The 139,337-nt window shown below is 36.5% G+C and overlaps 1 protein-coding gene across 1 annotated transcript; it reads left to right on the forward strand.

The window, feature by feature from the left end:
- Positions 1-5,978: 5,978 nt before the first annotated feature.
- LOC135073363 (uncharacterized) lies at positions 5,979-60,642 on the forward strand. The gene is made up of 7 exons (XM_063967515.1): positions 5,979-6,113; positions 13,485-13,583; positions 26,260-26,347; positions 46,230-46,315; positions 48,346-48,453; positions 59,339-59,398; positions 59,714-60,642. The coding sequence occupies exons 2-7, from the start codon at positions 13,485-13,487 to the stop codon at positions 59,798-59,800; spliced, it is 528 nt and encodes a 175-aa protein (XP_063823585.1). The 5' UTR covers positions 5,979-6,113; the 3' UTR covers positions 59,801-60,642.
- Positions 60,643-139,337: the final 78,695 nt, after the last annotated feature.

A 139,337-nucleotide genomic window follows, 5' to 3' on the forward strand; every position in this document is an offset into this window, starting at 1 on the left:
ATGAGAAATATTTCATAAGTGCTCTAGTAACGTCTGATGTTGATTTACTTGGTATCTCTATTGCTTGTCCTAATTTGCTGAAGGCGTCAATTAGGGTTAAATATGTGATTCCTTCAATACTGAAGAGATCAATGAAAATTTCCTGAAATGGGGAATCTTGAGTTTTAGTTAATTGCAAAAATGGTTTTATGGGTTTCCTATCGTATTTCATTTTACGGCAGGCTTCGCAAGCGTTAATGATTGCGGAAACTGTTTGTTGCATGTTAGGCCAAAAATGATTTCTACGAATTCTAATCAATGTTTCCTTAATACCACGGTGGCATGTTTTTCCTTCATGGTATTGGATAACTATTGCTTTTTGTTCACCCTCGTCTTCTATGTAATTTACCCGTTCTGTACACTCGTAAAACTGAACTACATCTTTCTTAAAAAGTTTAATAATTACGTCTGTGAAAATTCGTCTAAGTTGATCTGATTCAAAATAAATGAAATACTTTGTTTTAGGTTTGATATATTCTTTTAAAAACTGTTTTACTAATTCTGCATTATTATCAGGTAAATGTACTTCAAGAACCTTTTGTTTATCGCGCGAAAGGTTTTTGACTGAAAGTTCATTATCGAATCGTTCAAAGACTAATATTTGATTAGGTTTGTTATCGATTGCTTCGTTTAAGATTGGGATGCCTTGTGATTCGGTATCCTTTGCGGAATGAATAGTTTGTGAGTTATTTGATTGTTCATCGACACAGTCTGAATTATTTGACGACGGAATCGGATATTCTGAACCTAATTGTCTACTTCCTTCTGAGGATGTAGAGTCGGAAATTACTATTGTACTTCCTGATGATAATTTTTCTATTTTCTTTACTACTTTATCAACATGTTTTTGAATACGTTTTTCCTTTTTGCTAACATTTACTTTCATGGACTGATTATCTGAATCAAGAGCATTTACTTTTATGCGGGATAACGCGTCTGCGTTTGTGTTTTGTTTCCCGTTTTTGTACACGATATCGAAATCGTAATCCTGTAAGCGTAAACGCCATCGAGTTAATTTGCTGTTTGGATCCTTTAGCGAGTTAAGCCATGCCAAAGGTCTGTGATCTGTGTAAATGACAAATTTACGACCATAGAGATAAGGTCTGAAGTGTTTTACAGCCCATACAATAGCAAGTAATTCGCGTTCGATTGTACTGTATCGAGCTTCAGTATCACTGAGTGTGCGGCTAGCATACGCTATGGGTTTATCTTTGCCTACTTGTCCTTGTGAGAGTACTGCGCCCAATGCTACATTCGATGCGTCTGTTGTTAATATGAATTGCTTGTCATAGTCTGGGTATTGTAATAATGGGGCATGTGTAAGTAATTCCTTACATTTGTTAAATGCGTCTGTATATTCCTGATTTATTACGATTTTATTTCGTTTTTTTAAACATGACGTTAATGGTTTTGTAACTTTAGCAAAGTCTTTAATAAAGCGCCTGTAATATCCTACAAGTCCTAAAAAGCTCTTTATTTCTGTGGTCGTTTTCGGAATTGGGTAATTTAATACAGCGTCAATTTTATCATCATTAGGTTTAAGACCGTTTTTCGTGATGGTGTGTCCTAGGTAAAGCACTTCCTTACGAAGGAACTCGGATTTATCAAGTTGAATTTTAAGGTTAGTGGCTCTAAGTCTGTCGAAAATTGATTTTAGATGTTCCAGGTGTTGATCTAAGCTGCTGGAATACACAATTATGTCATCAAGGTAAACCATGCAATGGAGTCCTTGTAGACCTCTAAGTATATTATCCATAGTTCTTTGGAATGTTGCCGGAGCTGTTTTAAGTCCAAAGGGCATTCTGAGAAACTCATAATTACCGTTTTGTGTGCTGAAGGCAGTTTTTTGTCTGTCGGATTTTTCTACCTCAATCTGATGATATCCGCTAGCTAAATCAATCGTACTGAAGTAAACGCTTTTTCCTAATTTATCAAATAAGTCATTAATGTTTGGTAATGGGTATTTGTCGTCGATCGTTATGTCGTTCAAACGTCTGTAGTCGATAACCATTCTGTATTTTGTTTCACCAGATGCGTCCATTTTTTTTGGCACTAGGTGAACTGGTGCACTCCAAGGAGAGTGGGATTCCTGGATTACATTATCTTTTAACATTTTTTCTACTTGTTTAGTAATTTCAGCTTGCTGAGCTGGGGCCTGTCTGTATGGCTTTACGTGGATTGGATCCTCATTTTTTGTCCTTATCTGATGTTTAATTTTGTTTGTGAATGTTAATGGAAGTTGATCGCAATAAAATATGTCTTTATATTTATGACAAAGGCTGTAAATTTTTTCACGCTCTTCGTCGTTTGTGTGGTCTAATCGTAACTTTACCAAATTCTCTTCAAGCAAATTGTCAATTTCGATGTCATTCATGTTTTGTGTCGTGTTAACTTGAATGTCAGTCAATTCGAATTTATTAACTTTAAATGGGCAAGTGATTTTATAACTGATTGGTCTGTCTAAAGTGTTTTGAATAATCGTGGATGCGTATCCGTTGCGACAGTTAACGATTGCACTAGGCATTCTAACGCCGTCTGTAAATTCTCTGTAATTTAGAATAGCGTCACCTGAATATTGGTCAACAGGTAACTTTACGCGTTTTTCTGAACGTGGAGGTAAATTAATAACGTAATTAAGGTTGTTATTAATTATCGGAATACATGCTGTTTTAGTCCTAAGGACCCTGTTTTTCAAATCAATTAGTGCTTCTAATTGTTCTAACAAATCATTTCCAATAAGACCATCGTATCTTTTGTCTACATCATACAAATAAAATTTGTGGTGTTTGTCACTGTTAAATGTTGGTAAAAGGGGGATTTCCATAGTTTCATCGTGAATACTCGACGAGTGTGTACTCACAACTTGGAACGGTTCATTTCTTATGAATTCACTGAAATACTGATAGCCAATACGCGGACTGAAGAACGAACGCATGCTGCCAGTGTCGATCATCATGCGAGCATCCAGTTCCGGTAGGTAAATATATGGTAATGTTAATTCCGGATCGCAATTAATGTTTATCTGTTCTGTTCTTTGATGGAGGCTGTTTCGTGAAAATCCTGTTGGAATTCAGTTTCCTGGGTTTCCTCGGGAGTTTCCTCGAAATCAGGGTAATACTGTTCGCTGTACATGTTATTATATTCGTCTATAGGGTATTCACAATAATATTGATCGTAATACGACTGTTCTGCTTCGTCGTAGTTCAGATCATTTAAGTTTGTTTCATTTACGTTGTTTGGTTTTGTAGCCGTACGCATAGACACGTCGGTCAGCTGCATACGTGGCGGCTGGACTTGTTGGGCTTGCTGAGCACCGAACGGTGGCTTATAGCCGAATTGAGGCGGTTTGTAACCGAATTGCTGAGGAGGATGTCTATAGCCAAATTGCTGGGGCGGTCTATATCCGAACTGCTGTGGAGGCCTGTAGCCGAACTGCTGCGGCGGCCTGAAACCTGGTTGATGCGGAGGCTTGAAATAGCCGAATTGTTGTAAATGTTTATTTCCATATTGCTGGAAGGGTTTGTAGCCTTGATTAGGCGGAAGGCCAAATTTAAATTGTGGAGGAATTATCGGTTTGAAAGCATTAGAGCTGACAAAATGAGGCTGATTGCCTGAAAATTTCTGTTGAGTTGGCGTAAACGAATTGTTAGGTTTGGGTTGCGAATGGATTTTGCTTCGCATGTTATATTGGTCCATAAAGTTTACTTCCTCGAGCACAATCGAGAGGGCGGCTTCCAAAGTGGACGGTGCCTTTAGTCTCACAATGCGCACAAGGTTTTCTGGTAAATTATAGAGAAACACGTTTAACGCGGTGTTGTTGTATATGGTGATTTTGGCGTGACGGATTGACTCGTCTGCTATGGTGTTTACTTTGGATATAAGCATTGACCTGGTTGATTGCACGCGGTTGCAAAAGTCTGTGTACGATTCATTCGATCTGATTTTTAATGATTCTAATTCGATATTAATACATGCCTCACTACGCGGGTCTCCAAAATGTTGTGTCAGAATTTCTTTAAGTTCCGACCAGTTTGTTAAATTTTCTTGTTCTGATAACAGTGCTGCTGCATTTTCTGTAAGGCGGCTAGTGATAGCGTGGTACACGTATAAATCTTGCTCAACCCCACCTCTATATCTCGATATAACATACTCACATTTTTTAAGGAACAAATTTAGATGTTTTTTGTCACCATTAAAAAATGGAATTAATCTGAGCATCTCGTTGGGTATTGGCGTGATTTGTACGGATTCGATTTGTGGTGAAGCCATTTTTACTGAATTTAAATTTATTAATTGATATGCGCCAGTCAGAATTTGTAACAGTACTTTACACAATATTCACAATTAAAATACACGTAGTGATTACCGTGTAAAACACACAATAAAATACACAATAAAATACACAGTAAAAATAAGAGTGGTTCTTAATTTAATTGTTCAATTTCGAGAGACAATTAACTTAACAACTTTAATAATTTTTACTTTACACAATAAACTTATTTAATTTAATTCAATATTCAATTTATTTACTTTATTTCACTTTATTTCACTTTATTTACTTTATTTCAATTTATTTACTTTATTTCACTTTATTTACTTTATTTCAATTTATTTCTTTACTTTGTTTCAATATTTAATTCACTTAAATCTAAACGAAAAGTGTTAACGATAAAGTTTTATGACGAAAACACAAAATGCGATACCCTGGGAGAAGTTCTATCCCGGAGTAGCAATATTTCCCTACGATTTAAAAAGCATGAAAAATACACAGAGGATAAGGAGTGGAAGGATTGGCGAAAAGTTCTACTCACCAACCGACCGTTCTCTGCATACTCGTTCCACCCGTACTTCGATGACAAATTTATTTGGTTCGGCGGATTTATTAGTTTCCCGTAGTATCACGAATTTAAACGGCGGATTTTGACACCAATCGCGTAAACTTTAGGAAAACTTGCAGCAATAAATCCGAACGGCTGCGCCAGTCAGATTTCGGGAGCGGGGTGGAAGCTTTTTAAAAAGGATTATATTTAATTAAACTAAGTGATCACGTCCTCGCCGAGTTGGAGGCGATTTAATAATGATTTAATATTGTGGCCGATCGCAGTCGTCCAGTACGGTGTTTACAATTTAGTTCTGCTGACACATCTCTTATGTGAATAACAATTCTACGAATGCTTACACTGTAGAGTGGAAAGTGATGACTTATCTTGTTTAGTCTAGAGCAGAGGGAGCTGACGGATGCATAACTAGCTCGTAAATCTTGCATCGTGTTCCCGACGCATAATAAATTAAAAGCTCACTCATAAGCCGGCTCGCGTGCCGGCCTTTAACTTGCCGTAAGCGTGTTTTTATTATCTGCGGAAAACGCCGGGAAGCTCGTAAAGCTCTGCTTATACTAGCTTTATTACTTTGATGTGTATGTACAAATTCCGAGTTCAAGTAATTTGTTTGGTAGTTTTAATCATTAATGCCGGTTTTAACAACTTGTTATTAACTTATTTTGAATGTTTTTTAATGAAATAATTGAACATTAGCCTTCTTAAAGTTTTCAAAATAATGTGTTAAAATAAGATATGGTAGGTAATACTTATGATCAAGCCTTTCAAATTAAGGCTAACATTCCTTTTTTTTTTTAAATATCATTCTGTATTTTCATATAGGGAAGTAAAAGAACTCACCAGTTCTTTTCAACAGTTATAATTTGAGATCACAAACAATTTATGTTATGAAATAAGGCTTTGGCTATATTGGATGTGATATAAGCATTTCCCAATAATCCCAACCAAAATGTTTGCAAGTTGTCACGTAACATTTTAAATTCCATTAAAAGGTTTCGAACTTCAAAACTCCGTCAATTACGCAAATAAGCTTCCGTAGCTACGAAACTCGTAGCACGCTACACGCTCCGCCGTAGCGCCAGGCGGCAGTTGCCGCGCGGCTGTGCTACGGCGCGCACGCTACTACGAACTTTCGCCGGCTCCGTAACAGTGAATTCGTAACAACCAAACAAACTTCTCCGACTAGCATGCTATGCGACTCCGAGCTTGTAAAGCAGTACCACCACTGGCTCAAAGGTAATAAATACATACTGTCTCACTAAAACAAGATTCGTAACAAATAAAAGTTTTATAGTCTTTATATGGGACATAACGCGAAACTACAATGTCTTGGGCAAATAAAAGGAGATGTGTGATGTTTAATGCATACCGCTTTGTATGAACCCTTTAAGATTTTAGCATTCATTTTTACGAAGTTTGTAATTTAAATGTAATGCATAAATAATTAAAATAAATAAGTTCAGCATTAAATATTTTTACTAACGTACATTTACATAAATCAACTAAACACCGAGCGAAAAGGCAATGAATTGTATTGAAATACTTTTCTTGTGAACAATCATGAAAATTCCTGAAACCTGAAAATTTCTTCAAATCCAACAAAAATACAGTCTATAGTCACCAAAGATAACATTTACATTTGAATATGATAATTTTACCTCATTTGAATCATAATCAAAATTTAAACGTAATAACAGCCTTCATAAACTTCAAATACTTAAAATGCAAGTCAAATGAGCATTTATTCAAGAAAACTTTGAAATGAGAGTTTGTTAAACTTTCCTTGTGATATTTCTTGGAATAAGACTCCTTTTAACTCAGGTGTAGATCACCTTTAAATGTATATTAAGTGAACCTGTGATTTAGTGTTCATAAATATTGGTAAAAATATTTAACTTTGTAATTATAAGTGGTAACTCTTGATAACAATGATGATAACTCTTGACGATAGAGCAAATTTGCTCAGAGGACATCTATTCTCTTATGCTTTGAATCTTTCCCAAGTTTGACTCTTTGACAGCTCATTGTTTTACCCAGAGAAAGGAAAAATATCACTATTCTTTTGTAAAATGATAGAACAGAATACAAAATGCTTTTAATATCTTGGTCACAACCTTATATTTTGAGGGATGAATATTGGAATAATTTATTAATTTCTTCATGTCTTGATGGTTCCCATGAACCAACATTGGCATTGTGTGGTTTGATCCATACCAAGCTAATAACATAGGTAATATTCATTTGTACATATTTTAGTATTACTAAAACGCTTCTTCTGACAAATCTGTGACGCTAGAATATTGTATGGTCATCTAACTTTAATATTATATTAACTTCATTTAAATTGAACTCGTTTCCTTTTATACGCAGTCGTAACCAGAATCTATAAGTTAGAGCACATGACTCTTTCCACTTTTTATCTCTTTGGCCAGCAGACCAAAAGGACATTGCGGTTAGCAGTTCAAATTTATTTTGTGAAATATTTGCAAATATTGCAAACTAGCGGCCCCCCACGACTTCGTATCACTATCGTCGATCACGTTTAACCCCTTTAGGGATTATATTTTGCAAAATCCCATCTTAGTGAGCACCTACGTTCTAAATGGAACCCCCATGCAAAATTTTAGACTCCTAGCACTTGCAGAAACTGATGATGAAACAGATTTCGTGATGAGTGAGTCAGTCAATCAGTGACCTTCTGCTTTTATAGATGTAGATAATATCACATGATAATATCACATGCATTTGATTTAAGATTTATTGTAATGATGACAAAATACGAGTAGGCCTATGTCATACATTTGGAATTTGGTGTTTTTACAATTCTCCGTGATGGTGAAACTTTTCAAATTCTTACGCCATTTGCCCTTTGACGTGTACGTTTATTACGCATAAAAGGCAAAATGACAAATTTATGGCTTCAGCTATAAATATCTTCCTTTATCACCTGAAATAAAAGCCAAATGGCGAAAAAAGTTTATCGAATCCCATGCAGAGAAAGTACGAAGAAAAAAATTGCCCAAGTGCGTGTTGTGTCACGCGTAGTGTTGGGTTCCGTTGTTGTCCGTCGTTACCACAATACATTTATTTCAGAAGCAAGCAATTACTTCATCTAAAGTCACTTTTCATATTTTCATCTAAGGAATTTTACTGGTTAAATTAAATTTTATAATATATGAGTCAAATGACTATTACTCTTAAACTAAGTGATCTATCTTAACCGCTATAGTTTTTCTTGAAAGTTCATGAAAATGACGCCCTACTCGAACAAAAATTGGCACTTCAAACTTTAATAGTTTGCAAACAGATCCCTAAATCGAAAAATAGTCTTAGAAACCCCTAAGCCATTTTAAAAGACCTATCCAACGATACCCCACACGATGGGGTAGAAGATGAAAAAAAAAATCATCCCCACATTACATGTAGGGGAGCTACCCTAAAAAAATTTTTTTTCAAAATGTTATTCTACCGTTTTGTCGGCGTGATTAATATACATACCTCCACAAAATTACAGCTCTCTAGTGCCAGTAGTTTCTAAGCAAAACCTCGGACAGACAGACAGACATATCGAAACTATAAGGGTTCTCTGTCAGGACTACGAAACCCTAAAAATTAGTGTAGGTGGCAAGGTTAATGTATACTTTCATGGGTTGCCAGTTTTGGACCGATGTCTTCATACATTGATAAATGGAATGAACGAAAAATATCTACCTTTGTCAAGCTCACTAGAGTTAAATAATATTATCTGTTTCAATATGAAATGCTAGAAACGAGGGATACGTTTAAAAATATGTACTTTGTTCTACACTCAGTCACTTGTTAGTTATTTCAGTACCTCTAGTAGGAAAAACTTTCGAGTTCGTTTCGTTGCGTATTCAAAGTGTCATCGAAAAATTTTGTATGAAAAATTAAACAGCGCCCCCTATATTATAGCCGCCCTAGGGGGCGCTGTTTAATTTTTCATACAAAATTTTTCGATGACACTTTGAATACGCAACGAAACGAACTCGAAAGTTTTTCCTACTAGAGGTACCGGTTGGAATCAACACCGTCATCGATAGGATGTTTTTTCAAAATTTGGACATAAGATAATGTCTGCCTATATGATACGTGAGACAAACTGTTGTTACTGCCATAAATAAATAAAAACTTTTTTTTTCTTTGTGCCGATCCTCAAAACACATCAAAGCGTGGAAGAAAAAATGCGGAATAAGTACCTACGGACAGTCAAAATGTTGTCACACTGAATAAAATTGTGAAAACTATGACAGCACGATTATGCAAATAGTCTTGTAATTTCTCGTCGGTAACAATTTACGTGCTTTATTTTAATACTGTGACATGCAAATTGTCGTAAAAAATATTATAATTACAATAACGACCTTGTGTTATTTCTATTACATGATTTTGTACATGACATGTCGCATGTGTTCATATAACATAATCCAATATTACATCACATTATCAAAACATAAAGATTTTAATAATAAGGATAATACAGTATATATAATTATGTACATACATGAAACCTGTCGACATGATTCTTTTGAAATAAAACTGCCGACAACAAGCCACCGGGCGTCGACAGCCCGGGGGCTTTCTGTGTAGAGTCCTATAGGACAGGGAAAGGCAAATAAAATAACCTGAATGTCTCCAACTTCCTCATTGGCCCTAGAGCAATTCCAAGTATACCATCAATAAAAGCCTAATTAGAGTCATCAAACCTCTCAGTCATTCAATTAGAGCCATTAGAACTTCATAACTATGAGTTGTTTTCTGTGTGTAAGCTGAGGACACGTGTCCCCAGCTGACACATCTGTATCTTCGTAAATATTTATGCTACGATAATGTATTATACCTCAAAAATTACAGTCGAATCCAAATAGTAGGCTTTCCAATTTTCAAGACTTTAGCTCAAATACTGTTAAAACCACGATCAAAAAACTATGTGCGAGCTGGAGTGGGGACACGTGTCCTCAGCTTACACACAGAAAACAACTCATAGTTATGAAGTTCTAATGGCTCTAATTGAATGACTGAGAGGTTTGATGACTCTAATTAGGCTTTTATTGATGGTATACTTGGAATTGCTCTAGGGCCGATGAGGAAGTTGGAGACATTCAGGTAAGAAAATATACTTCAACCAAGATAGCACGGGAAAAAATAACTTCATAACGTGATTTCTTCACATAATTTGAAAGAAAAAAAGAAAGAAATTTATTTGATGCAAGTACACAGCAAGATAATAAATAAAACTAAACAACAGAACGGGTACAAGCACCATACAAAATCTAGGTAAGTATATGAGCATCGCGTTTTTACAGTTCAAGAAAAGTCATTCAATGTTATATTTATTCGAAATTCGCAATTGCAATTCATAATTTAAGAATATCATGTTGTAATTTCATATAATAAATGTATTATTTTGTGCTGGTATATTCAAAACATGCAATCCTAGCTCACAAAAGATATTTTAGTTTTTTTATGGTAAACCCTTTTCAGCGTCCAGTATCTTGTGCCTGCCCGTATAATTTGTTGATTCTCATCCTCGTTCAGGGTTATAACCTGTCGCAATCGCTAACGTAGGTCGCCAACACAATGGTTGATCTAATTTCCCTGGCAACTTTGAACCTGCCCTTTTCCATCCATTAATTTTACGAACTTTTTCCGTGAGAGAAACTGGTGCGGCCATTTTTAGAAGGACGAAATCTGTTTGAAATCTGAACTCATCATATGTTACACATCCAATATCAGTCTAATTATCTTTTGTTATTAGTCTAGGGTCTAGGTACGCTATTGCATAAAATGTAGTAAATGAAAAACAAGGAGATAAATGTATGTGATTTATTATGAATCATTACACAACAGATTCAAAGAATAATAATAATTATACAAACATTAAAGTATCAATATTATTTTGAGAATTATCATCACGTCATAGTTGTTTTGTAATTAAGATGAGCTAGCTTTGAAAAGCCTAAACAATGAAGACTTATACATATAATGACCACAGAAATATCAAGTTGCGAACTAAATCACGCAAGTCAGTACACAAATAGCTCTTTTGTTTTGTGCTTACATACCTACCTTGAGGCAACGGGTCTATTCTATAATTCAATCTTGACTATCGTTTTCGTCGCTTCTCTCTTTCTTTTTCTCTCGACCTTACAACAGCGTGAATTGTTGAATGAACAGTTGTGATGGATAGAGATTTAAACAGACCGGCATGATTTTTTTCAGGAATAGCACTCTATTTTGACCGCAAACGACTTTTGTAATTTCGCTCCGAGCGAGGTTTGAATGATGACATTTTCAGCCAGGAATCTGTCCATCAAATAAACTGGATTGTTTCGTACTTGAAAAAGGGAAATCTCAATTAATACCAGATTTGATTTGTGGAGTTTTATTGCGTTATTCCCGTGGGTAATAAATTCACAATATAAAAGACTTTATTAGTAGGTAACAAAAATGACCAGTTTTTACATTCTCTCGTGTGACTTTTGTACCACTGCAAGTATACATGAGCTGCTGTCTGATTTTCGTAATCGATTGTATAACGCACCTTCGAAGTATGGAATCATTAGCTAACAGAAACTCAGCTTAATTAAGCACCGCAATGTGCTTATGAAACTGAAAAATATACATAGGTAGTCTGCTTATTTTATTTGGTGTGGCCCACCTGAGAATGCAGTTTCCTTGCAAACATCGAGCTTTCTTTAAGGGATCAGCTTACACCTTTTCCTAATCTTAAAATTTTGCAATCTGTTCAATCAAACGATTGTGATTGCGTGAATCTTTGTGATTGTGGGTGGAAAAACAGAATGTTCTCCTAAATGTCTTTAGTCAAATTATTTAGCCTTATCAAACAAACTTTTAAGAGAAACAGGTAATTGATTAAGATTCAATCAAAACTTGGATTTGTTGTTTTGTTTTAAGAAATAGATTTATCGCAAGTTAATTAAAGATTTATTTGTTGGCTTGTGTATTTTTGAAGCACTGGAAAGAAACCAATTACCCAAATATCAATTTCTTAAATGTCAGTGACAACTATGTGAATTGAATCATTAGAAAAGTGAATACCTAACCATTCGACTCCACAAAAGTTATGTTAAAAGTTCAGTCGGTGAAATTAAAGTTTTCTCCGCGCAACCTGTGGTTGAAGCGTTGTTGTAAACTAAATCTATCATGAAACTTTAAACTTTAGTTCTGGCTCGCGTAACAACCACATGTAAGTTATACTTGGACTCACGGATGAACGTGTTAAATTCCGCATCAATTATTTCGACCCATTAGGTAACCACACGTATAGTCCCTAGCACGGATCTTGTGGAATGATACGATGATGTTCAAATTAGCAAAAAAGGTACATTTACGTATCAGTACGAACTATACATTACAAAAAGTAAATTCAATGAGAATAGAGATACTTTTAAGTAGGTACCAGTACTAACTATAAATAAAGAAATAAATTCAATGAGTAAAAAATCTTTAACAAACTTAGTTTAGAGATTTAATAGAAATTGGGACCCAGGAAAATAACATTTGACAGGTTTTTGAAGTGTAAGGTTTTAAAACAGCTTATATAATTATTCCATTTTTTATTAAATTTCATAATAAATACATAGTTACATGTTACGACTCGTCAAACATGTACCTACATAAGTAGGTGACGTTTTAACAACTTCTTTTGTTATTCAGAAGGTAGGTCGAGGACTTTACTATCCAGGAAAGTAAGAGCCACTGCTTTGTTATGCAAAATCGGCGACGTTTTCATGCTAAATAGTGAAATCACTGCAGTGAACTTTAAAGTTAGGTACTTACATCTCTTCTTAAAGGACTTTCTAATTACCCTTTGTGTTGGTTGGTAGTTGGATGGATACTGAGGCTCAGAAATACCGAATCTGTGAGGTAATAGTACCTATTGTGAATGTGTAACGTTTAGATAAAAGAAAAGAAAAAGTATGTATTCGATGCAAGTACAAAATAGGTAACCACTATAATAAAACCAAAGTACAAAAACACCAAAATGGCAAATAAGCCATGACGGCCGAGAGCGCGTCAGGAACACTGGGCCCCGACTGCGCAATTTTTTTTTTAAATCAGCTTTTGACAAATCTGTATCGCAGTAATGTTTTGACAGCTAGTTCAAACGAAGATGAAATGTGAACGGAATGCAACTACGCCTTTACGTAAAACCTGACAGAAAGCTACTTTTCTCAAACGCGAGTCAAAAGCTTCACGAACATGGTGTGTTTTAGTAATTTTAGTTTCAAAAATATGGAGTTCGGACTTTTAATGGAAAGTGCATAAATCTGTTGTTTCGTCTTTGTCAGCGTGTGAAATTTACCGTGATACTGAATTGCACATCAGCTGGAATAAAAATGGAGCGATAGTCGCGCGCGACTTTAGTTGAAACGCGAATGATTTGGAGACATTACAAATAAGAGCAATAATTGGGTCCCTGGTATTCTGCGGATGCCAGTTGAGCAAAAGGGTGCATTGCATTACTCGTACTCTACTTTAATTTAATACCTACTCGTAAATTATTTGTTTTAATTCATGGTTGATTTATTGAATAGTAACTTACGCTTGTTGGTTTGTCCCCAGATGAAAGCATGGACGGCGCACGAGCAAGACACGACGCTATCGTGTTGTCGCACGCTGCACGTCAAACACGCCGCCTACGCGAGCGCCCTCTACACATTGGTGAGTGCACTGATTAATAGACCTTTCGAAACATGCGCGTACTTGCTTCCCGTATGCAATGAAGTTCAAATAAATGGGTAAAACTAACGTCCACCCCCACTCTTCCCATGGATGTGTGGTTCCGGCCGAGTAGAATAAACCCATCCCCACTACCTCTTCCCGTGGATGTCGTAAGGCCTCAGCCTCGAACTTAGCGGGCAGCGGGGCGGCGGCGGCGGCGGCGCGGGAGCGGCAGGATCTTATGCGTAAAATCAAATAGACCGGTTCTCGAAAACAGCGGCGCGGCAGCGGGGCGGCAGCGGGCAACGAGCGGGCAGCGGCGAGGGAGCGGGCAACGAGCGGGCAGCGCACTCCTTCTTTTGCCCACAATAAATCGAGCGTTAGGAATAAATTTGAATCGAAATAAAATTGTCGCCGTTGTTCAGACATTTCGTTTGCGAATAAAAACAAATATCTCGACAACACAACCCCGAACAGAACACTTCGCCGCTAAAGCGCCGCGCGAGCTGCCCGCTTGTTTCGAGAACGGGTCTGCGTTGCCCGCCCCGCTCCCGCGCCGCCGCCGCCGCCGCCCCGCTGCCCGCTAAGTTCGAGGCTGAGGCCTAAGAGACGACTATGAGAACGTTAGGCTTCCCTAACCCGTCGTGGGAAGTGTTGACCAAATCCTCCCTTTTACCTTTGGTAAATGAAGAGGTCGTCTTTGTGCAGTGGAGACTTGATGACTTAATGATGAAGAAATAAATAATAAAATCGAAAACGACGAATATTCACAAAATAACCATTAAATGAAACCCGTTTTGAGACAAATAAATACTTTCTATTCTATTCTAACTAAAACATCAGTAGCTAATTTGTTAAATTAAATTGTTTCCTTTAAACGTGCCTTTCGTTTCCCATCAAATACTAATCTATTCCCGGAGGCTTTCGGGTAAAGCTGGCATTGGTTGACGTATCCGAAGGAAAAAGACTTGATCCTTATGCACGCGGATAATCCGTGTCGTTTCGAAAAGAAGCATTCAGACTTTTAATAATATCCGTGATCTGTGTATTGTTTTAGTTGGTGAAATAAAATATAGGTATTTATTTACATACAATTTATTTCTAACACACATTTATTAATGAACTTGTTGTGAAATTGTGAATATTCCATTGTGACATTAAGATTAAAATAATAGAGTAACACAACGTACGTTGTACGTACGTAACGGTTTGGAATTTTTATTTAAAAGAAATCCACTTTAAAAAATCAGTCCATTAGATATCGTGTGTAGATAATATTCAGATCCAATTATTAAGTAGGTACTTATTTACCTGCTGCTGTGTAATATCAATTCAATATTTAATTGAATTGATTACACTACATTAGACTACATTAGATTAGAATACATTTACTGTTGTCGTATATAACATTTAACATACAAGTTTCTACGTTTGCGAAGCGCATTAAAATTTATCTCAAATATTAGATTTAAGAAAGAAAGAAATATTTTTTTTATTTAGTCCAAAATCCTTATTAAAGCTACAACATCAATATCCATAATTTATGTAATTTGAACCAAAATTGCTACCACTCAGCAAGTGATATGGTCTAGGTTAGGACCTAAAGCATACCGCTGGAATTCTGTGGCAGCCATAGATGAATAGAAAGCATCTGCAAGTGGCCGTTAAAGTATTAACGCTGCCACATTCGACACAATAAAACTGTTCCAAATGTGACTTGTTTGCCCACGTCGTATCCACTCGAGCGCGCTCGCGTCACGTCTTTAGCCTATTTTTCTACTTGTTTAATGCTGGACCGACGGCAAATTGGATCGAGCGCAGGAAATTGCCGCTGTGCTCAAGATCGGTCTTTGACAATCGAATAGAGCACAAAGCGATTTGCTTAAACGCACTTACAATAGGTTTTCTAAACAAGGCAGCCTTGTCTTCGCTTCCGTGCTCTGTGCAGCTATTTTTACGTTTATTAATGTATGTAAATGGTTTATCTTTTAGTGAGGCCTTAAAAAGATTTTTCTGATGAATTTAGCTCTGATCCCATCTTTTGGTATATTAGATATTTGCAATCTTTTGGTCCCGTTTCAATTCCGAAATGAGACTCACAGAGTGATGAGTCAGTTAAATTCAATATTGTATTAAAACTGCTTGAATCTTAGATCATTTTCCACTTCAGAATTAACAAATACGATGATCTCTAGATTTTGCTTCTACTATAACTACAAAAAACGCTAAAAATGAAATAACTACAAAAAATATCTGTCAAAACCAATCATAGGTTCTGTCCGAACAAATTGAATTTAGAGCGCAACTAAAAACTTTAATCACTCAAAATGGACGAGCATTCCATCCAGCTCCAAATATCAATTTTGTTTGTTAGGGTTGATATTCACAAGCCGTGCGATATGAAACGTGCGCGGAATAACCCATCACTATATTAACGTGTTAACACGCACGAGTTTTGATTCCGATCTAAATTGCTACTCGTGGAACTTGGTTACTGAGTCTGGTAGTGATGTAGCATCTCATCACAACTTTGTTATTTTAATATTCTGTAATGAATCATTTACAAAAATTAACATAGAATTTATTGTGTATTCAACTTGAATCTTCCTTAAAGTAATTAAGCTAAGTAAAGACAAAAATGAAGTAGGTAGCCTAGGAAAATTATTATATTAAAATGCTAAATTTAAGACATTTAAATCACCGATTTTGTATTCGACTTCAGAAAAAGATTTTCTACATAAAGTGTAAAGAAACACAAAATTGATGGATAGTCATTTGAAGAATTTGTTGAACATATATGGATAGTCTTTTCCAAAAACCTAAATACTCAAAACCCGACACAATCACGTTAATACCATAAAGCCCCATCACTCACTGTCCAATACTGTGCCTAACATTCTGTCGTGTAAAACTAGCCCCGAACTCTATGACAACGTCGCTCATTTTCACGGCTGCGTCTGCCACTCTGGAATATACACATAATTGTCAATTCCATACGCTTAACAGGCGTGTTTCACGCCGATAGAGCGTGCTGATCATTAACATGTTGGCGAATAAAGGTGTCTTTACATTGCTTGGTGCGATTATCGTGACACCTGAAGTACTTAGCCAAAAAGTTAAGTTTTAAAGCAACACGTCTTTGTTACAATTGGAATAAGGTTATGTTGTCAACTTTTTGGCCACTTTGAGTGTCACGAAATATTTGATAGTCGACAGCACATCAGATTATACTTTGTTTATGCAAAATAGCACCAATTACAACTACGTAAGATGCCAAATCTTTAAACATGCGTCCATACGTGCAGTCGTGAACTTCGTTCGAAATCTCCGCGAAGAGCCCGACGGTATTTTTTCATATGCTGTAAATTCACGCATATAAAAGCGACTAGTACTTATTTATTTATACGTGGCAAGTATACATCAATGTCAAACCACCATCGGATGTGGATATACCCTTACAGAGTTCCGAAAGTCCATGTCCCGTGAACGATTGGAGTTAACAACGCGGCAGAATTTGACTAGCGGGACTCGGCGGCGCGTCGCGACGGGACAAACATGTTTCAAAAGGACATTATTCCGGCAACAGACACAGTTCGACTGATGTTAACCTTATTTCAAATCAAATCTTTTATTAACTACTTAGGCCCTTTTCAGGGCGCTTAAACACGTCCCAATTACTTATAGCTTGCCCTACCACCGCTTCGGGATAACATGTTGAGAAGAAATGGCGGAAAAACTCAGTTACCTACCTTTGTTATTAATTTGAACATTATAACCTCGTAGAGCTCACTTTCTGTTAGATATGATTTAATCGGAATATTTTATAGATTTTCATCCTCAATAGTATCATGAGAGTATTGTTATCTGTACACATTAGTGCGAGCACTGCGAGCACAATTAATTCTGATTCCTGATAGCCGTTCTTCGAGAACACCTCGTAATTAATCACTTTCAAGATAAAAGCTTTAATCACTTTGCTTTCACGCCACATTTAATCTGCATGTATTAACTCCTAGAGCTAAAAATGTGTTCGCGTATGAGTAAGATTATTACAACGTGTCTCACTCAGTAAAGGAACCATCACCCGGCAACCAAAAAGTCGAAAGTTCAGTTTTAAATGTTGCCATCCGTCTCCCGCAATGCGAGACGCAGCATGAGCAAGGTTGACAGAAGACCCGAAAGTATGTTTCGGAGTAGCCCAAGAGTTTCCGCTTTTTAAGGGAAATGTTACCCATATCCAGTCCGAACATGACATTCTATTAATGTCAACGACGTGTCTTACAATACGATTACACCCGTATTCACAAACATTACAGTGCGCGTGGACGCACAGGGTCCCAAAACCTATTCATAGACAATACTTGAGTGGCAGAGTGAAACACGAACCAATCACAGAGCGTTGCTGCTTCACTGGAGCAAGCATCGTTTGTGAATACCGGTGTTAAACTTGTAAGTATTTCTGTACATTTTCCATGTTGATCGCACAACCCATTTACAGCACGCGGGCTGCCATCAAATGCTCGTTAGAGCTTTGTCATTAATGCTTCATTTTTGCTCTGTCCCTAATTAGGTTCTTGTTCCATCGTAGTTATTGTGAACCGAGAGCATCTCGACAGAAGGCTATAGTAGTTGGCATCTTATATCAGTTTATTTGAAAATAATATCAAATTCCTGCTACCTTTAATGTCAGAACTAATGCTGAACCAAAGACCTTTTTGGCACAGGACACTCAAAGCGAAGGTTTCTTTTTTTTGTTCATTTATGTATTCATCTTCTATTGTGTGCTAAACACATTATACCTATTCTAATGGATTCTTCAATACGAATACAAATACTTGTGATTTATGTTAAATACGACCATAGTTATAATAACGAGTACACATAATACACGAACAGATATTGTTCTACCACACCACAACGCAATGCTGATGCACACTGTGGTTTTGAGTTTGGTTACATAATGATATTAGTTTTGAGTTTGATCATTAATCATTGATCATTTCTAAAAGTAACCCACTAAAAATACCTAGCTACTCAATATTTTGTACCTACATTGCTTCTATTCTAGTTTACACATTTAATACAATTCACATTATTTGGCATGACAAATTTACACGTAAAAATACCTATTCACACTTACGGGTCAGTATTTTTCTATGCTGTAGAGAGTGAACGTTGAATAGCGACATGGTAGAAAACAAATTAAATCAGCAAAGTCAAGAAATTTAGACGTTATTAGGAATTTATCGTTAAATCGAGTGAGGTTTCAAAGAGTTTCTCAGTATTTTAAACAGGCTGTCAGTTGTAATGAAAATCATTTAATATTCGAATGTGGTGAAAAATAAACATTTGAAGTGACTGATTCGTGCAATCACAGTGAATGACGCCGGTCACCACCGACCCTCGCGACTGCCGCTATTTTTCATCCAACCCTGGACCCGTCGATCAATCTTCACTTGGAAAGTAACAATCCCATAAGTAGGTTACTATGGACAATATTCAGAGCAGTAAGTTGCGCAATGTATACCTACAGTTTAGGATTGTAAGAACTAAGAAGCTTTATGCTAACTTTAATTAAAAGTTAAAAATTAATATACATAAGCGATGTACCAGAGACATTAGGTGTACTTCTTTGTCGTCATCATTTCATCCAATTGAGTCTGTTGAATAAAAATATGGCTTCACCTGCTAACTGCTGGAAAATTTCTTGGTAGCTGGTAACACAAATATTTTCTCTTTCTTTCTTTAAAAAAAAGCACAATCTTCCACTTGTCATATCCACCTTTCCCAAGGCTAAGGTTACAAAATGCCTATTAGCAAAATATCCAGGACTAAATCCCAGAGCAAAAACTTTTCCACTTAGCTATTTGATGGCAAGCTCATGCAATGCTTTTTCAAAATCACAGCCAGTACTCAGATCAACTCCGAAGGCTCACAAAGCTTAGGTAACTGCTTCTCGTTATTTTCCTGCATCGAACATACATCAAGAAACGCTTAGCATACGTAAAATTGAATGCATTAGTTTTCGAAGATTCCCAAACTACTTATGTAACTGAGCAATGCAATGTTCGCTCAAAGCACTTTGGCCTTGCTGGAAGTATGCACATGCGCCCAAAGTGCAGCGAACTTCGTTCCAGAACTGCCATTAATATCGCCAACTATTCGAAGAATGCGGGAATTAAAACAGTTTACTTCTGTAATGTCATTCGGAGAATCGTGCAAATTGCTAACTGCCTAAAGTCTACAGTAAGCACTATAGACTTCACTAGTAGGTATATTAAGGTGACGTCACTTCATAAGCGTGACGTCACGCGCCATTTCAAATCGATGTAACACTGTTATTATTTGAGTAAGAAAAAAAAGAAAAAATACGTATCCAATATTTTCTTATTATCTGTCTGACGGACAAATAATTAAAATTTTGTCATCTTGTTATTTTTGTTTTGTCTTTTTACAATATCAATCTAGACATCTAGATTTCCGAATTTTTAAACACGAAAAGTCGACTTGTTACAATGTTTCAATTCCAAAGTACCAAAATACAATTACAAAACTTCGTAATCCATAGACCGTACAACAGTTTTTCATTAGTAGTTGGACAGCTTAAAGTTTTGACAAAATATAGCCCGGCTCTCCGGAGTTTAAGCTAATTTGGGACTAAATGATTTATTAATCCCAACTTCTAAGGACGGACACTGGTTTGAGTTATGTTTTATGATTATTTGCAAATAAGTAAGACAAAGTATGACAAGACGTTATAAAGCTATGCACATTAATTTTATCCCCAACTTCGTAGCAGTGTAAATTTTAACATCCAATGAATTTGAAAACTAAATCCAACCCTAAAAACTGTACGATTTATTTCTTATTTTTTAAAAATATTTAGGAATGTTTTTTACCAAGACCAAGGTTCAATAATCATCGCCCTAAATAGTAATCGAACCTGGGACACTTTGTGTCCTTTGTAATTGCGATGGCCCATCTTATCTTGTTAAAGAACCTTGACATGTAAGAAGGTGAAAGTGATAAAAATTATAAGCAAAGAAGAAAGAATTGCCAATCGATAACAAAAGAAAACTATGTTATTATGAAAATTAAAACCCAATTAGCTTTGAAACACGCCGGCGACTGCTAACAATCATAAATTATTACGTTCGTGAACGAACCGCGGTTTAACACAATAGGCTAGATTCAGAATGATCACTAAAGTTTTGAAACTAATAAAATATAGACTAATTTCATATTGAAAATTATTTTCAATTTAGAATTAGTTTGAAATTCCAATTTAGCTATAAAAAAAATAAAAATAATCAGTGATTTCATTTAAAAACAATACTTAAAGCGATCTGTTACCAAAGTAGGTTACCAATTGTTTAAACATACGATACCTATTAATTTTAAGTTGATAATGCTGTGTATTAGAATAAGTAGTAATTTTCGGCTATACTTAAAACTTAAAATAAATGGAAATACAAGAAGAAGACAGATTCATTATTTAATGTTCTGGTAATCCATGTCTGTTCTTATTATTAATTTCATTTTAATTCACTGTTTTTGTGTAAAGCAAACCCACTGTAATAACTTCTATTATTATTGCCATTAAGTGTTAAATTCCTACTTAAACACAGCGTGAAATTACAAGAGTTGGTAATTAAGACGACGAAATAAGTAGCATATCTTCCCACTAATCGTTTTAAATAAGGAGCAAGTTAGCGCGAGTGGTTTTCACGTTATACGTTACGTTCTCTTGCCATTACAATAAATGTAACTTACCAACAGGGACTAGAATAATATTATATGGTATCTTTATGAAATAAATACGACGACGATAGTATCAAATAAATTTACGAGTAAACTTCCTTTGCGTCACAAGTCAGAAGCCAGCGAATCCTTTCCATTATATGTATTATCCTACAAATATTTAAATCTGAAAGTTTGTCTATCATAAATCTAAGTTGGAGAAGCCGCGGGCAAAGCTAGTATTTTTTATAATTTTTATTTCATCATTGTCGATTGTCGTTTTTGATGTAATAAGACTTTTTAGACATATTGACACAGAAGGATGATAAATTGATTGAATATCACTGACAATGCCGGAAAATTCGGACTTTGGAATTCGGGACAATACTGAAAGAAAACATGTAGGTAGGGTTTTTTTCATTGGTGATTATTTGCGATTCATTTGCATGTTATGTTGTCTTGCGCACTGACACTCACGCCCGTATTGGCAAACGATGCTTGCTTAACCCTAGAGTAGTCGCGCCTTTCCGTGAAACGTGAGTGCTCGCGTATGAGCATTTTGCCGCCCAAACTTACAAGTCCGGTTGTGTGTCAAATAACAGTTTAAAAATATGAAAATCAGTTAAAACTGATAGAATAAAGCATACACTATTAGAAAATAACGTTCATTAAAGATTTGTGGCTAAAACTTAAAGAAAAAAACATATTTTGGAAATGTTAGGAAATATTTCGCACGTTCATAATCAAACTGTCACTATACAAAAAAGTCGATTTTTCAGGAAAAGCATTTGAAATGCTCAAATTTTAAAACCCTTGCAAAATGAGCAAAATGCTATTAAATGTTTTGTTTTTTGTTAAAGACCAGTAGTGGCTTATTTGGCTTTTACGGAAATATAATTATCTTTCAAATTATCATAATGGTTTATTTAATATTTAATTTTTTCTCTAAAAATAGTGTCACTTTTCCACTTAAATTGAGACAGTGACAGTTTTCAATTAAAAACGTGTTATTGTTGTATTATTAATTCCGGTAGAAATGTCACTATTTTCATATAAATTTGACGATGAAAAATAAAAAAATGATTATTATTAAATAAAACTAACACAGAAAAATCAGTAATTTTAATGAACTTAAAACTTAATAATTTGGATTATGTGGTACCAATGGTAACAGTAATAAATGTAAATTTTCGATCAGAAATAAATACGTTACACACATGAAATTACTATAAAACTACATCACATAAATCAACTTCTTAGAAAATAAGGCACTCTCTTGTTCAGGCAGCCTTTAAACAACCAGAACTTGATGACCTCGATGAACTTGACGAACTAGATAGTGATTTTTCATGGGAAAAAGGCTCAGAGAAGTAGGTTTAAATTCTGGATCATTATCCAGCGGCCATTACCTCTGCGAGCTATGTGCCCCGCCCACTGCCACTTGATTTTAGCGATTCTGCGGGCTATGTCGGTCACTTTGGTTCTCCTGTGGCTCTCCTCATTTCTGATTCAATCACGTAGGGAAACTAACTGAGCATCGCACGCTCCATCACCTTTTGGGTGACCTCTCAGATTCATAAAATATCACTGGCAACACACACTGATTAAACTTTTGTCTTGAGGCACTGCGGTATTTCGGACGTGAGAATATCACGAAGCTTCCCGAACGCTGCCCAGCCGAGTTGGATTGACGATTGACCTCTTTCTCGAAGTTGGACCTGCGTAACTGGACTGTTTGTCCCAGGTCAGTAAACGTTCGAGTGTAGAGTCTCCAGATAAGTGGATACTACATGGACATTTGACATGTTTTTTGTCTTGTCCATATTCATTTTCATACTCATTCATCAGGCCCACTTGTTGAGAGGCTCTACTTAGGCCATCGAGCATTATGCCTAGATCTTCCACAGTCTAAGCCATGATTACGACATCGTCCGCAAATCGAAGGTGGATTATGTACTCGTTGATATTTATGCTGAATCCGCTCCAGAAGCTTGAAAACATCTTCCAGGGCGGTGTTGAACAGTATCGGAGATATGACATCTCCCTGTCTCACCCCTTGCTGCAACTGGATGAGTTTCGAGTCCTGATCCTGGAGACGAACCGACATTGTGGCGTTTTCGTACAAGCCTTTCAACACTTCGATGTATCTTTAGTCAATTTGGCACCGTTGGAGAGACTGTAGCACTGCTCAGATCTCGATCGAATCCAAGGCTTTTTCATAGTCCACAAACGCTAGACAAAGTAGTAATTACCTTGATAATTTCTTTGATTTTACTAGTGTTTCGATTGACTGGTGGCATTTTTGTTAGATAAAATTATAACTACTTAGTCATTTAAAAATATTTCTTGTTGTTTTAATATTTCACTATTTGGATAAACACAATATTATACGAAGTGATGAACAATCTTTTTAAAAATGTAAGAGAAATATTGTCACTTTTTGTTTTAAGGCGTTTTTCGTATTACTTTATTGTGACTTATCTTATGGTTTTGGAGTAAAAGCGTCTTTATGCTAAAAATGACGTTTTTCAACACAGAGTTTACATAACTATCACGGCGTGCCCGTCCAGATCCCGTCACTACTAAAAACGTGTCACTGTTACTCACAACAAATGCCGGTTTTCCCATTAAACTCCATAACGACACTAGTGATATCTGCCGAACTATTTGAGCTTTAAGCGTGGGATTTTTACAGCATGCACTTTTCGCGGAGCGCTGATAGATGGCGATGTTAACTCAATTTCTCCCAATTTCGTATAGTGACGGTTTGATTATGAACGTGCGATTTATAGAAATCATAGAAAAAACATTGTTTTACCATCATACATCATCAAATATTAAACTTATTAGCACACTTAAAGGTTTCCTTCATCTATGACATGTGCTTCAACAAAACAGGCCTATCATATGTGCATTTAATGTGCGTTGTACAGTAAATTTGCACAACTATTGCACCCTTGGCACATCATTTTCAGATTCTGCCGCTGATTGTTCTATAACAGTATTGTAATGAATTTGTTTACTTTCTTTACAACTTTAGTATACATTTTCTACTAATTTTAGTGCACCAGCTTCTTCGAAATCCGACATCTTCCTTGTTTTTTCATTTTTTGTATTTTACGTGAATTTTACCGAAACCGACATGAAATAAATTAAGCACTAATGGTAATTATCAATGTTATGACGTCATTAATGTCAAAACAACATTATACGCAATGAAAACTAATAATCTTCCAACAACACTAAAAACCAAACACACAAATTTTACTTACGTCAGTAGTCGCGCAGTGAGCAATTTGCCGCAAAACGTGACATACGTTCAACAATCGAAGCATTGGGTGCAACAAGGGCGTATCTCGAAAAATTTAGTTTCGAGAAAATTGACGATGAAAGTTTTAATGTCTTATATTTTTTTAATGTTTATAATTTGACTTACACTTACTTTATTATTTGTTAGTCCCATGATTTAGCAATAAGATTAAGGTATTATAACTATTTTAAAGCAACCGGAAACATCTTAAAATGCATTTTTTTTTACTTGTGTTATCCGCCCTTGTTGCACCAAACTAGTAAACAGATAGGACGTTAATTTAATTATTATTTTTTATGGAAAATAAATAACAATTTGAATACTTATTTTATTAATTTTAATTAAAATGTAAGTTAAACGTGTGTATTTATTACAATCATCGTTAAAATATTCAACTTTCTTAATATTTTTTCCGACTTTCGTGTTTTAATCAGATTTATCAAAATATTCACTAGACTGAAGGGAATCTTCCGAATCAGCTGCAACTGGCCTGGAAGGTCCAGCCTGATCCTCCAGGCCTGCCTGGAAGGTCAGGACCTGTTTCAACCACTCATTTGGCTCACTTTTAGCTAGGTCCACAGACCAAGTTGCCGGATTGAATTTTTAAATATTTTCTTCTTTTTTAAACTGGTTGCCGCAATTTCTGGAGGTAAAAATGTGAACTTTCAATGTTTTTGTTAATAAATTAAACACTAAATCAACACAAATCTACTCTAGAATCTTAGAGTGAGTCCATTTGCCGGAGGAATGAATAATTGAAATTTCAGTCTGGCGACTTGGTCCGTGGACCAATCTTAAAGGGGGCCAAGTCACTGGAAGACTCAAAATTAGTCTTCAGTCATTTTTACATTAATAAGTTTTCAAAAACTGCATACAGGTCGAATTTAAACGCACTTTTGTTACTGTGTGCAACAAGGGCGTAGCGCCACTTGTGACATAAATTATTCTCACGCCCTCAGGGAGCGGCTGATCGAAACAAGTTTTTGGGATGTTAAACTAGATGGTACAGTGCATGTTTTAATGTAATAACATCAAAACGGACTTTCGGTGCCGAACGCCCTTGTTGCTCCCAATGCTTCAATCGTTCTCTATTGCGGTCACCTGCGCACTAAACTTCTTCTAATTTCTAATACATGGAGGTGAAGTATGGGGAGGCAGCTACTGAAACGCTTGACTTTGACAAACGCATCATGTAGAAAATAACTCGATTTTTTTGCCGAGGGCGGCAAAATGCTCATAGCGCGAGCACTCTAGGGTTAAGTGAAGTAGCAAATTGAACGCACAGTTGGTTCGTGTGTCACCCTGTGCATGCACTCGCTCTGTGAGACCTCATATAAATGTTTGTGAATAGGGGCGTCAGTCAGTCACACCGTGTTTATTTGGTAGCTTGCAATAAAAAAGGCTGAGGACTAGGACAACTTACTATTTTACATTATTCTTGTTTTTGGGTGGGTGACTTGTGATACTAATGCCCGTTTTCACCATCAATCCCTAATTTTTAAGTGTCCCCTATGTAAACAAAATTCCTGTTATTTGCTACCCATAGGCATCACTTAAAAATTAGGGATTAAAGGTGAAAACGGGCATAAGTGTACTGAAAATTCATATTATTATATTTTGTTTCAGAATATATCAATACTGGTGGTCCTGTTGTATAGTTGGAGGATCGGCGTCAACGCAAAGAGGTTTAAGGAGTTGGATGATGTTTACTATGGTGAGTTGCACATCTATAGAAAATGTAAAGACTAGCTAAACACTGTGAGTTCTTATGAAATTGTAATAAGTGATATTTTGCAACGAAAATGTATAGTCTACTGTTGTCCATACTTTAAATATTTACATATTTTGTAGAAGAATTAAGCAATATTTTAAAATTTATTTGGGCATGCAAAGATACAGGGGTTATGAGCGTTCAGTATGTTTACACTGTTTGTTTGGATGTGTTGTTTACTTCAAGAGCCGACTGCTTTTGATATTGAATTCTTCTGTGGCTAAAATAATTCTTATAATAATAATTCAAAATGGTGGATAATCGCATATCACCTCATATTTTCTCAAAGAATCTTGTTTTAACCGTAACTTCCTTTTACCCAAATTAAGGGTAAGAGTATTTTTTGTTTTGTACTGTTTTGAATCCTCAATTCGGCACCCCTATTAGTGTTGCCAAACTCCCCAAATTATTTCCCGCATGAGTTCGATGCGTCGCCAAATCGGGAGTTTTCGTTGGTAGAAAGACAAACTTTTGCTTCTCCACCAAGTAAGCTGCTTACTTATGCAACCCGAGTGTTTCGGAACTTTAGGGGATCTAACGAAACTTAATTGGTGCCGAAGTCACAGCAGGGCACATTAATTGGTATCAATGAAAATGGTATGTGCTTACAATTACATAGGATCTGCCAGCTTACTAATAAAACTTACACGCTCGTTGAACAGTGTTTTATAGTGACGTTTATTAAGGAAATGACATTTTAAAACAATGTTTAACAAGTAGGTATGTAACTTTTTATAGGTAAGGGAATAACTATTTTATAGTACCTAGCAGTGATGTTAATAATACTACTAAACTAATATTGTTCTAATAAGTACAAGTAGTAAGTATTTCGGCACTCGTTCGGAATTTCAAATAAAAATAAATTTTTATTTGAAAGCAGAGATTTTTGATAAATTGTAACAATGGGTTAAAACTTGTACGATGATAGCACGGAAACCTTCGCGTGCCTCGCATTTGCTTTATGATTTACATAACGCACTAATATCATTTTTAATAAATCAGATACCTACCTATTATTCAGAAAATATTAAGACTGACACTTACCACATTTTACTTCAATCCCTAGTAGACTTACATTTATCAATTAGACTTGTTGATTTAAAAGTTTGATAAATGGCCGCTCCGTTCAACAGTGAATGAGAATTTTCCTACATTTCCAAACAAAAGTGGCGTAAATCAAATTCGCTTCTAATTGAAGTGCCGCAACATTTTTCGCAGCCGGCAAATTTAGTTCTTTGCTGCCATCCATCACACGCAATCCGCAATAATTGGAGGCTGGCGTTATAAAAATGTAAGCGCCATTGTTGCCCGCTGAAAAGAGCCGCCGGTTGAAGCAAATGAGATATGCAATTAGGGAGTTGGAGCTTCCTCGAATGTCACGTGTTTTTCTTTGCTTAAAATTACGTCTAACATAATTCAATGTTACGTGGTACGCAGAACGTTCCCTTTATATTTCCAACTAGCTTCAACGCACGGCTTCACCCATGTGAATTTCGATGTGTCCCGGATGGATCACAATTTCATGGGTTTAATTTTTACCTCGCAGTTTAGTTTTTGTCTTTCGTAAAGAAAAAAGCTGTTATTTAGACCGAAAAACAGACACGACAACGTTATTAATACTAATGACAAAACACGAATATAAAAACTTGCCATGAAGAATCCTCCAAGCTGTATACGGCCGGGTTTTTCAACAAAAGCCTCTTACAACAATTTCCAAAGTATTGTTTCATACACATATTTTGAACGGGATGCTAAAGGACGTAATTGTAGAACCGCTTATGAAAAAAATTCAAAAGGCCAAAATTTATTATGCTACCAAGCGAGGCAGCAAAATATGTTACATATCTCAATTAGAACGGAAAGCACAAGTCATAATAAACGTCATTTTCTTTTTCAAAATAAAAGCTTTTATAAACTTTGTTAGCAGACACATGTGTAGTTTCTAGTAGGGACCTATGTGCGTAGTAGGAGGAACTGAGTAATTTTGCATTTTAGTAAATAAAGAAACAAGTTACCTAACTACTAAGGCTGGGTTGCACCATCTTTAACTTCGACAAACATCAATAATCTGTCAAACTCCATACTAAAAACACCGGTTATTGCTAAAGTTACGGTGAAAGTGAGCTGGAGCAACTCAGCCTAAGTTAATTTTTTCTCTGTGTGGAAAATTATTTTATCAGATCTGAATGAATAATTACTTACATTGACATTTCAGTGCTTGATACATTCACCCGCATGTGGGTATTCATTATAATATAATAAAATTATGATCTGAAAAAAAGTTATCATCTTTTTCTTTCTCAGATGTTCTGGCTGCACTATTACTTGGGCTATAATCGCTCCATTTCACGGACACAAAAAAAAAACAATTTGTAAGATAAAAACGCCCCCAAAAGGTACCCGGAACAGGCAATTACCAAGTAATGATTCGCATGAAAAGTCCATTCTTTTGTAACGAGTTCATTACGAAGAGTATTTATTTATACATTTCAACTCAATAAAGATCTTGCTCATCTGTTTTCACGGAGTTCAAGAACAAATTACGGAACCATAGATCCATCAAAAAATGTCTCGAAACAACATAAAGATACCTACTTCAAAGTTAAAATTTTCAGAGTAACATTTTATTGAACATTCTCAATAGATTTTTGTTTTGTTTTTGTGCGAGAACAGGAATACCGTTTTAAGAGCAGACACCAATTGTACGTTCTAGCAGCTAGAAATTCTACTTAAGAGTCAAAACCCACCACGAACGTTATTTTATAAAAGAGGACGAGAAGCCGGCCACCCATCTTAAATTCAAAACAGCTTCCGAAACTCGCTGCAGTGAAATAAGTCACCTTTCGTACAGGAAAAGCTGCAATTTTCCTGCCTGCCGTGCTTGAGTGAAAATACAACATGACACGATGTACATATTATTGTGTTGCACCGATTTATGTTTAATTTGCAGTGTAGTGTAGATGTCACCGGAAAATAACAAGAACCGCAAATTTATTAATTTCCTAGGAAATTCATAAACTTTCGTAGGAGAAAACGCTAGATAAATTGTATTATATTTTTACGCCCACATTTTCGCAAATTGATAAACTTACCAAACTCACGCGTAAAATAATAAGTAAACAATAACATAAATGCCATGTGCGCTCTGATTGGTTGTATAAGTCACGTGTTCCTTCTCCTTCCTAATATAATACTTATATTCCTGTGTACTACAAGCCAGATTACCTAAATATAAAATATGGGTCACCACCACAATCCAGTGAAGAGAAAATTGAACTAGTGTCCCACTCAAACCGGTACCTAGAGCATGAAAACTAAGTATGGAAATTACGCTTACAGCCCGAAAACGCCCATGAACGAAGAAATAGCCCACAACGCATCGTGTTCATTGTAAAACATCCACATCTTGAAATACGTGCTGTGGCCGCTTATGAGAACAACCATGATGCGTTGTGGCAATAAGAAAAACAATGACGCGTTCTGAGCACTAATAACTTACCGACAGAATTACCAAGCGGTCTTCCGTCTCTTTTTAATCTTACATCGTAATGACTTTAATAAAAAAAACATTAATTAATCATGCTTAATCTTAAATGTAACTCACTTAAGCTCTACTCATTTATCAGTCAATGAACTGTATGGTGGCCCAGGTGTGCTAAAAATGGCGGTAAATTTCGTCAATATCGTCTTAATCCGAAAGATACTAAGTAAATGTGCGCGTCTTGTTAAAAAGTATTACCTGTTCCTCACAATGACGTTTATAGGCCACATTTGTCTCCCGCCCCAGACTCCGTATCACCCGCGTGTCACGACGTGATCTATTGTATTCGGGCCGTTATTTATCTATCTTATTACGATACGGATGGCAGTAATTTCCGTCACCTGTGCGAAAAGCTGGCGGCGGTATTTTAACGCTATATTATAACGGTATTCAACCTTTCACCCTTATAAGGTCTACCTGCAAAGCTTGAAAGGTTCTGAAGAACTGTGTCGTGTGTGTGTGTCGGTATTTCTATTTTTCAGGTTGAACATGTACACTGTGTTGATTTTATTATTATTTTTAATAATAATCTTCAAACTTACTATACTACTTTACATCGATAGAAAGAGAGAGAATTACTTATAAGTAATTAAAAGTAATTACAAGTACATTACTACCTATTTTTGTGTACTCATGCAATGTAAAGATTTCACGCAATATGTGATACATCCAAAGAATAAATTAAAAACAACAATTTATTACACTATGGGCTAAACAAAAATCATTATGATGCCGTCCGGTTTATAAAAGGTGCAATATTATTTATCACTAAATAACATTCTGAACATTAACCAACTTGGTACATTTTAATCTTAGTTTAGTGTAGCGAACTTCATAAATATTAATACTCACTTTAGTTATGATATTGAAGAATAATAATCCAGGCAAGATGTCGTTACAAGTTATTAGATGTCAACCGCAAACCTTGGCGTGTACTCGTTAGTCAAACGCAGGTAACGTTATGTAACTTGATACGTAAATCCATGACAAAGACAATTTTCCGACTTATCCGACTACACAGGTTGTAAGGAACATTAACCTTATTGAATTCAGACGGTGATTTAAGAAACATGCTCTACTGAAGTCAGACCTTTGAGATTCTGGATTGGCAAGTAGATTTTTTTACGGAATTTACTTCTTGGTTAAAGTTTATCAGATTAAGTCAATGAGAATAGACCCCTATTTATGACCACGTTGAAATAATTTGTTATTAAAATCCCTGCAAATCACTCTGTCACATCGACGTCACTAGTATTCACAGATTAAAGAGTGAAAAATAATTAAAAAAAAAACGTTATTTAATGTAAAAATACACTGAGTTCGAGACAGTGATTTCCGTTGAGTTCAATGTTTAAATTTTGTTCCACCTGGCCCTTACACCCTATGTAACCTTGGCTAAGATCGCGCAAAATAAATTGTGGTTACGTGAAATTCACCCTCGACCTCATTACTGAGGGTTCAAACAACATCAAACTACGAATGAGGTACAAGTATATCGTATAGCATTATTACTCGTAGAGGTGATCCGATAGTTACCACACGAATATTAGAACTAACGGCCACTATTTTACATACAAAATGTAGGTATTTTCTCACGGAAGTTAGTAGCAATGAATATTAAAATCAAATATTAATAATAATAATAAGTCATTTATTTCAACACACAGTCATAGATTACAATTAATAATTATAATAATAAAATAATATTGTGCAGTTGTTATTCCACCATCATAAAGTTAAAGGATCTTAAGTTATGTGGCATGTACTTGGTAGAGTTTAAAGAGTTTACCTAGAGAGAGTGATTGGTCAAAGAGAAATCGGTTATTGAGGTAATTTAAGATTTAGGTAATCGGTTGTGTCTTTTTACCTATAGGTAACCTACCTAATATTTACTTGCACTTGCAAAGTTCTAATAACTAATTCACTAAAGTTTACTGTAAATCCGTCATAGGATTAGATATTAGTATAGCATAGCTGCTATAATCATTAAGCAGGGAACTTACCGCTCTGTTTACTCCACAGGAGGTGTTTATTCCCTGAGACAGAGTCTACGTTCAAGCACTAGCTCCAAAGACCTCTAAAATCCCTTTGATGTGTAATTAAGTAACAAATACCCTAACGTACAATCATAAAGGATTCATAGAATCCCAAAAGAACGGGTGGTTTCTTCGCTTTGCACAGATAACACCGGAGAAAAACATTAAGTAACCTGGACCGTTGTTAATGATTGATTGGCGCGTGAAATGGAGAAGGCAAGGGCAAACCACTCCATTAATTCTGTCTGTAAGGCACGGCTTAAGATAGGTACCTACTATACCTATAGGTAGCTACGTCCACTTGTTTTCCTCCTCTGGCCCCTCCGTTAAAAGTTAATGGATCATGATTACAAACAGCGATTTGTGTTTTGGGTGAAGATAATATAAAATCCTAGTAACAGACGATGAAGCTATTGACGATATGGCTGTTGACAAGAAGTTAGTAAATATTAATAAACTTTAAGTTTATTGGATATATCTAAGCTTGTTCAACAATAACGTAATTAAAATACAAACTAAGTGCCTTCTCCTAATTGCTGTGCCTTACAGGGACTAATATGGTCTCACTAATTTGTCTATTTACGTAATGGAGCTGAACATTTTAAGGCTTATCTTTGCACTATTAATTAGCATCTTCAATCGTTTAGTCACCCTTATATTACGTCATTATTTGAGTAACAGTTACGTTATTCAAGTCAATCAATCTTAATATTCAACTGAGTCCAAGCGGGCCTGCTCCTTAGTCGTTTCCGTATTCTCGCATCTATCTGTTGCTCATTCCAGTTTCGCTTAGAGGGATATGGTCGTATAAAAATTCCACCTAATACTAATTAGGCGGAATTTTTATTTATAACTAGCTGACCCGGCGAACTTCGTACCGCCTTAGCGTAGAGATTTTCTTTATATTTTTTTCCGTAAAAACCTTGTACAGAGTATTAGAAAACTACAAAAAAAAAATCAGCCAAATCGGTCAAGCCGTTTTCATGTTATGTCGTGACAACGGAAAACGGGTTTCATTTTTATATACAGTGTGAGTCACGTTAAAGTGTACATATGAAAATAGGTAAAACTAGACCTATTTTTATCGACAAAAAAGAGGTCAAAAATTTTTTGAGATTTTTTTTTAATTTTTTTATAGAATTTTTTTTCTTCCAATTACTTATTGTAAAGAAAACGTAATAACTTTTAAACTAAGCGGTATATCCTGATAAAATAAAAACAATAATAATGCTAAATAACAGGCAATACTGAAAAAATACAAAAAATACCCAGAAAATGCCAACAAATAATAAAAAATGAGACTTTTTGAAAAAAATCTGCTTAAAAATTCGTATTTTTTTTGTTATTTGATAAATTTCTCAAAAAAATGCCCCTATAACAGGTGGTTTTTATTACTTTGTATTATTCTCTATCGTATTATCTTTGTAAAACCAAAAATCGCATGTCTCTATCCCTATCACAACATTTGCTATGATCTTTTGAACAAAGGCCTGCCACAACATTATTCTCCGCTACAGGTAGAGACAATTTTAATTTTAACTAAAATGCTTATTTTACTTCGAAATCTTTTATTTTTATTTGCAATCTAACTTGTCTTTATCAAAATTACAAATCTAGAGCCATATTCAGTTTCGTTGTTAACGAAGCGTTGAATGGCGCGCCCGGAGAGACTTAGTTCAAACAATCATTGCAAACGTTGTGATAGGGATAAAGACATGCGATTTTTGGTTTTACGAAGGTAATACGATAGAGAATAATACAAAGTAATAAAAACCACCAGTTATAGGGGCATTTTTTGGAGAAATTTATCAAATAACCAAAAAAACACGAATTTTTAAGCAGATTTTTTTCAAAAAATATCATTTTTTATTATTTGTTGGCCTTTTTTTGTGTATTTTATGTATTTTTTTAGTATTGATTGTTATTTAGCATTATTACTGTTTTTATTTTATCAGGATATACCGCTTCGTTTAAGAGTTATTACGTTTTCTTTACAATAAGTAATTGGAAGAAAAAAAATTCTATAAAAAATTAAAAAAAAATCTCAAAAAATTTTTGACCTCTTTTTTGTCGATAAAAATAGGTCTAGTTTCACCTAATTTCATATGTACACTTTAACGTGGCTCACACTGTATATAGATTACGAGTATTTATCTGACGTGTTGTAACGTGTCGTGAGTTCGTGACACATCAGAACGGAATCGGTTCCACATAATTATGCGATACGTCAAAAGCCATCACGACACGACACAACACTAGTGTATGAAACCGATTGCTTTCTGATGCGTCACGTCACAATACGTCAGACAAATATAAATCCGAAATTAGGGCTGTGAAACAAAACAGTACCGATTCAATCAAAATACAATTCAAAACTGCGCATATCGTTGGAAAAACTATTCAAAAACAAGCTCAGGACCATACATCAACGTCGCGACACTACCCGATTCGCGCTCCCGAGATAAATAAAGCCTTATTTATTCAGACCCTGCGGAAACTGTTTTGAATTTCACGACGCGTGTGGTCCGGCTCGTAAAGTATTTATGAGACGGTGGCTTGCGAGTTTGTTTGCGGGTTATACTCCGATAATCCTTGGAGGCGATATTTTTGTAACTGTTGTCATTAAATAGTTATCCACGGGATTGCTACCATGTCCTTTATTTACAAGCCTCCGATATTTCGGCACTGTTGCAAGAGTCATGATCACGGATTAATTATTTTGCTAGGGAAAGATACCAAATGTAAATTATCTAAGTAAATTCTGCGCCCGCAACTTTGTAGGTGCGTGGTAAAAATGATTTGCAGTCGGCGTTATAAAGTTACAAATTTTTTAAGCCACTGACATTTAAAACCACAATACAAGAACACTTAAACCAAATATCAAAACATTAAAATAAGTAGGTAAAACGTAGGCAACCCGTTGTAGCTAAGATGAGAACATTAAACCGACCTACACTGTTACATAAATGTATGCCAACTACAACTTTCTACAACTCTGGCAGTTAAGCAACATTGTAGCATATTTTATTCTAAACAGGATCATTTGTTGGCCGAATCGGGAGTAGGTAGGAATAAGAGATTGCTAAAATGCTTTTAAAAGATCATCATAATATTTTTTTTTAATACTGCACCATTTTAAACCTGTAGACGTCAAGTTTACACTCTCTGTCATAAAAACACGAACTTTTCCAATAGAGAATATGCATCGATTTTACAAGTTAATCAAATTATGTATAAATAAACACTAGTTAAATCATGGAAATAGCTGAGCCTGACGTCAAATGTCACCCGCCCATAGTAACTTGTATGGGACTCTGCGTGTCGTTCTAACACGACCAATGACGTCATGAGATCTCTAACATCTTTACAATTTTTGTTAAAGAAAAGCACTGATTGATTTGATAATTAATGCCAAGGCTACTGAAATGCGAGAAATAAAAAAACCTTGCATATTCCCTTTTGGCCAACAGCACACCTGAAAACTTGACTTCGTCGAAATATTGTCAGTTTATTAGATCCCCTCTAAGCAAACTCCCAGAAGTGCAGCCGGGGTTCCGTAACTTACGCTCAACATTATTCACGATATTGCCCCGTCCCGTCGTTATTTAGTGTACTTGGGAGACTTTGCATTTATAACAGTTCATTTATTGATTTCGTTCTCAGTTGTTGTGTTTTAAAATATTAAAACTTTAGTAAGTTATTCCTGAGAACCAATTTAATAGCTGAGCACAGTACAGGTTTTCTTTTAAACATTACTCTATAATTTTCTATTTACATACAACACTAACAGATAACATCATCAACGGTGCTTGCGCAGAAGTCGGAACGATGTGTGTTGTAGTTAATTTTCATAATTATACGTCAAAATTCACGACGCAACGTCTATTGTAAATTACTGTGACCCTATATAAAACCTGTAAAAGATCATTAAAATTAGTTAAAAACATTTCATATTCAGATATTACCTACCGTGTAATTTGATTTATAAATTAGTGAACCACCACAGAAATGTCATTCAAAGAATGCTCAGTGTAGATGAGATGGCAGCAGTGAACGGCTTAACGGTGTCAATTAGTGGCGGGGTCATTAATTAATATTTCTGCTCATTTAATTTGCATAAATACATATTTTTATGAATGAAAATACTAATTTAACCATTTTTAAAGCACACCGTATATTGTAGGAGTTAATAGCGATACCTAAAATTTTGTGAGCTTTTTTTACAAAGAGCATTAATTACCTACAATTACACTCTGATAAACATAATTTTCCTGTTCATTATTTCATTTATTTGATGCAGCTACATCTGAACGATTACATTATTATAAAAGAAAGAAAAAATGTTTGTTCATAACAATAACATACTGGGTGTAATACTGAGCTCATTAACAAAGCTTGTCTACAGGTGTAAAACCTACACCCAGTATTATTGTTCCGTTAGAAACTGTAGTTGCGAAGATGAAATAGCAGCGCAGCAGAATTCAGCTACACATATTAAGGCAACGTGAATCTATCACCCCTTTCCGGTTCCGGAGTTGTATAACAGCATGTGCTCGCGGTAATGTACGGTGCACCTGCGCCAGTGACGTCATCGTTTAATGAATATTGCAGTATTCAATTTAGCAATACTATATTATATGTAGTTATTGCTCAGGCATAGATTTTCAAATTGTACTCAATTAATACATGATAGTTCAGTCAGGAAAAAATACTTTTTTTTCTGGCTAACCTTGGTTGAAACGTGTATTATAAAAACATCTCTCATTTTCTGGTGAAACCTTTACTTTACAAAAAAATATATTACTGAAACTTAATCTATTTATTCATGCTTACTTTGGGGCTAGCTGGCGCTGTGTGAAATTGTCCAAAGATTTATTTATTTATTTTATTTATTTATGCTAAATGCTTGGTTCAATAATCAAAATATTATTTCTTTAAATTACTCTGTTCCTGTATACTGTGAAATATAATGTAGTACAACGGCACATCAAGTCAAACACTATGGCACATTAGGTCACTGTAATAGTGGCTATTTTGCAACAAAAACATTCATTATAATGTATGTGCTGTCCTCTGCACCTAAAATGCATATTACACCCACGTTGACGTCACAGCAGTGCTCTTGGGAATTCTTTATTTTCCCGTTTAAATTGAAATGCAGGCATACCTATTAAGATCTCCCCACATGAAGTGCATTGCAGTTCAACTCCACAATGCGCTTTATTAAACCGTCTGAGAGGGACGTCTTCCATGCTTAACCATAAAGGATGATTTCGTCTGAAAGGGTTTTAGCTTGGTCTTAGAAAAGTTTATCAGTCTGTAAGCAAGACACAATTGAATACCAATTTTATAGTTTAGGAAAGTTTAAGATAAATATGATAATGAAATGAAATAATCAAAAAGTTACATTTTATATGAGGTACATTTATGAAGCAGGGACGTAATAGGGATGAACAATCATCGTTTTCAAACTAACCCTGAAAGTGGCATTTAAGGAATAAGTACCTATATTTTTCTTTTTATGCAAAGTGATTACTGTATTATTAGCTGCATGTAATAACTAGGTAGGATAGAAATTATAGAACTCAACATGTACCGCAGAATAAAGTGTTCAATTTCGCACCAAACGCACTAAAAGTAAGTCCTGGGGCGTACTCAATAAACCGATATCCAATTGGACTCCCTTCAAATATTTGCTTGGAGTTCCTCTCAGCTCCGCGTCCTTGAGGACTGGTTTGAAACGTCTTGAGTGCTTGCGAAATATGTTGTAGTTACAACAGCAAAATAGTACAGTCGACAACACAAGACTAAAAATTCCTTGCAAAGTACCTAGCCTCTATTATGACTGTAAAAATGCAACGACCTTGTAGCTTGATGTGCTGTCGTTTGTACGGATTCGATATTAGAGCGGTCATCTTCATCATTTCAGCCATATAGGACTGATTTACTTAGGCCTCTCCCAATGACTTCCTGACCAGTTGGTAGCGGCCTGCATCCAGCGCCTTCATGCTACCTTTATGAGCGCGATATGCACTAAAAATGCAATGATATTATCCCAGGTGTATGCCAGATTTGCATCAAAAGTATGTGTAAGTGGATTGTACCGTGAAACAGACCTTAAGAATTTTACGTCTCTAATTGCTTATTATCCAATTAGTTGCCTCTCATTCCAGCACAGCATCTCGAAACAACTCGATCCCATTTACATTCAATCCACCTGAAAACAAAAAGTACGCGAGGAACCAGCGTACCTACAAACGCTCTAATAGTACTCGTAGGTACTACCTAGCGACGGGTGTGTTCGATAAACCGATGTCCATTAGGACTCTTGGCAAACATCAGCTCCAACTTCCCTCCGAGTGGGCAGATACGAGCTCTCCCGAGGGGGGCATTAGTTGAACTAGTTCATTTAACATCTGGAAGTGGAGGAACTAAAATGCTGAAAGGTGAAAAAATTCAGCAAGTGGGAATTAACGGCTCTTTGATCTATGTACTACGCACATAGAGTCGTCGGTACTTTAGTTTGTGGAGTGGAATTAATTTTTTATAGTTTTTATCCAATTGTTATACAGTCATGTTTTCTTCAAAATCACAGTCCAAAATTGTAGAGCAATGGGCGTACTAAGTATTAATGATAATTAGGGATAAGTATTAATTTTAAAACCGCCCAGCTAAATACACTTTTTGCTTAACTGTAGGTACTAATTGAAAGACTATGTCCAAAATTCTGATTGAGGTTCTTTTATTCTGCAGTGAGAACTGTCGGGGCAGCAAAATAAAAATTCTTCGATCATTCGAAATGAAACTGAACACCAATTAGCACTTATGTGTGGCGTGCTACTTACGAGAGATGTACAAAAAACAATGAAAATAGAAATATCTAGCCATCCCAAAAATCTGAAAAAAATTGGGTAGGTAGCTTAATTCTTCACTAGAAAGTGGTAAAAAAATCATTTAAGTTCACCATATGGATAAATAAATTTTTTGGCTGAGTAATCAAGTTTTAGAAATCGAATTTGATTGTTAAAATGCACATTAATATGTTAGTAATTTACGAGTATGGTGTTACACAGTTCATTCGACATGAATAGATGATACATAAAGGCTTAGGCTGAGTTGCACCACCGATCTTTGACCGTAACTATAACGATAACCGGTGTTTTTTTTGTATGGAGTTTGACAGATTTTAGGCGTTAAAGTAAGATGGTGCAACCCAGCCTTAGTTTGTTTAATATATCAGTTTTTCCCGTCAATCTATCGAATAGCTGGAGCTCGAACTAATTATGAAAAGTTTATACAATTCAGCATTTCAGTGCTGAATTCATTGTATAAACCATCAGCATTTTTATTCATATCACAAAGGCCCTTAGTGGTACTAGTAGGCAATAAAACTCTGTAAAATAATGTGTTTTGTTTCAGCTCAGAATCTTTACGCAAAAAATCTTTTAATAGTAAAAACTTTCCAGTCGAAAAATGTCACGCTCAGCGTACATAAAATATTTTGCGAATTGTTTTTGAGTAAAAAGTCTCAAAAGTTCTAATAAAGTTGTTTAGCAAAAATGTTATCCATGTTGTTTTATCATACAATCTACCTGATAAGTGGCACGTGATCCGTTATTATCTACCTGTAGGTAATAATATTTTCAGTGCTCATACATATTTCATCCATTTGTGAAAATGGTTCGTGTTCTGAACTTGTTAATAACACTCTTACTTTTAGTGAGCCAGTTATTTTGAACTGACGTAAAATAGTTTAGTGAAACATTTTAGTGTGAGTGTTACGACTGGATTTAAACCTGGGAGTTTAAATGGCTACAATTATTGCAATCTGTTGAACTACGAAAATGTAATGATGTGATTCAAAATAATGTCAGATAAAGTTTAAACTGATTTTTAATTGAGGTTAAGCTAAGCTGTGTACCTGAAGTAGGTACTACCTTACTATGTAGATTGTGTACAGCTGTCTCCGTGATAGGAAATAGCCTGACGCTTTCAATCAGTTAGAATATAGTCTTGTATAGCAATATCAGCTTACAAACATCCTAATTTAAAAAACATGTAATTGCATCTTGCACGTCGTTGCATGTCGTGTATGTTTATGCCAAAACTTACACTAAATTAATAACCATGTAATGTCATCTTTAATCAATATTTAATGATACTATTTCATTAATCAAAACAAATTAACAAAAAATGAAAGCAAATAGAGGATTACATTACACGTTCATTGGATTTCTTGAGATTTCGCACTTTGCCAGTGCAACCTCACAGTCTAATGCAGCTTTATCACTTACGAATGATAATTGAATCGCTAATGATCCCACTGAATTATTGATGAGCAAAGAATGACGATTTACAAATTTAGAAGATCCCTTCATTCCACCTCCATTACACGGTAAGCCCTCTTAAGAGGGTAAGCGAGGGGCGTTTTAAATTGCGCACAATAAAATACAGTGGACATGTGAGTGAAACAATCAGTCAGTGAGCGACGCCTCTTCCCTTAACACCCGCTATTCCTTTCTTCAGGGTTGTCGAAATGGACATTTGTAAGTGCGCTTTCCGTCCCCATTTTATTACACCTTTTTTTTACAAAAAGGTCTTTATTAGCCTGTGCTAAAGGGTCACATGAAGTAAGTAGCAGGTACTCTGTAAATAAGACAAAAAGTTGTTATCATTACGTATGGTTACATTTCAGTAATGATATTGAATTTGGCACTGATACAGTTTTTTTCAGGGATATAAACTCGCGTTTGGCGGGCGCACCACTACAGGACGATTTTATCGCTGCTTTTAGTCACGATTATGGCAATTTGCGCCTGTATCGATGCTGCATCGAGATTGAATTGCTGCAAAAAGGGCCGTTTAAGTTCGATGCTATTCATGTTTCACTGTGTTGCTCTTAATAACGGCACTAGAGTTACAAGTTTGCAGTCTATGTTGTTTTTACTACAGCGCGTGCAAATAGGTCTATTTTCCGGTGTTTATTAAAATTAACCACAAAATATATGAGGCTATAATCAGACACAATCTTATTAAACTAGATTGAATTATATTTTCTCTAAGTGGGAGATAACGGGCACTTATAACTTTAAAGCCCGTATTCACAAACATTACTATGAGGTCTCACAGTGCGCGTGGACGCACAGGGTGACACACGAACCAATCACAGAGCTCTATTCAACGCTGAGCGTTCGATTTGCTGCGTCACTTAAAGCAAGCATCGTTTGCGAATAGGGGCGTTAGTCACGAAATGTTTTGATTTCATAATTCACAGCTTTGCCAGCCCTAGGCCTACTCCCTGCAGTAATCCTCCTGCGCCTGATAATATAAAGAGCTAAACGTTCGAGTTTAACGAGAACGAGGTACACATCTAATCTACCTGCTAAGCTCCTGTCTCCCCAACTGAATGAGTAACTCAATTTGAATGGCATATGAGTTCAGCTGATAGCTCCCACTCGAAGAGAAATAGAAAATAAAGCCTATTTATTGATAATGCTTCAGAGGCTACGATAAAAGGGAATTAGGATATAATGCTTCTGTTCTGTTACTGAGAATATGATTTGAACAGTCGGCACTATCAGCCGAATATCCAGTGACAAATTTTAAGGCTTTTTGAATAGTAGAAAAGATCCTAGGAAAGATATAAAGTTCTAATTGAAGAGATGCGTTCTGTGATAGTTTTTTGTGCTGTCACTATTCTAAAAAACTCATAAAATTCCGTACCCAAAAGGTGCCAAACAAAGGGATAATATGCCTCCGCGACTGTGTCACATAATCGGTAGAAAGTTGTTTCTTCTTACAAAATTTCAATTTTAAAACATTAATTAAGATTATGGGAAGTTTTACAAGAAACGAGCTTTCGGTTGTACAAAATAATATAGTCTTATATGTTGATACAGAAACTTTTATGTGCGAGTCATATTCACGCTTGGCCAGTTTTTATCTTTTATATTGCTGTCTGCTTACTTTTATTTCAAATACCTAGGTAGGTATTAACTATTATACAGTCCCCTAGACACTTGATCTGCTGTAACACGATCACTGAAACTCTAACGATAAGTTGTCTAACTATTGAAAAAGCTGAGGCTAAAGTATTTCTAAAGGGGAGACCGTTAATAGACTGGAAAAACTAAATAACTAAAAGATGAGCTGCAAAATAAAGGGCTGACGGGTGAGGCGTGGGATAAAATGGAAAAATATTGTATTTATTTGGCAGAAACTTTTTGCCTACGACTGAAAGTCTAAGGCTGGGTTGCACCATCTTACTTTAACTTTGACAAACGTTAAAAATCTGTCAAACTCCATACAAAAAGCACCGGTTATCGTCATAGTTACCGTTAAAGTTAGGTGGTGCAACTCAGCCTAAGTGTGTACCTAAACACCGCACCACAACAAGTAAGTTTCATTTCGATTTCTATAGTTTTTTTTATGATTATTCTATTATGAAGTCGACAAAGATGATAGGTACTTATAATAACATGAGTTTTGTCATTTACAAAGTAGCAAAGCTAGTCAAGAAATTCTCGCGTGACAGTTCATCAAACACATGAATTTACTAGGTACTACTTACATAAAAAACACAAGACAAATTGTTACTTTGGCGCCCATCTTCAACCGTTTACCTTGTAACAGGAGGAAACGGCTACAGAAATTGAATAACTTTCCTGATGGGTAACTACTTTACCTTAGAGAAAAGTATGTTTATTTGTGCAGTAGACAACGCATCACTATACATACATTTATGTCCTACTTGCTGCGACACGCTTAGAGCGCTACAGTGATTTATAGTTCTTGCAACTCACGAAGGCGAGTGAGCTTTACTTGTGTGGGTACGTGTACATGCACATAACGATAGTGTAATGTCTATCAAAACGTTTGAAAAACGAACAGTAGCGAGCCACCACACATGTAAAGCTCACTCGCCTTCGTGAATTGCAACAACTAAACTTCTTGTGCCGTCATCCCCACACGACTTGATTTCTCCATTAACACAACATTGTCTACGTATCTCATTACGAAAGCTAAACATGTTCCAAGAATCACGTGTATCGCGTAAATAGAAGCTATTTACTTAAAACATGTCACACTTGATTTCTAAACGCTAACATTTAATACCGGGAAAGATCCGTTGGCATTCTCATTCATGACAGTTCTGTGTACGTTTCATTAAAACGAAATGGAAATTTAACATACAGTGTGCTATTTTTACACTTGATCAAACAAAAGGGTTGATTCTACTGCTCGATTGCAACAGTTTTTCCCAAAAAACAGAAGTTTCAATATTTAACTCGTGGAACCCTTAAGTGGTCGCATGAGACCGCGGTAACAAATGATTTCTATTGTGTCTCGATTCGCTGGTAATAATTGAAGGGTTAAAAAATATCTTTCCATACAAATTATCATCAGCAATCAGTCATTTAGTATGGGGAAGTAAATTTTTTGAGACTTTGATTGGTCCTGCAGGAAAAGGATATGAGCAGTAGAATCCCCTTTGGTTTGATCAAGTATAAAAAACACCCTGTATAAATTGTGTAACCGCACACATCGCGGGCCGAGTTGAAGAATTCTCATTACCGACGAGACCGGCATCAGAATTTTCCTTTGTATTAATTGAGCACGTACAGTCGTACAATACCATTCCATTTCTTCATTCAAAAAATTTAACGAAGAATAATTTTAACATGCGAGTAGAAAATCTTTTTTGATTAATGTAAGTGAAATATTTTTTTAACTTCATCAAATCAAATTAGTGAAAGCTCAATAATATCGATGCAAATGTGGTTTTTTTTATCCACAACGAAGAAGCTATTGGCCTGTATCTCACCTGATGGTAAGTGATGATCAGGCCGAAGGTGGAAGCGAGCTTCACCCGGAATCCTCTACCACGGAGGAACTGTGTGATAAAAGGACTGACACATACCTTCCCAGTAAATGCCTATTCATAATAGTTTGTTATTAAGTTTTGTACTTCTCGGGAAAGTAGACTTGTCACCATACACGTGTTACATGGAATAGTTAATAAGGTATCGATTCATATTGTTGTGGTGTGTTCCACCTCCTCCCAGCCGTTCGAAATTATTATAATTACCAAAGTCAAGTACAGGTGAGAGAGTACATAGAACGTCAGATTATTCTATAGATTTTTGTTGCAAAGATGCCACAGTATTTAGCGTGATGTACTGTAATGATTCAAAATTTAAATTCATTATTAGTAGACCTTTTTCCCAATATGGCTTGCCCTATCACCAGACAAAATATCGACTAGTGCTGAAAAGAATTGGCGAAAAAAGTCAGTCACCATTGTCAGCCTCTTATTTATCACATGGAAAACCTGCAGTTACAATATGTAATATTTATTTATTTTATTTATTAATAGAACGGTAGTACCAATTACACTATTCATATGTCTAGCTAGTCAGGTAAAGTCCATGCACTCCTGTCATTTTCAAAGTCAAATAATGATATTACCTCAAATTCCGTTTCTTTACTCATGTACTCAAATCATGCGTATGAATCAAACGTGTGGGCATAACTCATAAACTAAATCACTATAAAGGGGCTTAAAAATTTCAGCCGCAAAGCCATACCATCTTTACGACTGTTTCAAGATAGACCCATTAAATCTGACAGATTTCCCCGGAGACTAGGTACTTATTCCACGGCTTCTTCTGATCCAAAGCAAAACCGTTTTCGATAATGTGTGAAATGTATTTTTTAATTCTCTTTCTTCAATGTTCAAACGAGAGAGAATATTTTTCCGTATCCGTATTAGTCCGTATTCTAGAAAGAAGCTTTAAACTAGTTGGAGATATAGATTTTAGAGAAATCTCTACGTTATGACTGAGGTGGGATCGATTTTTGAACGTTGTTTTTTAGCCTGCACCTTATTCTACACTTGGGAATGCAATCCAATTAAGAAACCATACATTACTTAAAACAATAATAATAAAAACACTTGTACACCACACACAGAACAAGAACAAAAAAGAAATATACAGGGACAGTACAAAATAACGTTTAAAACAAATAAAATCTATGAACAAAAGCAACACGAAAATGTAGTCTTGTACAACTTACTGTTAATCGAACTCAATTAAAAAACGCGCGTATAGTTTACTTGAGTCTAGCGCAATTGCGGAAAGCAAAATACGCGAGTAATCGGCGAGAGATCGATTTTGGCCCGATTCGTTTGTTCTGCCGAGAATCGATTACGTGCCGATGCTATGCTGTACTCGGTTTTCTGCGTCGATGCCTCAACGGGTATTATTCCTGAAGAGATTTTGATTGCTAGCATGCGCATACAGCTCACTGGCTGCTGATAGAAATTGTATCCGCTGAAAATTTTAAAATAACTTTGTGATGACCTTAGTTCTACAAAGTGCTAGCGAGTGTTAATTTCAGCTTTCAAAGATAACATAAAACACAAATAAAAGTATAGAGATAAAACATTCAGGAGCTTGTTACAAACAGTTAATTGGGCGTTAAACGCTTGTTTAAATTGACATTTTTACTCTTATTTGTTGTCATATCACACAATTCAAAAGCAAAAAAAAAATGTATTAAAATCTTTTACCTATAACTGAGCACACGTAAATTATTTAAAACTTTTTTTTACTTGAAGCAGGGATCCATTTTTTATTAGAGACCCGAAACTTTTAATTTGGAAATCCAGTATCAAAGAGTTTACGTGTAACGCGTGTAATCCCAAAGTGGAGGCACACGTCTGTCCGCCTGAGGCCACGTGTAACGTACTCGTACCGCCAACTACCATTAATAAGGGTTTAAATTAATCACTCTTTAGAACCAACCGAAATTGCTTTTCAGGTACGCTTAATGAAAATAAAGATACGTAGCGCAAGACCACAACGAACGGTTTTACTATACTTTACCTAAAAGACTAATAGAAATCTATGATGTAAAAGGACAGGCCATTCGTAAAATAACAGTTAATACAAAACCCATAATTGTGTATCTTTTAGATTTTCAGGAAAAAAAATGTCATCAATTTATCTCACCGCTTTTTCTTAAGCTTTAAAGCTCTAAAATCGTGTGACCAAATCATACCATCAAATTTTGTCCCTCATGTTCTTAAAATATTCTTATCTTATCAGCAAAATGTTGGTTGGGCAATGGCCTACATTTGTTATTCCGTAGACTAACTATTTCGTTTTATGTGCATAATCTTACATCATCCAATATTTGTATCATCCTCGCGTAATTATCTAACAAATCTCTTTCTTTGTTTCAGGTGTACAGATAGCTTATTTTGCAATAATAGGAACACAGATGTTCATGATTATTTTAAGTATATTCCTGCTCTACGGGATTTATAAAGTGAGTATGTATTTTTATATACTTTTCTGTATGTTATGAAATTTTTAGTGTCAAAAAAGTAAGGAAAATACCCAGTACAAAGGCAGGAATTTCTTTTTACGAGTATTTGGGAGGGATATTTTAACCTCGAAAAATCCCTTTGACCGGATAGAAGTTATCAGTTAGGTATGTATCGATTCATCATGTAAAAATTTGACACTGAATCCTTTAGGTCCGCAACCGTACAAAAAAATGGCGGCTTTGGAAATCACAAACAAAGTATAGCCATAATGGCTATAGGAACCAAAAATATATGCACGTCATGATCAAAACAGAAAAAGACTTTATTTGAGCATAAAAATGTAGCTGCTTCTGTCGAGAGCTCGAAAGCAATATGTTTTTAAGCCCGCGATTTATATTTTAATTACGGATTTAACTCGTATTTACGTACCAAAAATATCTGGCATCTGCTCTATATTGTAATGTTGATTTTATTGCCGACCCAAATAAACCCTCTTACCCAAATTGTTGGCGTCCCCGACACTTATTGTGAAAGGAAAGTTTGCCCACAACCCCGCATCGCAATATCAATACCATCTCGCTACAATTTAATTTACTTTTCATCTGTCCACACAGTCCGCAAACAGCAAAAGTTGTGTCTTTTGAGAATGAAAATTGTAAGCAGATCCTTCTGCTCTGCTACAGAAACTCGTACTTTACTATGTAAGCCAATATCCAATTACATACATCAGCACAGCACAAGTCCCTACTCAAGCTATAAAGTTGTTATGTGCCATGACTGCGGAGTAGCATAATTGTAATATAGCGTGGTACAAGTTGGTATTATAGCAACAGACTGATACACAACGCGTTGTCCTTAACGAGCAGCTTAATTATGGCTTTAAGAACATCATACATACTCTCTACATGTAAGTTCACTAGACAAGTATTCGATTTACCGAAAATACGATTCACTGATCTCTTTCATTCTCGTTTTCTTCTAAAAGATACATTGCATCTATAAGTCGTTCATCGGGCTATTCAAGATACACTTGCCAATGAGTGCTAAATACATACTCAAATAAATTTTCTGCCACTGTGACATAATAATAATATTTTATACTTCGTCGAATATACATTTTAGATACTTTAAAAATAACACTTCAAATTCGGCAGAAAAATATTGTAGAACGCCAGCGACAATCATTAAAGAATCCGCAATACCTGTACGCAAATTCTCGAATACGGATTAGAAATGACATTCAAATATAGACTTTATGTTATTGACTGAAGATCTGTACATTTCATTCGATCGCACTAATAATGCGTTGAGTTGGATGCCGCAATCCTGGCTCCGATAAGAGCCCGACCTTCACCCACTTCGCTCATCCGCTCCTTGAATTCCTGTCCCAAAGTATTGGCATCGAAAAAGGGATAGTACTTGGGAGATGGAAGACCACTATTGTCGAAAAGAACAGCCAGGCCATAGAGGCACAGAATACGTCATAATGATAGAGGTGACATCTTTATTATGATGCAATAAATAGGATGCACGCCGAAGCCACGAGGCCCAGTGCTGACCCTTGAACAAAATATGATTTCTATTCTATTATGTTTAGTTTCTCTATAGTCATCCACAAAAGTAAAGGTAGTGATTATCACGTGTGAACGTGAATTAAATAATAATTAATTACAAACTTCAATGAATACTCGTACGATTCTACGATCTAGCAATGTAAAAGACACGCTTGATAAGTTTATCTTGCTTTATATTAGTGAAGATTGAACCTTCCAATGATAATGTGCTGGCTGCTTCGTTTTTACTATGTGGGCACTCATAAAGATTGACATCCATTCAATTTTGGCCCTTACCGATAAGAATTCTAGAGTCTGTTGTAGTCAGAAGCTGCTAATATTTTCATACTGTGAAAGCTGTATGGCGTTAGGTGAGATTTGACCCTTCAGATATTGAAAAATATTTCGTTTTCAGATTTAGGGAAATATATGAGCATTATCCGTGTATTGTTTTTACATATTGTGTTATCTTTCAGGAAAATATTGCCTTCCTAGTTCCGTGGGTAGTGGGCTGTATGACGTTCATGGCGCTAGAAGCAATGGCCATGGTGTACTCCAATATACTTAGAGATCATGTTAACAAGGTAAGTTTAAAAGTTCCATTAAAAACTTTAGTGATAGAAAGGCTAGCAAAGTTAATTTAGCGTAGTACGGACGACAGCAAATTAAGGAAACATTGTAGCGTCTTATGTTGCTATTTTGTAACAACACGTAAATGAATGTTCAGACGTGTGTGATTTCATTATGATCTAAATTAACATTATTTAGTAAGTACTGTGTCGAGATAACGTAGTAAGATCATAATGATTGCCAATTTCATTGTAACCAGTCAGATAAGAAGCCCATCGGCATGATAATTAGCAATGTGGCATATCTACCCATCTGCATCCGAGGCCCGATGTCATCAGCGTCAGACAATGACGCGCGACCGTCAAAGCAACAATGAACTTGCACATATCCGAGAACAACGAACAAAGGCCCTTGCTTGCGGCTGAGGCAAATTGCCGATTACAGCCACCCATTGTTTGCTCCAAATAGCCCTATGTTTGGTTAACACAACCAACAACGACCAAACGTAAACTCTAACACAACCGTTCAAGACCCAAACCCGCTTGCGGCTCACAGCTGGCATGCGAACGTTGGTCTTCTCCAAGATTCCAAATGGTACCAAATGTTACCTAACATATTTCAAACTTCTTAAAAGATATTCTCGCGGTTGCTTTGGAACGTGAGAACTATTGCACCAGGGATATATGGCTGCACTACATTTTATGGCCCTAGAATAAGTATTATACGATCCTCCAAAGGCTTTGTGACTTCGTAAGTAAGCGTCTCGGAAAATCTTTTCAAACAATCACGTTCGTATTTTATTACTGTATCCGAAATAGAAAGTAATAAATATCCGATCCCAAGAGTGAGTGGATGAATTAAAATAAGATTCAGGAGAGATTTATACTCGTATCAAGGACTGAAGATTTTATTATTCTTTTCGCAGATATGAAATTGAAGGATGAAATAAAAATGTCCTTAGAACGGAATACTTTTTCCTCTCATCCTGGTATTATTCAATGGTGTAAGATGTTTTCGATTATTAAAGTAAGGATCGACTTCACAATTGTAGCGCTTAGATATAAAAAAATACTACTGTAAAGGATGTGTGTGTGAATCAATAAGTGAAGTTACCTTAGGTATACTGAGGATAAGGACCAACGATAACCTATATTTCAATAATATGTTATTGAAATAGGTATTGAATAACAAAAGATATTGAATTATAGGTATCCCTAATGAAGGTCTTAAAGAATAAAAGATTAAACACGGCACAAAATATTCTGGATCCTATTTTCTCTGTTGCGTGATCCGTTTTCGGCGTCTACGGCAAAACATCCAACGAAAACAAAAACGAAATTGAATCAATTTTGCCGGGAATGTATCCAGTAACGGGAATTTTCAACACAATTAAGACCTGATATTCATGTAACGTAGCTGATGAAAGGAACGTAATATAATTTTCAAAACAGCAAGGAAGGAATGAAATTGCCTTTTGATATGTTGGGAACGCGATACGGTGTTTCAAAATTACCCGTAACTAATTGTCACATATTATTAGGTAACCTAGTTCCAACACAGTTCGATTCTTAGTCCTCTAACTCACATATTTTGTTGTAACATAGTTTCATCAATATAATATACGTTGGGGGACGACCTTGGAGGTAGTATACATTTAAGGGTAATTATCTTTACCTGTACCGAATTTCTATAGTCACTTGTACTTCATATGGAGCCAAGTCAATATTATGTTCTATCGGATATCGTGACATTAAAACCTTATCTACACAGCCTAGTTTATTAATGCCTGTTTAATGAATCTTTTCCGTGTGTAAGGGCCCTAACATCGGAGGCTCGTAGTTCGTAGCACTACGAGACAGATACATAATTTAAGGCCCCGGTACACAAAGGACGATTCGACCTTATTTACATTAACAGGCTCATTTGCATAGCGCCCCCTGCCTGGTATAGAACAAGCGTATCTTATATTGCGTATAACTTATTTATCAAGCTATTGTAGAAAGTAGCCCGTTGCTTGATTTATTGAGGTCAATATTTGGTGTTCAAGTACCACCAATGAATTTTGAAGTAAAGTAGTTGTACTTAGTACCTAGTACCACAGAATAATAATAATAAAGCCTTGATCACACGTACCGAGTAAACAGGCGAGACAGTAAAATATGTTTACTCGGTCGAGACAGTTGGGTGAGCGAGTCACATACTCGAGCGCTCGGCCGAGCACTCGGCGTAATGTTCATACACACCGAGTACTCGGCCGAGAGCACTGTCTCGCCCGTTTGCTCGGTACGTGTGATCAAGGCATTAAGTACTACAATTCGTAGTTTTGTGATACTTAGCAGATTCCACGGTATCATTAGAATAAAGGAAAAAAAATAATGAACTCTACATTTGATTAGTTAGTCCTGATTGATCAGTAACATCAACATCTCCATAAATGCAAAGTATCTTCAACGCGGCACATTTTATTGAAATAACAAATTAAACATTGTCGATGAAAGACAATGAACTGAAAGTCCAAGCTCAAGGCCAACGACTGACCGTGACGCCAAGAAGCCCTACTAAAGCTCAGAAGCCGCAACAAATCAACGCTTTCTGACAAGCTAATATCAGCTAAATTACTAGGTATCGCGAGTGAGTATATGAACATAATTATCATTTTTCCAAGCTTCTATTCAATAGGGATGTTTCCTGGGTCAAAAAGCAAGAGTTTTAATTAGTCCGTCAGTTAACTTATCAAAAAATACTTTACACGTATTTTTCACTTTTTCAAACTAATGAAAATTTAAAGAGATAAAGCGCGCCAAAGTTCATAAGAAGAGACCCGTGACGCCAATGAGTGCATAAAAGTGCCGCACTTTGTGACGTCGCGCGGAACTTCAACGCACCATAACTATGTAATTATTTGTTAGATTGACAAATAAAAATATGTGTCCAATATTTTTTGATATTTAACATGACGGACTAAAAAAATTTTTTTAGGAAACTAGCCTATTCAATTTAAACTTAATAAAAACAATCTCAAAAATTATACCCACGTAAACGTTTATTTTGCGTTATTTCATAATTACAAATAAACATTTTACGAGTTTCACAAACGATTTTGATTGTTTAAATCATGGTTTAAATAAAGACAATGTGTAAAGAAACATGTACAATTACAAAGCTAAGCTTATAGGACTCTACACAGCAAGTCCACCGACAGGTTAGGGGCGTGGTGTCGGCGGCTATATTTAAAAGGAATCATGTCGACGATGTCCAAACATGCAAATGGAAATCAATAGTAATGAAATATCTTTCAAAGAGTCATAAATCTTTGCTTTATCGATTACGGCATGTAAACAGGAGCTATTGTCATAATTATACTGCAAAATAGGGCGGAGTCAGAAGTGGAGTGGTTTATTTGATGAACGGCGCGATAGAGTCGGCCCGTACGATCTGGTTTTGGTATCATATTAAAATTACGGTTTCGAAATCACATTTTTAAATTTAGTAAAAGTCAGGTATGTCATTTAATCTTCAGAAAGTATAACTTCTCTTTTCACCCCAAACGACGGGCTCAATCCATCGCCAGGTAGAAATAAACTTACAAAGTAAAAACCGATTGTACCTATATGGTGATAAAGACAAGGCTTAAAACAAATCGTTGACCGAGGCGGGCGCGGGCGCGGCCTTTAGCTGTTTTCAGCTGACTAAACACTAGCTTTTTTTTTTTTTTTAATGTAATGTTTGATACCAATATTCGGTTTTGGTTCCTATTCTATTCACTTTATGACTCTATTTCGCAAAGATTCAAACACGCAACCGTTGTTTTAGCTGATAAAAAATAACACTCCGTTAATTATTCTGTCCCTGATTGATAGCATCAGGCTGCTAATTTGAGGAAAACAACAACGGAATTGGATTCCAAACAATTTACACAGTTGATTGTAGAAAAAGGTTTAATTTCAAGTTGTTTCTAAACAGTCCAATATTAATAGGAAATCTCGATCGCAATTATTACGGGAATTAACAAAGTTGTTTATTGTTTGTTTAAATTCAACAAAATTAAAAAAATTGAGAGTATTAACATGCGCTCTTTTGGATATAAACAGAGATGTAGTATGGTATTTTATCATAACAAAAAAATCTGAAGTGAATCAATATAGTTACTATGCTTCGTAAATTATTGAATGATTTTGCTTACTACTCGTAAATTATTGGATTTGGTTCAGTTTTATTTGATAATTCTATTATAATGTTCGCAACGAAACCCGTAAGCGCTTTGGGTTTTCTGTAAGTTTATTATTTTTGATTAATAGTATGTTTTGAATAAAAATGATGTAGGATTGCTATTTATCAATTAATATAAGGAAATTATCATCACCTAATATGTGACATGGAAATGAAATTTAGCATTATGTAGTATACTTACTTAGTCCAGTCAATGAATGCCTTAACGACGGTGTAGAGAGAAATCCGTGGAACACAATTTCTGACCTCGGGACTTTATTTAGCCTAGTTAGGTGGTGAACATAGCAAAAGTCCCCGCCCTTAGCCCTTGAGCCGGCGGGGAGAGGGGGGTTTAAAGGTACCACTTTTCGGTTTTTCGCTTAATCCTCGGAAACTATGCGTCCTAGTGACATGACTACTATGAACCAAAAAAAGCTTATTCAATTTGCTACAGGTGAGACAGTCAAGTTGTTCTATATCTTGTATAGTTTTTGCGGCATCTGCTCTAGAAGGTCTGTAAAATTGGAAATTTTATTGTTGTCTTACATGTTCCTTTCAGGAAAAAATCGACTAAATCAACATTGAGCAAACACTATAGACATGCGGGAGCATGTTAAGCTTAGTTCCATGGAGGGGACTGCACCGTGCGTATATTTAGACGAACCAATTAGAGCCACTTTTGACTCCTCATCATTCAAAAACTACTGTGCATTAACACTTCAAATTTGGCTCATGTATTGAGACTTGCAAGATGTACATCAGCTTCAAATTTCATAAATATACCTCAAACGGTTATTTAGGTATTGACGTTCAAAAATCGATATTTAGAGCACTACAGTCTATCTATCACATGTGAAATGTTAAAATTTACTGGTTTTTTATTTGTTCCTTTGTATTTACATAACTACCTTTCTGGATGCCAAATTTGAACCTTCGAGGTCATCTGGAAGTGGTTAGAATTTGGTCTATAGGTCAGACATGTAGATTTTTGGACGTCAATATCTAAAGAACCGTTTGAGGCAGATTTATGAAATTTGAAACTGATGTATATCTTGTAAGTCTTAACACATGAGCCAAATTTGAAGTGTTAATGCACAGTAGTTTTTGAGTGATGAGGACTCAAAAGTGGCTCAAAGTGATTCGTCTAAATATACGCACGGTGTCGTCCCCTCGCTGGAACTAGGCTTAACATGCTCCCGCATGTCTAGAATGATTGCTCAATGTTGATTTAGTCGATTTTCTCCTGATGGGAACATGTAAGACAAAAATACAATTTCCAATATTACAGACCTTCTAGAGCAGATGCCGCGAAAACTATACAATTTATAGAAAAACTTGTCAATCTCATCTGTAGCAAATTGAATATGCTTTTTTTGGTTCAAAGTAGTCATGTCACTAGGACGCATAGTTTCCGAGGATTAAGCGAAAAACCGAAAAGTGGCACCTTTAAACCCCCCTCTCCCCGCCGGCTCAAGGGCTAAGGGCGGGGACTTTTGCTATGTTCACCTCCTAACTAGTCTAAATAAAGTCCTGAAGTCAGAAATTGTGTTCTACAGTTTTCCATCTATAATGCTTTATTGACTGGACTAACTAGAAAGTTACTTTCCTTTAAACGGTAATCTCATAATTCAAGTCATATTATTCAAAGCTTATAAAACTTGGTGCTGTATTTATAATATTAGTTACTTTACCTTGAAAAAGTTATGAAAATTGAGTACTTTGCAGAAATGAGAAGTCCCTTAATTGAAATTGAAGGTGACTCCAAGTTATTCAACAAAAGGTCTAATCTTAGCTGCCTTATCTCCCTCAGGCTTAAAGTTCTGTTTTGGCGTGGGCTAATAATTTTATTGAACAAACGTTCACTGATTTTATTCGAAAATAATACTTTATAACATTAAGTTAGTACAGTCAGTCTCAAATAGTTAGTGACACCCAAAGTAGCCAAAAAGTTCACAACACGGCTTTGTATAATTGCAATTAAGTTGTGTAGTCAACTTTTTGGCTACTTTGAGTGTCACGAACTATTGGACGCTGACTGTACCTACTTACGAGTACCTTACTACTTACTAACGTCTTACTGCTTTGAGTATGGCTAACACAAATCTAGAAGATATATCTACGGTCTGTGTAAAGGCCTGGTTTCCACCAAGACGAAGCGGAGCGGAGAGAAGTGTTTTGAGTAACCAATCAGATTTCCTGAATAACGAAATCAGAATTGAATTGAATTATCAAAACACTTGTCCGCTCCGCTCTGCCTTAGTGGAAACCGGACCTAACACCTCTAGTCAAGCTATACAGACAAGCCCTTCAAAGTTTAACCCCTGGAATTAATTAATTAACATGTAACTTTTACTGAGGTTAGTAAATATTTCAATTTTTCAATGTATTTAACAGAGAGTTACCGGTGTCTTTTATTGTTTTCTTTGTAACCATTGAAATAAAAACAAACCGCAACGTGAGCCAACATTGGTTTGATACCTGTGTACAAAGCGCACGCCCCGATAGTACTAAATATTTTGTGAAACAATATTGACTGTCGCATTAGTATTCGATGAATTGTTTGTACTAAAAGTATCCAGCGGCTATCGCTGGACTTTCCATCGATTATTCTGATATATCGTTTGTAATTCGAATAACGATGTACCGTCTCTCGATTATTCAAATCCGACTAATAAATCTCGACGTTTCAATCAAATTCAAATTGGCATTGCTATTGGATTCGGTTTATTACGCAGAGTTTATGGTGATCTCGTTTTAATACCTCTCATTTAGTCAGTTTATAATCCACTTGAATGAGTTTATGGTAATCATCTTGAATGAAGCTAATTTTATTGTATTATTTAAATGATACCTACAGAAAATATTTATTGAAAAATGTATTACACCAAACAAATAATAGCTTAAGGTAATAAGGAAATAACCCTACTCCTGGCGCAATCAGATAAAAAGACGATCGACAAATTACCAACTGGTTCATATCGAAAACTTTAAAAGCAACTTATCCTAAAATCAAATTTTCAGTCACTGAAAACAATAACATAGGTAAACAATTTCACACACACATGTGTGTTTAAATTATTTATTACTGGGCACTTCAACACATCGCCTTTAAAAATCCACCTAGCGTTTATGGTTCATTTTATTCGGTAACAACAGTCGTAAACATCTAACACAGCTCGTTCCCACATTAACAGTTCGCCGCCGAATTGATTACAGTATTTGTCCTTCAACGCTTACTTAAGTACTTGAAGAAGAAACCGTATGAAGACAATTAAGTTCCTGAAAATTTCAGCCTTCGGAATCATTCATTAATATTCCCTTCAAACAATGTGCTGTAATTAAAATTGCAGCCAATAGAAATGTCTTCTTCCTCCGTTGTGCGAAAATGGGATTGAAAATATGTAGAAATAAAATTCAAATGTCACCATTCGTAGCTCTATTCACCGCGTGCGAATTCATTATGTTTATAAAATTCTCAAATTACTCGTACGATACAGGATACGAAAATATTCAATTAGCGATATGAGTTTACATCTTAAAAATAAGGATTTGAGATTCTGTAGAGCAGCGTCGGATGGGCTGAATCATAACAAAAACAACACCTGAAATAAACGTTGTTTCATAAAAATGTAGTAAGTCCAGATGACGCGACGTCACGTCATGTTTAAAGACCGTGATACCTGTAGGCCTAAGATGTGCGTCGCGATAAGATTTATCACGCCATTTTATCAATTTTACGCGATAAGATTTTATCACGGTGCGCATCCTAGTCCGGCTGGTGTACTTAAAATCTAAAATCCTGATGTGCTGTCGTTCTATACAACTACTTAAACCTAATTAGTTACCTGTCGTTGATTTTAAAAATCTTCACTCTTAGCGATGCAACATTAATATTTTGCTCCTAAAAAGTTGCTATACATTTTCGTTTTCAAAACTTATGCTCAACCATGTTTACTTCAAGTTAAGGTATCCTATGTATATCATTTCGCAGGACTGTAATGAAAATTTTCTCTGTATAACACTTGTATAGCGACTGTACCCCTACATTCATACACCGGAAGCTTTAATTCGTCATAAATTGGTACAGCGGAAGTGAAATAATGAACATGCGACAATTTACTTACGTATTGTTGAAAATGAAAACGAAAATGAATTTTATCTCAAAATTTCTTGCTAAAAGCTTACAAAATAAGCTCGTCTTATGTTACAATTGGCAACTCTCCATTAATCAATCAACTAATTTATCGTCATACTCGGAGCCTTCGTAAAATCGAACTTTAAAATTTACTAAAAGGGGAACTCCGGAGCTGTAAGGGCTCATTTTATAGGTTGTTCTTGAGATGAATTGTTCCGAAGATAATAGCGTATTCATACTTTAATGAGGATCAGTACTGTTGTAGAAAATTCAATAAAACTAGTATCTACGTTAATCTTTAAGACATAAGAAAGATATATCTTTTTGAATTATCCAAATCGGACCATTACTTACGAAGATATTAAGTAATAAACATAGGCCGTTTTTGCCGCTAAAAGTCAACGTACGCAGGGCCGCGTGACGTCACTATATCCGAATCGAGCGCAGCCGGCGTACTATTGGGATGGAAAATATTTTTTTCCAGCTAAACTATCAGTTTTAGAAAAAAACTTTTTATAACATTTATTCATCAAAATAAAGTAACCTATCGACCAGTAATTTTTAAAATTAAAAATTGTGAAAAATAAGTATTGCTATGTCCAAAAACCACATTTTTATAGGATTCGATGGAATGCGGAGACGCGGTTGGGGCGAGTGTAACTTTATGATTGTTTGTATTGAACATAATAATACAGTAGAATCCCGATTATCCGAATCAATTAAAACCAGGGGTGTTCCGGATAATCGAAAATCCGGATAATCGATTTCAAAGTAAAATCAAACAATAATTAACTTTTTACAATAGAAAGGGTTTTCAATAGGTACATCATTTTAGAGTCTAAAAATCTAAATTTTAGACCATTGGTCATCCATTTCTTTTAACAATGAACTAAGAAGACGTCCGTACCATGTTACGGTGGCGGCGCCTTCGGTTTTTATGGGTCCAGACCCTGAATCGGTAATTAGAAACCGTGAAGAATGAGTCCGGATAATCGGATATCCGGATAATCGAGGTCCGGATAATCGAGATTCTACTGTACATAATATGAGTGCTAATACCCAGTTTCTGGCCTAGAGGGGGGGGGGGGGGAATAAGTCATACCCAGCTTATAGCCTGGGGGGAGGGGCAAGCCCAGCGTTGCCAGTTTTTTTTTTCGCCAAGGCGGGACTTTGGTACTTTTTGAGTGAAAATAGCGGGATTCTTCCGTCAGAAGCCGGACATAGTAAAAAAACGTATATAATCAAAGGTTTTCAAATATTTATCTTTTTATTAGACTTAAAATTACGTTATGTGACAATAGATAGCAAAAGTAGCCATAGAAAATGTATTTTAACAAAAAAATAATATTTTAAATCAGATTTACTCTATCGTTAAATTCGTCTTTAGAATAAAAAAAAAACAAAAATCGAAATTTAAAAGGTTTTATTCTTTAGAATAATATGGCGTTTGAAACAATAGTCTGGTGAAGTGAGTCTCTCTCCGAAAAGCGGGACCGAGACTGTCCCGCGACATTTAAATTTGATTTAAAAATCGGGACGTCTGGCAACGCTGGGCAAGCCTTACCCAGCTTCTGGCCGAGGGGGAGTCATACCTAGCTTATGCTTATGGACTGGGGGGAGAGGCTAGCCTTACCCAGTTTCTGGCCTGGGGGTAGAGGGGGGGTCAAGTCATAACCAGTTTCTGGTTCTGGCCTAGGGGGGGGGGGGGTCAAGTCATACCCAGTTTCTGGGGGGGGGGGGGGGGGTGTCAAGTCATATCCAACTTCTGGCCGAGGGGGAAGTCATGCCCAGCTTATGATCTGAGGAGAGGAGAGGGGCGGGGGAGTCATACCCAGCTTCTAGGCTAAGATTAAATAGATTTCCAGGAGGGAGCAGCTGGCCCGCCCATGGGAACGGCGAATAGATAGGTAGGTACGTAGGTTTAACTCAGAAAAACTAAATAACAGGTAGGTATTGCGTGTACATCGAAATGATCTTCATAGAAATGTCTTGTAGCCTAGGCAGAGTGTATCTGCCTCAGCTATACTTATTGTTAGAAGTAAATAAATTAATATTTATACATTTTTATATTTTACTTGGACGAAGATATGACTCTAACAACACTTATGAACACTTTATTTGAATAAATCGCCAAATATACCACCGCGGAGACCCTAATCGCGTCTCCGCGTTCCATTGAATCGTATGAGCGTATGGATTATTTGCGAAATTTTTCACAATTTCTATTTTAAAAAATTACCTATCGATAGCTTACTTTATTCTGATGAATAAATGTCATAACAAGTTTTTCTCTAAAACTGATAGTTTGGCTAGAAAAATATATTTTCTATCCACGCAGTACGCCGGCAGCGTTCGGATCGGATATAGTGACGTCATCGGTCCCGCGCCGGGCGGTCTGTGAACTTTTTTAGTAATTTGGCCATAACTTCGTCAATTTTTGTCGTAGAACAAAAATTTTTGGACTGTGTATTAAGGATTTCTTAGACATATAAATCTGCATTCACAGCTAAAAATCGAAATGATCCTCATTAACAGTGTTTTTGCTATTGTTCCAGCAATTCGACGCTATGTGCAAAGCGGAAATTTCATTTTTAATACCAAGGATACTACTGAATGTAAGTAAAATAAATGATACATGGTAGATAATAACTGTTAGATGGATATGTGGACATCTTTAGGTTGAAAAGAATAGAGTAGACGCTAGCTTGTAACTCGTCTGGTCATACTTCAAATCCAAAGCCTTTGGCCACCGGTAAATTAGATAGTGTCATGTCGTGCTCCTGAAGTGGATACTTAATGACCTCGTGATGATACTGCGAAGCATCATATCTCTGAGATCTGGATAAGTTGATTAAAAAATATGTCTTTAAGCTGTAAGTTCCATGACCTGTTTTTATTGGCGTGCTGAGATAATCTTCTCTTGCTCTCAGTGTCTATGCATATGGTGCGTCCTCCGACTATACCACCTGCTGCGCGCAGGAGTGAGCTGGAAAGGCGCGGCGCCCATCGAGCTGTGACTAATGCCGGCTGCGCCCGCCGGCCGCGCCTGCGAGTCGACGCTGCTGCTGGGCGGCGCCGAGAGCGACACCGACGCGAGCGTGCACTCGCTATGACGACTGGTAGCCCCCTCCCGCGACGGCTGTGTCCGTGGAATCGGTTAGTCTACAGTACCAGATATGGTACGTGGGACACTATTTAAGTTGTGAGCCTAACTATGAAAACAAAGTAGTTTATTATTAAAATGGTATTGATTGCGTTTATTGGTATTGTCTTTCATGATTTATGTACTTTTTAATGTGTCCGAAACACTTTTCATAGCATTTTTTCCACTCAGCTTGAGGCACCTCCAAAGCATGGTTTCTGACCGCACCGACAGTTGCTTCTGGCTACATAAATCGCTCTTCACGCATTTAATTTTAATATATGGGTACCAAAAGAAGTGTTTAGATTCCAAGCAAGAATTTTGTAGCGTTGGACCTGTTAATTTCATATTTTGAGTGTTCAAATAGACAGTTGTTTGACGAGACGTGTAAAAGCTCACATTTTCGTCACGAATGGCGATTCAACTATGCTGGTCAGTTTCCCTTATTAAACTGAAGACTTTTGGAAAAAAGTGGCTGTTTACTATTAAGAATTAACCATTCTAAATTTCTCTAGTGACGTTTCTGTCATATCGGATATTTCGGAAAAATAGGCGACCGTAAGTTTCAAAGTGTTCCGAGCGCATGGGACTTTGGTTGGAATTGGTTCATCTTAAAACACCTCCATAGTCGATAGCTGTTTATTTTCAGGATCATTATGCATAGATCCTTAATTCGTCAACTGTCACAATTTTAAAAACGGCTTTTAAAGCTTTTTAAACATAAAGGCACTGGGTCTCTATCAGAAGGAACTCTAGGGGTGGAATCTCCATTGGCGTGGGTTAACGGGCAAGGAGATAATATCTTGGATGGTTGACAATCACTTTTCCTACAATTTAACGTTCCACCAAACTCAACACGCTTTCAAAGATAACCTCGCAGCCGCCTGCTCACACTTGACATGACACAACTGATTGACAGTTATCTTTTTCTGCGCATCAGTCGGGTGTTACGTTTAGGAATCACAAACCTTCTGCTCTACAGATTTCTACAGATAACATAATATTAAGATTGGTACTATTAATCATCAATAATAATTTGCAGCATCTGTGTCCGGCGCCGACACGGCCAGCCTGACTATCGCACGGCCTCGTGCGCTTAGTCCAGGGTTTGTCCATCTGTAAACATTCAATTTCTTATTATCACAGCTCGTCCATTCCTGACTACAGAGCGTGCGAATATCAGATCGTAGAATCACAATAAATACAGCTGATCAGGGCGTGATGACCCTGGATCAGGAAACCAAACCATTACAGCTGGCCCGGGCGCGAAGCCCGACCAGGAAACCAAAACATTACAGCTGGCCCGGGCGTGAGGCCCCTTCGACCAGGAAACCAGGGTTTAGGTAACATGGCCCGACGCGCAAGGCTTAAGCCAAGGCTCCTTCAACCATTTACCTCAAACCCAACTACCACTATTACTGCTGATCCAGGCATGCAGCCGTGCGATCAGGAAACCAACATTACACCAGCGTGGCCCGGGCGTAAACAGCCCCTTCAACCACGGCAACAGGGTGGCCCGGGCGCCCTTGGCCCGGCCCCCTAAACTCACTCACTCACAAAGGCCCTTCCAGTTTACGTCAATCACAATAATTTCCGTCAACCTGCACCAACTCTCAATGTCTGAGCCAGCATCCTCCATGTAAAACTTGATGAGTTGCGTAGCGTAGGTGTGCATGCTGAAAGATTTATCTCCTTTGAATAGTGCCCTTCGAATCCCACTTCTGATAAAGGCACTGGGTCTCTATCAGAAGGAACTCTAGGGGTGGAATCTCCATTGGCGTGGGTTAACGGGCAAGGAGATAATATCTTGGATGGTTGACAATCACTTTTCCTACAATTTAACGTTCCACCAAACTCAACACGCTTTCAAAGATAACCTCGCAGCCGCCTGCTCACACTTGACATGACACAACTGATTGACAGTTATCTTTTTCTGCGCATCAGTCGGGTGTTACGTTTAGGAATCACAAACCTTCTGCTCTACAGATTTCTACAGATAACATAATATTAAGATTGGTACTATTAATCATCAATAATAATTTGCAGCATCTGTGTCCGGCGCCGACAAACATATTTATCAAACATTTCCAAGGACTAAACGACACAAGCGTCCTATAGAGCGTTTGAAAAATTTTGTGACATCCGTAAAGAAAAAAACGTATTAACCATAATATGGTCATACAATATTTTATTACTGATAGTGGAATTAATGCTTAGGATTAACTCAATCCTACGATATATCACATGACGAGGTTTCTCTTCCATTTTTCTGACAACATCAATGTTTTCCGCCACTATTAGTCATTTTGGACGACTTTTGCAAAGTTCACTGGTGAGCCAATGACATACAATATTATACTTCTTAAACTAGCGTTTTACAATGGTAAAGGACAGATCTTAATCACCAAAAGTGAAATTTAGCTGACCGCTTCAGTTTTGTATTGATTAACCACGTCGAAAGTCATAATAAATCTTCGCGCGAAAATTTCCGCAAGTCAATTCCATGTTTTTGTAGTCAAGATAATTTTCAATTCAATGTTAATAATACAAAACGTGCTCAAATGATAAAAAGTTTTGAATAAGGTTGTAGTCAAAAATGTCAAACTTTTCATTAAAAGTATCAGCCCCCCTAGACAAAACGCACTTTTTGATCGAATCGAAAATCGAATCCGTCAAATTCCATACAAAAAAGGGGCTTTTCGACCACTTTTCGACTGGTTTGCGATTATAATGGCACTTTGTCTAGACCCACAGATGTCGTCTAACAACACGTTATGTTGTCGAGGCTCACAACTTAAATAGTGCCCTAGTACATGATAGTTTGCTCCGTCTTTTGGATGTTGATTTGAAAACTATTGGGAGAGCTAAATGTCAAGACTTGACACCGAAGCGAGCGTACACTCGCTATGACGACTGGTAGCCCCCTATTACACGTGGATGTACAATGTACACATGGCTTGGTAAATGAAGTAGAATATAAAATTAAACCGTCAGCAAATACATAAAAATTAAATGGTTTTTTATTTAACCAAAGTACTGAAATTGTGTAAAATACAGAAGCTACACAAACATAGTCGATCGTGGCAATCATTCTTCCACGTAAGGCGGCGGTCACACGTAGCGTCGAACAAAGTTAACTTGATCTCGACGCACGTGCCGACACGCTTTTATAAATAATGAGTACAATAATTAAATTGTTTATTACGTGTGTAGGTAAGCAATTATTTTGGTAAGCACAAAAATAAAATCTCTATAAAAAATTTGGACAAACTTCAAATTATAACTGATCTACATATTTTATAATAAGTTCGATGTGTATTCGTCTATAATCGTTTGTAAATTTTTAAGTAATTACACTATTTATTATAAATTGATTGTATTTTAAATGTATACACTTGAGGTTCAGAGAAAAAAATGCTAACTCAGTAAAATATCTTAACTTAGTAAAAAAATATTTTGGTACTCGGTTATGGCAAATAAAAACCTTAGAAGCCTTATTAGGCTTAATATCGTATTCGATACGATATGCATACGTATTTTACGAAAACTAAATACGCGTTACGAGATGTTTTTTCGCTAGATGAGCAATTGTATTCTTTGAACCTTAGTATTCTATTGTTATTTTAAAATATTATCTTACAATCAAATTGCTGTGTTTAAAACACAAGATATTTTATTACAATTGAAGAGAAAACTGTTATTGTACTCCTTTGTTGGAAACCTAACACTGATTGTAAATATAAATTTAACCGTAGAGATAGTTTAGACAGAACTGTAAATAAAAATAAAAATAAAAATAAAATAAAGTGGTAATATAGATGTATATTGTTAAAACGCGGAAAAAAATCTTGTTTTAACGCTTGTATATAGAAACTGTTGAAAGAACTCCATTGGATACCATTGTATGTACTACTGAATAGAATACAATATGAATATAGAATACACATGTACAACAAAATATAGTAAAACCAGTTATAAATATTTAATTACAGTGATGCAAATATTATCATAAACGTCTAATAAAATGAATGTTGATAACCAAGGTTTGTTTATTAATCTCCCTTTTTATTCCTAGTTTATTACTTCATTATAAACTGAAAAATCTTTAGCTGAAAATCCAAATCTGTCTTTCTTTATACCTAACATCGACACAAATGAAAACTATAAATAATGCTATACGTCATTATTTGGTAACTAAAATACGTGTACTAAGAATACGTCATATTAAAATAGCAAGTTCAATTGGTATAATCGACATTGACGTATTACATAGCCAGTGGCTACGTCTATTAATGACGGACATTTGTCAACAAAATGGCCGCGTAGCCGGTGGATACCTGCGCAATACGACGTCGCATAATTACGGCAATCGCTATGATGGACGCAGGAACACTCACTACTCTCCATAACTAGCCCATTAACCACGTTGAAGTAATATCAGTCAATAACTAGGTAAGTAGGTACTATACAAACACCGCAGTAGGTTTTTAGTGGGTTCGAGCCCCACATAACCTGCCGTCCCCTGGCGGTAGGTATGGATAGACCATTTTACTGGGTAAAAAAGTACTTTACAAAGGAAGAACTCTACAATCTATGAACTGCATTTTTGTATGTCTATCTTAGTCTATTGGTTTAAAAAATAATTGCTTATTAAGAACTATTATTTATATTATTATAAGAACTATAAACTATAAATTATAGCTAACTTTTAATACCACTGAAACTAACTTGTATTTTTTTTGTTACCTACGTCGCTCTTGCACGCACAGCCATAGCCTATCAAATAGCTAAGTAGGTATTTTCTAATATCCAAATACACTGGACTGGGGAAAACAAAAGCTACTGGAAAACTATGCATTTTTATTTATTTTACAAAAATAAAAAATTCCAATTAATTTATTTTTTATTGCTAAAAGCTCTCGAGCGCATATTTTAATTTTTCATTATTCATTACTAAAAAAATATAGTTATTTTATTACAGGTCAGGTACATTTGAACATATTGATTTTCTAACCGAACCTTTTCTTTGCAATCCACTAGGCCCATTTTGTCAATACTGACGTCACGCCATTATCTGGGGGCACGGCAGTGCCCCCACCAAGTCGAGCAAAAAAGCGGCACGGCCGTACCATCCTTTTCTCGAAGCAATTCAGGCCATTTTCGACTGCCTGTAACTTCTTTGTGTATAAAACTAGAAGGCTGAATTTTCATTAGCTATGCAGGCATTGTAAAGACACGGTATATTTAAAATTTCATTCAATTTGAACCAGTAGTTTAAGAATTATAACGGGTCAAAGTTACTTAATTTTGTCACTCACTGACTCACTGACTCACTGACTCACTGACTGACTCACCGATCATCAAAATTCTAAGGCACTTCAAGCAGACCTAGAAGCTTCAAATTTGGAATATAAGTAGTGTTTGGTGTATGAATCAAGGAAAAACTAAAATATTTGGGGGCACGGTAGTGCAACCGCCAAGTCGAGTAAAATTTTTCAATTTCGGTCCAGTTTTCTAGATACATAACTGCTGTCTACAAAATACAAAAAGAAATGAGATTTGGGGGCACGGTAGTGCAACCGCCAAGTCGAGTAAAATTTTTCAATTTCGGTCCAGTTTTCTAGATACATAACTGCTGTCTACAAAATACAAAAAGAAATGAGATCCCATCAAAAACAATACTTGTCAAAAAAACCAAGTCTCGCAACTCAGTTGTTCTACGGTAAAAAGTTGTGAGATCCATGTAATACCAAGTCCAGGCCAGGAAATCTTTAACCTTTTACATAAATATATTGACTTGGCCATCGCATGAAAACACGTGTAAATTAAATTATTTAGTGCGATGGCCAAGTCAAGTGACAAGTATTGTTTTTGATGGGATTACACCTATACCACCACAAACCAGGTTATTAGAAGTGTAAAAAACACATTCTTTACACGACCGCTAATCCAGTTACTCTAGTAACTGAGTACCACAGTGATTAGTGTTAGTGCTCCTCATTTCTCATTCCATAAAGTAACACAAAACTAATTACGTAAGTAAAATTCTTTTCGTTGTTTTTTTCTTGCAAAATCCAGCTTATCCCACACTTAATACACAAAATTAAATCGCCTGAATATGAAATTTAAACATAACAAACTACCTGGTAGAGCAGAACCGGGTAGAGCGTGCCTTCCGAAGAATGAAGAATGGAATGATATTTATCAAATTGAAAGTATTTATAGGTAAAGGTGAAGGCTCGCTTCCACCTTCAGCCTGATCATCACTTTCCATCAGGCGAGAAGCAGACTAAGAGCTTCCTCGTAGTGGATAAAAAAATCCCTTTATGTTTTTAATCCGTGAAAGTTATTGGAGATATAACATCTCCCTGCCTAACGCCTCGCTGCAGTGGAATCGCCCTCGTGCTCTGCTCCTGTACTCGGATCGACATGGTGGCGTTTTTGTACAAGCACTTCAGCACCTCGATATACCGATAGTCAATACGGCACCGCTGGAGAGATTGTAACACTGCCCAAGTCTCAATCGAATCGAAGGCCTTCTCATAGTCCACGAACGCCAAGCATAGTGGCAAGTTATACTTCTCAGTCTTCTGTATAACCTGCCGCAGCGTATGGATGTGGTCTATGGTACTATAACCTTTTCGGAATCCGGCTTGTTCGGGAGGCTGGAAGTCATCGAACCTACGCGCGAGACGGTTCGTGATGACTCTCGAAAACAGTTTGTAGACATGACTCAGAAGCGAGATGGGTCTGTAATTCTTCAGCAAGGTCTTATCACCTTTCTTGAAGAAGAGCACCACCACGCTTCTGTTCCATGCCTCTGGCGTAGTTCCCTGGAGTAGGACGGAGTTAAAGAGTCTCTGAAGGATTTTCAGTATCGGTGTTCCACCCGCATTTAGAAGCTCCGATGTTATTCCGTCATCACCCGGTGCCTTGTTGTTCTTTAGCTGTTTGAGAGCCATCCCAATCTCGTATAGGCTGATGTCCGGGATATCCTCGGTATAGTGTCGAGCCAGCCCAGCTCTTGGATCTGAAGTTGAGCTATCAACGGGTTTGGTGACCGAGGTATATAGCTGTCCATAAAACCTCTCGATCTCACCCAGAACCTCGGCTTTTGTTGACGTTACACTACCGTCCGCCGTCGTTAGCTTCGTCAGCTGGCTTTGCCCAATAGAGTTGTCCCTTGCGAACACTTTGGAGCCTTGGTTCCGCTCTATCGCCTCTTTAATACTGTTAGTATTAAAGTTGCGAATATCATGTCGCAAGGACTTCCTTATCTGTCTATTGAGCTGCCTATATGCCGTAGCGTCAACGGAGGACTGCAGCGTCATTGCACGTCGTTCTGCCATCTCCGAAACTGTTCACCGCTGCATTGGAAGACGCTTTCAAACTCCTGGAATGGAAAGGATTCGGCATAAACATTAATGGCGAGTACATCACTCACCTTCGGTTTGCCGACGATATTGTGGTCATGGCAGAATCGTTGGAAGATCTTGACACAATGCTCGAAGACCTTAATCGAGTTTCCCAACAGGTAGGCCTGAGGATGAACATGGACAAAACGAAGCTTATGTCGAATGTCCATGTTACGCCCTACCCAGTTTCAGTTGGGAGCTCAATTCTCGAGATTGTCGACAAATATGTCTACCTCGGACAAACGATCCAGCTAGGTAGGTCCAATTTCGAGAAGGAGGTCAATCGTCGAATCCAACTCGGCTGGGCAGCGTTCGGGAAACTACGCAACATCTTTTCGTCCAAATTACCTCAATGCCTGAAGACTAGAGTATACAGGGTGTTAGGTAAATGGGTATATGAGCCGACACTAGCCCATGTTAACATGGGCATATAAATGGTATGGTGAAGTCAGAAAATTGATATCTTCATTTTAATTATTTTAATTTTCATACAAATCGGATTTTATAAAATTTATTTTGTATGAAAATTAAAAAAATTAAAATGATGATATCAAATTTCTGACTTCACCATACCATTTATATGTCCATGTTAACATGGGCTAGTGTCGGGTCATATACCCATTTACCTAACACCCTGTATAACCAATGTGTGTTACCAGTGATAACTTATGGCTCGGAAACGTGGCCTCTCACTATAGGCCTTATACAGAAGCTCAAAGTTGCACAGCGTGCTATGGAGAGGGCTATGCTTGGTGTTTCTTTGCGAGATCGAATCAGAAATGAGGAGATCCGTAAACGAACCAAAGTCGCTGACATAGCCCGACGGATCAGCAAGCTGAAGTGGCAATGGGCAGGGCACATAGTACGCAGAACTGACGGCCGATGGGGCAGAAAGGTTCTGGAATGGAGGCCGCGTACCGGAAAACGCAGCGTGGGACGTCCACCTACAAGGTGGACCGACGACATCGTAAAGGTAGCAGGGAAGCGCTGGACGCAGGCCGCTACCAATCGATCAACATGGAAAGCATTGGGGGAGGCCTATGTTCAGCAGTGGACGTCCTGTGGCTGAAATGATGAAAGTTATTGCAAAATATAACTCAAATATTGGTGTGTTTGGTGTGTTATTACCATGTTAAATCATTTTGAGAGAGATTATATTCAAAGTTAGGAAACGTAAATAAATATTCACTGAACTAAAAAATAAGTTATGTTTTAAATCATTATCATGAAAATTTTGTCTCGAAATTAGTGACACGCACAAGCACAATAATGAATAATTCTACAAAAACTACACTGACTTGAATACAAGTATTTATTAGTTCTATAAGTACATCTACCTAATTGTTCGTTCGACACACAATGTCATTCCTAGAAATACTCGTAATGATAGCTCACACTCGAATAACGTAACTGTCCAAAAACTGCTGCGAAAGTTACTTGTCTGTCCGAAGAATGAAGTCTTCCATTTAAGAATAGAGTGCTTATTCAGCAAGACTAAATTTTTCCAGTGGAAAAGCAAAATGCATTTTATATCGCAGTTTATCAGCTACGAATGCTCACTTTCACGAAATTGAAAAATTAACGATAGTAATTTATCACGAGAAGTGCAAGTCTGTAGTATAAGTTTAAACACCTTGGCCGCATTGTCATGAATCCTGCTACCATTTTGATTTCTATTAAAAACATCAAATTAATGATCATTTACAGAATAAAATATTTGATAATGTAAAATAAAACACACCGCCTATGACAGTTGATTTTACCACCGATTATGATGAGTATCTCGTTTGAAAGCCTTTATTATGGTACGAGTAATATTTATCATTATAACTAGTTTTCCAAAACACCCCCTTTTCAAATATTCATAGCATCATCGCCTTATTTATATTTATTTATTTATGAATACAACGGCCCGCTGTAAAGTGAATCAGGGTCACGTGGTAGTCTCATAAATCCTTCAATCACGAACCTTTCTACTCCATATATGGAGGCAGCCTATACAGCCGGTTTCCTAACTTATTACCACTAAGGCTCGGTTGCACCATCTTACTTTAACTTTGACAAATATCAAAAATCTGTCAAACTCCATACAAAAAACACCGATTAAAGTTATAGTTACGGTCAAAGTTAAAAGTGATGCAACTCAGCCTAAGTAAATAGACAGTGGATTGTGATATTTGTGATTAGGTACATGCTCGTAATAATAGTGGCTGGCACTAGGTTGTTCTTGTGAGTGTTTCATAATGATTTTTTTTTATTTTCTTGATATAGGCTAGTTGATGAAGCTTACTTAATATATTCAATAGAAGAGACGAAAAGCATGGTTTTGGTTTGAATTATTAAAATAAAACCATAAAACATAAAAGTATAAATAAAAGATAACAACATCATTTGCAGATTTCCACACAAGATTTTTCTTTTTACCGAAAGCAAATCTTCTCGAGTTCAAGTGCGACTCAATAACATGGGAGAAATGTATCCGTCTCACCCTTTCAGCTATTACTTGAGTTTGTGTACGGTATCTCGATAAATATTTACTGGGGCGGCGGTGACTAATGGCGCGGAGGGCTGGCTCAAGCGTGTCTCATTAGAGCCACTCGGCGAAATCGCTTGGTCAGAACCTTTTGTTTTTATACCCTCTAAATAAACCTTCTTAATCTCTATTTTGTTGGCTAGTAGTGCGTGTGGAAAAACTTTTTATGTGACTTCACTTCCTGAACTTTTTTCAGGCCTACTCTTAGTGTTTTTTTTATCTTATGTAAAAATACTTATTTTTAAGTGGTTTTAGACACATACTCATGCAAGCATACGATAAGCTGTTAATTATTGACTGTTTTATTTCACTCAAAGATATGCAAAAGCCGTACTCGCAAATCTCTATAAACCGTCTCCAGTTTATTTTCTGACACACCAAGTACCTCCTGAAATTATGGCACCATCTACCTACATAATCTAAACACCATGCCTGATTAATAATCTCAGCTACCATTTGACAATATTATTTATAAAACAACAATTCAGCTTTTGCTAAATAAGTCGTAAACTAACGAAGCGGCAAGCGCCAACGTTTATCGCCGACTTTTCGTCGTTCGCCAACGGCCTACCTTTGATGTCGGGGAACACGGCAATTATCACCGCGGCTTCAAAGAGTGCGCTTAAGGCTTGGTATTTCTGCTAAAGTAGGTATTTCGCGCTGTCAAAATCTGCGCGCGCAATACTTCGCGGAAGACAGCGCGCCAAAGAGCTCTCGCGGCTACACAGTATAGAAATACGCAGTTTAGAAATACGCAGTTGGTTAGGTTAGGTTGACTTCCTTCCGTTCAAGCGTCACACTCACAGCACTTTCTAATACAAATCATATCCAAGTGATACAAATTAAAACAACTTTCAAAATTTTTGGGAATATATTTTAGAATCGAATAAATCTATACTTATAATAAATCTGTAGAGAGGTCAATTCTGTACATGAAATATATTTTCAAAATAACTATCAGGGGCTGATTAGTGATCGATACTGATGCCAAAAATGCAATCAGTAAAATTTTTGTCTGTCTGTCTGTCTGTCTGTCTGTCTGTCTGTATGTTCCTTATAGAAACAAAAACTACTCGACGGATTTTAACGAAACTTGGTACAATTATTCTTCATACTCCTGGGCAGGTTATAGGATACTTAGGAATTCCTACGGGAACGGGAATCAGCGGGAAAATCCTTTTGTATGAAAAATCTAAACCGCTTAAGTTAGACGCTTGAAATTTGGCATGCAGGTACCTCAGTAAACTTAAAGCTTAGTTACAACAGGATATTGCAAAATTCCCACGGGAACGGGAGTTAGCGGGAAAAAACATTTGTATGAAAAATCTAAACCGCTTAAGTTAGACGCTTGAATTTTGGCATGCAGGTACCTTAGTAAACTTAAAGCTTAGTTACAACAGGATATTGCAAAATTCCCACGGGAACGGGAGTTAGCGGGAAAAAACATTTGTATGAAAAAATCTGAACCGCGTAAGATAGATGAAGGGGGGGTAAAACGAGATCCACGCGTACGAAGTCGCGGGCGGCCGCTAGTATAGAATATAACTGCCAAAGTAAACACGGTTCAAAGAGGCTTGGCGTCACCCGACCTTCCGGAAGTTCCGCGCCGGCTAAAAGAATTTCAAGATTACGTCACCCGACCTATCGGTAGATCCTCGGGAGCTTGAGCGATTGGAAAAACATTTTATGATCTGTTATGTTACTCGTAGTAGCGATTATTTAGAGCTTGGATAATAAATTATAGTTGTTGCAATTCACAAAGCTTTGCATGTGGTTAATTACATTAATCAGTACACGCATCAATTTTGTTCAGTCTTTTTGTTTATTAATAAATAAAAATATCATACTAAAATTGCATACATATTTGTTTGTATTGGTCTGGGTGTTTTCTTTCCATAATTTATGTATAACGTATGTACTTGGCTCTGTATCGAAAATCACTATGAGCAATAAGCATCACACACGGTTACCTGGAGTGCATTACCGCAGCAAAAAGCTTGCCATCTTAAATGAACGGTATAATATCGAGGTTTCGTCAGTACAGTTGCGAACAAAGGTGTTTGTGTAGTGTAGTTGAGTTGAGAGGTCAGATTATTGAAATAATAAAACGAACATTTTATTTTTTAAATACATTTTAAAAATAATTTACATTACAGATAACAATAAGAGGATGACATTGCAAGGTGGTGCCAGTCCAGTCTTAAATCCGTTGACATCTGCTGCATCTGCCATCTTTTTGGCTAGAAGATTCTTCTATCTTGCAGCTTAGACCTTTAGCTACAGACCTTAGACAGTATTTTTGTGAAAATTCTTACGCATGGTGGAGGAAGGGACGCTCTAGAGACTCAAGTCTACAAGGAGTCATATGAACTCCAGTTTTAAATCCGTTGACATCTGCTGCATCTGCCATCTTTTTGGCTAGAAGATTCTTCTATCTTACAGCTTAGACCTTTAGCTACAGACCTTAGACAGTATTTTTAATTATTTATTTGTGTCAGTGTGCTCTTCTAAAGAGTGTAAGACGATTGTATGTAGGTACTATTAAAATGTAATTTTAACTCATTGGTTTTGTCTCATATTTGAGGAATGTACTATGTATCATGAGTAGAGTCTTCGTTTAAAAGGATGCGAACGATTTTAATTTCAATAGGTAGACAAAATTGATAATTTTTAATTATCAAAAATTTAAGCTTTCTCCAGTAACACTGATATTATTATACTGTGACTCATCAAAGTCATCATTGTCAAAAATATTGACAAATCGCGAACTGTCACGGCCAAAAAACTGACACGCGTCCGTCCTCCGTAAGCGCCACCGCGCGACTGATTGAGATTGTCCAAGCCGTCATGGACGATTTTTTCCACATTTTTTAACATAGTAACTAAATAAGACGCAATATAAAAATTTCATCCGTTAAAAGCCCTCAAGTTATTTCTGAACTTTAGTTTAGTAAAAGATTTAGAATCTCAAATCGCTTATTTTAAAAATAAAACCATAAATAGAAAACGAATAGAGGTAACTTTGGGAATTTATTCTATCGAGTCAACTTCATCAAATCGTGTTTCCATCCGTTAATAGCCCTCGAAAATATCCTCAACTATGCCCAATAAAAATCTTAGCCTTTAATTTTACTGTTTAGTACCTCAAAAATGAAAAATGAAAACCTCATTTTCGCCATTTTCTCTGCTACCCGGCCTTAATTATAAAGCTTTTGTATCGCGGATATGGCGCTGCGTACGGTGCCTCTTCCAGTTATTATTTGCTGGAGATATGATTTGTTACTAGATGAGAAATGTTCTTTTAAATATTTTTAATCAATTTATGATATCTATAACTACTAAGCTACAATTATTTCTAAGCTTTTAATAACATATAAAATTAAGGTACGATACCCGAACGACGAAGGTGTCGGACTGGCCAACTCGTGATCTAAGAAACGCGCCGCTCGACTATTGTACACAAGCATATTAAGCTTACTGGATTAGATGAAGACGTAGTGGAGGCAAATCTCCCACTCGATGGACCGACGATCTGATAAAGGTTGCGGGAAGCATCCAGCCGATGCGGGCAGCACAGGACCTGTCGTTATAATGGGGATAACCTAACTACGCGATACAAAGGAGGGTAAGTATTTATTGTGTAAAATAATGGGCGAAACTAAAAAGATAGTACTTATCTTACTAATATGTCGCTTCTGCTACTTAACTTACTAATATGGCACTTACACAGAACACTTTGGCATCTTGTATTCTTGTAATAAAAGCTATTTTGCAACACAAATAGGTCCAAACAACAGCCTCCAACTTCCACTTCATCCAGTGAACTATATCTGAGTTGCACACAGGTATCTATACTTATAATAAATCTGTAGAGAGATCAATTCTGTACATGAAATATATTTTCAAAATAACTATCAGGGGGTGATTAGTGATCGATACTGATGCCAAACATGAAATGAGTAAAATTTTTGTCTGTCTGTATGTCTGTCTGTATGTTCCTTATAGAAACAAAAACTACTCGACGGATTTTAACGAAACTTGGTACAATTATTCTTCATACTCCTGGGAAGGTTATAAGTATACTTAGGGTAGGGGTACCACGCGTACGAAGTCGCGGGCAGCCGCTAGTCTACAATAAACCTACAGGCACAGTCAGACGGGTCGGCCTTTGTCGCGTCATACGCTGTATTTCGGAAACCGTTCACTTTACGCCGCTCTGTGTGAAAGAAAGGCAAAATGAACGGAGCTTGATGTTTGCATTCGATTTTACATTCTACTTTGATTTTCAGTGCATTTTTGTTCAGTTATTTGCAAACAAGAACCGGATCTGGTGAAAATAGAAACTGTAGGGAATAGATTTTTGGAGCTGTAATATGTTACAGTTTTCTGAAAAATATGAGGTGACACGAGGATTGAAGAATGGAGGATGCGAGGTCTCATAACGGTTTAGAAACACAGGAACTCAAATAAATACAATTAATAGTTAATATTAAACCATACACCAAACCCTATTACATACCTGCTGTAAAATGTATTCTTTTAAGAAACTGGACTAAGTACGTATACGCTCGCAAACAACTAGCAAGATCATTTTAATAATGCTTAAGAGTCCGTGTGACCAAGTTTAAACCCAAAGCGTTCCAAAGTGCAGTTAGTAGGTACTATCGCAGAACTTGCAACTTGAAGGAGGTTCAAATCGTTGTAATAGAGTGAGCTTAACTAACTTTGCCTTGTATTTACTGTCGTGGGTCAGCCTTATAGCCACTGGCTATAGTATTCAGGCTATTCAACTGTTCAGCAGTTCTCTTTACTGTAATGTTACGAAGTTCTGAAACTATTACGTTGCAGAATGGATCTAACAACATAACATTTAAAAATTGCAAGGTTGTTTAAACAAGTATATGTAGTTGTAAACTCTGAATCTTGTTAAAATACAATGATTTTGGGTCAGGGTCCAAAACAGCGCTCTTGTAAACTGCCGAATAAAACAGAGTATATTTTACACTGGGACTTTCCGCTTTAATTGTGTCAATTAGAGTAAGCTTGATTGGAACGATTGTCAGTTACTTTTGCCTGCTCTCTCGTTTATTAATATTTATTATTTGATCGCAAATAATTCCAATTTTCTTTTTCCGCTCTTAACCTAAATCTACAAAAGCTTTAAGGAGTTTAATAGCGTGAACTTGCCAAGTAAATGGTGCACCAATTACCATATCAGCGTAATATAGGCGCACGAAACTTTGCTCTCTATCTGCCACTTGCACTAAGGCCACTCCAAACTTGCAGTCGCCGCTATTATACGGCGCGATTAGTTTTCCCACTGGAGGGCCCTTGGGGGCGACTTCAAATGTGAGATAAAAGACTGACTTGTGAACAATTTCACTAATTTTAAAATATAGTGTGAAGTAGGCTTTTTGGCTTTTAATATCTACATTTTTTTATGCATGACAAGGCAGGCATTTGACCACAATCGCACCTGGTGTTAGTGAGATGCAGTCTAGGAAGGAACATATCTGCCTTGAAAGTGTCTATTCACTCTCACCTTGAAAAAAAAAGAATTAGTGTTCAGGAAAGACAGCAACAGACAGCGAATTCCAGTACCTAGCTGTTCGCATTATAAAAGAGCTATGAAACGCTTAGTGCGAGCTTGTAGAATGTCAACAATGTTGGGATGGTAACGCTAACCTGTGTCTGGTTCCTCGGTGATGGAAGTTATTCTACTATAGCAGCTAAACTCTGTCTTTCCTGAAGTAGGTATAGTTACAAGTAATAAATAAGACAACCTACACTTATGGGAAATAGAACAGAATCAGATTACGACTAATTCTGTTCAATGGATAAATGGTTATGGTGGCACAATAATATCAACTATTCTTTACCATGGACCTATAAAAAAAGGCGGACGGAACTCGCGCTAACACAAAACTGTGACTCAAAATTATGGCGTTTGTCTATTGTGTGAGTGAATTTAGGGATGCCATGTTAGCCAAAACATTTTACCCATTTATTTTAAGAAAAACATAGATCGGCAGATGTCACTTGGAAATGTAGACAGAATTATTCCGTGCCATTTTAAAAGGATGAAAGGTGAATGCATTGAGTTAGGTGCGAAATTTTCAATGTTCAAATTTTCTTACATTGTTTGCAAGTCAGTGTGTCAGGGTATGTAGTTATGTACATAATGTTGATCAAAAATGATTCACGCAGTTACAAATTACGAATCTTGTGTACATTATAATCATAATCTTGCATCATCAATATATTATTATTATCTTTGATAGATTTTTTTTAACATACATTCTGACACTGACTTGCAATCAATGTAAGAAAATTTGAAATTTGCAGTTCCACATTTTTGGGAAGGATCAAATTTGCCTATGAAAATATATCCCATTAAAACACAATTATTATGATAAATTATCTTATTTTCATAGTATGCGTAATAAATAACTAAAAAGTCCTAAAATTATTATTAATTTCCCATATTTCGGATAATTTTCCCACGTAAATAACTGAGAACACTGGTCTTTGACGTATAATTTTTTCGAGTGAATGACGTTTGATTTCAATTAATTTCAATATTTTAATGTCGCGAAATAAGTGATTGGATTATTATTTTGCCTGTGAAATGTGATTCTTTAATTTTTGTTTGTTCGAACAGAACGGTTTTTACACAATTTCATCACACAAGACATGTCGTATTCGTGTTGTTTTTTCGCTGCTTAAATGTGTCAACTGTGTGAAGTTTGCACTCGAAGTGGTGTATCAGGGTGTGAATGTGTGCGTGCCGGCCTGTACGTACAGGCAAGCTGGTGTATCCTAATGTCACAGTATTTTGTTGATGAGAATCCGTCCGACTTTTTTTATAGGTCCATGTTCTTTACTGACTGAGTTCATCCATTGAATTAATTTACACAGGTTTTAACGCGATACGCGGATAGGAATATTAAGTTCATCCATCCTTATAATATTTTGCCAATTGACGGTCTTCTGTAAATACTTCTCAACCTGCTCACCCTGCTGTTACTTCAGGTAATTCTACAAGCTTTATCAGTTACTGCAAAACGTTACGTATAAAACGAACTTAAAGGAACACTTCACCAAGATCGCCGCAAGAACCATTTACAATCTCGGCAAGTCGCCTTGGCCCGGACGGTTATTATCATTTCAAATGCAATTTAAACTTTGATGCGACTACCTGCGCTGCTGGACGAAGCTTAACCTAAGTAGACACCAATATAAAAATGGCATACGGCGTACTTAAGTTTTATTCTGAAAATTCATGCTATAGTTAGTTCAGGGAGGCACCATTTTCGTCCAAAAAAAACTCTTTGTTATTGTCTGATATGCTGTCGACTGTACCTAAGTAAGGATATAAAAATGTTACGAGTACTTTCGAAATGATAGAACATGATTGAGGAGTGTCCCGGGTTTTTATGAGAGGTTTTGCGAAGGGACATACGGGTACATTGGTATCTATTGAACGGCAATGGGTGATGGTTACTAAGCAAATCGGATGAATCAAAGGTTTGAAAATATCACTTTAGTTTGTAGCAAATACAAATGTATTACTGGTGGCCGCGCGCGACTTGATACGCGTGGACCCCGTATAACTCCCTTAGGGGTGAAGTTTCGTAAAATCCGTTCACAGCAGATGTTTACATCCTATACCTACCAAACCAAGAAACCTACCTGCCAAATGTCAAGTTTGTAGGTGTTATAGTTTCTGAGATTCCGTGATTAATCAGTGAATGGCATTTCGATAGATACAAAGAATCAGAAAACAATTTTCATCATTCGGAATCGAATCAACGGGAATCGATTTGATCGTGTTGGAAGTATACTAATAAAAGAGGGAATTATTTCAATTAAACGGTTTATTGACGTCCACACGGACGGATCACAGAGAATACAGAGTTAGCATCATAGACAAAAGTATTAACTTTTTAACTATGGCAAAGGGCGGTGTTTATTTAAATCCTACATCCTCCCTTAAACACAAACCCATTTGCGATACACAGTATTCTAATTTTGCATGCGTCGTTGCTTTGGTAAGTGCATCTGCAACCATCATGTTGGTTTGTACATAGCGAACATCAATCACTCCACTTAGTACCTTGTCTCGGACAAAATGGTGCCTCACGTCAATGTGTTTTGTTCTGGCATGATATCCATCGGTACCTGCAAGCTTGATTGAGCTCTGGTTATCGCTATAAATAACCATCGGTTCACTCTTCAACTGTGGCCAAAATGTTTCTTGAAGTTGTCTCAGCCACAAAGCTTCTTGTACACACGATGACAGCGACATGTACTCCGCTTCAGTCGTCGATAACGCTACAGTAGGTTGCCGCCTCGAGTTCCAGCTAATCATTCCTCCCTGAAACAAGAATGTGTAACCTGTGCAAGAGCGCCGATCATCTTCTGAGCTGGCCCAGTCTGAGTCACAGTAGCCATGCGTCATTGTCTCCTCTGGATTCTTCTTATAACTCAGTTTGAAGTCTTGAGTACCCTTCAAATAACGCATCACTCGTTTCAAAGCAGCCCAGTGTTGCTGTTGAGGTTTGGTGTTGTACTTACTCAACATATTGATCACAAAACTAATATCGGGCCTAGTGACCTGTGAAATGTATAATAAACATCCAATTACTTCCTGATAAGGAATGTCTTTCAATATCTTACTTTCTTCAGTATTTTCTATTCCTTGAAACTTGAAGTTTGGATCAATTGGAGTTTTTACAGTTTTGCAATCAGCCATTCCATATTTGCTCAATACCTCCTGTATATATTTTCTTTGATCTAAATACAGAGTGCCTTTATTTCTATCTCTTTCTACATGTATTCCAAGACAGTACTTCAGTTCACCTAAATCCTTCATTTTTAACTTGCTGAATAACTGTTCCTTAATACGAGCCTTACTATCTTGATTATTTGTGAACAAAATAATATCATCTACATGAATAGCCATAAAAGTCATGTCATTTTCATTCACAATGTTATAGTAGATACAAGGATCACATTTAGCTTGTAAAAGACCCAATTCTTTTAATGCTGCATCAAGCTTCTTGTTCCACTGCCTGCTAGCCTGTTTCAATCCATATAGAGACTTTTTCAGTCGACAAACTTTCTCACTATCTGTACTATCAGTGTTGTCATACATAGGAGGCATTTTCATGTAAATCTCCTCCTCTATGTCTCCTTGGAGAAACGCTGATACGGCATCCATTTGCCACATATCCATATCGTACTTGGCAGACAGAGCAAACAAATATCTAAGCGAAGTCGTTCTTACCACTGGTGAAAATACTTCCGTGTAATCAATGCCGGGTTTTTGAGAACAGCCCTTGACCACAAGCCTTGCTTTGTATTTAACAATTTCTCCTTTCTCATTCGTCTTCGTCTTAAAAACCCACTTACATGGTATTGCACGTTTGCCAGCTGGTAGCGAAGTAATTTCCCAAGTTTTATTTTCTAATAAAGACTTGTACTCTTCATTCATAGCATCCTTCCAAAATTCAGCCTTAGTACTTGCCATAGCTTCTTTCACAGTTTGTGGATCTGAAATTGGCATAACACACATGAAATTATTGCCTTGAAGGTTGCGTCCCTGGTGTGACCTCAAAGTGATATTTCTTTCAAAACTACTCTCCTCAGTATCATCACTTGTATCAGGGTAATAGGTCTCATCATCCGACCTTCCATTGTCACAACTGTAAATTGATGTGTCACTCGTACTAGTTTCCGCTTCAATTTGAACGCTATCCTCTTCATTTGCTAGAGTGTTATTTATTTCGGTACTATTCTGTGAATCTGAACAATCATTGTTTGCATCCAGGGGAATATTAACACACTGTGTCAATGATACAGGTTCCGGTGTAATATTTTCAGTTTCAAGATCTTTTTCTATGAATATTACATCCCTGCTAATGACAATCTTTTTGTTCATAGGATCAAACAGTCTATACCCCTTTGTGTTCTCACAGTATCCAACAAATATTAGTTCACGTGATTTACGATCCCATTTCTGTCGAATTTGTTTAGGAACGTGTACCATGGCCTTAGTGCCGAAAATCCTTAGATGTGAAATATTTGGTTTCTTACCAGTCCATTTTTCGTATGGTTTTACCTCACCCAGTACTCGTGACGGCGATCTGTTGATGACATGAGCTGCAGCAGCAACAGCCTCAGCCCAAAAAGTTTTCTTCAGCTTTGCTTCAAATAGCATGCACTTTGCACGCTCGACAAGAGACCTGTTCATCCGCTCGGCCAACCCGTTCTGCTCAGGTGAGTACGGAGAGCTCGTCTGATGTTTGATGCCGGAAACTGCTAGAAAGTTAGAAAAATCCTGGTTACAATACTCCTTCCCATTGTCACTTCTCAAAATTTTGATTTTCTTGTCCAATTCATTTTCAACTTCTTGTTTATACTTTTGAAATACTGATCGAATGTCAGTTTTGCTCTTCAAAAAGTATACATAAACTTTGCGTGAAAAATCGTCTATGAAGGTTATAAAATACTTTCCTCCTCCAGCCGATGTCGTTTCCATTGGACCGCATAAATCGGTATGTATTATTTCCAACAGCGCCTTCGCCCTCGAACCAGAATGGGGAAACGGTGATCGAGTTTGTTTAGCTTCACAACATGTGACACAAACATTATCAGCTTCCTTGTTACTGATAGTTATACCTTCAGCACATACCTCTAATCTCCTCACATCAGCCATGTTTAGGTGCCCCATCCTCTTATGCCATGTAGTAATATCTACCTTACTCTCATTATGAGAAACTGTATATGCACTATCTGTAACAGTATTAAGTTTATACATGTTATTGCATAAATTCGCAGTTGCTACCAGAGTCTTGTTGGCATTGAATATGTTGCAGCCCGTGTCAGTGAACTCTACCTTACAGCCACTCTTGGTTAGTTGACTAACCGATAAAAGGTTTGTACTCAGATCAGGAATATACAAGACATTTCTCACCTGGATTGGATTCTCATTCTTGCAATAACGGGTCTGTATATTTACTTTACCCATACTGTGCACGGATACTGAGTCACTGTTCGCCACCATTATTTTATTAATCGGAGGTGCTTGCAGGTCATACATCCAATTAGAGCATCTTGACATATGCATAGTAGCTCCCGAGTCAACATACCAGTCGTCCTGATTTGACATGCTGAAAGCTGAAAAAACGGCTGAAAAGGTGTTATGATTATTCTTGTTATCATTATTCTTCACTGTAGTAGCTTTGCATTGGCTCTTGTAATGCCCATAATTGTTACACTTGAAGCAGCGGGGACCTTTTCCTTTTGGCTTTGTGTTAGAGGTATTCTTGTGCTTTGTATAGAATGCAGAAGACTCGGAGACTTTCACTTCTTGTAAAAGTTTTGTCTTCACAAAATCTGATGAAATTTTTATGCAGGAACTTTCCAGACCCATGATCATCGGTTTATAATTATCCGGTAAACCTGCCAGCATGAGTGTTCCCAGCCATTCATCACCAACTTCGAAGCCGATATTCCGTAACTTGTACGCAGTACTCATAATCTTATTAACGTATTCCTCGATACTGGAGCAGTTGTCTAGGGTGGTGTTTATTAGATCCTTCAATAATCCGACTTTTCGAGATAGCCCGGAGTCCTCAAATGCAACCTCAAGTCTTTTCCACACCTCTCTGGCGGACGAAGCACTTTCAATATGCACGAAATTTATTGGTTCTACCAACAAAATCAATTTCGACTTGGCTTTGATATCTTTCTTCGGATCAACGTTGATTCCTGGATCAACACACTCCCATAAATCTTCGTGTTCTAGATACGATTTCACTGCAAACTTCCATGTCGAGTAATTTTCCCGACCGGCCAATTTTTCCAGTTGAAGGTTCGCGGTAGCCATTTTCGATCGGGAAAAATTTTCAGAATATTACTTCGAAATGTGATTCTCCGATTTATCTCAATAAATTGTCGAAATTCTCCCTTTCACTACGGGTATACGGGACGGCCCATAACCTGTTGGAAGTATACTAATAAAAGAGGGAATTATTTCAATTAAACGGTTTATTGACGTCCACACGGACGGATCACAGAGAATACAGAGTTAGCATCATAGACAAAAGTATTAACTTTTTAACTATGGCAAAGGGCGGTGTTTATTTAAATCCTACAGATCGTTTTAAGAATCCCCCATTGCAAACTGCCACATGTCCTTGCTTGCATATTATAGTTCATTCAACTTATGATGGTGATTTAGACAGATGAAACGTTTCGTTTCATGATTGTAACTTTCTACGAATCAAAATAGTGAGTTGTAAAAATCAATCAGTTTTGTGTGTTTTTATCCTTCCAAAATATCAATCATTAATCTTTCTCTTTGAACCTAAACAAGAATTTCAAATTACTTATTAATTTATTATTTAGAAAAAAATGTGAAAAAAATTGTATGAATTGCATAATGCGTTAGTCGGAACTTTTGCTCATAGGGATGGGACATAAACAATCGCAATAAATCAGTAATCGGCATGGTGGTCATCTTACCATCGAATCACGATTATTATCTCAGGCAGGTCAAAGCTAAGTTAGTACGTGTGCGTTTGCCTAAAATGACGGTTTTGTTTTATGCGATGTCTCCACGTATTGTTTGTTATTGTTATTTTGATGTTTTATTGAATAAAATGCATATTTTATATTTAATTCTTTGTGATTTATTTTGTACCACTAAGAATATTCACGTTTATTCCATTTCCAGATAGTTCAAATTCATAGATATAATTTTGATCAAGAATAAAAATCAAACAAAACGATTAGATTTCTATAGAAAATATTGTCGATTCCAAAAAATATCGATTAGGTTTATAAGGAGAGCCTCACTAAATAGAACTGTCATAATCACCATCATACGCTGAATGGACTATATAGTTCCAAAATACTGGACTGTCCTGTCGATGACATTGACAGTGGGGCGCCACCGTCAATACCGGATCGCTGGTTCAGATTTTAGCCATGTTGGAAACCATATAGTTGAACGATGGTAGCGCCCCCCTGTCATTGAGTTTGGTGGGACAGTTCAGCGTGGTTCATCCATACATGCGGTTTGTCTACTTTTCCATTCAGCTGTCGAATGGCTAGTAATTTATAGATGACCCACGCTGAACTGTCCCACCAAACTCAATGACAGGGGGGCGCTACCATCGTTCAACTATATGGTTTCCAACATGGCAAAAATCGGAACCAGCGATCCGGTATTGACGGTGGCGCCCCGCTGTCAATGTCATGGACAGGACAGTTCAGTATTTTGGAACTATATGTGAGCGTTGAATACGTCACAAAATAGCTGCTTTGATTGACGTCTGGAATATTTAAAACGCGCTCTTTGTGCCGTTGAAAAACGGCGTTTTTATGAATTGTGTAAAGTGAGCATGAGCTTAACTGATTTGGTTCATACATTACGAAAACGTAGTAAGGTAGGTATGTGATGACTGTTAACGTATCTTATGTTTTACAAGAGAAGAAGCAGCAACCAATTCGTCTTGTTAAAAAGAACAACTAAAGGACAGTGCCAATCCATGTATGGAAGTTGGACCAAGTGCTGCCCAGAATGAAACCATAGTGCATTTTGTTCCTCTGGCCAATACTAATTTGTAAACCGGAGCGCATTGAAATCTATCCCTGGAGTTAAGAGAAAAAAAGAGTTTTGTTTTGAATTATTTACATACAAAATATCATCGATGTATACGTACTACGCATAAGATTTCGCGATTTTGGCATTAAATAACACTCGATATGTTGAACTTAACCATACTGCATCCGTACACCTTATTTTAGTACGACTTCGACATTATTTACAAGCGATCAAGCGCTGTTGCAGTAGTTTGGTTAGTTGACAGAAATTAATTATTTCCAAAATGGAGCAAGAAGTTTTAGCATACAATAACTTCAATAATCGATTGTAATACACCAATAAATGGATTTTTTGCAAGGATAGAGCACTAAAACTTCTTGCTTCATTTTTGGAAATAATGAATTACGGCCAAGTTACCAAACAAATTAAAAGAGCGCTAGATCATTTATAAAGAATGTCTAAATCGCACTAAAGTAACGTGTACGGATGCATTATGGTTAAGTTCAACATAGCGAGTGTTATTTAATGCCACAATCGCGAAATCTTATGCGTAGTACGTATACATCGATGATATTTTTTATGTAAATAATTCAAAACAAAACTCTTTTTTTCTCTTAACTCCAGGGATAGATTTCAGTGCGCTTCGGTTTACACATTAGTACAGGCCTGAGGATCAAAATGCACTATGGGTTGATTCTGGGCAACACTTGGTCCAGACCCTGGCACTATCCTTTAAAACAGAACTTCAAAAACACAGATACCTATGCCTGTTTTCACCATCAATCCCTAATATTTAAGTGACTCCTACGGTAACAAATAATAGGAATTTTGTTTACATAGTGGTCAGGTCACCTAAAAAAATTAGGGATTGATGGTGATAACGGGCACTAGTCTCTTATTGATAAGTAAATAGTGTTCTAGTATTCAAAGTAGCCGCTATTCTTATCAATACATAAAGATAAGTCTAAAAATGCTATTCGATAAAAGCTTTACCCCATTAGACTCACCTAAGTTCTATTATGGGGCGCGCGAGTGAAGGCCACAATCCCATAGCATTACGTACCATATTGCGTGCGTGAACAAATATCATGGGCGTGCGTCTCTATTGGTAATATGATTAACAAAACGAAACTTTCCTTTTAACGGTGACAATGGTAACTAGCCACATATCATCATGATCCATATTAATAATTACAAAACCCATTAAGCAATCAACAATTTTCTGACATCAATCATAATTTTACTAGGCCCTTATGTATAATATCAGATTATGTATTATACGTAAGCCGGGTCTCCAGCGCATGTTTTGTTCTACACAATCAACAAAAACATCTCAACACTCAACAAAATTGCATACAAACAAATGTTGAGTATTGACAATTTTTTGTTGATTATGTAGAGCGAAACACGCGCTGGAGACCCAGCTTTAAGTGAACTTTAAAATATTCCACTTATTAGTTAGGTTAAAACTTCTGTATAACTAAAGCTGATACTAACGATAAGTTCCAATGTGAATGCAACGTCGCGAACTGCAACTAAGTTATTTTACTGCCAACGGGACTACATTAAACTAACTTAAAGTGCCTATCTTGTATCCGTGCTCGCGAATAACTTCACGATTTAGAACTTGAGCGTTTTGTATGATACCTTGAAGCTTAAGTCGTGAAGGAGTTTAGCTTGGCTGAAGACTATTAGGTCTTTGCATGAAATGTGTAATATAAGAATAGTGATTTCTGAACTGAATGGTAATAATTTTGAGTAGGACTTAATACTTTATTAATGTTTTGTCTCAATTATGTCTGCACGTCACGACTTCCCACTTTTCATCAGGCTAAATCACAATTGATCCCAAAAGGAAACTGTATTTTGTCCATTTATGATTTTGTTTCTAGCAATGAGGACCTACTGGTTTGCAGACCACTCTGGGAAACCATTGGGATACACCTTATTAACTTGATTTCCATCCCACTTAGGTGGTATTGAAAAATATGGGTCGCCGAACCGGGCAAGGCGACTGCCTTGCCTGCCCTTGCCCTTTGGATTAGATTTCCAAAGGACTTAGAACTACATCATCAGCGTCATGTCATAAACAACAAATTACAGCTCGATCCATGTTTCTAGTTAAATTTTGTTCGATTGCTCGGAGCGAATTCGAACCCAAATCTATAAACTAACTTCTACAATGTTCAAAATTAAATTTTCTGGGCGATATCTACTAACTAATAGTAATAGTAGTTCAATAACCCCGACATTTAGATTTAAGACCCACACTGAATTTAGCAATCCATGGAAATTCCAGAATTTCAGAGGATATTTTTACCCAAAAATAAAGTAACATAAATATGTATAAAGACACGTACCTATATTTTAGCTTAATAAAGTGTTATCTAATAACCCACTATTTTGACTTTTCCTGAGTGCGGTTCATTCCATCGTTCACAGGCCACTTACTTAGCTGTCCCATCAAAGCATAATCCCATTCATATCCATAAAAAGCGTGCAAATGTGGCTATAAAATAAAAATCCATATTGCTAAGTAGCTATAATCGTAAAGGTGAGTACGCACTTATGTTTTACGGTATCATAAAATCGGTTATCAGTTTTTAACGAAAGCAACTTAGCTGTGATCAATAACTTTATCTCTTCTGTGAAAATATCAACGTCAGTGCAACTTTTTAAAGCTATGATATCGTTAATGGATTTCATATCCTCACTTATCTAACTCAAAGTTTTGTTTCTTTGTACCGTGACTTGATATAAAACTTTGTATTAACTGTCATGAATCTCAATTTGAAAGTTTCCAACTTATCTTTACAATTTATATCAAAAAATACCTCGAATTTGCGTGTGACTTAATCCTTTTTGATGTCTTCTACCATATAGAACAGTATTCCTAGTTTTGATTTCACATCTGAAGTTAAAGAAGCAATTGACTTTGTGAACATGAAAACGTGTGATTCAATTCCAATAATTTTGTGCGCTGATCAATAGACTCGTTTCAGCGTTGCCAGGGGCGTGTTCATTTGTAAAACGAGCTTTTCCGAAGAATTTGGCCAAAAATCTTTGATAAGCCGAAATTACCTTTGAAACATTCAAAGTCCTCGTGAGCATGTCTCAGCCTCGTACTCCTTATTACACAGTTGTGATGAAATACAACTTCTTTTATACGGATAAAGAACGTGTGAAGAAATTCTTAACTGTTTCATGAACGTGTGCTATGAAAAAGAAGTTAGTATTTCACAGTTAGTTAAGTATATTAGACAGATTGATCTGCATCAAATCATTTTCTTTTTTGAAAACAATCCACTAGCGAAGGACTATAAAAGAGATGAAAGAAGAAGAACAGTATTATTGAAATATACAACGTGTAAAATCCACCAAGTATTTTCTAGTAGCGACAGGGTTTGCTGAATTTTAACTTTTTTATTTTATTAGCCTTATTAATAAGTATTGAATAAAATGAAAATAAAAATAAATATATTTTATTTAATTAATGCTCTAAAAAGAGTAAAATAAAATATATATCCATGAAACCCATAAATTGATTACGTTACTCAATTTTGTCGCGTCGCGCTATGTTTGCGTAAGCCTTACAGTTAAAATAAAATAAGTTGGTAGGTGCTAATTGGAACTTCAAAGCAACATATCGTGGATTCGAACCCGCAAGGCTTTGATGGATGAATGTGAAAACACGGGTTACAAAGTTACCTTGTCAAACAAACAAACTGGGACGTAACACACTTTTCATTGCTTTAACTTTTTATCCTCGGCGCGTGGAAGTAATAAAAGCTAACATAATTATGAGGTTTTCTACGAAGTTTCTTCCTAACTGTCTTATTTTAAAGTTGCGTACATTGTGGGGTCTGTTCTGCAAGAGAAACTTGCTAAGAAAAATATGAAACATTCATCAAAATTTGAGATTACAAACAAAATTAAAAACAGTGTAACTCTTAATGTAAGTGCATTAAGAGTAACTCATAAAGAGTTACACTGTTTTTAATTTGAACATGAAAGTCTCAAATATGAATAGAATTTATTAAAGAGTAGAAGGCATTGTGGTATGCACATTTTTTTTACTTTTGTTTATCCCAATTTACAATCAGTATAATGATTAAATGATGACTACTGATTTTCAGTGGATAACCCAATTCTAACCTTCCATCATTCCCATGCGCAAAAGACAGGTCACGATATAAATAAGACGGCTGCAGGTCTAACAAAAAAGCACTCATGTACTCTTGGGTTAAGGTATCTATACAAAAAAGTATAGCTAGGTACATCTTTTAGACCCGCGTAAGTCAGTATTACTTAGCTCATGAATATTTCATTTAATCAGACGTATGTAGTCCATCTTTAAGCGAAGTTCAGACTAATTTTCTCAAAGTAGACATCACCCTGATACTGGCTTAGGTCGGTTTCGCCATTCGCCCTATTTTAGTACGTTAATGTTTATTTTATTACATGTAACTAACCAATATATTAGTTTTCAATGTTTAGAGCCGTCGCTCGAAATAGATTCATAAAGGATCGTACCCCAAATGGGGCAATTTGTCTTTAAATTCTATAGAAAATAATTTAGTTTTTATTTAGTTTCACATAAAATATTGACTCATTATGATAATGTTGTCAATTAAGAATATGATAAACATGCTTATTTGTAAGTGAACTGATGTCTACCTATTAATTTTCCAATTAACTTCGTGTTTAAACGCCAACTCGTAATCACAGGTTTGATAGCGCCATCGCAAGTAATTTGGTGTGTCAACATATTAATATGACAAGTGGCATTGATTAAGCTAACAGGGGCGACGAAACATCAACCTTAAACTCTATAGTCTTATGTAATTGCAATAGATGTTACTTTGCAACAACATTAGTGACCTTAAAGTGTCATGCGTTATTTGGCGGCGAGTCTTATGTCTGCAGACTTATAAATATTCTTTAATTTAGAGGCTCTATCGAAAGCTACAAAAAGAAAATCGCTCCCTGAATATTGGATAATAGACCAATCATCCGAAGGAAACTCAGAAAGGCTATCGATTCTAAAGATTTCCTGTATCCTTTCAAGCAAAAACATAGGGTATATTTCTTTAAGGACAATCTATAACAGGCTGTCCAATTGTTCAGCCAGTAACTATAGTAGAGACACGACCAAACGTCTAAAACAAGCTGATAATGCTTAATGCTGAAGGCATTAAGACTCATTCTTCTCCACCAATCAGATATTTTGAAAAATGATTTTGCCGGGACTTTTTCTCCTGACTGTACTATCCGACCTCACAAAGGCTCACGTGACGAGGTTTCACTTAAGTACATTGACATCCAAAAGAAACCGTTGTTCACAAAATCGGGTGAAATCCAAGTAAGGGCACAACTAGGGTTGCCAGTGGCTCTTATTTGGCTTAGTCCATTGATAGCAATGTCACCTTTCTCCGACATATTGCATGACCGAAAGAACATAAGATTCTGATAGGTACATTCTATTATTAGATGCTGCAAAAATTGCTCACTATTCGAAGCACGTTTCATCAAAGTCATCAATTATTAAATTATGTTACATACGGTAAAAATACTGCAATAATTTAGAGTTTTTTTTTATTTTATGCAATTTCGCCAGCAGTGTTTTGCATTAAACAGTAAGGTACCTACTGTAGTAAGCTACTCATTCATTTGGAATGCTTACACGAGTTGACATCCCTTGTAGGGCGGGCGCTAGTTCGTAAATCAAGGGCGTAAGCCCCGAAGGGCGGGCAGCCCTGGGCTATTACTGCTCCTTAAGACAGCCTTTGTCGTTGTTATCAATTTGACCGTGCAAATCCGTTTGTCCTGTATCGCCTTTTACGACCGGTTGATTTCGTGCGATAGCGGTAGTCGCAGCTCCAAATTGTATTGTTGGGGATAGATGGCAATCGACGAGATCTTGTGATCGGCCGATTGATGTCCTTTTGTTTAGTCCTCGATTTGTATTGTCTTGTCATGTGATGTTTGGGGATTAGCCGATTGAGTGAGGCCCATTTCGTTAGCGTGCGTTATTGGCAACAGTGAATTCAGACGTTCGTTCAAACAGAGTGAGACTTCGTAACTAGAAGAATTTCCTCCTAAAAATATAGGTACTTTTGTCATTTACTCGTAGCATAACACAATATATGCGTATCCTATACGCATCGATTCGCTCCAAATCAATCAAGCTCCAATTCGCTAAGGAACCTATTACACGTAACTACATTTATCTATGATATCACTGGTTGTAGGTAATTTAATTATTTGATAAAAATCAGCTTAACTTCCCCAAAGCTTTAATTAACTTTTGTTTGCTTCGAATTTGAAATCTTTGAGATACCCTACACAGAGGAGACATTGAGAGTTTCGTTTAAGTACTAAAGTACCGAAACATTAAGTCGAAAAATTTCGTATCATGCTTTCACTGAGTTGGACCATCTCCAATCTGTGTTTGTCATCAACTTACTTTTAATTACTTGGAGTAAAGCTGAATTTGAGTAGCATGACTTAAGCAATACTTCTCTGAAGAGTTTGGAAGTAATTTATTTGGATGTGAAGCCACCTCGCGCTTCACCGTCTTGATAAACGACACCCTTGCCAATACGCAACTTTTCTTTTTGATGTTTATTGGTTTTTGGGCATCATTTTCCTGAAATTGAACCTATTTGTTTCAGAACTTTCTGGTAAACAACAACAATCTATAGCCTGTTTTTGTAACTACGCTTATGTAAAATGGTATGAAGCCAAAATATTGTTGTAAGATTTTAAAGTTACTCTTCCATACGAGAATATACTTTAATATTTGTAAAATAATGCACAGCTGTTTGATAACAAAGAACCGTAGCAAATAAAAGTGAAAGCGTAGGCGCAGGTATCGAGACGGGTCGTTGGCCTTGATTACGTAAGCCGTGCGAAAAAAATGAATAGAAGTATAGATAAAAGTGCAACTGTGCAATATTTATATTGATTTGACAATCAAAACTGTCTGGTCAAAATAGAAGCGAAGAATGCGATAGTATGAGTAGAAATGGAAATGGGAAAATAATATTATCAAACACTGATATTAATAATAATTAATTAAAATATTGGATGGGAAAGGAAAAAATTGGAACGAACTCACGGATGTCTTTAACCTTCCGTCCATAAATTGATGAGAACGATGACTTGTCACAGCGGTCGACACGTCGAGTCCAAAGTTCAACCAAGTTGTCACGATGGCTTGTAGGTTTCAATCTTTCTTGCTGTGCTTCTTTCACGGTAGAAGGACCAATGTTTGAGCCTCAGGTCTTGAATAATAACGCGAGTGGACTGTATTAAAGTTATTATAATTTCTGTATATAAACGAAGCCACAACAACAGGTTATTAATGAAATTACTATGCGTAAGTATGAGTGTCGTGCGCGCCGCTCGGTGGCCAAGTGTGGGATCGCCTTCACGCGCCGCCGTCGTCGCTCCCGGCACCTTTCACTGCGTCGCCCGCTCCAAGGCCAGTTGCCCGGGCGCGAACAGTTATACATATTACCTATACCACACATAATACTAGTCAATATTCTTAGCAACCCTCTCTCTTGTATCTGTTCTATCAACATAGCGTTAATATGAATGTGTGTTTAATTACATTGTGCAAATAAAACCAGCGCCTTAATAATTTTCATGTATGATTACTACCTATGATTAGAAAGTCCCTTCTCTTTTTCAGGACATTACAAATGAATCTATTTTTTATTGATTCAAAGGAAACATCTGAGTAGTAGAGTACAGCAGTTTGGACAAAAATAATGATTTTCGAATACATATTATTTATATCTTTAGTAGGACATAACAAAATCCGTGTAGCGATATTACATTCATTTCACCTTATAAAATGGACCGTGAAATCGATTGAGTACAATTGGATAAATTAGTATCAGGATTTGGCTACTTATTTCATATTTCCAGGCCAGATCTTGTGTACTAGGTATAGTTACCATCTTTATTAGACCCAAGCAAAGACAACCTTTTCCTTCAGATATTATATTATTTTAGGGCAAGTACTGCCCCCAGCTTCATTATTGCTACAGAACTGAAGAACTTGGGTCCTGGCTTATTATATAGAATAGAAATTAATAACTAAATATTTAGATCTTCATAAGGTTAATACAAGATTCCTCAATAATTAGCAACAAAATAATTTATCTTCCTAAACTAATAACTTTTCAGATTGTAATTTTAGCTTCAATGTTTTATAATATGAAACTGTAAGTTATCTACAGTGTGAGTCACGTTAAAGTGTACATATGAAAATAGATGAAACTAGACCTATTTTTGTCGGCAACAAAGAGGTCAAAAAATTTTTGAGATTTTTTTTATTTTTTAATAGAATTTTTTTTCTTCCAATTACTTATTGTAAAGAAAACGTAATAACTTTTAAACTAAGCGGTATATCCTGATAAAATAAAAACAATAATAATGCTAAATAAGAGGCGATACTAAAAAAATACATAAAATACACAAAAAATGCCAAAAAATAATAAAAAATGATACTTTTTGAAAAAAATCTGCTTTTAAATTCGTGTTTTTTTGGTTATTTGATAAATTTCTCCAAAAAATGCCCCTATAACAGGTGATTTTTATTACTTTGTATTATTTTCTATCGTATTATCTTTGTAAAACCAAAAATCGCATGTCTCTATCCCTATCACAACATTTGCTATGATCGTTTGAACAAAGGCCTGCCACAACATTATTCTCCGCTACAGGTAGAGATAATTTTAATTTTAACTAAAATGCTTATTTTTCTTCGAAAGCTTTTGTTTTTATTTGAAATGTAACTTGTCTTTATCAAAACTACAAATCCAGAGCCATTTTCAGTTTCGTTGTTAACGAAGCGTTGAATGGCGCGCCCGGAGAGGCTTAGTTCAAACGATCATTGCAAACGTTGTGATAGGGATAGGGACATGCGATTTTAATACGATAGAGAATAATACAAAGTAATAAAAACCACCGGTTATAGGGGCATTTTTTGGAGAAATTTATCAAATAACCAAAAAAACACGAATTTAAAAGCAGATTTTTTTCAAAAAGTGTCATTTTTTATTATTTGTTGTCCTTTTTTGTGTATTTTTTTATTATCGACTGTTATTTAGCATTATTACTGTTTTTATTTTATTAGGATATACCGCTTAGTTTAAAAGTTATTACGTTTTCTTTACAACAAGTAATTGGAAGAAAAAAAATTCTATAAAAAATTAAAAAAAAAAATATCAAAAATTTTTTGACCTCTTTTTTGTAGATAAAAATAGGTCTAGTTTCATCTATTTTCATATGTACACTTTAACGTGACTCACACTGTATAATATTTTATTGTAATACTACTTTTACCCGTCTGAAAAGCTTAAAGATACCAAATGTATAAAATACGAAAGTATACCTACCTACTTGGAATGATTATCATAAGAGTTTAAAGTTCTGAAGTTTATTGTCTAAACCAGAGTTTCCCAAACTATGGGTCGCGACCCAGTGGTTGGTCGCGAGCGAACATTGAGTGGGCCCTGCCTGTAGAACGACAAAACACTCTACCGATCTAACCGCTGGGCAGCGGACGAAATTTCCTATAGGTAGGTCCCGAGTTTGGGAACTTGTATTAGATGAGTCGTAGCCCAGACAACTTTGGGAACCACTGGTCTAAACAGTTTCGGCGACCCGGCTAAAAGGTCGTGTCCATGCAAAGTGCACATAATGCGACAATTTAGTGCGCTCGTGTGCGGCGGGCCATGCAACGTCGCCTCATTTGCATTGTTCGCCAATTACCCCCAGTTTTGATACCTTGTCTGCTGCAGTTTTCAACTAGAAATACAGGGTGACCTGCGCGAGTCAGCATACTTTTTATTTTATTTCGAGGTAGGTACATTACTTAAAATTTTATCAATAGAAAACCGTTCTAATATGAAAAAAAATTTAAGAAAAAAAGTGTTCTTACTAACATTGAGATAGGTACCTATTTTTTTTAAACTATCAGAAAGTAATCTTTAGTTCAAATTCAAACTGAAACTTGTTCCTGTTTTCTGCAAATACGTTAGACACGTGTTAGGAGTTGTTATAACTTTAATCGTGTTTTAATAAAGGTAAACATTCTTAAGAAACATCACACTAAATCTAATAACACAGTGTAGGTACACGAGTTATTACTTACCTTCCATCAACTTAGTAATATTGAATTCATTAAAGTCACCCGGTATAGTTAGCGTGCCTACACTGTTGAACATGTGTCGCGAAACAGAGTGGCACAAATAAAAGTAGAGAAATAAATAGAGTCGTTATTTGCAGGCAACTTAAACAATGCCTTGTGCTTGCAAGATAAAGCACACAATAGTATTATTCTTAGTAATCGCAACCTGTTTTTTGTGCAGCTGTTTACTTTGTGAAGTAAGGGAGAGTCCGCTAATTTGGACCAGTTTTTTTCAATCCCATTTTACACATAGTTTTCTTTTGTTTTTGCTAATGTCCATGGTATATAATAAAAGATACATTATTCAACTTACTATTTCATAAGTATTAATTAACATGATTGTTGTATATTTAGCACAAATCAACAAAGTACAAGTTCAGAGCTTCGGTCCAATTTAGCCAACCGGTTCGATAATTTGTACCACAGGGTTACTAAATTGGATTTTAATAAATTTCAAGCCTTTAAAAAAACTATGGCAAAATATTATACGATACATTCTTAACAAATTAGGAAACGAAGAGGAACAATAGTTAATAACATAGACAATCGATATTGTTTTACTCGTTATCACGATTTTGAGTACAAGTTTTGTAATTCCAATTATCGTAACGCACACTTGTACCTAATCTACTTTGCCAGTCTTTTGCTTTCATTTATTGTTAGTCAAACATAACTACGCTATTATAACTTCAAAATATGATTTACTAAAAAAAAATTCAAAATCCTTTGGTAAAGTTCCATACAACTTGTTGTGGTACAATTTAGCCGACTAGGTGATAGTGCTTTTAAAAAATCGGTAAAAAATATAGCTTATAAATACCGAAAAATGTTTCAAATAATTGTAATCCACACTAATTTACGCTTCTAAATAATATATTAGAAACACCCTGTGATTAAAGTTAACAAAATTACAATCTAAACATGTATTGTCAAAAGTTACTTGAAAACAATGAAAAAATACTTTTCAAAATAAAACACACGTGTTTGTTGTCACGGCAAAAACCACATGGCCGATATTAATTGATTTTATAGCCTGACCAGGAACATAAAAACCCTCGCCATGTTGCGGAAAACTAATGGTACTAATTTCTTTTAATGGCAACAGTAACTGAAAACTTCATTGACATGTCACCTTGCATGTCAGTCTATTGTTGTCAAAGTGTAAACAAACTTTATTTTAAATGTTTGCAATTGATTTTGTGAATTAAATTGCTAAAATATTTTTATAGTCGTGAAAGAAAAGTGGTTCACTATGTGTTAATGTATTTGTCGAAGAGAAATACTAAGGGTTCGGACAATATTTTCATTGAATAATGTTTCCGACAAAGGTTGTCAAATTGACTGACATGTTTATCGTATAGTACAGTCCACTATGAAAATTAGCTGTAGTCTGTTTCAACTACCTATTTTAAAGTTTTTTGTCACTTTCTAAGTTTTGAATTTTATGGAATTGGGAAAGAAGTACCGAGTTTGAAGCGTTCATGAGCAGACATTGCAGTTGAATATTCAAGTTCTGAATTTGATTATTGATGAATAATAAAATAAATCCTACTAGCTCGATTGATGGTTTCATTTAATTTATTTAAACCAGGTTACCTTTAATAATATTTTTCGTAATTTATGAAAATATCAAATTAGCCCGTAATCCTGAATCATGATACATAAAGGACATCATCCATTTTGGTCCAAAATCAAAAGTGCCGGCCAAAAAATAAAAGTGCTGTATTCTGATAGAATACGTCCGCCTTAGCATTTATTACTATGACACCAAAGCTGTAGCACCACTGTGCATCGTAGTATTTGAGTTCTAAAAATATATGAAACGACTGACTTTGATCTCAAATACTACGACGCACAGTGGTGCTACAGCTTTGGTGTCATAGTAACAAATGCTAAGGCGGACGTATTCTGTCAGAATACAGCACTTTTTTTTTATTGGCCGACATTTTTGATTTTGAACAAAAAATGTATGAATCGTCGATGAATTTTAGATCTCAAATACTCGACGCACAGTGGTGCTACAGCTTTGGTGCCATAGTAACAAATGCTAAGGCGGACGTATTCTGTCAGAACACAGCACTTTTATTTTTATTAGCCGACACTTTTGATTTTGAACAAAAAATGTATGAATAGTCGATGACTTTTAGATCACAAATACTCGACGCACAGTGGAGCTACGGCTTTGGTGCCATAGTAACAAATGCTAAGGCAGACGTATTCTGTCAGAATACAGCACTTTTTTTTGTTGGCCGGCACTTTTGATTTTGGACCAAAAATATATGAAACGTGGATGATGTCCTTTAGCCTATTAATGAAGAATGTTCACTAATTTTGTTTTTTAGCTTTCTGTATTCTCTGTTAAAAATTAAAAATACACGTGAAAGAATTATTTCGATACGTCAATTAGTTTCCAAGATATTGAATTTTAAAAGTGCGGGCGGCGGCCGGCCCGCCATTTTATTCGCGTGACGTCATATTACAACGACTGGCTCATATTTGTATGGGTGGAATCTTGCAAACTGAATTAAGACCCACTTCCAGGCAACCGATTAAGCTGAAATTTCGCAAACACATGTGATTTGGATGACCATGCAATATTATGATGACATTGAGCTGATCTGATGATGGAGCTGGAAGGTAGCCATAGGAACTCTATAATAAAACGACTTAAATGCATCGAGTTTGGGCTCGTTCGTTTTGTATTGATGAGTATTTTAATTCTATATAGTAATCGGGGTCTAATGATGGAGCTGGAAGGTAATTCGAAATAAAACGACACAATCGCATCAAGTTTGGGTTTGGTTCAATTTTAATTTCTGTGATGGGTCTGGGTGTTAATATGTATAATAAGTTTGTATTTACAAAAAAAAAATATTTTAAGTATGTTTATATCCGTTTTCTAGTGAGCGGACGCTGTGAATGTACGTCACACGGGGTCACGTGACCGTCGGCGGGACTCAATATTTAAGCGAACTTTGAATGCCTATAAAATCATAACTACTGGGTATTTTTGAATGAAATAAAAACTAATGTATTTGTAAATGTAAAAGCTTAACTGTAACATAGGTTTCAAGTGATTTTGCATACCTAGTAACATTCTCAATTTAACACAATACATGTACGACTGTACTCAGTGTTGCACTATCAAATGCAATTGAAGCGCCTCTATGCCAGGGTTTTTATGTTCCTGGTCAGGCTATAGTTGTGTATCGCTGAGTGTTGCAATTACAGACATTCAATAAATACTTTACGAAATATGAGGGTGGTACAATTTACCCGGCGGTACAATATACCGAACTCTCCCCTATGTAAACAAAATTATTTATTTTATTTATTTATTTATTTTTATTTTATTTAACTGAAATAACTGACGAAAATAACCTGAGGCTTCAACGTACAACGCACAAATGATTTTCCCATTACTTTTGTACGAAGTGACCTATTATTGTTCATAATTAAGACGTTCCAGGAAAACATACCTTGTGTGTGGGTGGGGCAGTTGATATTACAGCCGACAACCATATCTCAAGCCCGCAGACGCCTGTAATTGGCTTTTCACTGGTGAAGCTAAACCCTCCTTTATTAATACTATTCCAGCTAAGATATTCCAGTCATGACGTACGAATATGATACGTAGTAACGCTTATGGTCTTGATCCTTCAAATACAGCCAACTGTATGCTCGTTAATCAAATGTTCTCGGCCTCCACTAAAAGTTATCAAATGGCACAATTCACGCACGTGTCGGTATAGTCTCAAGCTAAACAATGTCAATAAAGTTAGTTTATAAGCATTTATGAACTTAACTAGCTTTCCGCCCGCGGCTTCGCCCGCGTGGAATTTTGTCTGTCACAGAAAAACTTTAACACGCGCGTTCCTGTTTCAAAAACCGGGATAAAAACTATCCTATCCTTTCCCGGGATTCAAACTATCTCTATGCCTTTCATCAAAATCGGTTCAGTGGTTTAGGCGTGAAAGAGAGACAGACAGACAGAGTTACTTTCGCATTTATAATATTAGTATAGACTATAATAATATTGTTGACCATGTAAACCGACAAATGAAAATAGAAAAAATAGTTTTCAACAATCAAGCTTACGAAGCTTAATTTCTTAAAGAAAACTACCGTATTTTAGTTGTTAATTCATCCACAGTCAAACAAACAAAGTTTTCTGGCAACAGAAACACATTCCCAAGAAGCTTAAAGGAATGAGGTTTCGTTCGGAATTTCGGCTGAAGTTGAGCCATCAACACAAAAAATCTGTGCCGCCGACCTTCTCTCAATTACAACACGTGATCACTCGCCTTATCTCACGCGCGCAGCCGCTTGTAATTGGCTCTGCACTGGATGCAACAAAAACCTTCTAATTAAGGGACCCTGACAGTTAACAAGTCCGACGGAATGAGGATGCTGTTTATTTACAAGGGGACAGCTGAACAAATTAACCCGCGGTAAAATTTGATTATCCTTTTTATCTTTTCCACCCCAAACAAAAACGTTTACAGTAGGTAAGGTAGGTAAAGTATCCAACCAACAGCATGCAGGTCATTCAATTTATAAAACAGCCTTGTTTTTATTATGAGAGTGGCTTCACCAATAAAGCTTAGAATATTGAACTACAAACTGGATATAAAATCATTTTTCAAAGCCGATTTAGCGCAGAGCGAAGGTAAACCAGCATTTCATTGAATCATAGCGAAATAGTAAGCCGGAAATAGATTTCCCGAAGCCCTACAGCACAATGCATAAATTAAATTTCGTTTTGGGTCGCAGTCAGTTTGGAAGTTCAGTTATAATATCCGCTTCATGACGGCAGCTTGAAGCGGGTAGAGCTCCGTCGGAAGGCGACGATAAAGCTGCCGGTCCGGTGTGCGAGAGGTAATACGGGAAAAGCTATCTACAAAATATCTTTATAGTTGATCAAACAAAAAGGGTTAATTCTACTACTCAAATACAACTACTTTTCCTACAGGACCAGTGTCAACTTCTAAAAAAAAGTACGTCCCCATCCCATACTAAATGACTGATTGCTGATGATAATTTGTATGGAAAGATTTTTTTTTAATAAGTATAATATTATGGAACTTCGCTCCTTGGAAAAAGTTGTTGCATTTCAACAGTACAATGAATTTTGTTCAAGTATAAAAATAACATCCTGTATTTTATATCAAGTTGGCAAATGTAGCAGACTAAAGGTGATGTCACTTTGTGTATGTACTAGTCATCATCTACTCAGCTCTGGGTCCTACTATGTTTCACACTTTAGTTAGATACGCGTACTAATAATAATAGACGTTCGCTATTAAGTTATAGCCTTGGTACTATTACTTATTCTGTGGTTATAGCATATCTTTGATAGAACTACAAGCTTTATGTAGAGTCGAAATTCCCGGGACAAAATGTGGGGACTCGTTCGAGTTTTTTTGATGGAATTAAATGAAAGAATTAAAAGTTTCTACGGAAAAATCTGTTTTAATTTGCACTAACGAAGCTGTCTTAGCGCTAGAGATTAGTAAGTTAAATGGAGATGATCATGGCACGAAGCACAAAAAACTACGGTTTACTTACGGTTACTAGCCCAGAACGTTTCGTCCTTGTAAAAACGGTTTAATGAAGATAAAACGTCTCGAAGCCGAATCTCGGATAGCTTTGACTGATTCTACTTGATGCGCGCTCTCTGCGCTGTCTACAGCTTATAGCACAAAAAACGTTTTTAGACAGCATTTGTAGAATTTTATGCTCAAGATTTTTTGTAGTTGGATCATGGATGTAAATAGCATAAAATCAAAGGCGCTTCCTTTGACATTTTTCAAAGGACATTTTTTGTGAACTTCGACTTTGAATATACTCGTTTTAGATGAGATAGAGATAAAGATAATTTATCATAGATGCGGTTACATACCTTTTGTGACATCTTTTAGAAATATACGCGTTCGTCTTTCCAAAGAATACTCCGACAACTTATTGTCTCTCATTCCCCGTCTTATATTTGAATGGCCAGAAAACAATGCAACACATTTACTTGAAAATAAAATGTTTAGTTTATTTGATAAGCATTCACTGGTTTGTATAACATCTTATATTAAGTACTAAAATTTAAGGTTCCTTAATCTGATCTCATTTAATGTCTAATCCTGTATTACATCCACATTATACAGGGGAATGATAATGAAGATTCACAGCTGCTCCATAACTCAACAGACAGCAGTCACGGCCGCTGGCTCGAGTCCAGCGACACTCGCGGGAGCCTTACAGGCCGATTACTCGCCGCACGCGCGGTGGAGCATGAACATTGAACATCCTGGAAGTAAGATTACCGGTGTTTTAACTTTTAATAGGACAGTGTAATACTCAAAGTTCAGACTGTGAATGCTCGTAACTATCTGAATCACAATTTATCAAGTACTTGTTTTTTAAAACTGCTGTTATTTTGCCATAAGTCGTTATGGATAAGTACTTATTAGATAAAGTCTTACCTAATCTGTTCTCATTTAATGACTAATCCTGTATTACATCCGCATTATACAGGGGAATGATAATGAAGATTCACGGCTGCTCCATAACTCAACAGGCGAAGCAGTCACGGCCGCTGGCTCGCGTCGAGCGACACTTGCGGGAGCCTTACAGGCCGATTACTCGCCGCACGCGCCGGAGCACGACATCCTGGAAGTAAGATTACCGGTGTTTTATCTGGAAATGTTAATTTAAAAACTTTTTAATGTTATTAATGGGGCAGTAACAAATTAAGGCTTATGAATTAGGCTGACATTTTCGTAATAAACTTGTGTCTAAGTCAAAACGAAACTGATTCATTAATTTTGTTAACAGCCGTAAATGGATGTAACCGTAAAAAGTTCGTTATAAATTATGATATTTTCATGCAAATAATCCAATAAAGATTTTGATTAAGTAGGGAATTCAGTTGTAAAAACTGTGGTAAGAAACTAAAATAGTGAGGAAAACCACTTTAATTGACTCTGGATTGATAAATATAATCAATATCAGTACCACTTCCAAATAACACCGACCTTTAATCAAGCTTCGTTACGTCCGCGCTATTACCTACAACGTAGCATCCGTTTCTCGCCACACTAAATTAACTCAAGACGCTGACAATGTACGAGTATAGGTATCACGGGCAGGTCTGAGAGACCCCCTATAAACTTCAGTCTAATCCCAATCCTGACCTTTATGGGCGAGTATAAAAGCTAAAGATATTATCATTATAATAAACTCCCGTCCGCAATCCCGTTTGTCCCGCTATTGTCTTTGCGAATTCGTTTAGTGTCGGGTCGTGGAAGCTTACACTGCAATCTTCTTAAAAGCAATGAATTTCACGTGAACGCATTTCATATGGCGCTGCACAGTTTCAAATTTATTTTCTATCGACGTCTGTGTCGTGTTTGTTATACACAGTATACACACATTTAAGATAAATATAAGATGAAATTATACTGAGTATTAGGTTACGAGATACAAATTGCGTTTTTGCGAATAAACTCATTTTACCTCAATCTGTGTAAAGATGATTAAGTTTTCTCGGAATTGTGGTATTTTGGCTAAAAGTTAATTAAAATTATCAGAGCGATTCAATTACATGGAAGAACATTGTATATTTTTACAGTGTATTTCATTCTCCGAAGCTATTTAAAATTAATTTTACATTCACAGGTCAACGAGTGAATTGTAAAATATAACCATTATAAAATTCTTATGTTAAGTTTAATTGCTACTTGAATGAAATTATTACCATTTAAAAGCCTAGTTCTAAACTTCATTTCATTAAAGGAAAGGTTTTTACCCCGAAAATGTGTCTGTAGAAGAATCCAGAGTCACTTCTTCAAAAAATAGGTAGTTACGCTTACGCAACTTTTATGGCTATAAAACTGTTAAGTTGGGATTAATCGCTATCCATCTGTTAAAGAGGACACGTGAGATCATTATTTGGTATTATAACCATAAAAATTGGTCTAATTGATCCCAGAGGTGAGCCCAAAGTGAGGTCTTTTTTCAAGTTTTTCAAGTCACATTTATTGTAACTATATGTTAATCGTTTATTAGGAAATTAAATGTGATTTTCTTTAAGGATATTTATTGGGCTTTCAAATGACACCAATATTGTTGGGGCACTATGATTGTGTCAGTAGAAACGAGTTTTCCTGTAAAACGTAGGTGGGCCGATTTTTGTGATGACCAGTGTAGTTAAAAAATATACTAGTAAAGCAAAGGTGACACATCCCCGAACAAAGAAGCTTATCATGAATATTGGATTATTTCCATTATAGAGGCGAGCCCCGGAATTTTTCCCATCCCTCGTGCTTAATCTGACGCTATTAGGATGTGTCCACGCCGGCCGGGATTAAGCGCGAGCTACTAAACCAATTAGTCCTCCCGGACCTGATACAAAACGGACATAGCTGATGAAGAGGAGCTAGGATTCCTAGCTGCATCTATCTGTATAGTACTACCGTTTTAGAACGACCTTTTTTTTCGGGCAGATACAAACCCCAAACGGCTATGGAGCATGCTATTTTTGTTGCGTGTGAGTTTCCCTGCGTGATCGAATCAGAAATGAAGAGATCCACAGGAGAACCAAAGTGACCGACATAGCTCGCAGAATTGTTAAAATCAAGTGGCACATAATTTGCAGAGCTGATGGCTGCTGGGGCAGAAAAGTTCTCGAGCGGCGACCACGGGCCGGAAGATGTAATATGGGCAGGGCCCCCACCTGATGGACTGACGATCTGGTAAAGGTCGCGGGAGGTACCTGGATGCGTGTGGCGCAGGACCGGTCGTTGTGCAAATTCAGGCCTTTGTCCAGCAGAGGACGTCATTTGGCTGGAACTAAGATTCCCAGCTGTATCTGTCTATTACTTACTAAGTTTTATAACGACTGTTTTTTGTTTCCGAAGCTACCTATCCACGAACTAAAAGAAAATCAGGTTGCTTTCTGTATTGGAAGATACAATATTAACATTTTATTCAAGAGAATGGATACTTTACTGCATTGCATCTTGGTACTTTCGATCGCCTGATAGCGCAGAGCTAGAGACGCAATAAACTAGCAAATGTCTAACAAAAAAAAACTAACTTGATTTTAGTTTATTTCGAATTCGACTACGTAAGCTCCAATATACTTAGCTATCTTTTTTTAAATTCGCACGTGTCTAGTTCGTGAATCCTCATAACAATTTTTAATCATTTCTACAGATCGCTCAAATGGGAAAGAACGAAATTGACTTCTCCGATCTCGTTTATGCATGAACCTTTACTATTCCCGAAGAAAAGCGCTGTATTTTTTCCCATCCAACGACTGCGCTTAATCTGACGCTATTAGGAAGTGTCCGCGCGGGGATTAAGCGCCAGCTAATAAACCAATTAGTTCTCCCGGGCCAGCGACAAACACGAACTAGGATTCCCACGGTGTACTCTAATGCAGTCTACCCACCAATCCCGCCGACCATGAGCCGTTGATTTTTGCGTCGGCGGGTTAGTCGGCGACTTCACATCTCTTTCAAATTGGAAAACTTTATATATTCGTGGCACGACATCAGCAACTTTTTTGGTAGTTCTATGACAATCGCGTGTAGAAGGGAGACGTAGTGTTGTATTTCTCGAGTATCGGCGGGCAAATGAGCAAAGACGGAGAAATGCCGCCCACATGTTACCACAACTCGCCGGGCGACACGCGTTCGTAAAAGCTGTCGACATGATTCTTTGGAAATTAAGCCGCCGACACCAAGCCGGTGTTTCGACGGTATTGGTGTGTAGAGTCCCTAAGATTTACAACGACCGTTTTTCGCTTCATGCAGCCGTTTGCATAACTTGGGAACAACGATAAAATTGCACTTTGCAGAATGGAAACTTTAATGCTGCCTTTTGAATATTAAACATAACGTAAGTTAACGTGTTTGTATGAGTAGACGTCCCAAGGCAGGACAAAGTCTTTACCTAAGTACTGTTTAAACTGTATAAGTGGTTATACTAGCCCAGTGGGGACTGCTCAGCAACCGGGAGTGACGCAAGTATGTGGAACTATGGAATATAAGCAACTTATAAAAGGCCATATAATTTTAACTGTCATTACGATAAAATTAAATAATAGTAGACAAAACTGTTGCTAGTATTTTATGCATTTTTATTCTTCTAGTAAGTAGGTGAAAAAACACTCTAGGAAAAAATAATCTACCTCCGTGGATACACAAGGGACTGTTGACTGCTACTTGTTACTTGTGGCATTAGAAAATAAAATACAAAAGTAGTTCAAGCTCTTTACAATGTGTGGGCGTCCGCCTGCAAATGAAAATGTACCTAGTAGAGTTAAATAAAACTTGCTGCTTTAAATGTAAATTCAGTAAGATATTAAATATGAAACGCGTAAAATTATAGGGTCTACACAGAAAGCAACTCGAACACCTACTGAGTCAGTGCGACAATAATTTCATTTCAAACAATTTCAATACAAATTCACGCCCCCTACTGTTGCAATGTCACGCTCAGCGACATGCCTATAATCGCATTTTATGTCTGTAAGTATTTCAGTCCAACATAAATCTTGCTACCTAATGACGACAATACTGTTCCCAAATAGACTACACAAATACTACACAATAGCGACTAATTAGCCAATATTCAATATCTAGGCAGCCTCTTCAGCACACATTGGATCTCTGCGGAAAATAATCAGAGCTTGTAATAAGATAAGACTAGTTTTTTCCCGCGGTTTAGCCCACGTGAATTTCGGTCTGTCACAGTCTTTATCACGCACTTCAAACCAGGATAAAAACTATCCCATTTTTCCCGGAGTCTCAAACTACGTATGTCCACCTCTGTACCTTTAATCTCTAAATCGATTCAGTGAGTAACAAAAATTCTCACAAACTTTTACATTTACGAGCACCTATAATACAAATAAATAATAAGTAGGCTAGTAGGAATTCATTGGATTATTAATTGTACTTAATTTTTGCTTCATTCCCGTGCACGTACGTCGACGTATTTTTCAACAAACGCGACAACCAAGGAAATAGAAAAGAAACCTCTAGAATCTCCATAATAATACGTTATTGAAGGTGCTCGTACCTACTTCAGGAGTGTCGACACTCGTAGCAAGTAGGGTTGTATGCAATACGTAAAGCTACACTTTTAATCTTAATAGGAGTTTTATGTTTAATTCTTTCATTCTTTCATTAAACATTCTTTCTGTCTGCAATCTTCTTCTTCTTCGAAGAAAAACCAGCTTGTCATTCCAGATTACATACTTCACAAGGTTTGTAATGCATTTGAAATAATAATATACAATTGAAGTTCAATTTATTACTTATACTGTTGCCTTGCCAATTTAATACTTAAGAATAAATTCATATCATATTAAAAGGACATTAACATGTATCGTTAAAGGAGAAGATTACGTAGGTTGGGTATTTCATGCATGATTGTTAAAAAAATACTTTAAAAATATTATTGTCATCGTTACAATGTACAAAGTTAAGTATCTACGTCATTTAAGAAGAGTTAGTACCATTCGGTTGCATGTTTGGGCTTTCAAAATAAAGTAACTTTTAACGACTGAGGGCAACCCTACCATAAGGGTCTTCAGTGTCACGTACACGCAATAATAGGCACAAGGGATGCCTACAATTGAAAATGTATATTCGTACATTGCTCCAAGCGATTGTGTCGGCGGCTGGAAGGTTCAAATGGAATGCCAGGGTCATTTTTGCGTCACACGCTTGAGGACTATTGAGTATCTTAGTACGATGAGATTAGGTATTGCGATTTTCCTTCTTATCTCATTGAATACAAATTAATGGTACTAGTCAAAAAAAAAATGTTTATAATCATGTGGGTTTTCTTTCCTCACGAATACTTACTTAGGTATACCTATTCAACCAACAAAATTTTCGGAGCGTTGAAATAGTGTTGAACATCCTGCCCTATATAAAACGTCATTTAAACTTTCCAGAATAGTTAGTTTAATGGTTTGTAATTGCCTTTCAATTTCGAATGTGTCGTCCCGGAAGGGTCCGCACTACCCTAATTAATCGCTGTCACCCGACAAATTTCCTATGACTATGAACTCTGTGTTAAACCCTAATTTTGAAAAACAGTTTTGGTATATACCATCTGTCTCTCTCTGCCCTAACATATGTAAATGGGATGGATAATTATCATTTTCAGAGTCGACACCTATCGAATACTGTGCACGAGTGAATCGGTAACAGACGGGCGCACTTGTCGTTTGAATTGAAGAGTAAATACCCCGAGCGTGAGGTGATGCTGTGATGTGGACACGGCTGCGTCCACATGGTGCATTCGATTTTAACTTCCTACCCTTAAGGTTCCATTTGCCATGTGCTTTATAGACGCCTGTTTGCAAAAACTTTAGTTAGTTAATAATTAAGCTAACTTTATGCTTGTGACTATGTCAATACACGGTGCAGCGCGAATGATACAAATATGCTGCAAACCGTTAATTTAGGTATTGCTTAAAAATGTGACTAACTAAACTAAAACGCATTACAGAAAGTGCATCACGGCAGGAGCCTGATGCATTAGCCATGCATTAAAGTATTATGCCACCGTAATTGGATTTGGAAGTGTGCTTAAGTAACTCGCCCACTTAAGCACTTAGTAATAGTATTTAGCTAAGTGTCTCTTGTTTTCCTTTTTATCCACAAATAATCTTTATTTCCCTGGCACGTGTAGACATAATAGGAAAATCATTGTTAAGAACTTGGAAGCTTCTATCGAAATTAGCGTGATAAAAATACTTGCTCCACAAAAATACAAAAACCTTTGCTAGCTCTTGCGATTTTTCACAAAAAATCACAGTGCTTACTTGCCTTGTAAACTGTTACTTTTTTCGTATAAAAGTAACCTTCATTTTAAATTCAGTATTGCCAAGAAGATTCAATTGGCCCATAAAACACTTGCATAAAAGAAAATCTATACAGAATCTTAACAAGATTATCCGTGGATGATGCCTTCATATAGCAACAACCTTCGATTTGAATCTACTGACAAAATTATGAATTGACTTAAAAGAAGAGGTTGTAATACTCAGCTATAGTGTCTAAGCGCTGGACGCAGGCCGCTACCAACCGGGTAACATGGAAAGCATTGGGGGAGGCCTATGTTCGGCAGTGGACGTCATATGGCTGAGATGATGATAACGATGATGAGTGTCTGCAAAAATCTGCAAAAGTGTAACGTCCTAACTACGCCTCTTGTAAACATTGCATGTGTACATCAGACATCAGATTAACAGCCACAAAAAATACATTTAAATACCATAAATATAATATTTAGCTTGAGCTTTCGTCTGTGCACAAGCTTAGGTACATTTGCAAAAAATACCCCAAGCAAAGTCTCCTTGAACTAACGCGGCGCGTGCGAAGGCATTCACATGAGTAAAATGTATTGAATTAATTTCAAATTTGCCTAATCTCACTCTTGCGTGAGTCACGTTCATTTGCTTAAATACAAATTATTCTCCATGAAACGGATTTCTTATTGTTTCCTTTTGTTAAAAATACTTTGTTTAGTACTTTGGTACATATTTACACAACTTTAATGGTAAAAAAGTTCAAAGTAAAATGTTTGCTTTGTTTGGTCGCGCAGTGTGAAACATCCAAGGATATTATTAGTACTGTTATTTTCAATGATCTTTTCCTTAATATATACAAAAGATCACTTCGCTAGTAAATAAATAAAGCACACACTAGAGGAGCAGAGATTATGTAGATCAGGATAGTTTTTCCGCGTTCATGCCTAAGTAGGCCCACGTCCAGGGGGCAAGTTGGTCGGCAAATGACACGGCTTTAGCTGTAGATAAGACACAATAAAATTATATTTCTTTGTTTATTGTAGAAACGCTTTTAAGCTATGGCCTAAGAATCTATGTTTTAAAATGTATGTAATGTACCTACATATATGAGTTTTCAGATGCGGTAGTATTTATTTGCTTAGAGGCGACAAATACACTCGTCGTCAAATAAATCGCACCTCCCGCGACAAGCACTTTTAAACGTATGCATCCCCACTTCCCACCAATATTGGCACTATTTAAAAGCCTAGTTCTAAACTTGATCTCATTATAGGAAAGGTTTTTACTCCAAAAATGTGTCTTTAGAAGGATCCAGAGTCACTTCTTCAAAAAATAGGTAGTTACGCTTGAGCCAACTTTTATGGCTATAAAACTGTTAAGTTGGGATTAATCGCTATCCATCTGTTAAAGAGGACACGTGAGATCATTATTTGGTTTTATAACCATAAAAATCGGTCTAATTGATCCCAGAGGTGAGCCCAAAGTGAGGTCTTCTTTCAAGTCACATTTATGGTATATGTTAATCATTTATTAAGAAATTGAATGTGTTTTTCTTTAAGGATATTTATTGGGCTTTCAAATAACACCAATATTGTTGGGGTACCATGATTGTGTCAGAAGAAAATCTTTAAAGTTCGTGTCGCGGAAGGTGCGATTTATTTGATGTTGAGTATAGTTCAGCGGTTTCGGTATCGAATTGTCGATTGGAGGATCACTTACTTTGTTCGTTCGTTTCAGCTAAATGGGATCACTTACTAACTTTGAACCTAGTTTAGCTGGTGTTTTCAACGGAATTGTAATTTATTTTTTAATCACAAATGATTAGATAATCCTTTAAAGCTTCTATACTAACTTACTCTCAGAAATGTATGACAGAAGAAAGGTGTGGCAAAATTATTTGGTGGGAAAAAAGAGTAGAAACGAGTTGTTTGCATCTGGTTTAGGGGCGTGCGATTAATGGCAGCCATCAACGCCTACAGGCCTCTGAATTGTTTTACCCGCACGATTTAACCCATGAATAATAAGGCTACCTATTCTTAAGGAGTTTTTCATTTCTCTGGCAACACTCCGGCACAAATTCATCATTGTTATTGACGATTCACCACATTATATATTTTTAGGGTAGCATATAAAGAGGTTTTAAACAACCTATTTTAGGTTTTTGGCGGTTCGTACAAAAGAGTGCCAACGGGACCCAATATTAGTTTAGCCTCTGCTGTACGAGTACATCCATCAGTCTGTCTGCTAGCGGACTGATTTCATGAACTGTAACACAAAGAAAGTTGAAATATTGACAGTGTACAGATAGTAGGTATAATATAGGTGTACCAGAATCTCATGGCAAACAAAAATATTGGAAAAGTGTGTTTTTCATATGGCAATTGTCTATGGTTTAATTGTCACCTATCAAAGAAAATTATGAAATCTGTCAGCCGCTGCAAAAATTTTGTAATCTCTTCTTGACTATTTGTTATTTTTGTGAAAAAATCGAAAAAGCTCAAGCAAGTCATATTGTTTTCAATGTGAATTGTAAAATAAGGCATAATTCAAAGTCAATCTTTGATTCTAAAGCGCGTCGTCGAGTTGACAGTAAGTTGGACTGAAATATTTTGATACTTACATTTAGTTTATTACCCAATTACGTCACAAGGAGGGTTATGTTTTTTTATATTATTCTTAATAGCTGCTTTATCGGGGTTTTCAGGTATATCTCACAAATTGGTGCAGGGGAATGGTCAAAATGTTATGACCATGTCATTGTAAAGAAAATTGAAAAAGATTTTATCTCTTTATTTTGATCATCTATTGAAGAACAAGAAATTGCAAGTGGAGTTCTTAGAATCGTTTTCTAGTTCTGAATGAAGTGATAAGTTAAAAGTATGATGCATAATAAAATTAGTTACTTAAATTAATAATACGATTTTCAAGACACTTTCCCGATGTATAACAACATTCTTCATACACATACCTACCTAAAATGTATATTCGTACTTCATGTTCATTAATATTAAAGTCATAAAAGTAAAAAATTAAACAGTATCAAGATCGTTTATTCCAATTTCCCCAGTATTGCTCTCAACAAAGTTTATTTTCCCTATTTGCCATGAGATTCTGGTACACCTATACCTACAAAATTTTTTGTTTGTAATTTTGAGTTGAGTAAGTAAGATCCACGAGTCTATTTAGGTATAATCACGCCAATAGGATATTTTATTGTTTACACTTCTTATATTATTTTTTCATTCTTACATAATTAATTATTCAAAATCCTCTCGTTCAAGAATAATTTTCCTCAAAAGATAATTTTCGTTTTAACTTCCTAAATTCATAAGTGGCAGATACTCGAACAAGGCGCATATTGAAGGAAAGCTAGTCGTCACGCTCCAATGGGTGCTCCGAAAAAGGTTTGATTAAATCAAAATTTAATATGGAGCCCTCCAATTTTTACTTTATTAAGTTATCCGGCCATTCATTTCATCCATTTTAGCATTCCTTTGTAACTTTTATACTTAACCGACCATTTTTATCTAGTTATCCGCTTGGGAATATTTGTTTTTGAACTCACAGTTAATGAAATCCAATTCCCAGACATTCTGTATTTATAATATTTAGGTAACAGCAATACCTATCATTTTATTTTAATCCAGCTGCAGCTAACTTTCTTTAAGCCACCGGTCCATTTAAAAGCAAGTAGGTATCCTACTACAAATTTTTGGATGAAAAGTGTTAATTTCATAGCTGTCGAATCTAACTAAGGTGAAGTTTCTATGTTTGTCTAGATGTGGTCGCCATTTGAAAACTTTAATTCGCCTTGGTCCGATTCTTTAGGTTTAAGAAGAACTTTCGTTCGTTTCAGCCGAAAGACGTCCACTGCTGGACAAAGGCCTCCCCCAAGGATTTCCACAAAGACCGGTCCTGCGCCGCTCGCATCCAGGCACCTCCCGCGACCTTCACCAGATCGTCGGTCCACCTAGTGGGAGGCCTGCCCACGCTACGTCTTCCGGCTCGTGGTCGCCACTCAAGAACTTTCCTGCCCCAGCGGCCATCAGCTCTACGTGCTATGTGCCCCGCCCACTGCCACTTGATTTTAGCCATTCTGCGAAATTCTTCGCAGTTATATGTATCACCTTCACCTGTATGTACGTTCATTGTATCACGTAACAAATGAAGCCCCACCGCAAGTATTAGTTCCCAATTTATTGTAATTGATTTTCCCTCAGCTGAATTGTCCGTCCAGAACTGGCCATTAGAAGTAAGTTTAATGAACGAGTTAGCGCCAAGACCCGCCCTGATTGATTGCCCGGAACTTTGCCCTTGTTTTTATAGAGCTTCCGCGGAACTAACAACTCGTAGATGATCGTGGATACTTCTATTATTGTAAATATGTTGTAATACCACAAAATAATGTTTCTGTATCAATATGTAATAATGGGTAAAAGAAACTATCAGACGAAATACTGATCAGTCCTATATTAAATTAAATGCACTTTTCATAACAATTTTCATTTTCCTAAAACAATACTTTTCCCTTTCAAACGCAATTTCTAAAATGAAAAAGAAAACTTTTACCTAAATTAAATTGAAGGAAGAGCAACTGAACGATTCATGTTCTACTATTGGATCGGAGAAGATTGTAATACATATTAATTTTACATTTAAAATTTAGATATCGAAGTATACATAACTATAAGAAAGCTATAGTAATTAAACGTTAAACACAAAGCTTGTTTGATACCTAGTCTATAACGTTATTTGTATTTTTTTAAAATAAAAATATATGTATGTAGTCTGAGATCTCACTGTTTAAAGTGCCTCGCCTTGAATGTTTCTTCTTCTTCGTTCTCGGCCCCTCACTGATGAGGATCGCGACCACTTATAGAATATTTCCAACTTTTCCAATGCTATTAATTGTCTGCAGTAGTAATAACATGTAGAGTACTCCGTTCAGCATTTCAGAACACACTTTTTAACTGAAATACATTTGTTATGCTTATTTGAATGAATCACCTCTGCATTGTAATATTGCTCTCTGCATTGCTCGTTTCTAATCCCATAAATTCTCTCTGAGAGCATTGTTGCGCTGTGCAACGTGTGTTTACAATTGTCAGATGGATCTAGTTTCAGTATTCTGTTTTGTTTATTGACTACCTACATTTTCGGTGAAAAATGGAAGCTGCATTTGTATAATTTTTTTATTAGATATTGGAAATTCATTTTGTATCAAACGCCCACGCAGGCATCCACTTTCTTTCACGTTTAGAATCCCGATACTTAATGCGTCTGCTGCTTAATGAAAAAAAAACATTTTCCATTTTTCATTTTCGTACTAAAAATAAAGTAGGTAGGTACCTACTAAGTTTATAATGTAAAGAAAACAGAACAATGAACCAACAAGCTAAGCGTAGTGAAACAAAAACTTGCAAAATTAAAACATACTTTGGAATATATTTTGCCGAGAGTTCCAGGTAAATTCCAAATCCGAGCTGGAATTCCTGGCTTTCGGAATCCAACCGCACTAAGGGCACTACCTCTCACTCGGCCGGCACCTGTATTACATACAGCAAACGCAACCGGCTGTGTAGCGACTGTTGCGAATTGACATTGAGTTATAGGCAAGTTGGGATCTAGTGGTAACATCTGGATTATATTGATGTATTATTGCTAAAAAACTCATCAAACTCATTTATTTTTGCAAATAGGCTTTTAAAAAGCACTTTTACACGTCCCAGTATTAACCCTACCACTGCTTCGGGAGAATAAAAGGGCCAGTGCTGAGAAGAAGCAGCGCAAGAAACTCAGTCACTATTGTCAGCCGCAGCTGCACAGCAACCCAAAGCGCTCATGGAAGAACGGCTTTCTATTACTGTACGATATTCCAAATAACGATGCGTAGGCCCACAATCATACTTATAAAATTGTTTATTTCTGGCTTCTCTATGAAAACAAGGAAAAACTCAATAACGGAAACCGTAAACTTCAGACAAAAATATATTTTTCCAAGAAGACGAATTGTTTGTATACGCCTTAATAACGGCTCCATCGTCGCTCTCGCTTTATGCTATCATTCTCACTCTTACCGGCATGTAGCAGAACATTACTCGTATATTATAAGCATCAACGCGACAGGAAGTCATGCAGCAATCGTTACAAGGAAACGGTAAATATGCAATTTTTATACTGCTATCGAACGAAGATGGTCGAAAAGTCACCAAATCTTTTAAAAAAATGTCATTGTTTCTTGTGGCCACATCTTACAACAACAATCACGCCAGCGCGGTCGCAATCACTGCCTCGTAATAAGCCCTCTTTTATGAATAAACGCAACGGAATTTAATTAAATAAAGAATCGAACGGATAATGCCGGTATTTAAACGTCCGGGAATGCCTGTAATTACTGCATTGTGTTTCCAATTAATGTCAATTTCGATTTACGTAAACAACCGATTTACAGTTAATTTTAATGGCTTCGAACACTCAAATTAAGGTTTAATTGTATTTGTTTATTTACAGGTCATTGTTTTAAGGTTACTTATTTACATGTTGTACTGAAAATATTTTGCTATACCTATGTTTATTTATTGATATTTACTCAAGCAGTACCTACTTAGTTTTTTGGACTGTGGTGTGTTACAAGTTTAAATGTCCAAAGGAAATATTGATATTGAACAGAAAATACGACCTATGACGTTTATTTTTCTACCCACTAAATATAGAGAGAAGAAATTGGAAAGAAGTTTAGGTTTGTTTGGGTACACCTCACCGGCATTAACAATTGAACTCCCGTGAACTCTTAACAACATTTCCGAAAAGAAAAGTTGTAATGTCTATTCGATAACTCAATTTGCACTCCCTAATTCGTGAAGTGGCGCAGTGAATCGGGGAACTTTTCAATCTGGCTCCGAATGCTCACACAAAGAGCGTCAGCGGACGCGGAATTCGTTTTAATAGAGTTGGTCCGTTGAATGCTTGAATAGTGTCAAGCTATTAGGAAATAATTCACATGATCCTTTTTACTTTGCTCTTACAGCAGTGCTACAGCCTCTTTTGTATTATTGACACCTTTTTTTATTTGCAATAATATTTAAAACTTGAGCAAATACTTATTTCATGTAATCCTCTTGCTCAGTACTTATCTGCAAAACTCATTACCCTTCGTTTGCCAAGAGACCTCTACTAAGCTACAGACACTATCGAAATGTACAGAAAACAGCACAATAAACTAAGCACTGTGGGATCTTATGTTGGTTGTAATAAGTGCCAAATTATACTTAAGTTTTTTTTCTCAGAATCTCAGATACTGAATCCCGTGTTTGCACTCGCGCTTTCTCTCACTCTAATCAAATCTGAAGCCGCCGACCGTAAATCTCACGCAGCTATTTCAGCATGACCTTAACGGTTATTTGAGTGACAACCCTAAGCCCTGAGGTTGAGTGACGTTATTTTTTACAGTCAGTGATTTCACTCCTTAAAATGTTTCTCCGTTTGTGACTTTGGCAGGTGAATTATTCGATGAATAGCGGATGACATGATTAATGAAACATAAACTGAAACAATTTAAATAAAGGACAATGACCAAAAATGTATGGAGTGTGGTCCAAATGTCCACCACTAACGAGACCTATGTAGTAAAATAGTCTACTAAATACTGATTCATTATAACCAAACCGCAATCAAAAATATGCTGTCAGTAAAAAGTTATGACTGAATGAAAAGTCATGTTTTTTACCTTTTCATCCAAAAAATGTTCTTGATGTCATTCTATCCATCGCACATTTTGGATTAATCTATGCATGTTATGTCATGTCGCTTAGTGTGCCGTATTAGATTAACGCTAAAAGAAAAAAAAATAAGCTCAGAAGAAGGACAACAATATTGGAATTATGGTCGGGTGGTCGCTGCTCCGCCCCTATTGGTTGTAGAGTGATGTTATATAACCTAAAACCATCCTTGATAAATGGGCTATCCATAACCAAAATAATTTTTCAAATCGGACCAGTAGTTCCTGAGATTAGCGCGTAAACTACTATAATTTTTCATACGGTCATAACTTTTTACTGACAGCTTATTTTTTTTTTCGTCCCATACTGAAAGTTAATCTCTATTTAATGGACTATAAGCCAATATAGGTCTCATTAGTGGTGACATTTGGACCACTTTTGGTCATTGTCCTTTCATGTATTTATAACCATGAATTGGAAAGTGCGCCCCAAGCAAACTTGGCGGCGCACTGTGGCAGATGAGGCGAAGAAGATCGGCAAGACTTGGAGCGAGATCAAACGCGAAGCTCAAGACCGAACGCGATGGAGGACTGTTGTAGAGGACGCCCTCTGCCCCATCTAGGGTCCATAGGATCTTAAGTCAAGTAAGTCATAACCATTTATTGTAGTTTTCATTATCTGCTTCGTCTTTTTATAGCAAAATCGCTATCGGAGTTTACAGAACCTAAAAGTAAACGGATAAATTCTCAGGTTATTACAAAACAAACTGTAAATTCCGAAGCCATTACCGATGTCCATTATCAGATTCGTCGGTAGAATGTTAATAGCAATCATCAACAATATTAATGTGGGTAATTCCCGTAAATGGTACTTCAATTTTATCTCTGTTAAAAAAGGTCGTTTCAACTAATTTGTTGTCGCTAGCGCTTCCCCACGGACCCATCCACATGGAATTTGAATTTAGTTGCTTATGGAGAGATATTTAATAATATATCTTTATTTGTACTAAAAGTTGCCAACGCGTTTCCCTTAGGAACTGAAGATTTGTGTATTACCTGGGAAAAGAATTGCTCCGTTTATTTTATCTCTGTAACAAGGGCTTATATTTTTCAGAGACAAACTCACGAAAAAGATTTTGCAGATTATGTAGATCTCAAGATATTTACTTACCTACAAGACTATCATTTACCCTAGAGGTACTCGAACCCGCAACCGCAACGTGGCCTATTCAGGTGTTGACGATGTCTGCTTAACCCGAGGGTTTACATAATAAGTTAATATGTGTACTTGTTGTATGCTTCAACTTCGTTTAAAAATCTATATCTATAAAAGCGAAAGGTCACTGATTGACTGACTCACGAATCTCAGAAACTACAAGTGCTAGGAGTCTCAAATTTTGCATGGGGGTTTCTTTTAGAACGTAAGTGCTCTCTAAGACGGGACTTTGCAAAATTCAACCCCTAAGGGGGTAAAACGGGAACCACGCGTACGAAGTCGCGGGTGGCCGCTAGTAATAAATCACATACACTGTGATAAAACTTACTTTGTCCAGCAGTGGACGTCATTTGGCTGAAACGAACGAACGAACGAACTGTGATAAAAATACCTAATGACCTCTAAAGTATCTGTAGAGAAGACCGTGCAGCTCTTTATTGTAGAATCAACGCTTAAGAGTCTAAAAACAAATGCGAAAACTACTAAATTAAAAATACTTCAACAGAAGAAGGAAAAACAAAAATAAGACCTGTAGCCTGAGCTATAGGTTAATTAGTTAGGCGGCGACGTTAATGAGTACTAAGAACTAGGCAATTACAGTCCCACTACTACCGCTGTAAAGCGAAAAAATATTGTATTTTACCATCTTGCAAAATTACTGCGCCGTAAAATGGACGGTTTACCTTGACACATAATTAATTCAAAGAACGCAGAAGAACTTGAGCCAAATACATCTGCTTAATTCTTGGTGGTTGCGGAAAAATAATAACTGAACAAAAAAACAATTGAGGACAGAGCAAAATGCGCGTATGATGCTTTCTAATCTAATTGCCTAAAAATAAAAAGGTGGGAATCGTACTCATGACCCATCTCTTAATTTATCGACCGACTTTTCATTTAATGCTAAAAAAAATAACTATGACAATGATTAAAAAACCTCAGGAATTTATCACTTTAAAAAATAAAATACTTCGTGTGTAAAACAGATTGGCCAAAGCTCAAGTAAAAAGGCCGTAGTCTAGGAGCTTTCCGGCCTACGTACCTGCGCGCTAAATTATTCACACGGTGATATGGGAAAACAAAGATGAGCGCGGATTTGAAGATACCTACGCTATGTAAATTGTGCGGTTCGCATGTTATTTTTGGACTCGTTCCTTTCACTGAAAAAATATTAATTTGATAATGAGAGGTGTAAAATTAACTCACTCTTTGAGTCCGTTCGTATCAGCCAAATGACGTCCACTGCTGGACAAAGGCCTCCCCCAAGGATTTCCTACGCTGAAAGCATCCAGGTACTTACCGCGACCTTCACCAGATCATCGGTCAACCTAGTGGAAAGCCTGCCCACGCTACATCTTCCGGGTCGTGATCGCCATTTAATTATTTTTTTTAATTGTTGATTTGAATTAACCCTTGTAATATTAATAGCCCTTGGTATTAATATATCTTTTCGAGGTTGGTAGAGTAAATTAACATTCGAAAATCTCTACTCAGCATGGCTCAATAATTTAATGTTAACCTCTGTACATGTATGCACCTAAATGTTAAATGCTGAATAAAGATATTCTGTTCTATTCTACTTCTCTTTTTTTAACTGCGCTACGTGCGAAATTCAACCGTATTTCCCATATTATTGTGGTGCTGATAGGCCATGTTTTTGCAGGCGCACGCCTTAATAAGTTATTATTAGTGCCCGTCACCAGTCCACAGTTAATGGGCTGTCCGGACCGCGGGTAAGCCGACAGGCGAGCAAGCGAAAACAACACTAAAGAGCTAGGCAAACATTAAGTACTTTTATGCACATTTTGTCTGGCAATGCATAGGAATACTGTTATTTTTTTGTTTGACATCCGAATTTTAATCGCTGTAGTTCAGGCAAGGTTCATTTGCAAGTCAAGGGATAATTTCAAAAATACTTTATTATTAAGTTTTAATAAAATAAGCTCTCAATATTTTACAAAATTAACTGACTGTAGGGGTAGAGTAATCAATTTTATTGACAGTTAAATTGTCTTTTAAAATCAAGTTGAGTAAAGCCTAAGCCAATCATTAATAAATATTTAGAACCTTCGAGGTTGACTTTATAAAGGGACAAGAATGCAATTGAAACGAATTTATCCTAAACCTATTAATTTGTATTTAGTATGAACAATTTTGCTTCACATTTATGCAAAGGCAACGTCGAGGCTAGTCAGTGCACTGGCCGTGAAACTGCTAACTACTTTGGCAGCGACTATCAATTTTCAACCTTACCCTGTATTATTAAAACTCAAAGTCATGCGAAGATATGCTCATGCAGTTGGGGGAGAAATGCTAAGGTCGCAACCCTACCAACCCTCTCGGAAAATTACCCCGTGCTAAGAGTTCTATTAAAAGGTAACACATATGTCCATATGTGTTAAGTGGAATTATTCGTCCATTCTATGCCGGCACTAACGGCACCGATATGAAAGGCTTATTCTAGAATATACTAAGTACCTACTACGAGTAGATATAACTTAAAACTGATAAAATAGAACTTTCATTTTGAATTTGTTATGTCACTGACGACGAGACCTTGGTCTTAAATGACAAATTAACTCATTTATTTATATACTTCAGCGGCAATAAACAGGCTGGCCTAATATAGTGATTTATTAATGCCGTCAATCCAAAACGTATAATTAACTAATTAATCCGCTCCGCTAAGATTTACGGGCACTTCATTAATGATGCAGCTTTGTAACTTAATTAAATCTAGTTTGAATATTCATATTAGTCCGCACCCGTAGAAATTGGCAATCTTGTAAATAAGGCAATTCACACTGAAAATTATCTAGTGATGAATTTATTAAGAAAAGCGACTAAAATAAACGTGTTTAGTTAAGTATGTACCTATATTTCTATTAAACACATCACCGATTACCTAATCGTCTGATACCTATTTGTTGTTTTTGTGCTTTAGAGAATACATTACTGAGCCACTTCTGAAGCATAAATCACTTATAGAGGCTGTAAAGTCTGCCATCACCTCAATTGCTACACCATAAGATGACCAAGCAGATTTAATCACGTCTCTATTTAAAATTCTAGGCACGCACCCTATTTATAAAGGTTATCTTATCACAAATATCAAAATAAACGGTTTGCTTAACAGTCGTAAAGTATAACAATCGATTTGCCATGAACAATGGTGTGATTCCAGTCGGAAAGATTATGCCTCAGCGGGGATATTTATTCGGATTATCGGTTTTACATTTCCATTCATTTACGCTCACAGTGGGATATAGGGCAGTCGTTTATTTTACAATTTATCGGGCGGAATTTGTTTCTACTTTACAATTCGGTGCTCTGTTGGACTTATAAAGGTTTATTTAGTAAAATAATCGCGAATTGATAGTATGTTATTTAATACTCGGGTGGGATTTTCAGAAGTAAATATCTATATTGGAAACTAGAACTATCCTGTTTTGATTTTGTTGATTAGTTTAACCGCTGAGTTGATAAAATATAGTATTAGTTAGGTCAGGATATGTTAGGTTTAAGATTTTTATGGATTTAACATTTTGCTTCTAAATGATTATACCTATTTAATACTGTGTCAAACTCAAAACAACGAACGTTTTGAAAACAATTTGTTACAAAAACGCTGGTCTACTGGTATAATTTTGTACTACCTATGTGCATAACACAAAATACAACTCCATCGCAATTGTGATAATCGAATCAACTTTAAAATGAATAAAAAGTTTTTGCATTTTCAACCAAACGCGCTCCGTGCCGACAAGCACTCTACCAAATTGATATTTCATCCTAACTGCTATTTGTGCATCGTAAAACACATAGGGGAGAGTTCGGTATATTGTACCGCCGGGTAAATTGTACCACCCTCATATTTCGTAAAGTATTTATTGAATGTCTGTAATTGCAACACTCAGCGATACACAACTAAATTCAATTAATATCGGCCATGTGGTTTTAGCCGTGACAACGAACACGTGTGTTTTATTTTGAAAAGTATTTGTTCATTGTTTTCAAGTAACTTTTGACAATGCATGTTCAGTTTGTAATTTTGTTAAATTTAATCTCAGGGTGTTTCTAATATATTATTTAGAAGCGTAAATTAGTGTGGATTACAATTATTTGAAACATTTTTCGGTATTTCTATGCTATATTTTTTACCGATTTTTTAAAAGCACTATCACCTAGTCGGCTAAATTGTACCACATCAAGTTGTATGGAACTTTACCAAAGGATTTTGAATTTTTTTTTAGTAAATCATATTTTGAAGTTATAATAGCGTAGTTATGTTTGACTAACAATAAATGAAAGCATAAGACTGGTAAAGTAGATTAGGTACAAGTGTGCGTTACGATAATTGGAATTACAAAACTTTTACTCAAAATCGTGATAACGTGTAAAACAATATCGATTGTCTATGTTATTAACTACTGTTCCTTTTCGTTACCTAATTTGTTAAGAATGTATCGTATAATATTTTGCCATAGTTTTTTTATAGGCTTGAAATTTATTGAAATCCAATTTAGTAACCCTGTGGTACAAATTATCGAACCGGTTGGCTAAATTGGACCGAAGCTCTGAACTCGTATTTTGTTGATTTGTGCTAAATATACAACAATTGTGTTGATTAAAACCTATGAAATTGTAAGTTGAATAATTTCCCTTTAATTATATACCATGAACATTAGCAAAAACAAAAGAAAACTATGTGTAAAGTGGGATTGAAAAAAACTGGTCCAAATTACCGGACTCTCCCTTATATACCTACTTTTAAAATAACATACAAGGCACTTTCTATTTCGATCTCTCATAAATTCAGTGTAATTTTATTTACTACACACAAAGTAGCTTAAAATGGACCGTGAATTTGTAATTAGTTGCATACTTTTCAGTATAGTTCTGAAATTCATAATAATGTTGTGCCGATAAAAACATGATGATGTTATGTAATTTTAAACATACTGAATGTATAGTACGTATACGCATAGTTGGGTGCAGTTCTAACTAGTTAATAGTTTTTAAGGAATAAGTTATATCTTATGTAAATCTAACTGTACCTACTTGAAAAAAATAAATATTGGTAACGCAATACTTGTACCTACAACACTTTATATGAAATATTTGATACAAAAATATTTATGTCATAAACACTAGTGGACGCCCGAAGCTTTTATTATTTCTTTGTAGGTTAAAACTTAAATACCTACCATATTTCCATATCCCTATGTTCATAAATGAATACAAATATCGATTATCTATTTTCGTTTCAGTAGAAAAACTTGATTTTACGCATTACACTGGAAAAAAAGTTTAAGTACAGCTCTATTCCCATACTTTTCATACCAGGTAAATACAGAGCTCATCAGTAGCACAAACTAAATTTCTCGGAAACGGAGCTGATATTGCAGTTGAAATTACAAATGAAATGGAATCATCCAGCAATATGATTCGATTCCGTTGCAGTTTTAATAAAAACTGCAGGTTGTATAACACTAGTGAAAGAAAGAAAGAAAGAAAAAATGTTTATTTGGCACCAAATTACATGCACTTAAAACCTACACAATATTTAACTTATTCTAATACAAAACAAAAAATATATACAGTTAAAAAAATAATTATAATTTTGGTACCAAATTGGGCTCCGCTCAGTAAAGGCAGTGACGGCGCAGAGCTCGTCACGGCGACTGGTATTCTGCGGAGTCCATTTGCAGAGGAAAAGAAGGCGCATAGCCTCAGCACACAGACAGCCGACGCATACTTATAGATTATGTGTGACTCAATTACACTGGCCTTCCCGCAACTTCGCCCGCGTATAACATACAGTAGGGGGCAGAATGTTAAGTACCGGTATTCTTACTTCAGCTTTTGCAAGTTTAATAAATATTTCTTGTATTTTACACGGAAAGTAAAAACTGTTGCAGAATTTCTAATAGGTGGGGGAATATTGTTCCAGCACTTTGTTGCAGAGTATCGGAAACTACCCCGGAATGCAGCGGTTTTGTGTGTGGGGTACGTGAGACGATCGGCAACTCGTGAGTTTCGCTGGGTGAAAGTTAGCTTGTCAAAGAGATATGATGGATTCCGGCTCCTGATGATACCAAATAGCAAACCCGCAAAATGCACTGCACGCCGCGACTCCATATTCATTAGATCACTCTTGTTTAGATACGGAGTTACGTGAGCCCTACGGGGAATCGGGAAACAAAACCTTGCGCAGGAGTTTTGGACTCGTTGGATGAGATTCTTGGTTCGACCTAGAAGGCATCCGCTGATCGCTGTATCTGCATAGTTCAGCTTGGATAATATTAATGACTCGCACAGATTAATTCTAAGTTCAACATTCAGGTATTGCCTTATCTGATAAAGCACTTTCAATCGATAGTAGCACTGTTTGACAATGTTGACTATGTGGCTTTCGAACTTTAAATGACTATCAAATAGGACACCCAGATTCCGAGCTTCGTTGACCTGTTCAATTCGGTTATCACTGATTTCGATTTCCGGCTTGCTAAGGGTGATTTGCTTAGTTTGTGTTTTTGTTCCTAAGATCATAAACTTTGTCTTTGATGGATTCAAAACAAGACCGTTCGTCTTCGACCATACCGCAATCTCTCTAAGATCCTGGTTTATCTCATCTTTAGCTATCTCTGTTTCGCCGGGCTTGAAAGATTTATAAATTTGTAGATCGTCAGCATAGAGATGGTGCCTGCAATTTTGAATACAGTTAGGCAAATCAGCAGTATAGAGGATAAAAAGAATAGGACCAAGTATAGACCCCTGCGGAATCCCCTGCAGAACCGGGCGCGTCGCAGAGCATCTCTTAGTGCCATCAGACAAAACAACCTCCACCTTTTGCGAGCGATTTGACAGATAACTAGAAAACCAACTCACTGTATCTTTACTAAAACCATAATACATCAGTTTAGCCAAAAGCAACGAAATATTCAATGTGTCAAACGCGCGGGAATAATCAAGTAATACCAGAATTGATCCCTCTCCCACATCCTGCCCTGCAAGTATGTCATCAATCACATCAAGGAGTGCAGTCGCCGCACCCCTGCCCGGCCTGAAACCTGACTGTTTATGTGGCAATATGTTATTTTTACTGAGGTATTCCGTCATTTGCATACATACCACTTTTTCAGCAACCTTAGACAGCAGAGGTAGAATACTTATAGGACGCAGATCTTTTAGTTCCGTAGGATGGTTGACCTTAGGTATAGGTTTGATGATAGATTCCTTCCACCTTTCGGGAAAAACGCCAGTCCCAATAGACATGTTAACTATGGTCGTGATTACACCCAGGGTGCGGGGAAGAGTCAGCATGATCATATTCAAAGAGACGCCATCTACACCCTGCGCATTCGTAGTAATGTTTTTAATTATCTTAAGGACGGTTGCCTCGTCCACGGTTTGCAAGTCAAAAGTTGAACCATTGAAACGATGTAGGCTAAAGTAAGTCAATTGTGACATGTTGATAGCGTTCCCGCCGGGAATATTGAGGAAGTGATCATTGATGAGGTCAGGATTTAACAAATGTAAAGGTAAATCTGTATGTTTCGTTTTGAAATCAATAACATTTTGCTTTAGATTCTTCCAAAGGACACGAGGATTTTTAACATTTCTATTAATAGAGTGCCCGAAAAATGCCTTTTTCTCGCTGTGGATTGCCACACTAACCGTTCTTCTCAGATCCCTGTAATACTCAACGTGACACTCGAGCCCTGTACGTCGACTTCTAGCGTGCGCCTCATCCCTAAGTTTCATCATCTCCTTAATGGTGTCAGTTATCCATGGATAGCTCTGTCGTTTAACGAATGATGTCTTCACCGGTGCATGTCTATCAAAAAGATCCATAACTAACGCATTGAAAGCCATAAGTGTATCATTCACATTGTGACAAAGCGCACCCTCCCAGTCTACACCATTAACGTCGGCATCAAAAAGCTCCAAATCGATATGTTTCAGAGGTCTATAACTTATCCAATGAGGTGGCGGTCTTGCCTTTTTAATGTTTAGCTCAAACGAAACAAAAGCATGGCCACTGAGGTCGGGTATCCAATCAACTATCAGATTACTCACTTTTGTGCTACTGCATACCAAGTCCAGAAGCGTTTCGGAATGATCGGTAAAGTGTGTCGGTTCTGTCACATATTGATTGAGACTCAAACAATGTAAAAACTCCTGCAACTTTTTAGACTTCGTCTCTTCTGCCTTAAGCAAATCAACATTGAAGTCACCTAGTATGACAATGTGGTCATATGCTGAAAATGAGTTCACTGATTCCGTCAGCGCATCCAGAAACGTATCTATGCATAACCACGGCGGACGATACGCAGTCCCTATAACGACCTTAAGACCATTTAGCTTAACACTAAGCCACATTTGTTCAACTGATTGCGAAAGCGGATAATCAAGAAAACGCGCGTAAATTCCATCCCTCAGATAGAAGCCCACACCACCGCCGCGCGAGCGCTCGCCAGGCGGGCGCGGCACGTGCCTCAGCCTGTAGCCCGGCGGTGCAGGTGCGCGCGCTTCTTCGCCCGCCCGCAGCCAGGTCTCATTGATTGCCAGAATATCTACCTCGTGGCGCTGCACAGCAACAAGAAACTCATCATGACGAGTACTCAAAGAGCCGGGGTTCAGCAGGCCCAATGAAAGATTCTTTCGTTTCACAAATTGTATTGTGAAGGTGTGTGACACCTGAATGTATCTACAGTTTACCAAAACCCGCCTCAGCATAGTGACGTGCCGCAAACCAAGATGATAAATCAAAGAGCAATATAACAGTATCTTCAAAAGGCATTCAAATTTCCAACAAGCAAAATCTGAAGCAAGCACACCCAGTGAATATAGCACATTAACATTTGACGCGCCAAAAGCAAAGCGGGTAAAACCTACCAAAACATCGGTCCATATAGTTATATAAAAATATTGCAATAACCACAACACAGAGATCAAGAACTCGGCACAAAGTATACAAGTTTGGACTGTGCCGACAGCCAAGATACAATTACAATAACAAAAATTATTTAAAGCTATTTCGAACAGATTATTATTACTACAACTAACAACCCGGTTCATAAATACCGACACAACGCAATGCAATTGATGAAAACATGAGTATTTAGTACTTATATAATAACAACTAAAGAACAAAACAAATGATAATATTAACGTTAATGGATCATCACCCACGGGTAAAATACACCAGTCACTTATGAGTTTAAGAGTTAGCACCAACAGTGTCAATGCCAAAAACCTTCGCTATATCTGAGTCCGATCGAATGCGATAACTAGGTGCTCCCTGTTCTCGTCGCACGAATATTCGTCCCCCTCTAGTCCATACATACTTCCAGTTACGACGCTTAGACAACTCACGTGTTTTCTGGAATAGCTGCCGATTATAGTAGTATTATATGATTAGTGCTAAACAGACTGGTCCCAGTTTCAATATCCGGTACAGGCATTAAATGTGCCCGAGTTAGAACCGTTTTCGTCCCAACAATATTTTAGAGTTAACAGCGATTTCGACTCGAACCAATGACGTTACTGTAAAATGAGGGCTTTACTTTAATGCAGGCAATTGAAACATGTGAGATACGGCATTCATTGGCTACAGTTGTAGTTTTTATCACTACATGGTATAAAACAAAGTCACTTTCCGCTGTCTGATCTTTAGAACTACGCAACAGATTTTGATGCGGTTTTTTTAATAGATAGAGTGACTCAAGAGGAAGGTTTATAGGTATATAAAACGCATATTTGAGATAAGCCGGGAAATTCGATTGCAACGTTGCGAAGCCTGGGCGGGACGCTAGTGTGAAATAAAAGATAACACTTTTATTGCGTTAAATGAATAGCTACAAAAAACATCCATGCTAATATTACAGCAACTCTTTAATGCGTACATCATCAATAACCTTATAAGCCTTCTTACGTACGACATCATAAATCAAACTGATTATAATAATATTAATATGATACTTAGCATAATTACGTTAAAGCGATGTAGTTAATCCCTAAAATTGGCGATTAATCAAGTGAAGATTATCAATTAATCGGCCAGGACGTCCGTAATAGCGACTTAGGATTGGTTGGCAAATTATATCGGCTGGAGCCGGCCATTAGGCGGCTGGGGCGCTCTAGACGTAATCCAGTCCTGGGATATTATCAAATTAACCCATTGGATAGAGAAAGTTATGTTAGTTCGTCAATGAAAATTCAATCTCAGAGTTTTACACTTCAATTCTCGCTCAATAATTAAGTTTCAAGCATGCTCTACGTTACTATGGAGCAGTTATTGAAGAATTATTTCATTTTAATTATGCATATTATACGAGCACTTATATATTCTGCTATCATAAAATTCTTTAAAGAAAACCGAGACATATCAGTTTAATAATAATATAATACCAAAAATTTTTAAAAAATGCCAACTCGAGTATGAGTATTTCCTGTTTCCACTATTTTCAAGAAACAATAAATATCGTGAGATGACTCTAAAGTAGTTATCAGAAAGATTGTTTCAAAATTAGAGCACTGCAAGCATTCCAAACTAGCTGGTATCGGAACTACGTGGCTCAAATGCAATGAGAAATGATATAAAATTTTTATTTCGTGGCATTATAGCAGGGTTGTCACTTTAGCAAAAAAAAAGAAATTTCAAAGGAATTTAAACTACATATGTTATTAATTATCAATCTGAAGACGTTATTGGCTGTAAATAGTTGTGCTCACGTAACATATAATTAAATACGGTTCAAACTTAACGCATGCCCCATCTCGCTGATTGTAATTCCATTAGAAACTCATCAAAGATCGCTTCAAGTCGCATAACGTGTGTTTTATGACCCTAGTCAGAGAGGAAGACGCTCCAGTACGTGATGTTTGTTCCAAATGAAAACTGCTGTTTCTGTCTACATGTTTAAGACAGAAAATTATTATTGTCTTGTGAATTATTCAACTGTATTTTGTTACTGCGATTAGTAGACTGTGAATAACCACAGACACAAAGCCACAATCCTGCTAATGTTGTTTGCAACATGCGAAATTTAAAAAAGATATGCCGGGACTTTGCTCTTTGGACGCTCAGCAGTGAACTGTAGCTGGCTCACTCTTTCATATAATAAGTGTAAAAATAGCACCCAAACAACAATATTTTTTTAAGTTACATAAATACAACTGTGACGTAAAGGTCAGAAATGGAAAAATTGCTGTACAACCCTTGTCTTAACTGAAGACACGCGTCAGTGTACGTGAGGTATATTCGAAATTGTTCGGCGGCTTTTCAGCACTCGGATATTGCTTTGGGAGCTATTGCAGTTTTCAAGTCGATGAAATATACCCTCACTTGTTTGAACAACACGACTTGATTGCGATATCTCGTGAAGGCGAGTGGGGTATAACGCTCGTAGTGCAACTATGGCGGGAAACGTGCTCGATTTACCCGCCACTTGTGCGTTGGTTATCTAAGTACTTGTGTGGTTCTGAATTAAACGTACAAGTTATTTAAACTCAGATACGCTGTTCAAAGCGCGCTTTGGAAGCTCTACATGTAATCTATCATTAATAGCAAAGTTTATAAAATGCCGGACTAGTTTCAGAGATCCTCAAACAAGCGTTTGGAATAGAATGCGTTGAGGGCTCCGTAGCTTTATTCCCTTTTTAAACACAAAAAAAATGTTTGATTCTTGCTTGCAATTTAGATGCTTCATGTATTATGTAAATAATAAGGATTACGTATAAAGTGTTCAACTCTTTATTTTCATTCATCTCCATTACTTTCGACAGACGAAACGAAAATTGAATACAACTTTTCAGTTAAAAGACACGTACAAATATTTCACGTATACAGAATACGTTGGGGAGAAGACGAATACGTGACACACACAAGACAGATCGTTCACAATTCTTTCGACATAATTTAAACATTATATTCTTTATGATTGACAAAGATTAAATTCAGTAGGTATACACAAGTTACACTTATACGAGTATGTTGTAGTCAAATCAATGTTATTGTTATTATGAGGGAATCATATTCCTCAAAATAAATTATACTACGTTTTTCATGAGCCAAATACTAGTACATATATACAAAATGAACGAATCGTTAACTAACGTTTATTCATGTTATATTGGAAACACACGATTAAAGATGAAAGAAGTCGAAAACTGGATTTCAATCATATTCATTTGTATTTAAATCGAATTGGTAAATACGAGTACGTATTACAGAAAAACATGGGTTCATCGTTTGCCACCACGAAACATAATACCAGCGAATCATTGTTTTACGTCAGACCTAAGAAAAAAATAGGTTGAAATAATACTGCTTTGCGGTAGGCCGCAACATAACACGAATACCTACTAGTAGAACTTTTGAACATCATGCTGGCATTCTCAACCCGCGGCACAAAGGAATAGAATTATCGCGATTTTTGTTAATTACAGTGATTTACAACGCGGCAACGTATTTACCAGTTTGGGTTGCAGTTGTAACCTCAATCGCCCAATAAACACTCACCCCCTTACTAATAAAAAGTTATGCACTAGTTGAACACTGTTTTAAAGTGACATTTCCATACCAAACGTCACTGTGCTTTAAGACACTGTTCAACGAGCGTTCAATTTTTATCAGTAAGGGAGTTAAAGTGGAAATAATGGCTCCAATATCACTATTCAACCTTTGTATTATCTTATCACTCAAAGTTCAGTTTTATCACTTTTTTAACCACCTAATTTGAAAAATCGTGGGCCCAAATTAGGTTCATAAGTGAGTTATAGCACGCTATAATACCAATTGTATAACACCAATTGATATAGCACCTTTGGCAATCAAAACTCTTACATTTCGCACTTATTCTTATTACCAAAATGCTTGTTGGGCAGTCTCACTGCGCTGATGCGAAATTTTCACGAAACCAATGTTACCAAAGTAGGTACTTACCAAACGTAAAGTTTTTAACAACGGTCAAGCTTGCATTTCGAAAGGGTCAAACTCAAAACACAAGATTAAAGAACTCGTAAGTACCTGCTTGTACCTACACGAGTTAACTCTAAAAGCTTTTACTTTTATTGAGTTACATGACAAAGTTTTAGAGTGTAGGTAAGGTCACCAACAAGTACCTCTAATAGCTTTAGCATTTTTATTTATTGGTTTTAAATCCAATTTGTCTGAAATGATAACTTATTTGAGTTAACAAACAAATGGACCTGGGATTTATACTTTAAACAGCTACTTATACTTATGCTCTAAAGGTTAGTAGAGCTTAGACAAATATGATTTTTTAAAGCGTCTAAACAGATAAGTACAATATTTAAAATCAAATGCTTATTTTTAAGACAAATAAGGTTTATACGAACTCTACTCAAAATAAAATTATACGAGAACCTAGTGCACAGTGCACACAAACTGAGTGAATATACGTCGGTCACTGAATTGAAATTTTCATCATGGCGCGAGGAGACGACTCCATTTGCATTTATGCTCACACATTTTATTAAGTCTATTCATATTTAAAAGGTCAAATTAAAAGTCTAATTAGTATAAACAGTACCTACATTCAAATGAAGTCAAAATAAAACGTGAAAAGAATAACTATTCTTCCATCACAGACCACCAGATAAAAATGACTTACCGTCTACAAAATGACTACTTTTTCACCTTAGCCAACTTTTTTCCAACAAAGTCGTTAGTTTTGTACACTTTAGGTACTCGTAGCAATCTACGTGGCGTCTAATGGATCTGTAATTAGTTCTGGTTAGCTTAAGTTTTATTTAGTTTCCTCGGAAACTTGCCGCTCACACGGAGTTTTTACTGCGAGCAATTTTACGTAAATTGTAACCTAATTAAGCTGATTTAGCCTGAGGAGCAAAATAATTGATTGAGCTTTAAGTATATTAGTATTACCGCATAATATAATACATGTTGGCCTTGAAAACTCAGTCATCTATTTTAGCTCTTAGAGACCCTGGTTCATAATAATCACTTTACTACTCGGCTTTATTAAGAATTCGTGACAAATCCTATCAAAAGAGAAAAGGCTAAATTCTGATTCAATTATTTTCTGGTTGGTGCTCTTTCATGTACTTACTTAATATACATTTTCCAAACATAGTTTGCTTAACCGTCGCTGCGGGACACCAAATAGGGACAGAAGTTGTATCACACAACACCTACGACTTACTATGTGACCTTTGACCTAAGAACTACAAAGGTATTTAGGGTAAAACTTGTAACGGGTAGTGGTTTCGGAACGCGAAACTGAAAGTCCGCGCTTAGTCGGGTAAATCGAAAAGTAGATTAGGGTTGGATTCTGAGGAGTCTGGCGGTCTGTCCGTGTCTACATTAAAATTATTCGACTCCCCAACTGGTTCATGCATTATTCACTGGCGCCGCCGTTTTGTCTTAGCCATGTTTTGGTTAGTGACGTCCGTTGGTTGTGAGCTTCACCTGAAAAAAGTTCCATAGTAAATGACCGTCAGAATTCAGTGACTTTAAAAAATCATGATTACATAATTTTAAAAATACGAATGTGACTCTCTCTACATACATTAGGAACGTTTTCAAGCCAGCTGAAACATAGTGTTATTATCGATAATAATATAAAGAAACTCTTTACCTTTTGCGCTCTTGAATTAACTACTTAGGTTTTAGGACTTATTTTCTCTACTGACACCATCATCGATAGGTATATTTCTTACTTGCTTATTTTAGGTAGCTAACGTGCAATTTATTTTTGGTCAGACGAAAATTCATGAAGAATAAATAGTAAGTAATGCATTTTGATAAGCGGAATCTTTCCTCATCCCTCATTATCCAATTTATTAATAAATTTTTCCTTAAAACATAAATATTTATTCTTCAGCGTGGTCACATCCCTACTCTTTACTCAACTCATTGCGAACTGCTAAGTTATGAAAATGTGACGAGCTTACACCGCTAAGAGAGACATTTGTCAACTCGGAATTTATTGGGGGAATTTAATAATTTCGCCTACAAACCGGCTATTTGTCCTACCTTGTAATAGGATCAAGTGCTCATAAAGTGGGGAGTATTTTAAAATGAAAAATTTTGCTGATTTTAACGTTGCGTTTGAAAGAGCAGGGAGAGATTGAAATGAATAATTAGGTTGTAAAATATATCTTTTATCATAGACGCAATTTTCATACCTTTAGACTACATCAGTATTGATACAGGCTAGGACATAATTTAAGGAGTTAGAGCATTGAACTGAAGATTCAAAGTGTCTTATTAAAGCTATCACTTTAGTTATCGTTTCTACTATAATATAGAAATATCCTATAATATCTACGCTTTTATTACCTAGCTAGAGACATCCGTCTTTATTTTCTTTCTTTAATAAGTTGCAATTAGTTTTAAAGTAACTTGAAGGGTTCCATAACTTTAAATTATTTTCTTTTCACCCGTCCCAAACTAAGGAGAAGTAAGTAAGTTAAAGTTTGTAAAGAAAACTACCTACTATAAATATTTAAGTATCACATACTCCGTAATACCTACATTGAAGTAGAGCAAGAATATAATTTGTATGAGATTCTTACCCTCCTAGAATATTTAAGATTTTTATCAAGCGCTCGACACAACTCCGTAATAGTTCTCATTTCCTGTTCCAAACTAAATTAAAATTATTTTATTAGAATAATATTGCGGGTACGGAACGTCCATATTTATACAGGGTTTGCGCATGACAGGACCTTTATTAAAATATGAGCGGGTGGCCGCACTGAAATTCATTAACTTCAGCGAGGTGTCGGGATCTATATTGAAATTTCCTTATAACTCAGAGCGAGCTACGAGTAAGAATAACGCATCTTTGACAGGGAACGTTTTATTAAATCTTAGATGTAATAACATTTTAGTTTATTTGACTCTGTGAAAAATCTATTTAAATTAACATGCAATCTAACAAAACACGTACGCACAAGTAAAGCTAATATTCCTGCAATAAAATCTATTGACTATTATCAAGTATTAATTTGTTTGTATCAAAGAAACGTTAGTGAAAAGAAATACATTTATTTACTGTTCATTTCTCCCAATAAACTAGGAAGTAACTAATTATCAGTAACATTAAACTATTTAGCCGACTTTTATAGGCTAAACGTTATTAACGGTTTGTTGAAATTGCCCGTTACATTATTTAGCATCTGTTTCGCTTCCCAAGCTCGACTAAGCGACGTCCTTTGAATTAATTTCTGTTAGTAAAATTTCTTATTGCACTTTAAACTGACTGCCTCTACACAATTAATTTACAAAGCCCAAGTAAGCTGCAATCGGAATACTAACTTATGAACTTGGGTCATCTTGCAGTCCGGCCAAAGATCTTTACGAACTTAGTAAACTTCACAATTGAGTTGTTGGTTGCTCAATAATGTTGGAAAATCGGTAGCGATTTCAATAAAGCAGGTAAATAATTTAGCTTTGGACTGGTGATGCCTGCAACCTTCAATTATGAAAACACAAAAATAATTTTAATGAAACTTTTTCAAATAAGTATAATATTCCGGAATCCCTACTGTTTCTCATTTATATCATCCTCTTTCTTTCTTCGTAACAATCATTACAGTCAGTATTTTTCCTTATTTATACATATTTTCATCATGTTTTCCTTGACTATTACATGCATAATCTTCGTTTAATAAACATCAGATATAATAATATGTAATTATAATTCTTATTCTGAGTTGCACCACCTTATTTTAACCGTAACAATAACAATAACCGGTGCTTTTTGTATGAAGTTTGACAGATTTTGGACGTTTGTCAAAGTTAAATAAGATCGTATAACTCAGCCTTAGTTATTCAATCGTATATTTATGAGATACGATGGTTCATTTTCATTGGTCTTAGTAAAAAACTTAATGAATTGAGGCGGCGGAATATATTTCAGTTATCATTTGCAAGACAGGCGTCTTTTATTGAAAGCTCTTCAAAGTTGATAGAAACTTTTCTCGCAAAAAAGACGATACTGGGCGGCTTAATTGTAACTTAAGATTTATAGTGCCAATCCCGTAGATCGAACGCTTTCTCTGGCATAGAAATTACTCCAATATCTTTTAGGGCACGATACTAAACACTTTGAAATGATTTATCCGCGCCCTTGCAAAAAGCTGATACAGTTTTTTCTTTCGTTAGCAATCGTACGCAGCACCCGCTTCTTAGCGGTTTTTGTAGCCAGTCTTTCCCATTTCTTAATAATAAGATGTCGAACACGTTTGTTAGCGTTCACGTAAGCTGTCTTTATATTTTGTTAGATATAATAGGTTCCTTCTAGGAAGATAATCTTTTAATTTTTTTATACATGTACTTGTAAAGAATTCTGCGATGGACGTGGGAGTTATCGTTTGGAATTGAAAAAGTTAACTTTTGAGTAACTTGTATGTTATTCAGGAATTATTAAAATATGAAGTGAGGCTTTAAATTATAAAACAAAGAGCTCAAAAAACGTAATGTAGTTTCACATAGCCTTTTTTAACATCAATATTTGAAGTGGCTTTCAAAAGTCAGCGCATTGTTCGTTTCTTGCGCGGCGTTGTCGCTAACCGAATTACATTCGCGGCGCGCAGGCGTGCATTATTCATTGCTTCCCGCGGTAAATAACGGCCCGAATGTTCGCGTACGAACAACATTGAAAAAAGTCCCTCTAATTAGACGTGTTGACGCGGAAATGTAGTCGAATAATAATTGTTGCCCGTTTTTTCCTTCAAATCGTGTGTGCTGCTTGAAGTGGATAGAAAGTAGGATAGTTAATTCAAAGGATTCGTAAATAGGTAGCGAGCTGAATAATCTTTGAGGGATGCTTTTGAGTTTTGCATACATGCTCATGCACATATGATTTATTGTAAAGGATTAATTTTATTTTTAGCGATTATTATTTCTTGACACATTGGCTTATTTATTTAAAACTCTGTCTCATAATAAGAAACCACTGTCATAAGGCTAGATCACGTCAAATAAGTGTGTAGAGTAGGTACAATTTATATTTCTAATAAAGTCATTGTAGGTTATAAGAATGAAAACAAAGCTTTCTTCGCTAAAATAATGTATTTTTTCTCTAATTAGGCGTCGGTCGGGGTGTTGACACATACTTTACCGACCCTCGTTTTGTGTCAACGATAGCTACAACTCTCGCCCTCAGCCGAGGCCTTTGGTGGCGCCTGTTTGATGCCAGTCTACTGAAAACAATTAATTTTGAAGTGGCAGAAAGAAGACCGACGTCGTCTCTCAAATAATGACGTGAAGCCAACGGACTTCATTTTAGAGGAGGCTTCAAGGTTGTTGGTGTGGCCAAATATTTTATTCGGGCTGCGATAAAATGGAAATAATAATAAAGTATGTTAAATAGGTATTTGACTTTTAGAAAGGAAATAACTAAAATAACCCTAGTAAATATTTAACTATTTAAATAAATATGTTAGGTATTTTGCCTGGCCTCAAATCTCTTTTATCATAAATTATCCTTAACCTTAAGGGATCTCACTATTTACATACAATTATTAAAGCAAATATTCAGAAAGTTGGTAAACGGATAATAAATACATCCGTAAACATGCCACCCGAGGCCACGTGGGAGCTTTTCCTTAACATGTTTATCGACATTATCTAACGAAGCTCAAAATTGGATTCAATTTCAACATAATATTTGAAACTTTCATGTTACAGTTTTACTAAATTCATAAAAGTGTTTGTGTTGCCAAATCCCGTCTTAGTGACCAAATTTCAAAATGTCCTAGAAATTGAGGTTTTGAATTAAGTAGAGCAAATAGACTAAAAGCTAGTATACCATACCTTATACCTCAAAATCAGATTTTTATGTATAATATTTGGGCAATGATTAGAAATTGTTTCCACATCAGCCAGATAGTTTTGACAGTTCCAACTCCTTGCCGGACAGTTTTTTTCGGATAGCTGCCAAAGCCACGATGGGAGCATATTGGGAGATATTGGGAGCATACGCTGACAAACTTTCAGCTTTTGTAAAATGACGTAGGTCTGGCGTTCACCAGCTCTTAGTCTAAAAGATGGCTAAGAATACTTAGGAAGATACGTTACACACGCACCTTCTCACCAACTCCTGCTGGAATAGGGTATGTGAGACAACATAAACTTCGCACCGAAGAGAGTATTGCAGTAAGATATTTTGATACTAGTTCGCATGATACAAAAAAGCTCATGATGGCGTTAATTAATAAAATAAACGTCCTTTTTGCGAATTAAAATTTAATTTTATGGAATTCTTTTCGTTGTCACCCTGATCTTGAGTTTTCACAATTTTAAAATAAAGTGTAGTGCACCACGCACCACCAATCAATACCTAAACATGAAATATCGATGACGAGCAAAGTAAGCAATCTTCACGCCCTCTGCTATGTACACGAACTTAATTTGATCGACAAACATTGGGCAGAGGCTACACAGTACATACGTATACGTATCTACTTACACAGGGGTTGTAACCTTTTGCTCATCACCGTAATGAAGATTAATGCCCACAAGACGAGCAAAGAATCGCAGAAACTAAGCCCAAAGAATATTCTGTTGTTATTAAAATATATATATAAAGGAAATTGCACTCTTTGGTCTTTTACTTGCAATGTGACGTCATTTTTCTTTCTGTAATAAAAGTAAACATGAACTGGCAAGAATAATAGCCTCATTTAATAAAATATTCTTCTACAAATTGAGAAAAGGTTGACCCTTTGTAATAAAAAATAACATCCTTTGTAAATTGCCAATATACGTAGCTCTATATCCTGTAATAGGCAATTACGTTTTTAGACAATAAAGCATAAATCCTTTCACTTACGAGCATAATCAAAATTCATCCCCTATGATCCCCAACCTATCCAAACAGCGTAGTTCCTCCATATCCATCAAAATTCATTGGGTATAATCCTTTACCAGCACATTCACCCTATCTCGGCAATGTCGTTTTCGTGTAACAACGCCCAAGTGGGCCGCATCGCATTATTTTCGCCCTTGATTCATAATTCATTAATAGGCGCATGATACCGTAGCAAAGGGCGAAGGTCGAGGCAATATACTCGAACGGAGATTACTCATGATTGTCTGCCCGCTAAACGTATGAGGTTTTTGTAACGGCTACGAATTGATTTACATCGTTTGCTAGCTACGAAAGTACGAGTACTACGAAAGCGCTACGAATGCGCCATACTACGAAGTTTTGATAAGACAATTTAGTTAGCTACTCAATACACGTAGAATTGTGCTGAATACATACATCATACTGTTATCACGACAAACTTCATTTATAGGCATTTGGGTTCAGACGTATATCTACTTTAAAAAATGAGATTCCGATGTTTAAGAAATACATCACTGTTTGAATCTGCACAGCAAATCTGAACAGTTTGCTCAAGATAGGGTAATAACTGATACGTGCTTCCCATAACCATAACTCTACCGCTGCTACTCCTCACTACTTACCCCCATATATTACCTGTGAATGCGTTAATACTGAACATAAATTCACACACAAGGTTCGATAAATTTCCATAACAAAGTAATATATGCGGAAATTACCACATATTTATTGTTCCTGACACGCTCACAGTAAGTCAACGTAAGTAGCAAATTTTGATACAATTATACAATAATGTAGGTACTTATATGTATTACTGCTACAAGTTATAACTGGCCGTCTCAGTTGGAGTTCAAAATTAGCAACCTAATCCAATAGAAGTACCCAATTACAGACATATGGGTAACCCCTTGGTGAATATTTATTGAAGCATCATCATCAAATTAAACATTAATAAAATCTGGCCTAAATATTTACCGTAAAATTTAAAGTACGGTCGATAGCACATCAGCCTAATTTGTTGCAAAATAAGTATGATTTTGGGATCAACTGTACAATCCCTGTAACCTTTATTCATAAGCGGCCAGATAAGACCCGTTCATAAAAACAACGTTGTGTTTTATCGCTTACAATGCGGTTGTTGCTTTTGCACGAATAATTCAACGATCACACAAGAGACCCGCTTCGCATTTCCGACTGCCCATCGCAAGTCACACAAAAAGCGCAATAAAATATTTTAATCTCGAGTAACCCGACGGCTCCCTGGTGCTCACGGCATAATTTCAATAGTAATCAGGCTCCCTGCACCATTGTGGAGCCAGAACGAGGGACAAGGTTGACTTTTTAATACTACTAATGGATGAAAGGCCGTACCACGGTTCTCAGGATGGGGCACCGGCATAAATATCCAACAAAGAAACCATTTCGGCATTGTTTTTTCGTTGGAACGCTGCTAAAAGAAAGTTTGTTGAAATGTAAACAGGAGAATTACAAAGAAAAACCGGGACCGCTGAAGCAAATGTTTGTTGAAATTAATTTTAAAAGAAAAGCGGTGGTCGCTGGGCGCATCCGATAATTGAGTTTGGATGTTTCATTTAAAAAACTACAAAGTAGATATTTTACGTTAGCTTTTTAATGTAAAATTTTAATCTTGAATAACTGGTTAACACTAGGTAAAACTGTTCTCACTTTTTCTTGCAAAAAGGGGAAGACATCTAATTAAGAGATACGGTTAAGTAAAAACTAGATAAAATAAACTTAAGTGTTCTTCAATTACTAAACTAAATCGTTTTCCTGTTCCAACTACCTATCACCTCCCTGCCCACACAAGTCCGAAAATACACACTTCACTAAACTAACTAGCTTAAAGTGAGTGCGTAAACATGAAGTAAGATCTACTGGAGTCGCGTGAGTGACGCAACTTCAATGTCACGGTCCCGAACTACCCTTATCGCGCACCATCACAAATCGCTCCCCACTCAGCCAAATTGACTCCCACGACCGAAATAAAATCACCAAAGCTCAGTCTGCTTGACCTTGCGTTGTATCCGAAGGCAAATTGAAATCTTAATGCCTTAAGAACTTTGCTATAACTAATTAGATTAATTATATTGTCTCTGTACCTACCTTAAATTCGAATAAAATACACGTTTACGTTTTAAGTTTACAATGTATCTAATGTTTTACGAATAGATGTCTGGTGTATTTTTTTTTTGTTGTCTGAATGAGTGAATTACTTTTTATGCACTCCATACCAAGGAAGAAATTGTATTACTCGAGCAGCTCTACCAAAATACAATTGTGCACACGTGCCTAGTTTACATTCGACGAATTCGCAACGTTGTATGTCACAGTTGGAGCCATGACGAATTCGCTTTGCGGCACATTCTCACGTCGCTTTGCTAGAGCCGACACAATCCTATTAGCATTTAGGCCGTGCAGTCGAGGGCTTAAACGGACAACATTATGCGGCGAAGTCGAATTCGACAGATGCAATTATCATTCTCAATAGAACCCTTTGCCAACATCGTAATAGCCTAAGCTTTTCAAATACCGTATTCAGCACTATGATTGGGCGAATGTATGTGCAGTAGTGTCCTTTTGTGTTATCAATAGAGAAAGTATACCCATGTAGGACTAGCAATCTATAGACTTCATCATACATCTGAAAAACAAATCTAAAATATTGCCAAGTGAATAACCCAACAAGATTGTTTGTATAAAAAGCTTCCCTTATTGAATATGTAAACTCTAAAATAAGATGTCGATATAATGTAGGTAACAGCAAATAAGCTTTTTGTACTTGGTTGAGGATGATATCTCACTATGATGCTGTGGCATTTTCGTCATAAAGTAGCATCTTCTCAAGAGTACAGGATAATAAAACTCTTAGATTATAAATGAGGTTGAGTAAATTACAAAAAAATGTTGGCGGATTATTAAGAAACGCATAACGTAGGTATTCTAAAAATGGGATATCAATATAGTCGTAGTATCCACCCTATCCCCAAATGTGTAACTTAAAGTTTTCATAGATCATCAATCAACGTCTATAAAAGAGACGCGGGTGACTCAACGACGGAGCCAAATCCGCGGCCTCTCCCCCTCCTTCCCCCCCTGCGAAGGCGCTGAAGGCCAACTCGGGCCTCTCTCAGCCCTCGCAATCTTCCCAGCCCTCCGGCTCGCAGTCGAGCACCGGGCGGACTGCCAGAGTCCCCCCAGTCTTTGTCCAGGACAAGGCGTCCTGGAACAAGATTTCCGGCGCGCTCAAGGAGCGTCACATCAATTTCTCACACGCTAAATCGTGCAACGTAGGCATTAAGGTGTCTTTGTCCACCTCGGACGAGCACCGAGCCCTAACACGTTTCCTAGATGAAAACCGTATCGGTTATCATACCTTCCCTCGCGAGGAGGAAAGGGAGCTGCGGGTTGTTATCCGTGGCCTTCCCAAGGAGCTAGACTCCGCCTCCATCTTGGCCGACCTCAAGGCACAAAACTTTCCCGTCAAACAGGTTCACCGTCTGTACAGGACTCGTACTCGTGAACCTTTTGATCTTGTCCAAGTAGTCTTGGACTATTCCAACGAAGCGAAATCGATTTTCAATTTGAAATCGGTTTGCTTTATCTCCGGACTCAAAGTCGAGCCACCCCGTAAGCGCGGCGCTCCCGGCCAGTGCCACCGCTGCCAACATTACGGTCACGCTGCCCGTAATTGTCACGCCCGTCCTAGGTGCGTCAAGTGCCTAGGCGACCACGGCACAGCCGACTGTGTCCGTGACAAGGCCACAGCCACCGAACCACCGAGCTGCATACTGTGTGGTAGCCAGGGTCATCCTGCGAATTATCGCGGTTGTCCCCGGGCCCCACGCACTCAGCCGCGTGCCCCCATCCCTTCTGCCCCCAGGCAGAACAATGCTACCCGCAACTTTGCGGTAGCAAGTGAGGCTCCTAGTCTCCGCCCCAACAGGCCCAATGCTTGGGCTAGGCCCCTGGCCTACACCCAGGCTGCCAGCCTAACTCCCGCACCCGCCCA

This window comes from Ostrinia nubilalis, chromosome 7 (assembly GCF_963855985.1).
Source record: "Ostrinia nubilalis chromosome 7, ilOstNubi1.1, whole genome shotgun sequence".
Classification (NCBI taxonomy): Eukaryota; Metazoa; Arthropoda; class Insecta; order Lepidoptera; family Crambidae; genus Ostrinia; species Ostrinia nubilalis.

Excerpts from the sequence above, each read along its gene's own strand:
- LOC135073363 (XM_063967515.1), top strand. The coding sequence starts at position 13,485 with ATGAAAGCATGGACGGCGCACGAGCAAGACACGACGCTATCGTGTTGT. Across the intron at positions 13,584-26,259 it reads CGAGCGCCCTCTACACATTG|AATATATCAATACTGGTGGT; the intron begins GTGAGTGCACTG and ends ATTTTGTTTCAG. Across the intron at positions 48,454-59,338 it reads TTAGAGATCATGTTAACAAG|CAATTCGACGCTATGTGCAA; the intron begins GTAAGTTTAAAA and ends CTATTGTTCCAG.